At 33.1% G+C, this 144,179-nt stretch overlaps 6 protein-coding genes across 9 annotated transcripts; 2 read left to right on the top strand and 4 right to left on the bottom strand.

The window, feature by feature from the left end:
- Window positions 1-975: 975 nt before the first annotated feature.
- Window positions 976-46,747, bottom strand: LOC137932814 (proton-coupled amino acid transporter-like protein pathetic). Its single transcript, XM_068776492.1, has 9 exons — window positions 46,600-46,747; window positions 20,152-20,203; window positions 18,661-18,746; window positions 16,467-16,541; window positions 8,212-8,362; window positions 6,566-6,687; window positions 5,349-5,433; window positions 4,482-4,948; window positions 976-3,609 (listed from the first exon to the last, which is right to left on the bottom strand). The coding sequence occupies exons 2-9, from the start codon at window positions 20,158-20,160 to the stop codon at window positions 3,198-3,200; spliced, it is 1,407 nt and encodes a 468-aa protein (XP_068632593.1). The 5' UTR covers window positions 20,161-20,203; window positions 46,600-46,747; the 3' UTR covers window positions 976-3,197.
- Window positions 46,748-62,148: 15,401 nt separating this feature from the next.
- On the bottom strand, window positions 62,149-76,037 carry LOC137919733 (uncharacterized). The gene is made up of 4 exons (XM_068762905.1): window positions 75,942-76,037; window positions 72,376-72,549; window positions 64,566-64,793; window positions 62,149-62,319 (listed from the first exon to the last, which is right to left on the bottom strand). The coding sequence occupies exons 1-4, from the start codon at window positions 76,035-76,037 to the stop codon at window positions 62,149-62,151; spliced, it is 669 nt and encodes a 222-aa protein (XP_068619006.1).
- A 436-nt stretch (window positions 76,038-76,473) lies between these two features.
- On the top strand, window positions 76,474-77,208 carry LOC137919725 (cation channel sperm-associated protein 1-like). Its single transcript, XM_068762893.1, has one exon. It carries the CDS (start codon window positions 76,474-76,476, stop codon window positions 77,206-77,208), a length of 735 nt encoding a protein of 244 aa, XP_068618994.1.
- An 18,754-nt stretch (window positions 77,209-95,962) lies between these two features.
- Window positions 95,963-100,012, bottom strand: LOC137919717 (uncharacterized). The gene is made up of 3 exons (XM_068762880.1): window positions 99,313-100,012; window positions 99,117-99,248; window positions 95,963-97,701 (listed from the first exon to the last, which is right to left on the bottom strand). Exons 1-3 carry the CDS (start codon window positions 100,010-100,012, stop codon window positions 95,963-95,965), a joined length of 2,571 nt encoding a protein of 856 aa, XP_068618981.1.
- A 1,591-nt stretch (window positions 100,013-101,603) lies between these two features.
- LOC137919709 (uncharacterized) lies at window positions 101,604-109,502 on the bottom strand. The gene is made up of 6 exons (XM_068762867.1): window positions 109,435-109,502; window positions 108,526-108,663; window positions 107,107-107,255; window positions 105,420-105,520; window positions 103,518-103,681; window positions 101,604-101,700 (listed from the first exon to the last, which is right to left on the bottom strand). Exons 1-6 carry the CDS (start codon window positions 109,500-109,502, stop codon window positions 101,604-101,606), a joined length of 717 nt encoding a protein of 238 aa, XP_068618968.1.
- Window positions 109,503-111,113: 1,611 nt separating this feature from the next.
- dos (daughter of sevenless) lies at window positions 111,114-132,091 on the top strand. 4 transcript variants are annotated; one of them, XM_068763645.1, is made up of 11 exons: window positions 111,114-111,253; window positions 111,432-111,560; window positions 111,997-112,195; window positions 115,368-115,480; window positions 116,310-116,511; window positions 117,193-117,264; window positions 118,167-118,279; window positions 124,843-124,965; window positions 126,083-126,190; window positions 129,793-129,894; window positions 131,748-132,091. In XM_068763645.1, the coding sequence occupies exons 1-11, from the start codon at window positions 111,185-111,187 to the stop codon at window positions 131,883-131,885; spliced, it is 1,368 nt and encodes a 455-aa protein (XP_068619746.1). In that variant the 5' UTR covers window positions 111,114-111,184; the 3' UTR covers window positions 131,886-132,091. The 4 variants fall into 4 exon arrangements, with proteins under 4 accessions (XP_068619746.1, XP_068619755.1, XP_068619738.1 ...); XM_068763654.1 differs by having other exon boundaries at window positions 126,077-126,190; window positions 129,799-129,894; XM_068763637.1 differs by having other exon boundaries at window positions 126,077-126,190.
- Window positions 132,092-144,179: the final 12,088 nt, after the last annotated feature.

The following is a 144,179-nucleotide window of genomic DNA, read 5'->3' as shown; positions in this document are numbered from 1 at the left end:
GAGTTGCAATAATTGAAGTAAAATTTGTATTTACTCGTGTAAATAGATATAAGACCTTACCTTTCGTGGCGTTACCAAATGTAACCTGTCAAGGTTTAGATAGACTTTGATGTTAACCATTCTTTGAAGATTAGTGAAATTTTAGAATTTAATCTAATGTGAAAAGTAAATTCATTCCTCTCTGTTATTACGAAGGCCTAAGGTCTATCGCCCACACATACAATATAGAATAATAAAAAATGTTAATTTATTTATATATAAACAAATATAGTATTAGCGGGAGTAGAAGTTGGTACTGACTGTTGTAATTTGAAAGGTTTATCACCCAGAGTTTTAGTTTAATTTAATTGTAATAAATATTAGCACTTTTATTTGTAATAATGTACAAAGTAAAATGTGTAATTATTTGTAAAATAAATAAAAAGGAAAATGGTGGTTAAGAGTTACACGCCTGAGCCGTTGCCCGGTTATGTGCGTAGCATAAAAGGGTTGAAAAGGTTGCACGAATATTTTGTAAATTATTTGCATTTTGTTAATTTAAGTTGCACTTGATAAAAGATAATGTTTTGGTCATTTAATATGCGTAGTGGCACTACACAATGTTGGTATTTTATATAAAAAAAAACATTTCCGTTCTAAACCCCCTTAAATGATACGTCCAAATTGGTTTTATAGTCTGTGCCATTTTTAATTAAGTACATTGCGTATTTTATAAAGATCTATATTTTTTAATTTTTTTTTCTCTAAAATTTAGAATGTCCGATATGTATGGCCTAGATAATGCAACAAATTTATTTTTTTTATTTATCTAGATATAGATACAATAAGAAGTAATGAAAATGATTTATTTAATTTAATTTTAGTTAGTCAACTGATTAAGAGGATAGGCGTGATTGTTTCGCCGAAAAAATAATTGAATGATTTTTATAATTATTATTTGAAAGAAATTGTATTATTCAAATAAAACAAATTGCAGAACCTGTATAGTGTTTATTTTTAATACATTAATAAAAATTCTTTATATTAACTAAATTAATTACATGCTCATGATTAAATAAAACAGAATGATCTGGTACCGCCAGGGCCGTATTTACAAAAAAATAAAAACTTTATTCTTTTCCCTAAGTAAAAGAGATTTTATTTTTTTATAACACAGTAGATATATCTGTCTATTAAATTCAGCTCTAAATACTGCCCTGATAACTAAAAATAATTTAGATAATAGGAACTATCTTGGTTTAGATATAATACTTAAATTGTTTAAATTACACAGGCATGACTTTAATGTATGATGGAAGAAACATATTAAGGCACTGTCTGTTTGGTTCCCCATTATCAAGAGGCATTTCTTTATAAAATTTCGTCAAAATATTTATAATTACAATTTGATTATATGCATGTATAGAAAAAACAGAATTTTCACATATATAAATGTATATAAAACTGTAAAAACAAATCTCAAGGTAGCTCTTTTAAGGCCTCAATTGATATATCATTGTATTTGTACAATCTAATGTTTAAATTCAGTATTTATGTATGGCTAAATGCTATCTTATATGATTCTGTTGATCGGTGAATAAAATCTTATAATAAAATACATTTAAAACACTACACATAGCATAATTAAAATATTAAATGCGAGTACACGTACTCTATATAAAAATCCCCAGGTTTTATTTAATCATATTTTATCAGAAATTTGTTCACGAATTGCACACATATATGAATAATAAAAAACATTCATCTACCTCAAAGTTTAGTACTTCAACACACTCATACCTGTTATTGTGCGGTTGTGGTTCCGCAAAAAAATAACGATAAAAAATTGTAAAAAAAATTAATGACTTTTTTGTGCGGTGTATAGGGAACATATAAATAGTCTAATGTAGAAAATAATTTGATAATTTTTGAAATAACTAAGAATTGATGAAATATATAAACATTATATTTTTGTAATATGACAGACAATATGCGAACTTTATCATGGTAAATAGAAAATAGAAATATAATTAAAAATAGCTTTCGTTACTTGAAGATTTTACCTCTCAATCGTTCAGTTGACTTGTATGTTTCTATAGGCAGGTATACAAGATACTACCTACTGCCTTTATTTATATCTTCAAATATATTAATAAATATATATATTAATAAATAATATCATATTGGTTAGGTTGAAACTTTTATACACCGCACAAAAACGGTGTCCAAAATGTCAGGATGTTTTTTTCATAGATTTCTATCTATATCTATATATATATATATTTATTTTGTATATTTTTTATGGAGAATTAGACCATAGTCTTGGGTGATTATTTCGAATTAAAATTGGAACTCGATCATGTTAGGTTAGATTCATGACACCGGAATTCGAATTGTGCGTTATGGTAATTTTTTTATGTAATAATTTTTTTTATTTCTATATCCCCCATAAAAACATATTAGTAAATTATAAATAAAATAATTTTAAAGTAATACTGGTATTTTAAAAGATATTACGGCTCTCTGCTTTGAACATTTGATAAAACGCATCCGTACAAGATAAAAACGTAAAGAGCTATTGGTCTGTTTGGATGTATTCGAAATAGGCGAACAAATTAAGTCTTTTGAACTATAAAAATATTTATTTACCTTTAATCAAACGTCTTTTGAATTTATAATAATAATTCGTGAATTTCTAATTCCAAATAGGCAATCAATTATAGAAATATTTGTTACGTAATAAAAGATCACCTCCAAGATGTACTCGTCCGCGTATTTCAATTGATATAATATAATTACAGGTTTTTTAGTGAATATGATTTAAAATTTAGAATAATAATTTAATAAATATTAGTGATTTACACTTTTACTTTCACACAAAACTTTCTCCACAGTCTAATTGGGAATGCAATCGAAATTTAATATGATTTTAGTATAAACACCTAGACGGATTTAAAAATTGTACAATCGCCATACAACCTTATAAGGCTGGGGCATAAAATACAAATTGCAAATATAGAATGTATTTAACTTACATATATACTTCGCGAGAAACAACGACTTTGGGCGCCGCCGTTATTTGGTATATATTGGGCTTTCAAAAAACTCAAAATAATATTTAAAAATGAAACTATAGTAAGCCTTACAATCTATCTAATTATCACACGTAAGGTTTCTAATCCAGATCGGTATTTCGCTCTGAATTAGTTGCGTTGTATTTACTTACGGTATACATCTATTATGCTTATGACAGCGTCTTTGGTTCCGAATACGAGCGCGAAGAGACCAAAGAGCAGAACCAGGATGTTCTTCCATACGAGATAATTGTAGGGACCGTAGCCAATTTCAGAGAAGGTGATCATTTCGATGAAGGCCGGTGCGATGAGTCCGAGTAGAGAGAAGCAGAAGGCGCCGATGACACCCATGAACGGAGCGATGGTGGGGACAGCGATGGCGAGCATCACGCAGGCGGTCACCATGATGGTGCGCATCATGTAGTCGGCAAGATCCGGGCGCTTCGTGAACTTGTCCTTGATGCAGTTCCACATGATGTCCACGCAGACGAAGAACTGCAGCCCGAAAGTGCAGTACACGGCGATAGCAATAGCGATTTGGACGATCTGAGCTTGGCTGCAAAATTAAACATTTTTGTCTTTAATATTAATTTTTCATTTATGACTTCTTTTCTGTAGATGGACGCCCACTGCAAGGTACAGGCCCCTTTCAATGGTATTCTGCTGCCCGCATGCAGCGATTTCCCGCGACCCTTACCCCCTGGCCTACACGACTTTCGCTTTCGAGACCCATAGTTAACAAGCAAACCTGTACTGTACCTGAACCAGCGCAAAATTTGTATTTTGCAAGTCACATATGTCCAACGAAAGTAATTGTTAAATATTAGTGTTTAGATACAAACAGTAATGTAAGGTGTCGCAATGCAATTTTATTCAATTGATCATTTAACAAAAATAATTTATTATTAATAAGTAGATACTGAACTAAGCGATTTATTAATGAATACTTAGTTAATTAAACCTTTGGCCTATGAACACGAGTCAGACACTATGACACCAATTATTCACCACGAGTCAGACACGTGTTTAAGCCAAAGGGTTAATATGTCGTCGATTCAGCTAGTGCGGGGCCTATCCACTTATGACTACATATATTTAATAGTGTATGCGGTAAAAATAAAGAACGTAATAGTAATAACTTCTTTTCGATAGAATGATGTACTTAATATTTTATTACAGAAAAACGGCATTCTTTAATTAGAAACCTAACATAGAACTATATTAAATTAACATACATATATGGTTCGAGATGCCGGTTTAAATTATTATTATCATCTTGTGTAATTTTTTTACCCAAATTATTTTACAAGGTGACGAGCGACTTTCTATGTCCTTAATTATGTCAGTCCTAATAGTTAGAAAAAAATATTAGAAGGACCTTTAGATCTTTTGTTTAACAATAATGAACACTGTTAGATAAGTACTTACATATGATCTTGATCCAGGTTGTGGTTAATAGAGTCTTGAACGGCGTCGCCATAACGCAGATATCCGAGGAATCCGAGGAGAATGTACACTAGGGTAACCCCAGACATGCCTTTGTTTAATACACCGCAGAACCCAAGCATGGAACGAGGTGTCTTCATCGCGTTCTCAAGAGGCATCACCACTCCGATGGCTTCCATTGCGAATATGGTCAAGGAGAAGAACTCCGGCCATTCAACTGGAGGTTTCACCGCTGATACTTTATTGAAATCCCATTCACCAGTGCCGACCAGGTAGTAGAAGGTAATGCCAAGTCCAACGCCCATGAATAAATTGGCGATCATAGAAACGGGAGCTAAATATTTGAGATTTCTTATCCAAGCCATGAAGATGAGCGGTAGGAGAAGTGCGAGGATAAATAATCTGATGCCAAGGACCTCCTTTTGTTCAGGGAAGTAGTGGAGCACGACCTGAAATCAACAATTTTAATTATTACCCATTTATTAGAAACTAATAGATTTCCAAATTTCTAGAGTTTAAAGATGGTCAATATCTAGTTAGGATCGAAGATATTGTTCAGTTCCTATTGTTGTTAGTAGAGGTAATATTGTAAATGATCTCATAAAAGATAGCAAAACTGGGAAATGATTTGTTCATATATAAGCAATTTCCATATTAACTATGTTCCGATGATTTTATTTCGCTTATTCTTGGGTCTGAGGTGTTCATCATACTAACATATGGTATACTCTTTTTGACGTGAATAAGATATATAATCCGTCCCGTGTATAAAAAAAATTGAATTTAGAACGGGCAAATTTATGAAAGTATGTACAGAGTTATGTAGAAATAAAAGGCAATAAAACTTACCTGTGATATATTGGTTGCAGCGAGCACAGTGTAGACGGAGCAAGTGCCGAAATAAGTCGCGAATAAACTGACGAGGATAAATATTCTGTAAAGTTAAAAAAAAACGCGTGTTTAATTCAAGCAATTGACCATTAGTATATGTAAATGTAAATTCAATACTTGAAGGAAAACTTCGAAAATCATATTGGTATTTGCTTACAGGGAAAATATATCAATGATATTAATATTACAATTATTAAAAGAAGTACATTAAACTGACTTTACTGTAAACGGTAGGGGAATGAAGAATTATTATTTCATAGGAAGTTTTCCATTCGAGTTCATTTATTTCCAAAACCATATACCAGCATGGATTTCATCAAACTGAAATATCACTGGGTAGGTTGTAGTGCACAGAACCGATGACCCCTGGACCTTTAAGACTCTGGAATAAATACCATAGATCGGTAGGCGCAACGCTGGTTTTTCTCCCACGTGGTGAAAAGATGACCTTGTTAAGGCCGCACGCGGGTTTGGTGGACAATGTGACAATTAAAAGAAGTCTGGAATATGAGGAGTAGCTAGTGCCGTTCATCAAGCGACAGCTAAGGCTGGACACGCTTGGCGAATGGAATAGGTGGAAGGTGCGACGGCTTCGACAACGAGGAAGTTCTTCCGGGACGCCGAGACAGCCTAACGTGAACTGCGCACAGTGAAGCTCTGAACGTGTCTCGCCCAAATGTTCACAGGGCACGGAGGATTCTTAAAGTACCTTTATAGATTTAAACCCAAAGGGAGTCCAACGTGCATATGTGACCCACCGTGGACCAGACCGTGGTGCACGATATTACTTACTCTCCCGTGTATGGAAGGCATAGGGTGGCTTGCGAAGTGGAAATGGGAAGGTGCATTGCGTGTAACAGCAAGTGTGGTGAGAAATGGGGCGATGCGTAAATGAAATGTGGGTGAATGTCGTATGTTGAATGAACGCTAAATGATAGAAATTGTGAAAGATGAGAGAGGGAAGGTGAAAGTAGGAAGATGTATATCCTTATTCCGAAAATAAGATGGGCAAAGAGTGTTTAAAAAAACCTTGTTAAGTCCATCGGAAACTGATGGATACAGGCCACTTTCAACCAGTTTTATTTATGGAGAAGGCCATGATAGCCGTGGATGTCTTACGACTGAATGATGGCGATCATCAAGCAATAACTTAAACATAAGGTTAAGATACTAACCTGAAAGAGTTGGCCCATGGACGTGCCCATTGCGGTCCGTTATTAAGCGCCGACTCAGCTACCTCCGGAAAACTCATTTTAGTTTTCTTGGTCTTCTTATACAGCACATGAGCGCATTTTACCTGTGAAAGAATTTTAATTGTCATTATTTCTTTAATTACTGGATTAGTTTTTGAAAGATGAAGGAAGAGTTTAAAACATTTGTACGTGTTATCTAATCGTTGCAGCATTTGATTACAATTGCTAATATGTAACTTATCGCTATGTAGAATAATGTTAGATGACGAATTTTCTCTTGCGTTTAATTAGAAACATTGAATATTCACGGTAACTATAGATAACGATATTCTTAACAAGTTTCATCATTCGCCGGCGTTAAAAAGTAAAGAAAATAAATTTTTCTTTTTTTTTAAATTAAAAGTCAAGTTTACAACTATCAGTTGAATAAATACCTACTTTTGGTTAATTGAGTGACAATAATGTTTATCTAATTAGAATTATTGAACACACGATCCTCTAAATAACGTTTGCAGAAAAATTGCAACTAATTGTTTTTGAACCTGATTGTACGATCTAGCATGGTTAAAATTTGTATTCTTATCGCCATAAATTATGTATTTTACATTTTTAAGGAACATTAATATAATTTATGAATATTTGAAGGGAAAATTAGATGAAAGTTATCTAACATTGTTTTTTAAATACTTATATCAGTCTACCTAGCCTAAGTATACATAAAGTAAGAATATTATTGGTTTATTACTAGAGTATCTTTAAAACTAAAAAGATATATATGTACATGTAATTTCCATCCTCAAGTTTATAGACCCGAGATTTGGTATTAATATTTCTTTCGCCGTGTAAAGTTTATCTAAGGAGTTTACGAAATTTCTCAAGTGAAAGGTGTCGAGGGTGCATTCATGAAGTTTGCGATGCGGACGGAGGATGGACAGCTGGCTTGATATATATATATATATATATATATATATATATATATATATATATATATATGTGTGTGTGTGTATGTGTGTGGTTATCCATATAGAATTATTTACCGTGACCACTTCTGTACGTCATGAGAAGAGAGAGAAGAGAGGTGGTTGGTGTACCTCCCTATAGTGGGACCGACGATATAGTTAAGATTTGGGAATTTTATGAAGTCACTGGATGGGGGCACCGATCATCGAGGCGATCTTTTTGATAGACCTATGCCTTGCAGTTAACTCCTAGATAAAAAGAGTCTCACATTTTAAAGCTACGAGGGATCCAAGCGCTCTTTGATCTGAGAAGCGTCCACAATAAACTTATACTGGTTTTTTTGGTGATTTACAATATCTATAACTCTTAAATAAGTTTAATTTGTTCATACACGAGTTATATTGTAGTTTATTATTGCTATTACTTAAAATTCCACAACTAACTCAGACAGGTTATATTTTGACAATTTTTACAATATCCTTATAATTTAAATAATAAACAATGAGTTCGCTTTGCCATACATAATATGCACAACATATTTAATCATTGTAAAAGCTCTCATCATGAATAACTTTTATACACAATTCGCTTAAATTGCTTATAAATTAGATATATAAAATTACTTCGCTAATACAATCGCATGCGAGTTTACTATTAAGGTTACTTACCAGGACATATGCGCAGTGAGTGCACACCACAGCGACGAGAATAGTGAAGAAGATACCGGAGACAAGACCAGCGCTCTTGAAAGCCTTCGGCATCGCCAGGATTCCTGTGCCGAGTGACGCCTTCAGCAGATGAGTCAGCGTGTCCATATTCCTGAAATTTATGAACTGGTTTAGCACACAATTAGTGTCATTTATTCAGCTAAAACGTTTAGTCCTTTTATGTAACATTATTTTTTTTTTATCATTTTAGCTGAAGGGCGTTCACTATTCGATATACGGGATATCTATGTATTTCTACTAGCGATTTACTGGAAATGACCTGAAGAGGGTTAATCAGAACGCATTTATTCATCCGTGGTCTTCACTTCAGAATCTTAAGGTTTTGTGTTGTCGAGGTTTGACATTCGCACAGCTTCATGTTAACCAATTCATGTATGAACTAAAATAACATAAGGGAGGAATGGTAGGGTATATTTTTATGCACTGTTCACAATATTATTCGTATTAAACACTTTTATCATGGGACCAACTGTACGACATCCACTGTACGATATAGGCTTCCTCTATAGATCAAAGACCGATAAGTCACCTGTCCATCTCGTGGGTTGCATCCTTCGCTGCGTTTGTCAGTACGTGGATTAACTCTAAACCCTTTAAGCTCCAGGAGCCATCAGTTCAACGCGCTATGTGGACTGCCCACTGTGCCAAATCATATTGCCAATCAGCTGGGCTATATCGGTTACTTTCATTCTTTCCAATTTCTAATTCGTAGAATTTTTTTTTATTTTCGTAGAAATATATATCCCCACCGTGATTTTGCCAATTAGGCCTTATTTTAAAACTTATTAAATATCTGTAATTAAATATAATTTATCGAATTTAATTTTTGTTATTTCGACCGATAAGTTCAAGAAACACAGACACATGGACAACATAATTTTGTATGTCTCTACGTATATATATGTTTATAAAAAAATCCTAAACTTTTTATGTTACGATACTCTAAATGAGAGCTTGTTTTTTCTGTGTATAACACCATACGTGGACAATATATAAAAGCATGATATCTATATCGCTCCATATATTTAATATTATAAATCCGGAAAGTAATTTCGTTTCTGTAGACAAATTTTAGAGAAAAACTGATGGATTTATACCGCTCCGGCATTAAAAATTTGTTGGTAAAAGGTTGTTGATAACGAAGGTGAATATATTGTTGATTAGAAGTAAAAACTGGTTAGAAATGTTGTCGTGTTAATTTAACTTAAGAAAGCGATATTACTTTTCTGTCCCGCTGATATAAAGTATTAACATACGATACTACCTATTTGAATAACAAAGTATTAATTTATTTTTGCATGTCTATATTTTTTTAAAATTTACAGGCGAAGCATTTGACCTGTGTCGCCTCATGTTAAGCGACGACGATGTCTATGATGGTAGATGCTTGCCTAGAAGTCATGCGTACACAATATTTATATTATTTATAAATACTGTGTACGTATGAAAATATTTACAATAATATAAAACGACACGAGATTATACGTAACGGAAAGACATCAGTTATTATTGATAACAGAACTAAGGGTTATCTGTATTAGTAATAAAACATTTTGTTTGGTTCTACTTTCAATCGGTTTAGTTTTACGTATTAGAACAAGTGAAGTAACATCAGTTTTAAAATAAAACTATTGAAATAAAACTTTCATTTATACGTGTTCCTAAATTAAATTGTTGTCAATGTATTTAGTTCACATGATTATGTAATTAAAACACAAGAATATACTCATGGTGTCTTGTCAAATTTTAATGTAAAATTTATCACTCAGTAGCAATTTAATGAAAATAAATAAGCTTAATTACGATATTATCTAATGATATAATTTATTTTCTATTACGTACTATGTTGTGTTCATATTTTCATTGTAATACTTTTAGAAATCATTTTTTTATTACTAATACTTCTTTGTTTTTTTTTTCGATTGGCGTCATATATTTGACAGCTAAGAACAGATGTTTTAATTTAATCTGTGGTTTGTATGAAATAAAGAAAATCTTTGTATTCGCTATTTACGTTGCAACTTTTACATTTTTTTTTAATTTTGCAGAAATCTACGTCGTGTTTTTACTAAAATATTAAAAAAAAATTATTCGATTAGGTCGAGACATTTTTGAGTATTACACTTACGCAACATGCTAGGCAATTATTTTTTGCTAAGACATAACTTACACAACTTCGTCTTGTATTGTATTCGCCTGTTCATATACTAGCTGTTGTAGAATTTAACAAAATAAATTCTGTAATTTTTTTTTCATCTACGAATTGTTCTTAAACAACCTAAGTTTTATTATATACACATTATTATATCAGCTACATGCCAGTATAAGTTTCGTCAAAATTGGTCCAAACATTTTAGAGATCAGCCGGAACAAACAGACAGACAAACCGATGTTATTGTCTTATATGTACAATATTCATATGTATGTAGTAAAAAGTTAGTTATTTTAATATTACAAACAGACACTCTGATTTTATTTACTTTTATAAATTACTCAAAAAGTCGTATTTAAACGCAAAAGTAATAATATTTTTAGACAACGTACACCGGTTAAGATCACTTTTAAGAGGTCCCATAATACATAAAAGTGGATTATCTAGACAATAAACTATTTCAAAAGTTGACCTTTGTGTCTCCCGGTCTACTTGGGTCACAAAGTCATACAATGTCAGGCTAAAAAAAATTTTTGGCCAAAATGATATTTATTATATATGTTTTTGTAAATAAAAAAAAGAAAATTTAACGGAATCTTATCTAGGTACAGCTACCACGCTCGCTTCTACCCGCACCGCCTTTTATGGGTTTAATTTCATGGAGTACATTTTTAGTAATTTTTGACTTGCTAAATATTATTCTATACAAGCTATATTCTAAAAATTTGCATTTTTAAATGAACGCTCCCTAAACTACTCTTGCGGATGTTATTTCGTAAAATGCTTTCTAACTTACTCACCGAAAGAACGATTCCTACCAAATTTTCCGTCGCTAAACCGTATGGCTCCAAATTGGTCACTAATTTTCGCTATTTTTTTATTATAATAGAACGGGTAATCAAGCTCTTAGATAGTTGGAGCGATTAAAAAAAACTCGTAATGTTTCGAGGGCAGTAATTGATTACTTATGTTAAATATATGCAAAAATGTATGCTAAAATATATAAATAACATGACAACATATGAATAAAAGTACAAGGTATGTAAATTGTTATAAAAATTAAAAATAAAAAACGATTCCACTTCTATTGATAATTCTAGAAAATTTGTTCAACAAGGTTAGTTAACATTGATCGGTGTTCGAATTTCAAATTTTTTTTTATTTTTAATATAATGACACAAATTTGGAAATGGAACTCAGGTATTTTCATCGAGAGCCATAAATATATTTCATACAGCCGCATGAAACTTACGAGCCGCAGGTTGGTCACCCCTGCAATAGACTATTCTGTCTTATTTACTACAGTTTACCTACATTAGTGTATAACGTATTGGTAAATATAAATTTGGCCTACTTTTCTGAAATGTGTTACGTGTCATTATTGTCTACATTTCAAGTACTTTATTTGCGTTTATATAATTTTCTTCCTTTTGACTTTTGATATTTTGGTAGAAATCTTAATGAATTCGAAAGATTATATTACGGGGTCCGGTGACCCTTGGGTGACCTGTTAGATTTCAAGTGACCCACTTAAATTTCATAATTAACTTTGAACCAAGCGTCTCATAAACATACACGTTTTGGTTATTCTTGAATCCAGGCCAAATATAGTTGTCGGCACATGTAGTTTTAGCTGCGTGACGTCTACTGCTGGATATATGTATCTTACTCTTCATTTTGGAAGCGGCTTGAATCTCTTCCGACGACCTTAACAAGGTCATCTGTCTACCTCGTCGGTCGTTCTGAGCTGCCCTACCCGGTCCGTAGTCTCCCATCCAGAACCTTAATACCGCATAGGTCATTTGTTTTTGGCTATAGCCTGCCTAATGTCACTTCTCCTTTGTCTCCGGATTTTATTCCTGATTCAATCTCGTAGAGAAATCGCGAGCGTAAACCAACTCCATAGCCCGTTGGAGCAGTTATGAGCTTGACAGTGAACTTCAAAGTGGGATAACATATATTATATACTAAACATGTATATGTGTTTGCTAACATATAATCTTGAATTCGAAGTAGATTAATGAGGTTGTCATTTTACTTGAACTTGATTTCAATGTATGAGGAAATCAAGAGAGATATAATATTGTGGTTTCAAACACTATGAGGATAAATATACTTTAAATATAATACGATATACATAGGACATATTATATAACGCAAAGCAAAAGACTTGATGCTTATATGTAAAAATATTTCATAGTAAGAACTAAAAAGCAAAGCGCAATTATTTTTACAGCATTGCAACGGACATATAAATAAAATCATTCGCCTTGCAACTTACAAGCCTTTTATCTATTAATATTACAAGTATACATTGTCATAAATTAATATATATAGGTGCTGTTGATTTATAATTTAAACTTTTATTATTACAATTTTAAAATACTTAATGTTATCTGTTATATCTACACAATTTACAAACGGCGAAGAAAAATACATAAACTCAAGTTTGAATACGATGAGATATACAAAATTGTTACGCATTAGATCGGCTCGGCTTGTTGTATTTGGGAGGTGTTTAAATATCATAAGACATACAGGATGTTCTATTCAACTTCAATATTGAAATCAGATAAAAATTGGCTGACCAGTGTAAGCCGTAGAGGACTGGGCTTTGTGATCGTAGGTCTCGGGTTCAATTCTCGGGATACAGTCTTACATAATTCACAATTTTTGCATTAATTACAAAGAATTGGCGCTTACAAATAAACATCCAAAGGATGCGCAGCAGCGTCTTCAGCACACCATAATATTACACTAGAATTTCCAACCTGTCTGCCAAGCGTGGTGGTTATATTATATCCCCCTATGGGCGTCTATGGGTTCGACCAACAACTTGGTTAAACTTTAAAAATTTTAATCATTTTTTTATAAAGGCTGATATTCTTTGTGTCATTGTGTATAAACATTCAGTTGTTCAGTAGTTTTTGAAATTAACATACGAAAACTCATGTCGCATTTGTCTTATTAATAAGGCAACACTTGTCGTACAGACCACGATAAAAAAGTTTGTTTCTAGGATTTTTAATTTTAATTATATTTCGGCTCGTCGCTGATTTATGCGACAGCCTGTATATGTGTAAACAACATACATGTTCTGTGGTGCAACAGTGTAAACATATCAAAGTGCAAATAATACTGGCTGGCATAACAACACGTTCTATCGTATTTTCTCAAGGTGACAAGCGCAGATGTGCTTAGTAAATCGTATTTAAATTAATGTTTAGCGCACTATTATTACAATTTTATTAACGTCCACAGAGTTGCCATCAATAAATAGTAAAACGTTACTCTTTGGTATTAGAAGATTGTATTGGAATGAGATCTATAGACGAAAGAAGGTAACTGAATAAGTTCAGCGACTCGGCAAGCTTATGTGATGGTGGGCAGCCCACAAAGCGCGCAGAACCATGACCACTGGAACCTTAAGGTTCTATATTGGAGATCAACGACCGATAAGCGAAACGTAACACGTCCATTTATAAGATGATGGGAAAACCCTGGATGCAGGTTGCGTTCAACCGGTATTGCAAATCTATGGGGGAGGACTATCTCCACGCGTGGACGGCCTGCAGTTGCAATGATGACGATGATAACTCGCCAGACGGTGTCAGTAAGTAAAAGGGACAGAAGATTGTAAACAACTTATATAATAATTAAAATCAACGTACAAATGAACGCGTCTGCACCGTGCTAAGGATAAATGTAGACTGACATTTTTCTCGCATATGAACGCATCCTTACCTCGTTATCCCTAACGTCAAGCCAAGCTATAAGATCGCTTAGCAATATGATTAGTAGAGTGATTGAATTCAAAATTTCGATTTGAGCTGTAATTTGATCGGTTGTTGTATTAAAGAGAGACACGGTAGGTCAAATAAAAACCTTATTTTTAAAAGAGACTTATATTGACGTAACGTGTTTTTGTAAAAATATTTCATCACCTATATTGTTTTATGTGAAATATACTAATGAATATAGGCTTTTTTCATAGACTTTCAAGAAAGACCGGTTAAAAATTGCGTCCTGCTCCACAACCTTAACAAGTTGGTCTGCGACGAAAATCCAACGTGTTGCCGATTTGTGGTATCTCTTAGAACCTAAGACCTCAGCAGCTATATGTTTTATACGCTATGAACTGTCTTGTTTTGGTTGCTTTCTTTCGTCAACGTATTTCTGATTCGATCTAGTAGATAAATCCCGAGGAAAGACATCTCCATTGACTGTTTGTTGTGCAACTGCGAGCTTGGCTTAGAGTTTAAGACATTATTATTACGTATTATTACTGATAATAATATTTAAATTATATTATTAATGTTTTGTATAAATAATTACGTAACTTATTTGATATGAACTCGTGTATATTTATTAATGACATCTATTATGTTAAAAAGTGTTGTTTTAACATAATTTTTTTTAATATTATAGGTCATATTGGACCAGTGGTATGTCCATAAAACGACAACAGTTAACGTCCATCATAATTAATGCATCCGCGATGCAATAAACTGTAATGAATAATTCAAACAGTGTAACTGTCACGTGTGTAACTCGCCTTATATCGTTTATTCAATGGTATTCAAATTGCATTTAAGTAGATAATTCCTAAACTCTATTTGCCAGACATTTCCATAATTCTACACTACAACAAGGATTGTCAAGATGAAGTGGCATTGGTCTGGCCACGTAGCAACAGATGCCAGCTGAGGCCTTAAAATTCTCATGTCGAGACCACAATATAAATACTCGACATTGATAATGTCTTTAAAGAATATTTCTTTTTTATTATTATTAAAGGCCTTTTACGGCCTCTCATTCAACCGCAAACATCGGTGAACAGGTTCTTTATTTACATTATAATTTTTCAATTAATTTTAATTAATTTCCAGTCTAATCTTTCTCTTCAATGTCTTTTATTCTTTATTGTAATTTAATTTACAATATCTTTCATTCCTTTCATTACATCGGCTCACTTCTTTTGCTTTCCGTTCTGAGTTCTACAATTTTTATGTTTATTATTTTTATCATATGTTTAACAATTTATTAATTCTTAATTAATGTTTATTTTTTTACTATCTATCTATATTACGTAAGATACTAGATGCAGGTCGCTTTCAATTTGTTTTCTTGGACACCTATGAAAAAAGCCTATTTCTGGGATTGGACATCCTATAGCTGTCACGATGGCGATCATTCGCCGGACAGAACTTTTGTAAGTGAAAGAGACAGGATTGTACACACTAAAATACAATTAAAAGCCAAATCAACGAACTAACGCGACTGAACTGTTCTGAGGACAGATGTAAATTGACATTTTGCCCATATGTAAACACATTCTTACCTCGTTGTCACTTATGCGATGTTTATTTTTAACAATGGACGTCATACGGCTAAAAGCTCTAAGATAGCTTAGCAGGATAATTTATAGAGTGACTGAGCGTAAGAAATTTCCAATTTAGCTGTCATTAGATCTTATCCAAATCAATATACAAAAGAATGCACCTGCACCGAGCTGTGGACAGATGTAGACTAATTTGTTGCATACATGTAAACAAATCCTTACCTCATCATCACAAACCTTTGAGATAAGTTGCATATTTTTAAACATTAACATTTCCCAGCGAATACAGTATATCAATGTCGCACATTTAAACGTAAAGCACGTATGTGTGCGTAAACTATACAGATACACGGTGACACACATTCGCGAAGTTCAGAACTGTAGGTCAACAAGTAAACTTTAGTTTAGTTTTGCATGTAACCTACAATGCCAAGGTCTGAAATTCAACAAGCTATTTCATTCTTATGAATCGATTTACACCGTAAAGAGCATATATAACAAGGCCGATTATGAGAGGTTATATTAAAACTGTCATTTCATCGTATAATATAGGCAATTACATTATTAGGGTTGACACCTCTTTCAAAAATTTTTTTTAGTTATTTTAATAATGCGTGTATGTGTGTGTGAGAGAGAGAGAGAGAAAGTAAGAGATTTTTTAAGCAATAGAAAAGATTTTTTAATTGACAAAATTATACTTACGAAGTCGGATTCTCCAGGTTCCTTTCCTCAAATGGATCAAACTCCCCTGCCTCTTCATCTCTTGTTAGAGTAAATCTGTGAACATTCAAACTTTATTAATTAAAACCATCTATACAAGGTTATTGATCATTGTAAAAACTTTGAAGGGGTGAATGTATATCTCCTTCGCTGTAAATAAATAAATAATGTAGTAACGAAATAATAATATAGTAAGAAAATGCGTTTTTTAAAATTCCGATTGCTATATAATAATTAATTTTTGTTTATTATCCATCCCAGTAGACATTGTACTGCCAGAAGTTATTGGCTCGCCGCATTCCGACATCTATACTTCATAGGTTAATGCACTTAACTAAATGTAAACAAGATTTAAATGTCAAACTTATTTAAAACAATCTAAAATGCCAGTTATCACAATATTTAAATAAAATCAATGGAGAATGTGACAAAATTAAGTAGCGCAATAGTATAATAGAGATTTTAAGCTGGTAGCTGCTTCTACAGTTCGTCGAATAACCAAACGAATATTTCTTCGAATTTCGTTTAGTCTTTTTGTTAATAAATTTAAGTTTTTAAAACGTATTTATTTCTTTTAATTTGTGTTAAACCAGACCGTTATTTGAAAATGTGTGCTTTTGATTCAGTTTGTTGTTTTTAATCCATCTCTAAATTTATAGTTAGTATCTATCTCTCGCGAATATTTTTTAAAATAAAAATGTTTAGTATCCAAACATGTAAGATACCCTTAAATTTGAAATACAAAAAAAATGTTTACACTTTCGGTGTGCCGGACTTAAAATGAAGTTGACTAATTCGTAACAAAAAAAGGGAAATAGAAAATCAATAAGGCCGTATGTCGCATAGCGGGGAAACCCCTCAAAGATCCCTAGATAATTTACGCTACGACACATCGAAGGCTAGCGAAACCCGACTCACCTTGACATACTGATAAAAACTATAATTGGGTTTACAGATAAGTTAGTAGTTTGTTTATTTAAAATATAAATTTCTAACTTCACAGATTTAACTATTTTGTAAGATATTCTATAACAGGGGTGGCCAAGCTCTTTAATATTACGACCCACTTTTCAATATTTGAAATTTTTGCGAGCCGCAATTGAATACATTGTTTTTCTTACAAAAAAACATTTTTATTTAAAACAAAGTACAAAATTTATGTATATTGAAGTTAGATATAATTGCACTTGTATATGACAACAGCCCTAATAATATTTAAGATGACGGTTAATTAATTATGATAGGTGTTTGGATTTTGCAAATTTTATGTTGGAGTAATAATAATAATTATTCACACCAGTAATTTGTTTCGATTTCTCAGTATTTGATAAAGGTTATATAATTTAAATATTATAATAATTCGGCAATCAATCAAAGCCCAAAATAAGGCTATCCCTGCTACAATATTCAGAAAAGAAATACTACAACATACTTTTTGATTAAAGAAGTACTGCTTTTATTTACAATGATTTAATTGGACAAGGGGTGTGGTCGAAGGGCGCCAATGAGTCATTATTAACGTCGTGTATACAGTATTGATAGGTTTGCTAGTAAATTATTAAATGAAACTTCTTTTATACAGAAAGAAGTATTTTTTTAATAGTTGACAAAGTTAACAAATCCTTCATGATATAAAAAACAAAATCCTTCATAGATCTTTTTTTTCCATGGATTTAAATCTACAATTAAAAGTATATTGGTAAACGAATCTTTTAGGTTGTTGGCTCATTTACGTGGTTAATATTAGATTATTAAATTTCACATAAAAATCTAGAAACTGTTAAGTTTCTAGATAGCTTTTAGTACATCAGTCTCCCGAGCCCGTGTTGGCTTACTATGTTACAAGAATCGACTATTCAAAAGTGAAAGTAAATGCGTAATTGAAATATATTAGAGGAACCGGAAAGTAATGTCGTTTCTATCGACATATTTTACAGAAAAATCGATTGATTTTTACTGCTCCATCTGCATTGAAAATTTGTATAGTATATGGCAAAAAGTTGTTGATAACGAAGGTTAATATATAGTTGAATTGAAATAAAAACTTGTTAAAAATGTAGCCACATGAATTTAACTTAAGAAAGCGACATTACTTTCCGGTCACCCTTAATATTTTGAATTCGAAAACAAGAATAAACTTAAATATAAAATGAAAATGTGTGTATGAATAACTTACTTCCTGACGATTTGTTCTCTATTCCTTTGATCTGCAGGAATGAACGTTTCAAGCTCCTGCGGAGATGAGGCACCGCCGTTTGATTCCTAAGAAACAATAAATAAAATTAAAAACACGAAACATGCCATTCGACAGATTTTTATTTCTATTTATAAGACTTTTAAGAAACGCGTTAGGGTTGTAACAATCCAAATATATTTACGGTTAAAAAAAAATATTTTTATTAATAATATAAAATGGAATTCGAATTGTTTTTTATATTCATAACCATCATTTCGGCTATACGATGTCCACTGAAATTATAACAAATTGAATAGAGTTTTATTTTGTATATTCTTACACAAAATATTCTTAATACAGTTGTTTGAACAATTTATACTCAAACTTTATTATATACTATTCTAGTAATAGTTTTTTTTTGTTTCTGTTAAAAAGAAAAATATTTTATTTAAAGAACTAGCAGTGGCAGGCCAAGTGGTAGAGGTTTGTGATTTCCGATCTTAGGTCGCGAGTTCGATTCCCGGAGAACAATCTTGATCTTTTTTGATCGCCACTGTTAATAAATAAGTTTCCAAAAGAAAAGCAGCAGTGTACTGCGTAATATAATATTACACTTCGATCACCAACTCGCCTGCCAAGACTGGCATGATTATGGTATATCTCCCTACAGATACCAATGTAGGCCTATGCCTTCTAGTGGTCAGATATGTGTATAAATGCGTCATAGGAGTGTATTGTAAAGTTACTAACTATATGAAAAGTATTAACATTCGACGTAGTTTTGTTTTGTTAAACTTTAATTGACTGCGCAGTAATTCTGACCACGGGGCGGTAAGTGCAGCGTAAGGCGTCTGACCATAAGGTGATTAGATGACCTTGTTGAGGTCACGGAAACCGATAAATGCAGGCAGCTTCCAACGCGTCCTATTCGAAATCTATGAATAGGCTTATGTCCAATTGTTAACGCTCTATGGTTGCTATTATGATTGTAACATTCTCAATAACACGAAATATGAAGTATAATTTTGTATATTCATTCGAGCCTCGTCCATATTTATACCAATGTATTAGGGGGACCGGAAAGTAAATTCGCTTTCTTAAGTTAAATTCACACGACTACATTTTTAACAAGTTTTTATTTCTAATCAACAGTATATTCACCTTCGTTATCAACGAACTTTTGCCAACATATGCTACACAAATTTTCAATACCGGAGCGTTAAAAATCAATCGGTTTTTCTGTAAAATATGTAGACAGAAACAAAATTACTTTCCGGTCCCCCTAATATTCCTGTGGAATTCCCATTTTTGATGCGCTGCTGAAGGTGATGTCATATATCTCTCACATGATGAAGCATCAAACTCTATTAAATTATTATGTATATAACCGTCACTACAAAAATAACTGCAATTTATTTTCTATTGTCACAGTAAATAAAAGTTTTTGGTATTTTTAAAAAAAAAAAATGTAGGTTTCTGTCATGTACTTACGTTAATCATTTTGTAATGACACTCGCTGTCGTCACCCGAAATAATTCACGATCTAAAAAAGAAAGAAATCTTTCGTTAACAATGCAACAAAAAATGTATCAATGTATTTGATAGAAACTAGTCATTTAAATGTATATCACAATCGAATAGATTATATAATAATTGTATCTGTAAGATCAAGGCCCGGAGATCCGGTTTTGTATTCTCGCACGACCGAATAGCTTTGGGTGTTTTCTTAACAGATTACTGCGTGTGCCGTATTTGCTATACCATTTACCGTTACACTACGAACTTGTCAAGGACACTTGTTATTGGTTTAGAACGTTTTCATTAAAAATTTAGACGTTATTCTTACTTTTTTTATGGCCCCCGCTATTGGGAGCTTCTCGTACCTTATCTTAGGGAAGGACAGGGTCCTTTATTATCTTTATTGATTTTTTCACGCTCTTTTTGTATTACCTTTCTATCTTTACACTTCTTTCATTCCACAATTTTCTGTCTCTCTCTTCCGTTATATTCGCAATACATCCATCACCAAATACTACATTCTATGTACATTTATTTACAATCTTTTTTAAATCTCAGTTTTATACAGCTCTATTATTATTTAGCATAAGTGATAGTTCTTCTGCAGATCTCATTTCTGATTCGGTAGCAAATTACTTAAAGCTATTGTTTAATTTATTTTAAATTCACAATTTAACTTTGTGTTCCTGTTCAATAAAATATTATCAGATATATACTGTTTCGTTAGAGCCACAGGATCACAAATTCATAAGTCGCTTAGCAGAGACACTAGGCATAAAGGTTTCCAATAGGGGACCTAGATCTAGGTCGTCTCTTAGTATGCGTTAAGCATTCCTACGACCCAACCAAGACTTATTAAGTTACTATTATCGAATTATCAAAAGAAATACTAAAGATAACGATCCATATAGATTTAGTAGGAAAGGCGGGGAAACTAGCAACGATTTTATCATTAATAGCGTATTCTACTTCATGGTATATGTTTAATTTGAATTACTTCCAGTGTGATTACATTATCATATGGATAAATTACTTCTTTACTTTGCTATCATCGAGTTATATTTGTTTAGTGTTCATATTTAGCAACAGCTGTTTAAAGGTAGAAAGTAATTTTGTATAATAGATGTCCCGACAGACTTTGTACTGACAGAAGTCCGCCCTTCGCATTCCAAATATAAATTTAATGTAACATATTTGAAACGGTATTCAAAATTATTTTAAAAAAAACAATGATAGACACGATGTAAGATAATAAAAATAAGTATAATTCCTAGTTTTTGTCTTTAAAAATTAAATAAATAATTTATGGTATATGTATGTACAGTAAAATTTCACAAATAATTTCACATCTGTCACTGGAGAGATTTAAAACCAATATTAAAAATATATTATTGAAAATGTATATTATTGTATCCAAATATAATATACTGATGTTAATGTGTGGAATTAAACGTTGATACTCACTCAAACAAGCTAATTTTCGCGGATTCTTTATAAATCTATAACAGCAATTGTCGAGTTTTTTGTTGGCTCTTATCAGCAGAATTGCCTTTACAACTGGTTGTAGATTCCTGTAAGGATGAGAATCCTATAATTTTATGTTGAATGACGATCTGAAAGTGCTTGTTTTGTATTCATAGATAAAAATTTAAATTTGTTCGTAACTGTCAGATGTGAAAGTAATTGAATACGCATTACAATTTAACTTTTTTATCTAATGTTAATTTGTAATTTATAAATTGTTAAAGCATAATTTACTTGCCTTTATATTTTTCGTAATTTATCGAGCAAACAATAATGGAGTTTCATTACTCTTTCACTTCACACAAGCAATGCGAATCGGTCAAGGAGACGTTTGCCAATTTAAGATAATCTCATAAGCTAAGACGTATTCGTCAAAGTTATTCATTTATTTTTAAAATTAAATGGCGCAGTGCAAGCGTACTCGAATCGGAGCATTGTTAGGGGTGAAATTGTATAAATTGTTTATAAAACAAACTGTTTAAGTGAATTACCCACTATAAATCTTTCCTAATTAGGGCATGGATTTAAATCTTCTTCGATAACTCTTTTTAACCCTCCCCCTCCCCACTAAGATAAGTAATACTAATAAACTGCACATAAAATAACTAGTCAATTAATAATAGGTAAAATAGAATAAGAAAAGTGTAGGAATGTATTAAGAAAACACAACTCAAAGAAAACTGTGATAAAAAAGAATATGTCAATAATAAAATAAAGAATAAAAAAAAAGTACCTAGCCACCTAAGAGTAATAAGATGATGGAAGGAAGGCGATGAAAGCAAGAAGGAATGAAAGAACAAAATGAAAGATATTGTGATGGAAATAAGGTAAGGATAAAAGAAATTGTGAAGAATGACAGTGAGTGAAAAATAAAGATGAAATATCTGAAAAACTTAATTGTAAACAAAGACCCTGATCCCAACTAATTAGGGGTACGAGAGGCCTCCAATAGCGGGGGCCATAAAAAAATGTGGATGCATCAGTGTCCTAATTATACTTTCCAAAAATGACTTCTTTTCAGCCGATGGACACCCACTGCAAGGCGTAAACCTCCCTCAAAGATCGTTACAACCGGCTCTGAAAACCCTACCCACGCCGCGTCTACTAAAATTGACTATCTACTACTATTTTAAAGTTAAGATAGTTATTTAAATTACTAAGCTAATCACGTCATCTTTTTTAAGTTAATATCGCGAAGCACAGGTTTTTTGCACATAAAGCACTGAAATTTCGTACCTTTTTCTTAAAAAAATCTTAAAGTAAGTCTCTATTAGGCGGACCGACAAAATATTAATGATTTCAGGAATACGCTGAATGCTGATAGAGCAAGACCGATTATCGTGGCTATCTTAGGGGAAAGCCTAAGTCCTGCAGTGAGAATCTATCGACTAATATGATGATGATCGTAAGTATTTCGTCGGAATTTTTTAATTAAAAAAATAATATTCCAGTTCAATCCAATCCGGTAAAAAACTGATGTAACGCCACAAGCAGAGGCGCTCCAAGAGGGTGTATCAGCTTAGAATGACAAGGCCCGCTATTTCAATTCGACGGATTCTCTAAATGCAAGCAAAAAGAAAACGTAAATAACCCTTATCCTATCCTGTTTAAGTACGTAATGCCGTAAATTTATACCCGTATCAGCGTAACATAACGTTAGTCGTAGATGTTATGGTTTAAAAGCGATTTAAACGCTTCGATACGTTTATCTTGTAGTTAAATTTGTTACTAGGGCATTTATGAAAACATATAGATTTTTTGTATTACAATGTAATCGTATAAATAAAATCACTCTGTATAAAAAGTTTATACATAAACTTAATTTAAATTGGTTAGCTTAGATAAGATAGTAATAACTGTGATTATAAGTCTTTAAAGCTGTCATAATATATACTTATAACGCAGCACATCTTTATATTGTACACAAGCTGTCACTTTTCCGCTGCCCGAAATTAATGAACTCCTTCCTAACTCCTTTTCTGGGAGGAAATTACATTAAACTCATTCTTACCTGATCTCTACTCCGCAAAAGGAATATGTCTATTAAATTTCAAGTATCCAACCTTTATGCTTCCAGAGATATCGCGATGAATCACTATATAGGTGGAAAATTTTTATTTATGTTTTAAAAATCATAAATTGTTTATAAAAATTAATTAAAATTTGTTCAATTAAGTTTTTATAGACCGAGAATTTTTATAGTCTTCGCTCTTTATACCATTTCGTATGACAAAATCAAATAATATGAACAAAGTACGATTTATTTTTAATAAAGTAAATAAATATTTGATAATTGATTAATTTCTTTAAAATGTTATTGCATATTAAAGTGATAATTATAGCCAACGATAGTCCAACCGCAAGTACTAAGACTTGTGAACGAAGGTCGCGGGTTTGATTATCGGGATACAATGTTATATAATTCACCCTTTGTGCGTTAATTATATAAGATTGTCGCAGCTCACAAACAAGTTTACAGAGGACGGGCAGCATTGCCCTTTGCGTAACATAATGACACACTGCGACCGGCCAGCTTGTCTACCTAGTGTGGCGATTATGGTATATCCTGTAGACATCTTAACGAGAGAACTACGCAGCGGGTATACGACGAACTTTCTTTAAAAGACCATCCTACTTTTTAATTGAGATAAAATTATAATAAATAAATTACACTAAATTATTAACTATCTTTAATCGTTTTTAAATGAGTATAATTAAATTAAATGGGTGAATTCATAGCTCATTTGTGAGTAAAAATCTTTTACGTCTATTTCTAATCACCTCTATAAAGTGAACACATTCTGTTTAAAAATTAGGTTACATTTTTTTTTTCTATTTGAATACGACTGGCGAATATGTTCTTTCATTTTAAAATCCGGGGCAGGTAGTAAATTAATAATTATTTTTAATATGATACATTACATACAGACTATATATACAATTAACCTGTTTAAAGTTTGTACATCTAAATCCAATCATACTGTATAAGTGAATACGTTTCATAGTTAATACGTTATATAAATATTGCATAACTGGTAACATCGCAGTAGTTTATCGATTACGTTTTCAAAGGCGAATGTATATATATTAATTCGTTGCCAAGGCCGAGTAACCCCTTCGAGAATAAAAAAAAAACCGGCGGGGTCCTTACGAGTGGCCGTCAATTGCTTTCAATTCGCACTCGACGAGTGAACGACACTTGGAGATATTGCAATTGTGCATCATTACGATGCACCCGGTCGGCGACTGATGCTGAACGCTTTACTGTTCGCACCCGCTAATGGATGTAAGTCCCCCCGTTTCCGTTCACGCCACGGTATCCACCGATCATTTCTCAAGTGTCATAACTGTCACGGCTGCGATGTGTGATCGGATAAAATGTACACATTTATATCATCACAGATCCATTTCATATTTTACTTTGGATGATTATGTCATCATGATCATATCAGCAGATTGGACCTTCCACTGCAAGACGGTCCATCTAGTGGAGGCTTACTTACCCACGCTGTGAAACTTTCATCCTCAACTATCCATGGCCACTTTATACGAGAAATTTTTTGGAGCTACTTGATATTAGTTTTTCCGAAGATCATAAGTGTACACGAGAAGAATGCCAGATGTGCATTCCAAACTCAGTTTTATAACTGCACCTCATGTTGCTGGCCATAGACTTTTCCCATAGATTACGCGTGGCCACGCTATTAAGATTTAATCTCATGCTTCAACTTAAAAACAGTTGATAAGATTTACCTAGGTTGCGGTTCGATTGTAACAGACAATTGTCTTGGTTTGGATTAGAAATAATCACTGCTGATAAATAGTGACAGAAAACAACAAGATCCCGGTATATTCCGTGATTGAAATACAGAATTTTCTACAAATTGGCACACGGCCCATGTGATGGTATCGTGGTACCAGTATATTCTGAAATACCGAGAGATCTGTATCTTAAAGTAATTGGCACTGAGTGTGTGTGATACTATCGTGGTACTGGTGTATATACTAAAGTATCGAAATGTCTATATTATTAAGAAAACTGACGGTGATTACACCTATACAGGATGATTCGTTATAGCTTTAAAACATTAGAAGGATGAATACGTAGCTCATTGCCTGTTAATTAATGTATAAAATAATAACATAAATATTTAAAAATTAATGTTTTCAGATATAATAAATAATGGTGAAGCAGTTCGAAGCAGCATTATCTAAATTCTAGTTACTACACATTAATTATTGTTTACTCTCTCTGCAGACTTTGTACTGTCAAATGTTATTGACCTGTTGTATTACAAAAATATATATATATATATTTCAAAGTAATAATTAAATACAGGTTGATTGTAAATCGATGTAAAAGCTTTAATCTGCTGTCAAATGACACACTCATCCCTGTATAAACATTATACACCTATAACTGAACACTCTGTATATTTTTCTTGAATACATTATCATGTATGTTGCTTTAAATGGTGTTTCAAAAAGCTAATAATTTTTATTTATTTACAAATTTTTACACTTCGTATAATATGGACATAAAGGAAAGGCGGGACGAAATGTATAATATTATGAATTATATTAATACAAGAGAAAAGGAATGTCCATGTTATGTCTTGAAACCGAAAATAGTTGGATCAATTTGCAAACACTTTCAGTTTTACCGGTTAGTCAACATTGGAGAACATGTATTGACCTTGAAATTGTATTAAATAGCACCGGTAAGTTACTCGTCGCAACTTGTGATAACTTACACGTGCTTAAAATTCACTTCGATAAGAATAAATATTAGTAGATTAAGATATTTTAAATAATATTAGTAAATTATTTTATATTAACGTAAAGAGGTTCAATATTAAATGATCAGTGTTGCTATATTGTTATTTATAATTTCACGGATTTATGAAGGCAAAACAAGTTGAAAGTTAACCAATTTTTTTAATTTTTACACGTATCATAAACTGAATACAATGCTATTGTCAATAATTATAGTAACTATTCCAGAATATACTACTAGACTACTTCTATAATATATAATACAATTTATAAATTTGTACGATCCGCATACTTCGTATGTAAGCAATAAAATAATGAAGTCGGTTCCACAGATGATTTATTTTTGAGCAATAACCACACTTCATATCAACAATACCCGTGGGCGGTTTGCAGTTCTTTAAACATGTTTATGCGGTCCACCTAGCATTTCGTAAATTGAATTTACTTTATCGACTCTCTCCCAACAATATAATACCATGAAAATTATTATATTAAAGTGGTAGTACATACTAAACCAAAACAGTGTTTGGAACGAGTTATTCGCACAACGACTTGTTCAAACATGCAATAAGAACGCGACGCGTATGCGCAATTTTTTGTATTTAAATTGCAAAAGAAAACTTTACGTAATTTTAATTTTACATTTTTTATACTAATGTTTTTTGTTTATAAATAATTTAATATAATTACTCTATGTGCGCGTCAAACAATTTTAAATTGGCCTCTTAATTAAAAAGGTTGTTCACCCTTGCTTTAGTTCATACATAAATCGATAAACGTAGAGTTTAATGCGCGCACAACACTAGAGTCAAGTACAGGTCTATTTCAAGAATATACCCAAAAGGCAAGGCAATACGCTGTACTATTGACATACCGCGCCAACACTAATGCAAACATAATTAGCGATTTCTCGTTTCGATACGAACGTCCATGTAAGGTAATAACGGTTTTTAAATGTCACTCCTCTTTTCTTTTAATACAATAGTGATGTGAAATTCTTTTATATAAATTTTTTAATTAATTTCTCTTTTGTTGAATTCTTATTATAATAATGTTTATATAATAAAACCAAGGTCATATCGAATTGAGAAGACCATGTGAACAGGTGGCCGCTGGAACCTTAAGGCTTTAGCATGGAGACCATCGATTGGAAAACGCACATTAGTACCCACAAGGTGCTCGATGCACGCTTCAGGGAAACCAGGGACGGCATATATCCAGTAGCGTACAGCCTACAGATGTAATGATGATGGTGAAATTTGCAAAAAGAGAAACAATACAGCATATAACATTACATAAACTCGTATTAAATTAAAAAAAGCTTTTACTTTTCAATCGACGTACGCCCTCTGTAAGGCATAAGTCTCTCCCAAATATCTCCACGATGTACTGTCGTGCGCTGCCCGTATCGAACAACTTTCAGCGACCGTACCTATGTCATTGGTGCGCCTACCCACGTCGTATTTACCGGCCTTCGGTTGTCATTTAAGAAACTTTCATACGATGTGTTTGTTTTCTTACGAAAAAGCTTACGCATGCGTAAAAAACAAAAATTAAAAAAAATTAAGATTAATAAATAAATAGGTAATCAACTAATAAGTATATACTGCATAATCATTTTTGCAAAGCGATAGTGATCTTATATGCAATGATTATGTATTTTATTTGTAAAGAGACTATGTAAACACACACAAATACACGCTGTCATTATTAAATTCAGATTCTCTGATGTTGATATTATTAAAAAACGAAAATGCGACGTTTTATGAATTAATAAAACACTTGTAAGATACGCATAAGTTAAGTAAGCAAATTAGAATGTAAACATACGTTACGATACATGATCCTCGTGAACTTCGAACGCGTTATAAACACGACGATATCAAATTGATAGATAAGTTTATATTACGTCAAATATCAAGAAAGAAACAAAACATCTATTACAACATGTAATATATTAGGGGTACCGCAAAGTTATTCGCTTTCTTAGTTATTTAGTGCTACTTTAGTTAAAACGACTACATTTTAAACAATTTTTTATTTCTAATCAATAATATATTCACCTTCGTTATCAACAGCCTTTTATATATATCATTATATTATATCATTCACCTTCGATTATTGTTGATTACAAATAAAAACTTGTTAAAAATGTAGTCGTGTGAATTTAACTTAAGAAAGCGACATTACTCTCCGGTTCTCCTAATATTTACATATAGTAAATAATAATTAATATAGTATGCAAAAAAATTACAAGTGCCGGTTTCATATTCCCACGAATATAGACGTGCTATCAAATCGCGGTTAACAAATGCGGGAGACACCAAATGCGACCGCATTCCTAAGCAATACAAAAGCTTGTGTTGCATTGTACCAATTAAACCACATTTGACAAAACGTTCGTTAAATTATGAAATATTATATGTTCATACATAAATTTCTAGTGTTTTTTTTCTTACATGTATAATAAACAAATGCACTGTTTGTCGCACAATATAAATATATAACACCACGTGTTACTGTCACAGGAACATCCTGATAATCGTCACAAAAAAGTATTATAAAGAAACATTATACATGAATAGATAAAAGGACACTTGGTACTATCTTTACAGTTAAGTTTTAGCTCTTAAACAATAGCCTTTACCTAACATCCGTCATCTGGTACAGTCCATTGTTTGATCAGTGACTTATTGTCCCTTTTATTTATACAGTACAATCGATTATTGGTGTCTGGATATGTTAAAGTGTACTCAGCTAATGTAACAGAGACGAATTATGACGAAACTAGATAACCATTCGCCCTGTGTGTTTGTATGGTTACATAAGGTATTTACTTTATATTAATAGATTTAAATGAATATTTTTAATATTTAAACGGTGCTTATTCTTGGAATTTGATGTCTAAAGAGTAGACCAATATTTCGCAGACATCATGTGTGTTTTTAAATTCTAATAATGTGTATAACAGTACACATTATTCGAATTTTATATATATTCGAATTCGAATTACGAGAATATACGAAATTGCTATTAATATTGATTTAAAAAATATGAAATTATCAATAGGTTAAAGTTATATAATTTAACTTTATTTCCAAAGATATTATTATTTTCATTTCAGAGAAATGAAAATACATAAAATTAGTCGATTGTCTCTTTCCAAAGGTCGATGTGCAATATTTATCGCCGGGTATTGAATAACCTGGAACAAAACCGCAAGAGACTGTGACAGTTCTCTTCTTCTTCCAAAAGAGAAGAGATGCTGACGCAAGTAATGATCTTACCTTACTTGCGGTATCATTTCATAAGCATTAATAGTTTTGGAATTTATTTGAATGTAATCATCGGGAATCTGGTTTAATAAGACATGTAAACATGTATTTCATTGTACGTTGTCCGTATAGCTTTCATTATGTAGTAAAGCTTTAATGTGTCTGTAGATATTTCATTTCACACAGCCCAAGGTCGAACGTATGAGTATAACGTGAACAGCAAAGTGTTTAAGTATAGTTCGTAATAAAATCAATATTGCTGATGACATTGGATTGTTTATGCAAATTATTCGTGTAATGACTGGTTGTTTTTCCTTGATACTTTTAGATTTAATGTAACTGTTTTTACATACATTTTATCTATAAATAAATAAATAAATATTGATTCTATTTTTGGTTTAGATGTCAAGAGTTGTATGGTTTAAGGAAATGCATATTAGTATTTAAGTTTTTTATAATTGTATGTGAAACTTCTTTTAGAAGATGATACGAACTTGGGCTAAATCAATGAACTAACACACACACAATGTATTATAATATATTTTTTGTTAACGGCATGTCCCATAAATGAATGTCAAACCGTAACAATCATTGTCACATAATTGATGCCATTCAAAAAATATGACCTTGAAGTTAATTTTATTACTGCGACTAAAACTTTTTATAACTTCTATTTATTTTACAATTACCGTATAGAATGTTGTGTGAGTGTTCTAATGAAAAACACGGAAACTTGTGACAGCAGACGAAGACGATCGGGAAAGAACGAAATAGAAGCTATAGAATACAATAAAGCACCTCGCAATCTAAACAGTAAAAATGGTAGAAAGAAGTATTACTTTTAAATGTAATATGGGTAATGACGTACTTGTAAACTGTAGCGTAAATTTATAATGTAGTAACATATAAATCTACGTAACAGTATAATCGAGCCCGCTGTAGATAAATATACAACCTTATTTCAATAACTCCACGGCTGTATGTAAATCTATAGAACGTGATGTATTTAAATTAATATTCTTTGCTTCCATCTACGCATTATTGCAGTGGATTCATAGATGTCTTCTAAAAGAAAAGGTTTAAAACCTCTTTGATATTAAAAAAACGAATTGTAAATAATAATAAAATGTGTAGGCGACACATTTTATTATTATTTACAATTCGTACCTCGAAAGCCTAATCTAACTTATATAAAGTTTTTTTTTTAAAAAAAAAAAACGAATTTAATATATGTTTATATACGATGTGAACAATAATAGTATGTTTGTAAGTTCGTTTTTATTTCTTTTTAAATGAAAGGCTTCATGAGGCAACGGAAATTTTTCCGCGAGGTTTTAACGTATGAAACAACTCTCTTTATTGAAATAAATAATTTGATATATCCTTGACATATGAGATAAAAATATTTTAATTTAATCAAAGAATGTAGTAATGGTACGAATATACGAAATAGGAGTAACGGTAATAATGTAGTATGTAGTATGGTGGCTACGTCTTCTTTTATATATACTCCTATAGTAAAGCTAAGACCTACCTATAAAAATCGCTGACCGGTGAACGGTGAAACGATGTGTGTGACTTCTCGTCGCTTTAATTTTGTCATCGGTCTACCTACATGGGGATCCATGTCTACCGGCTCGTGGTCGCCACTAATGAACCTTTCGGTCACGACGACCTCAAGTGAGCGATGTATCTCGCTCACTGCCACTCCAGACAACCTTTTTAGTTTTTCTTTAAGTGAGTTCGGTGGTCTTGGTTCTTTTGCGATCTCGTTTTTGATTTGATCTCACAGCAAAACTCTAAGCTTAGCCCTCTCCATTGTTCTCTGGATGGCCTTGATCCTTCTCGTGATGTCCTTCGTGAGTTAATAGCTTAAGTTATATAATGTTTTACTTATGTTATTTTAATTTCTTAGCAAGGGGGTTCACATTTACAGCAACATAAGATCCCCATATTGCAAAAAGATATTCCAGATGCGATTTCATTTATGTATTCTATAAAATAGTCCGGAGTTTGTGAGAGACAGTTTGATGACTTCCGTAAAGCTATTATTACAAAATTATTGAAAGAAGTTTCGTTCTGAAATAATTGATCTGATCTTTCCATGTTAACTATTCGTCGACCTATAATCCGAGGTATATTTCTCTAATTTGTTTGATTGTGTGTCGTGTAAAGTCCGGTAGGTTTTCGTCTTTTGCGACAAAAATAATGAAGGATATTTTATCATACATATAATTAAATAAATTGTATTTAAATAATTCATTGTGCCAGTTTATAACGTGAATGAAAACAGAAAAGACATGTTTTATATGTATAAAGGTTGCCTAGTTAATCCAATATTGCTTATATTATTTATGTAAATTAAGAATAAATAAACATGTACATGAAAGCTTCATTTATAATTCTACATGAGTATATAGACCGAGTTACGGAACATGGGTGTTCAATATACTAAGTTAGTACATCGTGTAACGCTATCTGGCCATCATGCTTCGTTTTGAATAACAAAACATTACAGTTCCACCAACATAGCATTAGTACGACGCCATCGATCAAAATGACACTTCCAAGAATCCATAAGCAATGTACCTTATTCCGATGCGCAAAATCTTTTTTTTTTATTTAACAAAAAAAGTACGTCTGCCGTAACTGTACATCTATTGCAAACTATGAATGTCTATTATCTATTCTAAATAATTTATGACAGTTACAAAAGCGCAAACGATGTCGCAACGACTAAAAAAATATCTATGTACAGGTTGATTGGTTTTAGGTGTAAAAACTAAAATGAGTCAATATCTAGTTTGTTTGTTTTCAATTAATATATGGTACACTAAACAAAAATTATAGTTTCAGAGATAATAAATTACATAATAATAATAGAGTAGAAAAAAATAGTTTTCAATATTCAAACGAAAAGATCACTTTAAAAACACAGAACCAATCACTTTGTATAAGAGATTTCTACGTATGTACTGAATCATGCGGCCTAGAAACTTGAAATTTGGTAGGAATATCTCTTACGTACAGTAGAGGTCAGTTAAGAAGGGATTTTACAAAATTCCCCCGCAGGATGGTTTGATGGGGGTGACCATTCTTAGCGAAGCTGGCTGGGGACAGTCATTTATATATACACCAATACCTCACTTTGCGTCGTGGTTACGTTCTAAAAAAACGCGACGCAAATTGAAACGCCGTAAAGTGTATAAGATTTTCTATAGCCAAACATGTAAAGATCGAAGATAGGTTCCAGGGTCACGAAAATACTACTTTTTAAAAAGAAAATTAAACAAAGTAAACATTTAAAAAACAAAAATAATATAACTCCGCCAATAAATAAATTGGAATAATATTCACCCTTTTTGTAATCAGAAACAACACGTAAAAATTTATATATATTTATTATACTCTTAAAAAAAACACAACACGCTACATTACAACACGCTACGTAATTGAAACTGAACTCTTAAAATTAGCAAAACAAAGTGAAAATAAAACTGTATTCAAATTGCGTTGATTTTAAGTTAGAAAGGGAATCCCCTAGTTTTCTTGGCATGGCGCAATTAGAAACAAGTGTTGCTATCTTTTAGAAAAAAAAATAAAGACTCAAACCCAAAACAGCGCAGCTTCGAAAGCCTAACGACGCACAGTGAAAATTAGTACTTTAATCAGTACTAATTTTATATTGTAAACGTAAATTTAAAATAAATGACTCATAATTTAAATGTTTAAATATAATTTAATAGAAACAGTAACGTCGTCTGTATGTTTAAAATATCTGGCAACAAGTTATAAACGTTCCACTGAGAAGATAATCACGTTTTTTGGTGATCAATTTTACTGCATTTATTTGAAATGTTACAATATTTATTTTAATGTTTTTATTTTATTTGATTTCTTTTATTATGTATTCGTTCACGTCGGGAATCATTTGTATAGTACATGTGCCAGGACGTTTTCAAGGCTAAAGTTTAGGAACATCGACATACCTTAACAAAAACCTTGAAACTGGGGAGCAAACCGGATTGTTCGCGCATACGTTTGTTTGTAAACCAACACAGCCGATCACTGTTTATATATACATTACTATTTGATATATTCTTTTTATGTATATTTATTTGTAATTATATTAGGAATAGCAACAATTTACGTAACAAAGCTGTGGTAGTTCAGCGGTAGAGGACTAAGACTTGCGATACAATCTTATGTAATTCACATTTTCTGCCTCATTTATATAGGATCCTCTGTGTACCATAATAACACGCTATTATTACATATGCCAAGTGTGGTGATTGTGGCATATCCTATATAAACATGTTTGGGTAAGACCTATGACTTGCAGTGCATCTATAGGCCGAAAAGACGAAGCCTTATGGTTCATATAGAAATCTACTACAAGGCATTGGCACCCCTAAATATCGCCATGATGACAAGTCTTCGCTTCGCTTCTTCCAGCGACGCCTCGAGATTTTGGCCACCCCACGCCACAAAATAATTATTTAGAAAATCACAATGAATGACGTGCGTTTAAAAATCATTACAAAATGTGATCAGATAATAAAATTGTAAAATAATCGATTGGTTACTTGAACAATTACTTTTATACTTAGAAATACTAAGTATATTTCATATTTCTTACGTCATAAAAAGAAATCGATTGGAAAATTTCTATGAACGTAATTATTACAGTATTTGAAGCTAATATGTTGAAACAAGTAAACACCCGATTGACGTTAGCGCCTATGAAGTGCCAAATGACGTAGTTTTTGAATGTTTGAACAGCTGGTTGTGGCTCAATGTAATTAATAATAATAATAAAAAACATTGTACCTTTTTTTATCACAGTTTAGTATAATCTACGCATTTTATTCATGCATATGTAATCACAATTCAATGTCAATAATCATTAAAGTTAAATAATATTCGAATGAATCTATCTCAAATTTTTCATATATATATACTAGCTGATCCCGCAAACGTTGTTTTGCAAAAAAAAAAATAATTAACAAATAAAAAATAACGGTTTATCGTAGAGGGGTAAAAATTTAGGGTTGTATGTATTTTTGTATGCTGTATGATAAATAAATAAATAAATAAAAATTCGTCAAAATTTTTTTAAAGGTGAACAAGCCTTATCACTTAGGGATATGGAATATAGATAGTAGCCGATTCTCAGATCTGCTGAATACGAATATAAAATTTGGTAAAAATCGGTCGAGCCGTTTCGGAGGAGTTCAAGTTCGAACACCGTGACACGAGAATTTTATATATTAGATATAAGAACGGATTAGGTGGACATACGACTTTGCTAAGATCATTGGAAGACGCTGATTGCAGACCACTTCTATCCGGTCGCTCCTTGGCTCGCCTGTGGTCTACGCTGCAGTCCCAAGCCGCATATACACAACATAAACACTACACATCTACTCGGGTACAGCAGTTTACTACGTGCGAACGTCATCATACAAATGAAACTTGTCTGACCAGCTTCTGTTCAATTTTTAAGTTCACGGACCCTTCTGCTCCGTGAACTCAGTTCCGATGAAGCTGTAAAAGCCGTCGGGCTAAGCATTACCTTAAACCGAGAATAAGCTATCGAGTCCGATCTAAAATCTATAGGGGAGGCCTATATCGGTTTATCAGTGGATGTGTTACGGCTGAAAAAAAATGTTATGAAAATAATAATAAAGTATTATTAAAAATACATTACGCAAACCATTCCAAGAAAACATCATCTCACTTATTGACATATTCTATGTGAAAACAGACCAATGCAAATTTTAGTGCGTCAGAGGAAATATTACGTATACATAATCCGAAGCAGGTCGTTTTTGTTTCAATAATTCAAACAAAACAGAGGATTATAAACATCTTTAAATACGGTGACCTTCTATTTTGCTGCTCGTGTATAAGCAAAATGTTGACAACCTAATATTCATTTTATACCGTATGATTTGCATATTAATAGGATAAGAATAGAAAAAGGTACAGAGTTCTTCTCGTAGGAAACTCATTGTGGTTGATATGTCAAAAAAATTATTGAAAAATCCTATCATAGTATAGGATTTTATACCTGCGGAATGAATTGCTTTACTAATGTATTAATATGTGTACGGAATATTAGGCCTATGCCTAGTAGCGGGCGTCTATAGATTGAACAGAAGAAAAAGTGACTACGAAAATGTTCCTCCGAATTTATTGTAGGCTCTTTTCAAATCGGGTCCCATTTGAGAGCTCTTGTAGCTTAAATTCGAAGGATTCTATTATCTTCTTGATCTTCATTGCTGAAGGTCACGCTCTTCTTGGAAAGCCTTGACCGAAGATTTGACGAGTTGCCTTCTTAGTTTTCTTTGACCTTCCTTCCTGAGCGATCTCGTCACTGTGTGGCCGTCACCACCCGAGATCTGCCATCGAGTTGATGATCACCCTCTTGGTCTCTATCCCTCTACCTTTTCTACGACAACCAGCTTATCTAGACTCTGGTTGACTCTGAGCTATGTGGCAGAGGTAGCCAAGAACTTGCTTGCAGCAGATAGCGGAAAGGCTTGTCTTTATTGGGTTTTGATAAAGAACAGATTTGATGGTTCTCTTGGCAGTCCCCGGAATGCCTAGCATATTTTGCCAGCACCACATTGTAAATGCGTAGATCTCTCTTCGGTCTGTCGTGTGAATTGTCCAGAGTTCAGATGCGTATAAGATTAAGAGTTGGAGACACTTCGATTCTGCCGTATCCTGGTCAACTTACTCATCGCATTCTTTGCCATTTGTGTACGTCTTAGAATCTTCTTATTGCCCGCGCCCGGATCTGTGGTCATTAACCCCAGATATTCAATTTCCCTTACGTACACTATACATAGGTATACCTATGAACACGGGCGAGAGCTGAACTTCACTTAACAATACTTTGATCTTCATCTTATTGATTTGTTGCGACCATCCCACTCTCAAGGTCGCAGTTGCGTCAACAGTGTCGTGTCATAAGTGTTTGTTGATATATTTCCAATTATCTAAGTATCTCGTAATTAAAAAATAAAGAAAATACCTGTAAAATACTATAAAAAATATTCCTTTCATTATTTTCTTCTTTTTTTATTAAAATTTAAATCAATTAACAGGTAAATAGCATATTGAATTTGGCCTTCTCTCGTTATCAAAATAAGATAATTTCGTTGAAGTGTTCTTGAATAGCGTTCAAATTGTATATTGGCTTCATTTGTTTTTGTCGGAAAATTCTGAAATATTATTCATAAGCTACTTGCATACAAAGTAGTCAAGAATATCAAAATATATTCTATAAATGCCAGCGCAGATTTAATCAAGAAATATATATCAGAATAAGGTGTTTAGAATTATTGGAAGAAGTATAAAAATGTGGAGACTGGACATCCTTTGCTGACATATGAACGCACCCTTAACCCCACTTGTAGGTGATATATTTTGAATCCGTTCTTAGTTTACCTCTATTCAGCAAAAGGAACATTCCTACTAAATTTCATGTATATATAAGCCTAATGGTTCTAGAGATAACGTGATGAGTGTACATGGCTGTATTAGGTAAATTAAAGTACATATATATATACATATATATATACATATATATATATATATATATATATATATATGTACATATAAATATAGTAGACAGTAGGTAGTTAATAGGATTAGCATCAGACGTTTGACGTAAGAGAATTTCCAGCGACAAATCCATCCTCAACGTTCAACATACGATTTACCTTATTTTCTATTATTTCATTGTTTGTTTATATCAATGTTTGACAAAGTACATTCATTAACGCGAGATAATTTTAAAACTTCACATCATTTTAATAGTAAATCTGTCGTCTTGGTATTCATATCCGTAGATACGTTATCACACAACCCTGTCCGATATTGCACATTGTGAAAATTTAATAAAATAAAAAAATATATATATTAATTGCTGCGAATAAACAACGACGACGATAGAAGATAAAATGTGCACTTAATAAAATAAACAGACGCAATCCTTTGAGGTTATTGGCTCAACAAATATTACTATTTGTACTTAATAAAATTTCGAGTGAAATGACAAAAGGTAGATATGAACGAATTCATACAACTCAAAGGCATTCATTCACTGTAAGGTGTAAGCCTCCCCCAAGGATATCTATGGGGGATACACAACAATCGCCACGCCTGGCAGGAGGATTTGCGATCGCATTGTGGTATAGTAAGCAGAGGATGCTGCTGCCTTCTCTGGTAACTTGTTTGTGAGCAGTTGCAATTCTATATAATTAATGAACTAAGTTTGAATTATGTAAGATTGTATCACGGGATTCGAACACGAGACTTACTAAGCTACTTCTGTTCGAAATTATCTTTTGTCAATCGAAGTCCAAAATTTTAGACTATAATTCCGTTTCAAGTAAATTACAGCTATCAACTGATTCTGTAATGTAACTTCTGACAATAAAAAAAGCAACTTTAATAAAAATTAGAAAATATAATATTTCAGAAATAATCTATATACGGATATTAAAATGAATCCATATGTCATTTGGTCAAGCCGTAACATGAGAACGACTTTGCCGATATCATTCACCTTTCTTTATTTGTCTTAATACTTTAAAGGATGTTCTTACATAAAAAAAATGCGAAGACACTAGAGAGATGTAATTAATATTGAATCTGTGCATTTGTCAGTTCAATGCGAACTTCGTACCTTTGACAGTATTGAACAAATTAAATAAATATATATATTATTTTGGAATGTCGCCGGTGCAGAAAGTATATAAATAAATACTAAAATGAGTATTACTCATTTTTGATTATATTGTACATTTCTAAACACTAAAGAAGACATAAATTACTGAATTAAATATAATGCTGAATTAATAATGTTATAGTTTAACTTATTGCAGCATGTGCATAAAATCAGTTAATAATCTTTTAAATATAAATAAATGGCCATAATTGGGTTTAAATAAAGGCCAACCGACGATATAAGGTTTAAGATATTTAGAACTAATGTGTAAATGAAAGAGAAAACAAGTGGAAGAGAATAAGATAAGTAGAAATATAAAAATAAAGACATAAAAAAAGTATATGAAAAAGATATAAATAATTTGGTAGTAATTTACAAACAGTAATAACGGTAGACCATAAGACACGATAGTATATACAAAATATATAATGGACAATATACCACCAAGATACTTGAAACGATTGCGTTCTAATACGTTGAAGTGTTAGAGAATCGACGGAACAAAGAAAGTATTTTAAAATAAGATAATACTTCGGCTCATCGCCAAGTCTTCGTCAGCGCTGTTGAAGTCCCTTTGATATAAACGCTGAACAAATTGAGACAAAAATAATAAGCGTTCATTAATAATGAATATATTTTAATTTAAAATCAAAATTTAATCTGATATTATCTAAAGATCAACGTGCTGTGATAATTAGAAAGTATTTAAAAAGTTTTCACACCGAGTGCAATCAACCCTATCAATCAATGTGACGTTTAAATCAAAATTATCAACATCAATTAAGACTAAATACAAAGTGTTTACACTAATCATAGATAATGTCAACCATCTCTTGAATGTAACAGATAAGCCACTGGCTTATCTACGTCTTTGCTATAAATAGAGCCCTTGAAAACGAATCGAATTCAGGTTCCAATTGCTCTTTAAATTCAAGCTTTATTCAATTTGTCATTCAGAACATCAATTTAAGATATTATACGTTCAATTTTGCATCGGATGAATCTTATTAAAGACCATTAAACCTGTTAGTATATAAAAGTCCTCACAGGAGATGTTTTATAAATTACTAACCATTATTTATTATAAATATATATATGACAAATACATAAGTACGTATGTTTGTAAATACGTATGTTTTGTACACGTCAACTACTCATTATTAGTACTTCTACTTTTTCCACACTATGGTTGTCTGTAAGAGATTGCCTTGTGTGATAAGACAGCCTTTTGTACTTTTTTATATATTATTGTGAAACTATTTAAATGTATCCTAACTTGTACAATAAAAGATATATAAATAAAAATAATTCAATAAAGCGAAATAAATACTCGATTGTATAGTTCATTTGTCAATAACTTATTCAAATCGACCTGTATAATGTGATCACGTTGAAACATGTCTCGAATTAAATCAAAGTCCTCTCACCGGTGGACTTTCGTAACAATTCATTCTTAGCTAAACTTTGTTTTATACATATACAGATTAGCTATTTCTCATCGTGATCATTGTGTTTTGGAATATGACGGGCCGTTTCTTATAAATAAAGCGTCCATCAAATTTGACACAAAATTGGTTCGTAGTGTATGCTTAAATGTTATAAACCTTTGATTTTTTTTGCTACCTAAACTAACAGACGTTCTGACCTTAATGAATATAGATCTAGGTTACGTGGGTGACACTACGAATTTTAATAATTCATAGCTGTCTATACTGTTCAGATTCTGTGACACGGAAACGGCTTTAGGTGTGAAAATATATACGAATAAAATCGCATTAGCATATTACACGTGGCGGAATATCGAGGAGAAGATGAAATGTAATACGTCTTACAAAGAAGGTGACATCAAGGTTTTGGTCTTTAGGTGTCTCGTCCACGACGACTTTTTGATACCGTCCCTTGTCTGATACGGTACTGTTGCGAAGTGGTCGTTGGCTTTGTGCCTTTGTCCACAATATTGTTGCGATGCAAAAAAAATATCCACCATTCTCCCCCCGTAGCGAAGCAAATGCGACTTATACGCGTTATTAGCGAACTAATCGCTATATAAAGTCGCAGTGAGTGAGCGGCCTTATACGTATACTTTGTTATCAAAATACATGAGCCTCATATTTTCAATGACCATAGCACCTTGAAATCTAAATGCGAATTGTCTTCAAAAATTAACTTCTATAATCTACATGGCCAAAAGACATGGTAGCTGGTAAAACAAATTGATTTAACTAATCTTGCCTTTGATAACAGTCTCTTTTGTATTTCGCTCATCTGAGTGTTAAAAATTTTACGAAATAAAAGGTTGTCAAATATCTCCCTTCCGCCTTTTTGTCTTTTGAATTTCGCGGCTATGTACAAAGCGCTACAGAGCTCGTATCTGGCAATACTATACATAATTTGAAAGGTCTTGACATAACCTACAAAACGACGCTATGCATGATTAGTTTGGATATTGCGTTCAACAGTTATAGACGTGTAAACATGGAGTTTACTAACGCCGAAATTCGCGCTATTTTAAAGTTTTCCTTCGTTAAAGGCAAATCCGCTAGAGAAATGTTCCGTGAGATTAATGGTGTTTTGGGGGATGGTACTCTATCACTTCGAACCGCGGAGGAATGGTTTCGACGATTCAGAGCCGGCGAAAATGACACCATGGATAAGCCAGCCGGCGGAAGACCTGTGACGACAAATACCGATCAAATCATGGACTACATCGAGTTAGACCGGCATGTGGCATCTCGTGACATCGCCCAGGAGATGGGAGTTAGTCACCAAACCATTTTAAACCATCTGCAGAAGGCTGGATACAAAAAAAAGCTTGATGTTTGGGTGCCGCATGATTTGACGCAAAAAAACCTTCTGGACCGAATCAACGCCTGCGATATGCTGCTGAAACGGAACGAACTCGACCCATTCTTGAAGCGGATGGTGACTGGCGACGAAAAATGGATCACATACGACAATATCAAGCGAAAACGGTCGTGGTCGAAGGCCGGTGAATCGTCCCAAACAGTGGCCAAGCCGGGATTGACAGCCAGGAAGGTTTTGCTGTGTGTTTGGTGGGATTGAAAGGGAATCATCCACTATGAGCTGCTCCCATATGGCCAGACGCTTAATTCTACCATCTACTGCGAACAACTGGACCGCTTGAAGCAGGCGATCGACCAGAAGCGTCCAGAATTGGCCAACAGGAAGGGTGTAGTGTTCCACCAGGACAACGCTAGACCACACACTTCGTTGATGACTCGTCAGAAGCTACGGGAGCTCGGATGGGAGGTTTTATCACATCCACCATATAGCCCGGACATAGCGCCAAGTGATTACCACCTGTTCCTGTCCATGGCGAACGCCCTTGGTGGTGTAAAGTTGAACTCAAAAGAGGTTTGTGAAAAGTGGCTGTCCGAGTTCTTCGCAAATAAGGAGGGGGGCTTCTACGAGGGAGGTATTATGAAGTTGCCGTCTAGATGGAAACAGATTATCGAACAAAACGGCGCATATTTGAACTAAATCCGATCACTGTAACACTTTTTATAAAGCATTGAATAAAGAGCAAAAAAGCGGAAGGGAGATATTTGACAACCTGTTATAACGGTATCAAACACCACCAGAATAAACTTGGTAATTCGATATAGGTGTAGAAGGTTTAAAGGGTTGAATTTATAGCCTATTTACTGTCAATAAATGTATAGAAATCCTTATACAAAAATTAATTGTTTCAGATATATGATGATACGTTTTCTAAATCTAAATTTAGTACATTTTAAAATCAATGTTGTTTACTATTTGTCTCTAGAGACTGTTAGAAGTTATTATCCTAACGCATTCGAGTAAAAAAAAATAAAGGCAACATTCTTAAACATGATGATAGGAAATAAGTGTAACTTTAAAGATTTTTACTGACAAATGACCTATACAATCACCTCTTTAAACCTTTTGCACTTATAACCAAGTATACAAAGTATAAATAATAAATACGTCATAATCACCGATATGTCATGAAATACCGCTAAACGTTTTCATGATTAAGTTTGATATTGCTAGGTTGCCGGAAAGAATAAAGCAAAGTAACATCGTCTGGCTAGTTAGCGAAGAGGGAGTACGTCAGACTTTTCTGGAGTAATGTAAGAGAATAATTAGAACAGTAGTAAAACGCAATAAGACATTAGTCAATAGAGAGATAAATATTGTTAACAAACTGAAAAACCGAAATAAAAATTGTGACATAGAAATGTATAATAATAACGATTGTAATAATAAAAATAAAATTGATACAGTATTCTGGTGGGCCGAAGGAAAAGAAAGGAATGAGAAGGATAACAGAGGAATGAATGAAAATCTTGAGGACAAAATTGGGGAATGGAAATACCAAAATTTTGTGTAATATCGATTGTAAATAATGTCCCAGCTTAACCATTGCAGGGCAGCGTTTAAATAAAACTTATATTGCAGACATGCGACTAACCGGTTTTTGACATTAAATAGATTGATCTTCTGCTCTTTTGCTGTTTATTTTTAAACGCATTACCTCCATTGTTTCATTAATACCTCCTTTTTCGCTTTTAAAAATCCATAGAGAAGTAATAATTTTTATTGCAATTTAATTTTTGAAATTTTGTAACCTAAAATCGTAATAAACTTGAATTTTTTTGTCGCGAAAATATGACTAACCGATTAAACTTATTTAGTAAATTTGACATTGCAGACTTTTTTAAATTTTGCTTTTACTTTCCCGCCATCCACCATAATAACAATTTTTTTACACTTTCTTTTTTTTTTACAATTTTATTACACTTTCAAGTCCAATGGTTTAGTGTTACCAATTACCTTCTTTTTAACAAGGTAAGATGTTTTGGTTAACTAGCGAATCCCTTTCTAGTCGGTTGTCAATCTTTTGTTTTATCTCCGGCAGATTTCAATTACTTTGACTTTACATGGCAGACTCTGGTTTTTTACTTCTTTTTTTTCAGCCGATGGAGGCCCACTGCCGGACATAGACCTTAACTATGTCGTCGGTCATTCTAGTCGGAAGGGGGGACCTACCCATTTAGGCTTTACATTGATGTAATGAAAATAATTTTAAAATGAGAATAAAAAATCATATCGGTATTAACAAAGTTTTGTATTATATCCAAATTTTAATTTCTTGAATCGAATCTATAATATGGTGATTCGCGGGGGATATAGCGTCTAAGAAGACTCTATCAAGAAATATTCCTACCAAATTTCAAGTTCTTAAGCCTTCTCCTTTTCAGCCGAAAGACGCTGTTATCCAGCGACTTCCTGCGACCTAATGGGCAGACTATCCACGCTGCGACTGCCGGCTCGTGGTCACCACTCGAGAACCTATCGGCCCAACAGCTATAGGTTGCACGAGCGATGTTCCTCGCCCACTGCCACTTTAGACGAGCAATTGACTTACGTCAGCGATCTTAAGAATTAAAGTCTCAATTTTATTTAAAATCAAATAGATTTTGTTTTCGACCTTTATTTACGCTGTTGCCTTTTGAAATTTGCAGATCATATACGGAGGCAGAGCACAGAATGCGCTCAATCTATTTCACGAGCTCGAGAGTTTCTTGGGGTGCTTTCCAATGGCGTATATAAAGAATAGAAATTGAAATTAGATCAAGAGACTTAGTAAACACGGTAACAATGTAAAAATGTAGGCAAAAAAATATTTTTACGCTGTCTATGGAGTATAGATCCTAATAATAGTAAAAAAGGTGTACATAATATTTTTCATATGTACCATAATATTTTTTGTTGTGGTAATAAGCGTTGAGATCCGAAGACAACATTTTTTTAGAAAAAATCGGTAATATTTAAAAAGTATGAAATTATTTATATTTATAAATAACATTTTCTATATTTGTAACGTTAATATTTGACATGTCAAAAATTTAAGATAGCGATAACATTAAAGATATGATGTTACAAAATATTATGAAACACAAAATAAGATAACAAAAATGCGTTCTGTTTGATCAGTAAATTTAAAGTTGTTTTACCAACATTCAGGAGACAATAACGTGTATTTATTTATTCATTCATTCTCAGCCAATATACGGCCACAGGGCTTCCCCAAAGAACGCCACAATAGCTGGTCTTGCCCGCGTATAGCGACTTTCCGCGACCTTAATAAAATCGATAATGTTTATACAGTGTTGTGAGCACCGGTAGCCTAGTGGTCAGGACCGATACTTGCGATCGTATCGGCACGGGTTCGATTCCGGAATACAAACTTATATAATTAACAGTTTATGCATTAATTATATGGTATCGCAGCTGCTCACAAATGAGTTTCCAGAGGATGAGCAGCAGCGTCCCCTGTGTACCATAATACCACACCGCGATCGCCAACACGCCTGCCAAGCATGGCGATTATGGTATACCCCCAAATATATATTTAAGGGCTTATGTCTGGCCGGAGCCGTCTATAGGCTGAAACGGTATAGTATTTATTGATAATAGGCGCCAATCATACAATTAGATGGTTAAAGACCACTTGGACGATCACCTACCCGCTGTTCTCATGACGTCGAATCAATAAACTCTCCATTACTACAGTTCCAAGGAAAGCAAAGGGTTGGATAGTACGGAAAGAGATCATCGATTCCATCAAGGCGTTTCAACGCGGACATTACCTTCAGAAATGTTCGTACCATTTCGTACAATTACTAGTATATTTTGATTGGAAGCCTGAGTTACTAAAGAGGTGGACTATACGGGGACTCCTGGCTGGGGCCGCCGAACTAGTAAGTCTCTTGAACGGTCGTCCATGGAGGATTTAAAATTCCTACTTTTCCTCGTCCTTTGAACATAGGCTAAAGCTATAGATTTCCAATAGTATCTGTGAGAAGCGGCCTGCATTCAGCGTCTGACGACGATATTAACAAGATCGTCTAACGCTTGTCTATAGCCACTTCGGAACTTTAAGAACCCAGCAGCCTTCAGTTTTGACCATTTCTACTTCAACTTACTGGGCTATTCGCTTACTTCCATTCGTCTACTGATCTCCTCATTGTTAAATCGATCTCGTAGACGGATTGTAAGCTTGCTACTGAACCTGATGACAGACTATATTTTTTAAAGTCAGCTTACGTTATTGTTGTAAACCAACAAGGAGGTATTATGTATGGTACATAGAGAACGCCGCTACTCATCTTCTGTAAAATCGTTTGTGCGCAGTGGCAGTAGCATATATTTAATGCACAGTGTGAATTGTATAAGATTGTATTTCGGGTACGAATCCGCGACCTACGATCGCAAATCTCAGTCCTTTTATAATATTGTATTACATACAGCCGTACCTTGTTTAATTATGACAGTTTGTATCTATTTAAAGATTTGAATCAATTATAACAATTTACTTTCTACTGCTCGTACATGCGTAGAGAATTAATAGGACGAAAGCATTGACTTGTGATTGATTGTACGTATTCCGGAAGTCAATGACCGCTAGTGTTCATTAAATTTTACAGCGAGTGTTAGTGTCGTGAGTTATTAGCTTTATTTTTTGTTTTGTACATAGACCGCTTCGGACTTGCGGTCATTTGCGGCTATTGCCCCAAATTATCTAGGTCAGTGTTATAAAAAGTGACATAGATCTTTTTCACACTCATACGTATTGCTTCCCTGTCACTTTTTAATTATTTTAAAATTAATCGTCCATTTAAATATACTAAACTAAATAATAAATAAATATAATAAAATATAACTCATCTTTACATCACAGTTAGGACGAGACTAAAATCATTATGATAAAACGTCATTATGAGATTTTGTACACATAAAAGATAAGGTATATTTCATGACCTACATTGAAAAAAATTGCCTCAAGCGCAATTAATAATTTGACATTAATTGGTACGTTAAAATGTCAGAGAAACGAATTTAAAAATTAAATGTTAAATAATCGGAAACTGATAAATAATTTCAAACTTTTTTTTATTTTTAAAATAACCACCAAGACAATTCAGGTATCCCGTCTCGTTGGCATTTATCTTTTGAATAAATAAAAACGTTATAATAAAACGTGTCAAATATATTAAAAGCTGAGAGAATTAAAATTAAAAAAAATACGATACGTTATCATTTGAAAACACTTACCCGATAGACGTTATGTGGCAGCTCCGAAGCCGACAGATATAGGTTATAATATGAGCGATTCACGGCGCCACGTGTTTTTAAATAGGGCGTTGAGCGCGCGACCAATCCACGCCTTAGTTAAAATCGGAGTGAACGAAACGAGTATGCGGTGTAGATACGCAACATGCAAAGCAAGGAAAACCGATTGTTGCGTCATAAAAAAAGAGTAGGGATTACAGTAACGTCGATACGAGACGTTTGGCGGCGTACGAAACGTCAGCCGTTATTAACCGGCCATTTTAGAAACGTACCAAATTAATACGGACATTAATAAGCAAGGTGTATTTTGATTTTGGTACGGTGCTTTGGCACGCACGCTTTTACGACGCGCGTCTTAAAGCTTAAATTCGGTACACTAGATGCGATGCGAATTTGACGAACGTAGTCGAGTTACACGTTACCGCAAGTACAGATGCACGCAAAAACTTACAAAAAATGATAACTTCTTTCATACCGAAGTTTTGTTACTCTTATTTATTACATTATAAAGTTCTTAAATTATGTTATAAATAGTAAAATAATATGTATTATTATTATAGCACAAACATTTCCCTAATTCGGAATGTTGAGAGTTGCATCGGAACAAGCAATTACGAATATCGCATCTTTGGTTATGTTAAATCCTTAAAAAAATCCATACTACAATCTTTTTACAGAGCATTTTTTTTCTTTGAGAAATCCAACTTTAAATCATTTTTCTTTCAGTAATTTGAAATAAAACAAATGATATAATCATCGAATAGTTTTAAAGAAATTCAATTTTTTTAAAGGGGCGAGCAACATTAATGGTCACATTTACACAACAATCAAATCTAACAAAATGATATCTTAAGCCTCATTTTGTTCATTATAACATTTTGGATTTTAAAATAAATAAAAACACTTGCTAATTATACTCAAAATTAGACTCCATTGTTAATAACACAAAAGTAGGAATCACTGTGTACAATGAAATACGTATGACTTCCCAAGATGAAAAAGAATCAAAAAGTAAAACTTTCCATCGCAAACAACACTAAGTAATTTAACGCGTGTTTTATTCAGAGTAAGATTGGAAAATAATTAACGTCTATTTAAAATATCTCGTTTGAGAACAAAAATGTAAAGAGATTGTCATTCATTTTCAGTTGATCCATTTTTAAGATGGTTAACTTGTTGTCAAGTTGATCAGTTTTCATAAGTTTGTAGATCTTGTTCGTCTTCATCTTTTCGTGTGTCTACTGATTAAAATTTTGTTTATACTATAGAATAATTAAGATATATGCTATAGCAAAATATTGTTTGTCTATGGTTTTAAAAATAAAGTGCACAGACTATATCATGCTTACTGTTTCAACAACAACTACTGTTACACTAATTTTATAATTATTATTGCTGGTTTAAACATTTATTCATACGAGTGTACGTGTGTAAAAAGTCGTATTTTGTAGTAAGGTGAGTTAGCGATAATAATAATTTTTAATTGACTATTTATTTTTAAAAAGATTGTTTATAAAAAATAATTTAATCTGAAGGTTATTAAAAATATGTTCGTCTGTTATTTGATATAATTTAAATTACCACAAATGGTTATTCAATAAATCAAAAACATTAACTTTAAAAAATACATTCATGGCCAAGCATTGTTATGGTAACAATATGATGTAAACATATTAATGTTTCGATTAATTAAACTATCGCTACGGTTTAATAATAATTTATTCAATATCACATAACTTTGCTTTTGAAATATAAATACAAAATATATTAAAAATCTATTTTGAAAATACAATTTGATATTAATTTTTATTTATTGTAGACATTATGTAAATGTGAATAGTTTTTTTTCCCGCGTCTTGTCACGTAACGCCATTTTGCCGCTAAAAATACGCTGTGAAGTTATTCGCACGAACTTCTCAGCAGTTCAATTTTGATGGGTTTAATTTTCAAATTATATTATTTTAGTTGCGTAATAATAAACTTATAAATTATTACATATTTTCTTATTTTTCCGTATAATTCAAAAGTTTTTCTTAAGTAACACGTAATAATTTCATACAAAAATTTTTTTGCAAACATGTGATATATGTATGTTTTATTGCATGCTGTCTCAAATTTAGTTTACTAAAATAGTTCTATTTTTAAATATGTATTGGTTATGCGTTTAATGATTTTTAAACGAAATGCGATAGTAGTTTTAATAATATGCGAGGCAAAAAAATATTAAAATTCATGAGGAATGTTACTGAAAAGATTTCTCTGTTCTTATTTTAACTAATACAAGAAATTGTTGGAATCCTTTTAAGTAAAGAGTGAGCTTAATTAATTTGATTAATGTTAAAAAGTATTGTCATTTCAAATAGTAAACGTACATTATAGATAAACAAGAGGTATTAAAATAAATTCTTATCGGGAAAATATTTGCTATTCGTCTGTTGCTAGCTATGACAGTGCGGTGGTAAGCCGAGTTTTGTAATATAATATCACACTAGATATAGCGTACTCATACTGGAATTCGGTTATTTTTAAACATGTTACATAAATTCTACATCTATAGAAGACTTCTACCTAGACGTTAATTTGTTGGATAAAATAATTAGGTTAATTATAAAGGATGATTGGATGTACTAGTAAAAGATTTAAAGGAGTTTTAGGAGCTTTAACACCTATTTTTAATCACCCCGTATAAAGCGATCACTCTGAAATATGTTACACTATTTTATTCATCATTTTGAATGCGACAGGCCAATTACTTCTTGACGTACAAAGTCAAGAGGGGCAGATTGCAAACAATAATTGATTCTATTATATGGTTATACGAATTTTGAAAACTTTTTTCTTACTATATTATTACATTATTTATTGATTTTTTGATAAGATGTCGTAGTTGTTTCAACCCATAGAGGACCACTACAAATCTTAGGCCTCCCCCAAAGGTACTTATGGGGGTATATTCCATAATCAAAATAGTGATCGTGGTGTAGTATTATAGTTAGCAGAAGACGCTGCTGTCAATCCTATGGAAACTTGTTGGTACGCAGTGACAATCCTATATAATTAATGCACATTGTGAATTGCAATTCGAACCTGCGACTATAATAATTGGGATCAAATGTGTTAAAAATTCTTTGAAGCTTTTACATCTATTACTGATCATTCTGTATGAGAGATGACTGGTTAAATATCATATTTACATAAATACATACGTAGTAGTAAAGATAATTATAGAGGTAGAAAATATAAAAAAAATTTCAATAGATGTTAATTTTCAATTTGATTCTAGGAGAACTACGAGTACGCAACTCTAAGTCCACAGATTATAATAAATCGAATCTATTTTAATCTATAAAACCGGAATCCTAAATTAAAATCATACACAGTGTATGTCGTACCGGTTGAGATATTTAAAAATAGCGTTAAAAAATTCAACAGAAATATACAGATCAAAAATAGCTTATTAATGGTCTATCGTTATTTCGATATGAATGAATAAGCGTGTTTCAGGCTAGCGAGTGTAGCGTAAGCTCAAACGCCAGTTGCATCAGTCTGCTGACCTTCCTTGAATATAAAAGACGGGGGAGTGATAGAGAGCTATTTTATTGCATCATTCACTGCAGAATGTTTCGACGGGGTCAAACAATGAAACAACTTGCTTGCGAACGCGAAATTAGAACTCTGACCCGTAATATATTGGGGGCTAACTTGTAGCTCGCTCGCGACCCCTATGCTCTTTGAAAGCTTTTACCATAATTATACCCGACTACCTTTTTTATTTTTGTGTTATTATATTTTTAACAACCTGTATTTAAAAAAAATATTTCGAAGCATTGTCACCAATTCTTTTTTTTCTTAATATGGTAACATATTTTAAGGAATTATCGAGAAATATAAATATAATGAATGTTTTTAATTTTTATTATTGTAATAATATACACTAATTTTGTACTTATACTTATACTCATTCGATTTAATACCTTAGTAGCATATTAAAAACGTATTTAATAGCGTGTCGAGAAAAAATTCAAATTTTGAAATGTAGCTCGAAATGTCAGGGTGTTTAGTTAGCCCTGCGATGTAATGAGAAGCCAATCCAATGAAATAATACCCTATAGCGGAGCAGGGGATATCCCTGGGAACTTTGGAGTTTCGTTACCTGAAAAGAGGTTTTAAGCTAGTCCAGGACGAATCCGCTTGTTCACAACACTGCGTCTTATGATAGATTTCGTTTTCGTTTACCAAATATTAAAAATAATATTTTTTTAATTACTAATATTGGATAAATAGAAACGAAATCGACATGATGGTTTAGGTCTAAATGGTTTTTTATATTAAAGTAATAACTTAATTGATTTATTGTTTTAATAATAAACAACAATTACTTTGATATTTTTATTTTAATGCTTACATTGCTCGAATATTTTTACTTAAATCCGAACACGATTTTTTTCTTTTGACTGACGTCAATTATTTGATGGTATGTACCAGGGGTCACCAAACTGCTCTGGCTCTGAATAATTGTCGAATTATTTCAATATTTAAATTTATAGTGCTGTCATATCTAACTACAATACACATATTTTATACTTTTGTTTAAATTATCTTAATAAATATGAGTTTTGTAAATAAAAAGAATTCTTTTGCGTGTTTTAAGTGTGTATTTAATTGTGGCTCGTGTCGACACGATACCTTTTCATCACTGAAACAGCAAACAAAGAAAAGCTCAATAATTAAAACTGTTTAGAGGAACGTAAGAAACCAGAGCCTGTAAATAGCTGTACAAAGCGGCTTAAGCCTTAATTTCAGAGACACATGGGGTCCGTTAATTTAAAAATAGTCCTTAGCTAGGCGCCCTGCGAAACCGTGAATTTGCAAATGGCACTCGGGGAGCGGTGAAAGTTCGAAATAAATATATAAAAAGAAGTGTCTTTTGATTGAAAACACGTCACCTGAAATAACACTTTACTAAATCCATCCACAAAAGGCGAAATTTAGATTATTTAATTATCAGTTCAATGAAAGTAATTTTTCAATATCTTCACTAAATTAGTTCAACCATTAAGACAAGACAACTCTATATATAATGTATAAAACATCTTAAAGATTATTTTAATATTGTGCCTAAATTTAAATACCTCATTGCAATTAAAAAGCCTTCATAAAGCATGTCACGTGAAATTTAAATTATTTTAATCCCTGGAAATATATAATTAAATTTAAACTTTTTTAATTAAATAAATTAATATTTATCATTCAGATTTCCAAGTAATTTTTAATTACTCTATAAAGGGCATTGATGAATAATACAAGAAAATAAATTAAACTTTTAACGCCTTGACGTCGTACTCTAATAAATCCTTCATGGGTATGAATGTACGCATATACAAAATCCACAAGACGTCTTAGACCTTTCGCTTCTTAGTTTTGGATTTAAAATATAAAGTATATATCGTGTTGTCGTTTATGTTTTACGTGGAAACGTTATTATATAAATGCGAATAAACAAATGCTACACAATATCCTATTTAAAAGACAAAGGATTTGTTCTTTTACCATCTTTTTAGAAGTTGACAGCGATTTGGCGCATATTATTTGTTCTTTTAATTCATTCCATAACCTGACCGCGACTGCAGTAAACGATTTCTCCACAAATATAGTAGAAGAAACAGGCATAGTCAATTTCAAGTTCTCCGATGATCTAAGAAACCTATCGTGTGAGTCATGTAAGAAGAGAAATTTAGATTTAAGATAAGAGGGAGAAAAAGGTTTAAACAAGATACTATAGCGACTCGGAATAATAGTGCATTGAGGTATCTAAACAAGTGAAGATTGCATCCAAACGTATTCGCAGTCGTCAGTTATATTGATTGGTATGCTTATTGTCCTGAATTATACGAACAGTACGATCGGACTTCAAATTAGGTTTTGAAATTTTTGCATTCATATCGCTTGACATAAATACATTTGTGTTTAATCTATTTTTCAAACACCTACTGGCTTCTATAGATTTCATCTATCAACCTTGTAGATACAAGCAATGTAAATTGTCATGTCAATTATAATAATAAAAGATAGTAAAAATTATAAAGCGCAAATGTTAAAGATAATAAAGTAAAATTAAAAAAAGCAGTCCAGAAGGGAAAGGTGATTCGTGAATATCTAATAGATTTAGGCGTTACTTTGCGGAAGTCCATCCTAACTAAGAAAGGGACTAATATAAAGTTATTTCCGCTATGCAGCAGCAGTCGTGCAATGAAGTGCACCGCCCGCCAACCCGCTGATAAATGCGCGTGCGGCAAACAATGCGAAACACAACTACCAACGTTCATTTACTCAACACGTGTTTCACCCCTCCACGGGGCATCATCAGGAGTAATGTTACACAGAATAGTGTCAAACACCGAGTGAGCTCAGTCCGTCACCGCTCTTTTATTTAGGGGAGGAGGTGGCATATAAAGCGAGTAAATAAATTTAGAAAGTGACAAAGGCCATTTTGAAAAAAAATCCACCTTTTGAGTAGACTATCTACCCTGCATTTACGGGTCCATTCCAACTTTGGATCTCCAACGGACATCTGTTCTCCGCATGTGATTTAAGACAAGGTATTTAACTTAATAGTAAGTCGTGTAGGGTAATTTACAAATAAAATGATAAACTAAAAAGCCCAGTTCACAATGACCAGATGAAATAAGGAAGAACTTGATCTCGACTTGTCGCAGCAAGATGGTTTAGTAATTCTGAAGTTGTAACTTGGTGAAACTAAATCAAATCTACAAGAGGTGGCAGATGGAAGAACACATCGCTATTGCAACCGGCGGAGATCTTCAACCTGGTGGATTTACAGCATAATAAAGGGAAGTTGCTAGATGCGGGCAGCACCATACCGGGCATCATGGTGACATTCCAGTGAGGTTTATACCTTGGAATGGGTGACATATTAAAGTGCGAATTGTTTATTTTTAGCTATGCAAAAAAAATTACTGCTAAGCAAATATTTTCTTTTTATTTGTAGACAAACGATCGTTACCACAAATCGGTGTCAAGGTTAATATTAAATACATTTTGCTTACTGTATAACAATTCATTTCGTGATGATCACTTATTTTTACTAAGAATTGTCGACACAATTTATATTGTCGAACATAATCTGCCTCAAATTAAAAAAAAAGTAAATAACTTAATTGAAAATTGAGCCCAGCGCTTGGGACCTGAGACTTGCGACTGTTGTCGACTGGTTTGATTCTCGGAATATAATCTTATATAATTTACACTTTGTATATAAATAGGATTACCACTGTTCACAAACAGGTTTTCAGATGATGGGCAACAGTGTCCTGTGCGTACTTTACCACACCACGATCACCAACCCGCCTACCAAGCGTGGCGATTACGGTATATTCACCCGTAGATATGTGGTGAAGGCCTATGCAGTGGACGTCTATGGGCTAAAAGGATGAACTAAATTATTGTATCATTTTTTCAATTAATTTCATTATAAAAGGAGTATATACTTTTAGTATATAATACATGTCTCAAAAATCTAGACCATTTTTGTCCGGATATTGGATCTAGTCGTAAAGTTTTATAAAATACAATTAAATAAATATTACTAGGATACTCTAATAATAACTCGTATCAAACGAACTTAGCGTTTATTTACTATAATCAGAATATTACATATCTTCTTCTTTTCAGCTGAAAGACGCACACTGACAAAGGTCTTTCTAGATGCATCCAGCGAGTTCATGTCACCTTAGCTACCTATATACTCTTGGTCGTCATTCGAGAACCTTTCACACACTTCAGACGTGCAATTCTTATTAAATGTTACATATATATATATATATATATATATATATATATATATATATATATATATATATATTGATTTATTTATTTAGATTATGTCATATAATATTAAGATATCCGAATATATTTAAAAAATTCTTGGATTTCTGAACAATAAATAAGCTATTTATTCGTGTTTTATGCATAAGTATTTTTATTTATCAATATACTTATACAATGCGTTATACCGTAATATGTATTATACCGTATTTATTATAAGTATATTGGCTAAATACATAAGTTTTCATGTTTACATATGTATGTTTGCATATATGTATGTTTTGTGCACGTTAACTACCCGTTATAAATATTTTCTAGCGTGTACAAAAATAATGATAAATAATTTTTTTATTAATTTATTTCAATTTCGTTAATATTAAAAAAAAGATCGGAATTTTTATAGGAGATCAATATTTTCAAACTAGATTTTTGTAAAAAGTGTAAAATGTGAAATTTTTGGTGATAATATTTATGAATAGCCCATTAATGGTGATGGTATAAACAAAATATAACTTAAAATTAAATAATTTATTCAGCGGTGGTACAACTGTAAGTCTTATCGCTTCAGTCAATATTCACCAGACAACCTTTGGATGATGATCAGAGACTTGAATGAAAGGGCCAATGTAAGATGTACATAGTTATAAAAATAAAACAGAAACACATTAAACATCTCACAGATATATCTAGTACAAAATTTTATTCAAAACTACTATGTTAAAAAAATCAATTTGCTACATACGCCATATATCGAATTGCCGTGACTCAATGTCTGAGCTAATTTAGAGAAGATTGAAATATTACTCTCATTGAACTGGTAATTAAATTGTATGTATATATCGTACACACACATACACTTACACAAACACACGTGCAAGTATTCTACGTATCAATTTTAAAATGTGAAGTTTGTTTATTCTTTTTATACAACATAAATTATTTTATCACATTAAAAAATTTTAGAATAATAAATATTATATAATATTTATTTTATTTATATTAATTTTAGTGTTACTCCAGGATTTAAAATACAAAATTGATCAGTGAAATATGTATTTTAAATTTAATCAAATGCATTTTCATCGTGCTCTCTGGTAGGAATCGAATATGTAAATTAAAATCCTATTCTAGAGCCTTTCAACATTAGGCACTTAGTTAATAATATGTCTATCATCATCTCAGCTGTATTAAGAACACTTTTGAACATAGGCCCGCCCATAGGTTTCCAACATGAATAATTTGAAGTGGCTTGTATAGTGTATATATAGTGGCAGAGTATACAATGACATTGAAAAAGTTGTGCCTGCAATTTATTCATGTTTAAGTTTCTTTTGCTTCCATTGTAGAAACTTAGTGTCCCTTTTAAATCGCTATAGTGGCATGTTATTTACCAGTAAATAAAAAAAATTACATGAATAATTTTCAGTCAGTTGGTCATTGTATAAAGTGCATCGATTTTAAATGACTCAAAACATAAGACAATATTCTCGGTAATATTATACAATACGTAACAATTATGCATTGTTTCGTAAAGTTTATTAACGTGAGGTTAACGACCTAAAAATAAAGGAATCGGTGGAAAAACTTTAACATTGTTTTATACTGTGATTAGCGTATTATTTTTTTTAAACATGTCGAATTTTTTTTTATATATATACGTTATATGATGCCTTATTCATATTATTATTTTTTGCAATGTACTGACCGTTAAAGACATTAGCATAGTTCTATTTTAATTATTATATACTAGCTGTCTCCTTCCTTCAGGGTTCTGCACTATAATCTAATATATAAAATTCTCGTGTCACGGTGTTCGAACTTGAACTTGACCTCCTAAACGGCTTGACTGACTTTTACCAAATTTTATATGCGTATTCAGTAGATCTGAGAATCGGCTACTATCAATTTTTCATACCCCTAAGTGATAAGGGTGGTCCACCCCTAAATTATTTTTTTTATTTTTTAGACAATTTTTTTGGTTTTTATTTTATTATGATACAGCATATAAAAATACATACAACCTTAAATTTTCACCCCTCTACGATCAACCCTTATTTTTTTTGTTAATTAAAACCCTATTTTTTTTGCAAAACAACGTTTGCGGGAACAGTTAGTATATGTATATATTTAATCGCCAAACTTACAGGCGGGTTGGGGATCGCAGTGTAGTATTGTTGCGCAGAGGACGCTGCTGTCCATCCTTTGGAAACTTGATTGAAAGCTGTGGTAATTCTATATAATTAATGCACATTGTGGATTGCAATTTGAACCTGCGACCTACTATCTCAAGTCACAGTCCCTTACTGTTTAACTAAAAACTGCTTATTGATATCGTGTACATTACAATAATTGGGAGCATATGTGTTGAAAATTCTTTGAAGCTTTTATATCTATTACTGATCATTCTGTATGAGAGATGACAGGTTAAATATCATATTTACATAAATACATACGTAATAGTAAAGATAATTAAAGAGGTAGGGAATGTAAAAAAGTTTTCAATTGATGTTAATTCTCAATTTGATTCTAGTGAACTACACAAGTCTAAGGTCCACAGATTATAATAAATTAAATCTATTTTAATCTATAAAACCGGAATCGTACTATCTCTAGTCTCAGTCCTCTACTGTTTATCTACCACTGCTTATTGATATGGTGTACATTACATTAATTGTGGGCAAATGTGTTAAACATTCTTTGAAGTTTTTATAATATAATATTGTATCCCAGGAATCAAATTAATGATCTATGATCGCATGTCGCTGTCTAATGCGGTGTTAGCACTGTTTTGTGTCTGTTTATAAGGGTTATTTCATATAATCAATTCTTGGTAATTATTAGTTGAATTAATTTGCTACAAAATATATTTTCGCATAAATAAATCTCTTAGTCTCTTAATCTCTTTTGAATGTAAGCATTTATGAAATAAAAAAACATAAAATCACCTTTTAGCCTTTACTAAGTTAAAGCGAAATAAATATCGTTAATACAATAATTAATGTTTTTATTTGTCAGTTTATAGATTTAAACAGATAAAACTGTTCTAGTTGTGAATGGTTAAATTTGTGATGTGTCTTGAAATAAATTAAAGGAAATAATCGATATGTGCCATCGTATATATCTATATATCTTATATATTAGTATATACTTAAATATGTACATTAAATTAATAAATGAATAATAAATAATTAAGTAATTCTTATTAAAATAATTAGAATTTTGATTCGAATGAAAATAATCTCAGATGAAAGATGGAGCGAGTTTAATTAATTTATATCAACTCACTTATCTTTGTTAAATTTTTTACGCACAGAAATAGACATGTTTTCACGGGCATCAATGATAAGTGATAAGATATACGATTCTTTGAGAGGATGGCGTGTATTATGCTGCCTATTTAAAATAGCGCGTGTTCGGTGCACGCGTCACCACCAGACGATGCTGTGTGATTTTATCTGATAATTCTCACAACATACGTCGCATTCTAAATTTTTTTTTTTGGAATATGAATAGATTCCATCGAAACTAAATACTATTACTGGTCTTCGACCAATGTGTGTTACCACGTTTCTTACTCTGGGTGTCAATCACAGTCGCTCAAGCCACGGAGGTCATCCTTGGAAATTCTCTGCAAAATGAGGATTGAGGAGATTCGAAGTGAATCGGCGAGTTGGAGTTGCTCAGGTCACAGCGCGCAAAATGGCCCCTGGGGCTTTATGGTACTGCAGTGAAGACCAGACACCTCCAAACGGTCCTATTGGATGGCCAGCAGTTAATGACAAAAATGCTGATTATGAATTTGACGATTACCATTTTGATACAAGGATGCTAGAGAGGGTCCCCTTTCGTTTTAAAACCGCCACGAAAAGCGATAGTTTGGAGTGACGGAAGGTACTTTTCTACTGTTTGAAAAGAAAAAGAAAATCTGACAATTAAATGCGATATATCTTGTGTAAATTGTCGCCGGTGTTAAAATACAAATCTATTTCAAACCATTTGAAGGTTGTCTGTAAAAATTCGCGGAATGCGATAAGATCGCCAATTTTACTTACAATCATTGTAACGTTTCTATATTAGGCTTATATAATGTTTATTAAATGAAATGTACTGAACGCAATGTTCTAGAAAGTGCGGGGTGTTCAATTAGGACTGATTGGGCTCGAAGGATATAATATTTAAAAATCTTGTCTGCCTTTTTATTGGAAGGCGCATATTTCATCTCAGACATATACACAGTAAATTATAATTTATGTCCCGTAGACAGTAAAGGATTCCATCGGAAAACAAGAATTACGGATTTGCGATATCCGTACAAGGTTGAAATTTCTTGCACCTGCACTAAGCGTTTTGCTAATACTTATATATATTATAATAATTACCGGAGTCTTCAAGATAAAGAGTAAATAGATTTCTTCTAGGAAAGCGTATTGTCGACCTTGTCATCGCTTAAGATCAGGCAAAATAGAGTCAAACACTTCGCCTATAAACGATAAAAAAATGAAAAACATTTGTCAGTTTGGTAATGTTATAGATTATATTCTAATTTCTCCAATAAAGTTTGCTTTTGCTTTAATAACATAACATTTGTGGTTATTTATATAACTAAAAATGTTAAATAATATTTTATCACCTTATGATGATAAAATATTACTAGATTAATAAAAAGCTTATAGCATTAAATGTCTCATTGAAATGACTGCGAAGAATTTCTTGGTTTTAGTATAGATCTTACCAAGAATTCACCACAAAATGTCGCTCTATTTTTGTCTAGTTCAAGTTATTATCCCTCCCTCTATTCCAACGTCGTCTTGAAGGTATATAATTACCGAGGAATATAAGTCATACAAAATAGAATAAAGAAAAGAGATAGTGTTATAGATGGGAGAATGATGTTAGAAGGATACAAAAGATCATCGTCATCATTTCGTTGAACATAGGTTTCTTTCATACATTTATAACAGGAGCTGAAGTCGTATCTTGCGTATTCTGATGAGAATAATAAGATCGCCTGTTCACCTAGTAGTCAATCACTCCAGAGTCTAAAGAGATTATAGTAGCTTTCAGCTGTACACTATGACTCAACTCATAGCTGAAAAGCCCAAGGGAGAAGATACAATAGATGCTAAGGAAGCGACAAAATTTAAATCGAATAGTTTCGTCTAAAATAAACCCACATACAATAACGTCTCCGAACACAAAACCGTTGTGTTTATCTAGATGGGCAATGTAACACGTTTATTGGAAATTCGCGATATGATCCACCGAGAGAAGATATGTACGTGTACATATGAGCTTTGTTTTGTAGATGACATCACGATGCCCTTTAAGCGAGATGCGCACGTCTCCTCCATTGTTAGTTTCGTAAGCTGATCGCAGGAGAATTAGTGCCACTAAGTTTATTCTCAATACCTATTCATAATCTGCCTTTGTTATCTTTGTGCCTCTTATAACTTCACAAAATTTATAAAGAATATGACTCGTGTAATAATAAGGTTTAATTGAAAACAACGTTAACTCGATTTCTAGTATCCAAGATGACTGTTTATAGATATAATTATCATTTGTAAGCAAAAAGTTTTTATATTTATAATAAACTTGCGTAAAGTGATCACTCTGAAATATGTTAAATCTATTTATATTTGCTATTTATAATCGACAGGCATATAACTTTAGGTAAAATAGAGTATGTAAATAATAATTTTAATATGTAGCAATTCGAATTTAGACGGGCATTTTTCTTAACCATACTAACATTACGTTATTATTTCTGAAACCATTGATTTTTAGATACGGTGTATCATACATTGACAGCATATAAGCAGTGCATTAGTCCTTTTAAAGCTTCCATCTGCATCCAAACACTCTATGTACGAGGTGTGTTCAAAAAGTATCGCGAATTTTGAATTTTCGCGGGTTACGTATATTCGAATTTCAATTTTTTTGGTGATACATATGTCTCTCATTTATGCTGACAAGTTCGGCCATTTTGAATGTTCAGTTAATTGTTGACAGCTGCTTTGCTTGCGCGTGTTTTGGTTCATCTTCGATTTTTACCTATTCAAAAAATGGAACAAAGAACCTGTATCAAATTTTGTGTGAAAAACGAATTTATGTGCTTATATGTAAATAAGTTAAACAAGTCTTTCAGACACAAAAGGCCTGTCAATCATGAACACCATTATCATATCAACTGATAGAAGACCACTGCAAGGGATGGACCTTCTCTAAAGATCGCCACGATGGCTGGTCTTCCACTGCTCCAGTGAATTCCTGATACCATAACATGGAGCAAGGTTAACTTACCGCTATCGCTCCTTAAAAATATTATGAATGATATACAGTTTTTAATTACATTACAAGAGGGTCGTACCTACACGCGTCTACCAATCCATTTTCGCAACTCAAAAGCCATTATTGTACATTAATTACTTTTTTCTACTAAAATACCACGAGCCAATAACTTCTGTCTGTACAAAGTGAACGGGGGATAGTATACAACAATTTTTTTTATATAGTAATGCGAATTTTGAAAGTAAATAGAACTTTCTTTACGTTGTACATTATTTCTGAAATCTTTGATTTTAAATACGACGTATTGTACATTTAAAGATATAACATTTATAACGAATGATTGTCGAAAAAGGTTTATAGGAAAATGGAAGAAACAAGAAAGAAGTTTAGTTTAAAATCTGTTTGGAACTTGGTATTTACCCTCTCACCGCATTTAAGTTTTAAAAACGCAGAGGGCATTAAATCGAGACAAATTTAAGTAAAGGCTTCATATGCCTGAAATGGTGGATTGACGCTTCAGGAAATAACTGGGCTATAGTGCCTCTAAAATATGTCTTGCTTATATATTAAAATATATTTAAGCAAATGACATATTGAATGAAGCGAATGAACGCCATGTTTACACGTTCTTTATTCTAAGTATATACTTAAACATGTTTATTGAAAGATCACCATTATTTACTCGCTGGCGTTGAAAGATTGAAAGAAATTTATTAACATGTAATTTAGATTAATTTAGACTAGTGATTATATGATACGATAATAGATATTTTCCATTGATAATTGTTTGTACGTTTATATTTAAATAGAGTGTGATTAGATTTTAAATACGAAGAAGTTATTTAGATACATATAGTAATTAAGTTCGTGGACTTCTTTGCGAGCCTTGATTTTGGTCGCTTAGGTGTCTAACTTCGGTACTAAAAGACCATGAGAGGGTACTTCGTCTTGCTTTTATGTAAACACTATTTTCACTTTTAGCCACAACCTTTTCTCATAGTAATTAAACACGAGAGTTAAATTAGGATTCTCGGCACGTGGCTTAGGTCGTTTGGGAGTTGCAACGATTCACTGGTTTTAGATCACGGATCAACCTGGTGCTCGACATCCCCGGTGGCCTGTAAAAACTTGGAAATATTCCTGACATATCTATATACGGAAAGAAATTCGGCAAATAAAACCGCAAAGGTCGTTGACACGAAAAATATTTGCGACCCAAATGCATGTACAAATTAAAGTTAAATAAAACCTTTGTTCCGTTAAGGAAATATTATAAAATAATTTATTTAAATTAAACAAACACTTAAAGAAATATAATTTTTGAGACAAAAATTGTAAACATGTTTATGTACAGAAACTCAATGTCAAGTATTTTAAAGAAAATCCTTTTTTTTTTCAGAAACAACATCGTGCTCGTTTCGTCTTCTTTTTCTTCCTGGGTACTGCAACTCTGCAAGTTCTGCACGGTATGCAGCAGGGAAGGTCCTCGTCCTCGCATTGTATTTGTTTACATGCGTGCGCAGCTGGTTTCGCTTTTGCAGGCGCCCGGGGTGTTACCAATTCTACCTAAAAACAAATAATAACAATTAAAGCTTCAAACATCATAAATGGGAAGATCCATAGAAGAAATATAGCCACAGAGGTAGTTTGAAGAATTACTTCGTCTGAAGTATATCATGCAGCCGATGGTCGATAGGGCTGAAAATTTCTCGAACGGCGACCACTAGCTGGTAGACGCGGCGAGTATGAGCCCACTAAGTGGAAAGACGGCTTAATGAAGGTTACAGAGAGTTGCTGGATGTCGCGGTGATGAGGTGACCTTTGGGGAAGGTCTATGCCATGCACTGAGCGTCTAATTGCTGCCATGAATGAATACTATCATGTACTTAATGCAAAAGATCGTATATTGACCGTTGCCTATTTAATTGACCATGAAAACGATATAAATGAAGACCAAAAATTCATAAGACCGAGAAAAGAATGAAACAGGTCTTTCGCTAGGCGCTCTCTGTGCTCTGCCTTCTCAAATCCGCGAAATCTGAAAATGTCGTTTCGACAGCAAGAAAGAATCCGTTCCAAAAAAAGTCGATAAAGCCATGTTGATATAAATTTTATTCTTGTATACTTTTCTTGTTAACTTTGAAGTCGATATTTCAGAGCATAAACATAACGTTAATATATAAACATGTTCATGGTTAATAAAAGCATAAAATATATTCTGTCTCGTCATCTTTATTAAACTTCTAGTCTTTTCGATGAGGTTTCTAGACTTTATTTGCCCCGATGGTTCCTGAGGCGACCACGAGCTATTAGACGCGGGTGAAATAATTAAATCAATTTGACTGTTGATGCCAAAAAATCTCAAACTGGTCGGTTTGATCTGGTCTACCGACAGGCGCTTTTTAAGGCCATCATAAGACATTATTTGTAAACCAGTTCTGGTCTTATTGGGAATCCATGAGAGAAGCCTTTCTTCAGCAGTGGACGTCTTACGGCTGAAACAAATTAAAATTGAATGTATTTTTGGTCACTAACAATAATTCTAACTAGCTGCCTCTGCCTATTGTTTCTTGAGCCAAACGGATTTTCAAATAATAGAGGAATAATTCTATTTACTGTTTAATTCAACCTTTTTATACCAATACAATCTTTAAAAGAAACTGTCTAACGTAGATCGAATGACATGAATGAACACAATCGAATTAGATTACCCCACGTAACCCCGTATCGTCTACGGTCGCCTTATTAGATGGCCAATTACAGTGATCAAAACATTGGAGTCAGCCGACTGTACAATCATTTCTCCAATTAAGATTCGATTCAGTCGCATTGTACTGGCATCTGAGTCAAATAAATTCCTCACTCTTATTATATCGATCTTTGTAATAGATAATTCGTGCTGATTTGTTATAGATTTAAAACTTTAAGAGGTGAATTTATAGCTTATTTTTAAGCAAATTTCTTTAACGCTTTCACACTTAATCACTCTGCATAAAGTGATTAACCATTTACTTTTTCTACTAAAATGCGATAAGCTAATAAGTACAAGTAGTACACAGTCTGCAAAGACAGATGCTAAGCAATAGTTAATTTAAATATTTAGTATTCCGAATAATAAAAAGCCTTTTTCTTACAATATTATCATTATATTAACTTCTACTATAGGCATAACTAATTGCCTAAACTTCACCATCAGCGACTCAATTGGAGTCGGTTTCGGCGTAGTATTTGGCTTTGGCTAAGTATTTGGCGTCGGCGTCTGCCTAATCATCAGCGTCTGCGTCGGCGTCTTTAACGAGTAACGCTTCGACGTTGTATACACCGTCGACGTCGGAGTCCGCTATCTGAGTCGGACATGGCGTCGGCTACAGCATTGGGAGCGTCGTCGGCGTCATTGGCGGTTTTAGGGTCGACATAACCGTCTGCCTAAACGTCACCATTCGCGACTCACTCGGAATTGAATTCGGCTTAGTATTTGGTTTTAGTTAAGTATTTGGCGTCGACGTCCGACTCCTCATCAGCGTCCGCGTCGGCGTCTTGAACGTGTAACCCTTCGACGTTCTATACACCGTCGGCGTCGGAGTCCGCTATCTGAAGCAGACATGGTGACGGCTACAGCATTGGGGTATCCTCGGCGTCATTCGCTGCGCGCTCAGAGTCGGCTTTTGTTTCGTATTTGGTGTCGGCAACCACATTCACGGCGGAATAGTTGATAGCTTACTACTTCTAATGTTATTTAAACGATTCAAAAATGCATTTGAATACCTATTTGAATAACGACATTTTAAAATTGTAATTTAAGTGACACGAACCTCTATGCTTCCAGTTCGGTTAGGTTCGTCAGTCTGCTTGCCAATCTTCAGGATGAACACGTCCTTGTCTGGATGGAGCACCTTCTGTGCCTTCACACCCTTGGGCGCGTCCTTCGGAGTCACGTTGCACACGCTACAAAGTTGGTCGTGGCCTTCCGTCATGTTGTACACGAGCTCGGAGTTCAGTGCTGTGCGGTGGGTCATCGATTCGCAAATGTCATCGGGTACCTGTTTTGAAAGCAAATCTAATAACAATGTAAAACTCTTAGTAGATAATACTGGGAACATAGCAGAATAAAATGCCAGTGTGATGGTGAATTGGTCCCGTAAAGTGGACAATGAACGATGAGAAAATTACGTGAAAATTTCAGAAACATCATCATTATATCAGCAGAATAGACGCCCTTTGCGATATAGGCTTCCTCTAAAGGTTGTAACGCTGCCAGCATCGAACGACTGCCCGTGACCTTGACCATTTGGTTTGGGGCGCTTGTACTCACGCCGCGTTTACCAGCTTGTGGTCCTTATTCGAGAATCTTTCGTCTCTAACGTCTATCGAGCATTTATACATCATTAGTTGTAGAAAGTTTCTATTTAAAAACCTACTATAGTTTATAGGATTTGAAGTTAACGAATTGCTTTAGTTACTGTAAAAAATATTCCCACTAAGTTTATTGTGGGCTTTTCGCAGATCAGGTTGTTTAATCAAGGGATGCCGTTATAGAGGGGTACAATTTGGTTTAAGTTTCAATATTTGGTTTCTTCTGGTATTTTTAATTCGATGTATAACACATCAACGCGTGAACATTTACACCTAGCATTGTTAACCTAAATTCCATAGCTCAATTTATAGTTATTGGTAGAATTAGGCATCTGGTGGATATCAACAGCCCAACGTTTTATATAACTATCAGGTGCACCATAATTATGGACTCTGTGTTTGGTACTAATCAGTGTAACATAACTCCTGAAGATGCCCCGTGGAGGGGTGAAATACGTGTTGAGTGATTTAACGGTGGTAGTTGTATAATTCGCATTGTTTGCCGCATGCGCAGTTATCAGCAGGCTGGCGGGCGGTGCACTTTGTTGCACGACTACCACTGCATGTGCAGAAGTGGTTAAATATTGGTCCTTTTCTTACATAGGATGGACTTCCGCAAAATAACGCCTGATTCCATTAAACACCATAATTATAGTAAGGTAAGGTTTCGATTCTCACTTAAAAAGATGCGAGAGAGATTAATAAGTTGTTAAAGATAAAAGATTCAGAGACAAGGAAGCTTTTGCGAAGTTATTTTAGTAATAAATAATTGTAATTTCTGTCACAAGATTATATCAGGCGGAATTACTTGAAGAATATGAATAACTTAGTTGTTTAACATAAATACATAAAATTATAAATTAATGTTACAATGTGGCGATAGAACTAAAATATACAAACATCGCGTTGAAGTTTACCGCTAAAACTAGACTATTTTGACAATTTAACTGTTAATATGTTAGCTTAGATCTTAGCTGTTTTGGGGGGTAGTGTGAACAAGGCATGCTCCGGGACGGGCTATCGAAAATAGCACAACGTGAGATACTGCACGTGGTACTTAACTGAGAGATATGGCGGTACCTCACAAACCTCAAAGGGCGACCATCGGGCGAGTTTTAATATCCCTGTCCTCCCTCTAGACGGACTGTATCCTAATTATCCAGATTTATAGTAACTATGTATTATTTTATAGTTTTATCTCTAGTATCTAAACTAGGCCTAGCCCGTATCTTAGATACTAGGAAGCTATTGAAATCACTTACCATCATATTGACAGTACGCATGAACTGGTTGTAAAAAAGTCCCCCCTGCAGACCGAGATCGGAGCAGTTAGGTACTAAGAATAATACTCGTTGCGGGGTACGTTTGTACGCGACGCCTGAGGTGTCCTGTTGCGATAAAAACAGATCGCGTTAACGGACACAGAAAGTTTAATTAGGATGGACGGAAGTAGGGACAGGTTCTATATCCTAAACGACTAAGAATCTTGTATGAAGTAAGCCGCGTGACTGTTCCATACGGAACATTATAATTGATATTTAAGTGTCAGATCAAGTATGTGTTGTTAGCATAAACGGCTCTTACAATTACATCAATAAATTCGCGGAAACGAGTGGTCCGCGAACTTAAAAGAAAAATTATCGCTAGATTACGCGCTGGTAATTGAAGATATTCACACGAATGATGAACTAAACTCACGTCCTTGTTTAATATGGTGAACGTGTAAAGATTAATTTATAATGAGATGACGGCTAGTTTTACTCGGCTTAAAAGAGAAGTCGATTTTTTACCTTTCTACCGTTCTCGACGGGAATGACTAAAATATCGAGGAGCAAAATTCACCCTCGGTTGCGAAATGGCTTATAGTAAGCTCGGAATCACAAAGTTACTCAATTATTTATACACCTGCAGGACTGGAATGGTTTTCGCAGTGTGAACGCATTGCACCTAAGCCATTATCCGAATTCACTTATCTGTCTACAAGATAACGATTTTCCCTTTGCTTAAAGTGTCCCGTCGGTATGGAATCTCGGTTTAGTAATTGAGCGATAGAACAAAAAAGTTCAAGTGTGACAGATACATTTACATTAAAAATGTAACCCATGGCGTCTCAGAAAGAAAGATTACGTCACGTAAAAAGACGTCGCTTCATGTAAATATCACAATCACATATCACCTCAGTTTCTGCAGGAGGGACGTAGAAAATATCATAGAAAGAAATAAAACTTATGTTAAAACGGTCGGCTAATAGTAAATAATAATAATCAATAATAATGAAAATGTGATTAAATATTAAAACAAGGAAATAAAACAACCGTAAATAAAATACTAAATGAAAGAAACTGAACATAAAACTGTAGAATATATAAATAATCTAAGTAAAAATGTTATGCATTGTAACAATGAAATAGACATAAAATGTAGTGACTGAAGATACGTTACAATGTGACGAATAAAACGAATAAAAAAATGAATAATGTAACAGAGCAAATGTTAAAGAGAGAAAGAAGAGAAAAGAAACTGTAAAATAAAAAGAGAACTGGAAAAATTACTGCCCCAACAAAACCCTGTTAAACAAAATATGGGGTGGAACAGAAGGTCCCAATACGAAAAACACATCACACTGTATCTCTAAAGAAAAATTTTATATACTCTTTTCGTTTAAATGCAGTGAAATTATTAATTATATTGTACTTTAGATAGAGATCTAAGGGTAAGGTAAGATCATATGTAAGATATAAGACAGAAGTCTTACTTTAATTGCAACTTTAATAACTTAATTTAATATCAAGCTTAATTGAATCTTAATTGATATTTAAATTAAAAATGCTATTGGTAATGAGATATAATAAATTTGTAATATCTTTTGCACAACTCGATGATTCGCAATTGTTGAAACCCACTTAGACGCCATTTTGTAATTATTGTCAGAAATTAAAACGCCAAAAAAATATCTGTAGTCGATAAAGTATTTATAAGATATGTAACTTTGTTAATAAATATCATAATTAAAAAATGAGTTGATGTAATTAAACATTTTTGCTTTATATTTATTTTTATTTCAATAATATATAAATGTGCTATTTATTTGTATGTTGTTCAGAGATTGAATTATTAATAACTTCAGATTGTGTAGACTTTAGGAACCGCTGACTTGAAACTCGGTATGAATGTCGTAGAATATGTGCGCTACAGTAATTTTAAAATAGGATCCATGACCAGCAAATCTAGACATAAGTTGCCTAGAACCGGGGTACAGGTTGAAATAAGCACAGAATATACGATTCTTCCAGACATAGAGTTTCTTTTCAATAGGAGAACTAGGCGAAGTCCCCATAGCCAAAAATAGTGATTTTGGAATGTTTTATTGTAATTTTTAAAGGTCGTGGCTGGTGTAAAAGTAAATGACGGGGTTGATTTAATCATAAGAGATGGCCAACTAGAATGCGGTGTTGTTTTGTTTGGAAGATTTATTTTAAGTTGAAGGTTTTCAAATTGAGCTGTCCTCGTGTTATTCTCTGATTAAGAAAAACGGTCACTATTAGTGATCTATGTATATGTAATTAATATAGAGGTGATTAATTATAGATGTAATAGCTTTAAATGGAGGGAATGTATAGCTTAATTGTTAGCAGCATCAATTAATTACACCGATTTACAATTATCCGTATAAAGTAATTTATTGTTGAGTCATACGACAGCCAATAACTACTGGCACTATAAAGTGTTCGGAAACAGGTAGGAAATAATAATTAATTTTAATATGTTGTAATTTGAATATATAAAAGATATATGATACTATGTTATCATTCATTCATTTATCCCTATGTCCCCAAGATGGGGCAGAGGGCGTCAACAGTACGTCGCCATCAAGAGTGGTCTTGAGCCTAGCGCTTTACTTCGCTCCACGTCATTCCAAAAGCCTTCACTTCTGCGGTGATCGTCCGCCGCCAGGTTTGCTTTGGGCGGCCACGTCTTCGCTTTCCTTGAGGGTTTCATTCTATTGCCTCGGTATGCAATAAGAGTCCCTTCGCAGCGTGTGGCCTATCCAGTTCCACTTGCGGCGTTTGATCTGCTGGTCGATCGGCATCTCACCGCAGCGTTTCCAGAGATCTGCGTCGGAGACTTTCTCAGGCAAATACGTCGAAGACAGTTGTTAACGAAGACTAAATATTACCATTACGTTATAAAATATCTTTAAAATAATTGATTTTCGGATAGTACTCTACATTAACAGACAGCAAACGTCTGAACACTATAACACCTTTAATCTATCACCCTCTATACACGAGAGCTTCGACGTATAATATATAAATGAAAAAAAAAATGACTTAATTATATAAAGTTAAAGCATTATAAACTCCAATAGATTCACTTTCTAATTTGCAGTACTGCGCGCAATCCAATGGAAACGATAGACAAGGTCAAGAGGGTGTTTATTATTTTATACCTGTATTATAAAGACGAACGCCCGGCGTCTAGGCGCCTGTTTGCTGGTGGTCTGGAGAAATGGCGTTATGCAATAAAGCGCAATCATTGAAAATATTCTGATAATAATTTCTCATATTTTATATATCATTGAATCTTTAAAATATAAACAACCCCATTATAAAATAGTTGTCGTCGTCGTTAAAACCCATACTAGCCCATGGCAAGGCGTTTGACTGTCCTAAAGACATTTATATACAACAATAGCTGCGCTTGGAAAGAGATTTAGCGATCGCAATGTGGTATTATGGGACGCAGAAGACGTTGCTACCCAACCTCTACAAACACAAACTTGTTGTAAGCAATAGCAATTCTATATAATTAATACAATAAGTTTAAATTACATAAAATCGAACTCGCAACCTACGATCTTAAGTCTCAATCCTCCACCGCCGGCCTACCACTACCTGCCATGAAGTAATAGTGATCATAAAATAAGTTTGTTTGTCGCCTCCTCCAACTAACGTATGGTATCCATTTACACGTAGTACAAAATGATAACAGATATAATTATTTCGATACAAACACATATTTTTACTACCTTTCCCTATAAAAACGTTAATAAATAAAAAAACTTATTAAAGTGTAGAGGATTTTAATGTGATAATAAGGTTTTTGAGTAAACTGAATAACAGAAAAAAAAAATTAGGTTGGAACCTTTGTAGCTTCGGTTTTAGTTGAAAGATGCTATTAGAAGTGAAAACATTAGTGTCTACCAAACAAAGCTATTCCAGTACTCGTCTCACACTAGTTATTATTGTAAATGAATCGCAGTGTATATTAATATAAATAAATAAATAATTTACACGAACAAGGCATTCAGTATTGTAAGAAGTATCCAAGTGGAAATGAGCATTGCTTTGCATCGGCTTTTTAAGAATATCAATCTATACATCAAAAAGTATTATTTTACCCTAAAAGATATGTACTTTTTTCACATACAAAAATAATGGTGTGTTAGATAGGGTAAACAGTTAAATTTGATAATGTTATGTTACTGTGTGCTTCGCCGGTTAGTATTGGATACTGTTCTGGTTCAGAAGTTCACGGGGCACGAGGGTTTCGCTGACTACCTGCCTAGGCTTAAACTCAAGGAGAGTCAGTCGTGCACCTGACCCTATGGTTGACCAGACCGTGGCGCACATGATCACCAGCTGGCCCTTATTCGCGTGCTAAGAACGTATTACTAGTTTCAGTTGCAGCAAGGAGTCGAAGGATCATCGCATCATTTATGGACAACTAGGAGAGTCGCGGGACAATTCTAGAGTACTGCAGAAGAGTCATAGGAGAGACAGGAAGTAGGCAAAAAATAAAGGCGTTTAACAGTAGCCAAGATAAATACTATTAAATCTATGATAAATGTAAAGAAAATAGAAAAGTAAAAATTTAATTATAAAGTAATGTTAATGTAAGAATAAAGCAAAGTAAACGTACAAATAAAAATAAAGCAAAACATAACAAAATGTAAACCTGTAATATTCAGGTGGTAAGGCGACAAAAGTGAGGCGACGAGTAAAAGGATTAGAAAAAAAAAAAATAATTTGTGAAGAATTTGGGTTCCAATGAACCAAAATTGTCGATGCAGCTCGAAGAATTACTCGTCATTGGTTGTGAAAATCACGACTATAGGGTCTGAAAGGTACTCGAGTGGCGAACACGAACCTGTAGACGCAGCGTGGGAAGGCTTCCCACTTGGTGGACAAATATAGTCAAGAGGACAGTGCAAGAGAGATCATAGAAGCGTTCGTTGAGGGAGAGAATCTTGCAGTTGGCGTATAATGGCTGACATGAGGATGGTTATATTTTAATTTGGATAGTGAACTATGTTAGGGTTATTAAAGAAAGTTTCAATTAAAGTAATTTTTAACAACGTCGATAAAGAGAATTTCTACCAATTACGCCATCTAGCGAAGCGACCTGGAAACTTCGTTGCCTTTCTAAAGTGAAATAATGTAGCAGCACGACTCGAAGCACCTGAGAGATCGTTAGAACTTAGTTACAATAAAGAGGTTTTGGTTGTGAACCTTCATCGTTTTGCCCAAAATCCGAAGATTAAAAGGGCAATTTTAGAAGCGCTCTATGTATATATCAGATATAGCTTATGATATAAAAAACATTAGGTGTCCCCTGCCCGCTTTCCGTGGTCCACACTAACCTTTGTGAGTAAAATTTCATAAATTCAGAATAATAAATTGGCCAATTTTGTATCTGTAAGAGCTATGGTTAGAAAATATATATTTTTTTAATAAATACCCGTTTACGCTTTGCGATTATAATTTCATAAAATTCGTTCTTAACTGGTTTCTATATACCCAAAGGAATATTTATATCAAAATTTGAGTTTATATGCTTTACTGTTTTAGAGATAGCTTGATGAGTTAGCAAACGTTAATGGAACTTTCCTACATATAAATAATAAGGATATATTTTGTGCCTTTAAAGGACTTTCAATGATGTAATAACCGAGAATATTGTTAATAATATGATTGATTATCATTATCCTTGCATCGTATGCTATGTAAACATCAAATTTCTCGTTTATTTCCAAAAATATCTAAATTTCCTCGCCTTTTATAAGCGTGAAGTATAAGAAATTCTTCGTTCTGGAAAACTTAAAAAGTATTGATTAACTCGGAGAAGAACGATCGTTATGCTATAAACGACGGTCGTTAAATTGGAGTCTAAATCTCTTGTTCAGCTAATCCTCGTCAATTGGTGACCAACAGTAGATTTTAATCCACCATAGAGATAGACAGAGGCTTACAAAAAAATGTTAATTACCTGAATATTAAGCATGTTTCCTTGTCGCCCTTCGCCAATATGATCTTCAGGGAAACCGCACGTTTCCGAACAGATGGAACGGTCATCATCACACGTGCACTGTTGCTGCAGCTTCAGTTGGGATGGGGTAAGTTTCGGAGGCTTGGATGTGCTCTTTGGAACTCTTATTTTCACCTGCGAAACATTTGAAACTCAAATAACATCATTATTAAAGTAGTTATTACCTAAAATTTATTTCAATAATTAATCTAATATAATTATTAATCGAATTTCAGGTATGACAGGTAAAGACCTGGGGCAAACAATGAATCTAGGTAAGACCAACTTTGAGAGAGAGAGGTCAATCATTGAAATTAAGGAAGATCTTCTCTTTTAATATCCATTAGTGATGACTTCAGGTAAAGAGTCGCTCAATGAAGACAGAAAAGAGCTCCATGAAGAGAGCTACGCAAAGGATTTCACCCTGGGATTGGGAGATCCATAGACGAACGAAATTTACGAACAAAGTCCAGCTGATTAGTGAGTTGATGCAACAATGGGCAGGTCACAGAAGTACGGAAAAAGTAAAGCGCAGAAAGGATAGGCCAGAAAGACCACGGACGGGATCACAGCGCAGGAGGTTCATCCATAAAGTGTAGGTCAAAGAGTGGCTCCAGGTCAGCTTTCAATCAGTCTTATTGGAAATCTAGCACTGTACGATGATGATCATATATGGGATTCTGATTTTAAAAAAATCTTTAAGTTTAGATATTTATTATCTGCATTCGGCTGAAGGTGTAGTCTCGTCATTTAACCCTTGAACCCAGCGAAGTGTGAAGGGGCGTCACGCGATTTGCATATTCGTCTAAAATAATTTATGAAATTATTAATTCTCCACCAACTTGCGACGCAAAAGTCTAAGAAGTGCGCACTCTTCGGAAAAGGTTTGCGGGACATAATAATTATATTTCACTCCGTAAACATAGCGTCCCCTAACCTTGATAGCGTGTTTATTTACACGTCGAAGGTTGTGTTTCGTGACGATGTTAACTTAGAAGTCAGACATGAGTGGGGGTGGTTGGCGTCGAATGTCTAACCATTTTTGCATAAAGAAACTACGTCACCACACACCTTAGCCTTAAAACTAATTTGCGTATTGCACGCGCAATGAAACTTTTCACTATATAAAAACTGTATACATATTGACTTTCTTGCTAGTGAAGTTTAAAGAAAATATCTAACAAAACGCCTGTGAAAAATAAATTAGCAAGTTGCTATTACTAAACAGGCGACTCTGTGATTTTGATTTTTAATTTGTCTGTCTCATGACTATCTTCATTATTAAGTTATTAATATTTTAATATTTAAAAAGGAATTGAGCGCCGTTATCTATTTAACAAAACCATAGTTATATTTTAGCTCCTTTATAAATAAATTTGCTAAAGTTGTAAAATTACAAAAATGATATAATTTATCAGGAAAGGCTTTTAATGTTTCAATAATTAAAGGGTTAAAGTTCACCCAGAGGGTAATGAAGAGGGTTTTGCTCGGAGTTTCGAATTAGAAATGAGGTGTTTCCCCGAAAAACTAAGGTCACCAACGTAACTTTAAACGATATAACATGTCTCAAATGGCAGTTGGTTCATTACTCGTGCAACCGATGTCTGTTGGGGTAAAAAGGTTCCCCATAATATATAGGGTCAATACTAGGTGGATTGAAGACATAGATAAGTTCGCGGGAAGTCGCTGGGGACATGTCGAGTCATCGTGGTCATCTTTGGGGGACACCTTTGCGTCTATCAGCTGAGGTAAGATAACGTGGATCTACGGCTGAAATAGTGATGACTATGACGAATAACGTCAAATTTTTGAAAACTGTAACAAATAATTTCGTAAATATTTTTAAATGTTATATTAGAATATATGAATTATATAAAAACATGTGTGAGGTACTATTTTGCAGGCTACATTAAAAGTTAGTCCCTTAAAATAACAGAAACAAATTAAAAGGTACATTGAATTTCGATTATTCGAAGGCATGTTTTATCGCAACAAATCCAGGGTAGAAAATATTCTTTTCATTTAACAAATTCTTACAAATTTCTTTAACTGACTGGTTATTCTGGTGGCGCTGGTGCGAAAGCTTTAAAGGGATAAAAAACTGGCTCAATTACTAACGAATAATATATGTTACATCCTATCTAAAATCAATAATTTCCTAAATTAAAAATAACATCATATATGATATAAAAAAAGTGTTTACAAAGCAGATTTTCTATTTTATGAAATTAATAACCTGGCGCATTCAAATAGAACAAATAAATTGATGTAACATATTTCAAAGTGATCACTTTACATAGGTTGATTGGAAATAGGCGTAAAATCTTTTAAGTTTCTTGCTAACAAATATATCGACGATTTTAAACCTTTTTTTTACCTATAACTAATCACTTTGTAAATAAATAAAAGAGTGGTAGTACCACAAGGAAAGCGAGACAAAATCATGACGGATTTCGAGGTACAGCCCTGTGAAACAATTCGTTTAAACCTCTAAAAGTAACTGCGTTTGACCCGAAAATTTAAGTTAGTACGCTACCGGTGTATTCCGTATGGAATACTAATATCTGCTTATATTCAATTGTAGGTGATAGAAATTACAAGACAATCCCGTAATTAAAGGCGTCCTGTAAAACTATACACGTTCTATTTCCAGACGACCTGTCTGCCATGATCCTGAACGAAAATATAGCGAATCGCAGACAGACGTGACAATACCGCCTCCGCTGACGGTTACGTCCACACACTCAATCGAGATAACACGTTTCTAAACGTAACTAGAAACGTTTTTAACACTTTCTCACCCGACGCTTCCTTAAATTGGTAGCCATTGTATTGTAATTAGCATCCGTGTAGCATACGCGTATTGTGATAACAGGAGCCGAAGTCCCCTCACGGGAGTCTCCCTGGCCACATGGAGTCTCTACCCAAGCGACCTTACAACTCGAACCCTAAATCCGGTAAGATATATGTGTAAATATAACTATTCAGCTAAAAAACGAGGTATAAACTTATATTCGGCTCCTTGCAACCTCCAACTAAACCCAACCCAAAAAAAATATATTATGTCAGTTATAACATATATTTAATATGTTAAAAATTTTACATTTATGTATATTAGCTTCCATCTTTTGTATGCTTTATTTGTTTTAATGCACCTATTCCCTAGAATCTATTCTATTGATAATATCGATCAGAATTTTATCTACATAAAAAATAACGGTCATAAATAAAAATTTCAATAAATAGATGGCGAATTAGTTAGTATATATTAAGGCGGACATTTATGTAAAAATAAATCGTCAAGTGAGAAGAAGTGTTTTAATTCTTGATTTATTTATATTATTATACAGATAAATATATATTACAATATTGAATGTCGCGGTAAGTTTCTAGATGTGGACAGCGGGAGACCGGTCTTCAAAGGGGGGGAGTCCTAGGCCTTGCAGAGAGCGTATAACAGCTGTTATGATGATAATGATGAGCTATATATCAATTATAATTACGTTCTTGTTTGAAATTATAAATACCTCATTCCCATTGAATATCGCACCAATTTCTTCGTACGGTTTCCGTGCTTTGGGCGTTTTCGGTGCTCCCTTAGGTTTCGGAGCTGGATTTGCCATTTTTATCTGATCTATATCGTGTTTAATAGTTCACAAAGAATTTTTAAAATGTGCAACGAGTGACTTGAAAATTTATTAAAAAATAATTTTGCACTATTTTGACATTAGATTCATAGACTAATTGTATAGTTCTATCCAAAGATAAGAATACATTCGTATAAAATTAAACATTGAATTTATTTATAATAACTCTTTTTTAATTTGTTTTGATTGGAATGTACGGAAATAAATAAACTGGACAATAGAGATGCAATTCCAAACAAATCGGATGGTGCAAGAGTTTGTCATTACGCTTGCTTTGACGTCCTTGCTCGGCAATTTCACTGTTTGCAAGCAGCCACTTTGTAGGTAGGTATAAAATGGCCTCTCTGGATGGTCTATGTCAGTGTACTTCCATCACCCAAACGTAAACAGTCGGGTCAGAACCACAGACAAGATGAGGACGCTAGTCGCTCTTGTCGCTCTGACATGTGTAATTGTGTGTTCAGGTCATGAAACCGATGAGAAGAAAACGGATTTAGTTGCCGCCGCCAGTGGCCACAAAGGTCATCACCACGAGGAAGGAGGTGGTAAAGAGCACCACGCACACCATCATCATGAACATGGCCACAAAGAGCACAAGGGTCATAAGGGACACCATCATGACCATAAAGGAGAACACGGTGATCATCACAAGCATCATCACGCGGGGCATCATCACGAACACGGGGGTGGTCATAAGAAACATTGGGACGAAGACGAACATCATGGGAAACACCATGAACACGGCCACCACCATAAGGGCGGTAAGCACCATCACAAGAAACACCACGACAAAGGTGAAGAAACGGAAGGCTACCATAAGAAATATCACAAGGATGAGTACCATAAGGACCATCACTTTTACGATGACCATCATAAGGAAGGCAAGCATCATAAGCATGGTGATCATCACGATCATTATGGCAAACATGGAGGGCATCACAAGAAAGGAGGCCATCACCATTCCGGCCACCACGAGCACCATCACGGTAAGAAAGGGCATCACGACAAGCACCATTACGATGAAGATCACAAAGGGCACAAGGGACACCATGGACATGAGGAACACCATCATGGTCATCACGACCACGGAAAGAAAGGTGGCCACGAAGATCACAAGCATTGGGGATTCCATCACGGAAAACACTGATTTAATTTGTTGTAAGGTTATTTTATGTATTTTTTTAAGTTTTAAACTGCTTGGTGTAAATAAAGAATCGCTTGTTAACTAAAAAACATTCTGTTTTATTATAAAATTTAAATAAAATGCTTTCACTAAAAAAAATACTGAAACCTTAAAAAAAAGATAAAAAATGATCTATCCGAATGATCTATATATCTATCTATCTATCTTATACTATGGTATTTGCTTGTAAAAGTTTTTTAATATATTTGATTTTTAGAATTTCAATAATACGTAATATAATCTGTGGAATCCAGTTTCAATTATTGTATTACAATATGTATGTATTAATTGATTTTTTTAATCTGTTCTTGGCGAACGTCTTTAATGAATGGAATTGTTTTTTGCATTACTAATTCATGTCGCCTGCGAATTCCAATGCAATTTTTTACCAATATTTCAAAGCGATCGAATTGATTTTAGTTTAACCTGTGAATTACTTTGTACTAAGTTATTTTAATATTAATTTAGCCTATGTGCTAAAACGATATTATCAAAAAATGCACTGTAACATTAAAATAATACAGATCATTTTATAATATCAGTAGTCGAGAAAGAAAATGAAAACGAACAAATCGGAAGTAGAAACGGTGACGACATGAAACTCAGGCGTCAGTCATCCAAAAAACTGTAGAAATAACATTGCCAAAGAACGTCGCAGTTAGGTAAACATGATATTGATTTTAGCCAATTCCAATCGAGAATTAGTTTACTTGTGCAACTGACAGCCTTTGAGGTCGAAAAATTCTCGACTGGCAACCATGCGCCTTTGGATAGGTCCCCCACTGGGTGGACAAACGACATAGTTAAGGTCACAGGAAGTTATTGGATGCGGGTAGCGTAAGATACTGCCCAGCAGTGGGCGTCTATCAACTAACATGTTGACGAGCTGGCTATTTATTTGTTTTTGATACTGTAATTATACGGCGTGTCTCAAAATAAAGTTTTTGTTAAAACTAAGTTCAGACTCTCGGCTCAAAACTTTTAAATATAGGACGTAGCAAGTACAAAGTAACGTACAATAAAACGAATACGTCTATAAGAACACGTATCCTATTAATTTTCCTAGAAAATTGTTTCAATGGAAAGGTGGCGTGAAATGGCGTCTACACGTTCCTGATTTAACTCCTATTGATATTTCCTCCAAGGTTATACCGATCCTGAAGGGCCTTAAATAGAATATATTCGACGCAAAATGGCAGCAATCGTTGAGTCTACTTGTCGAGCTTCAATTAGTAATTATTTCTACCCAATCAATTGAGATCCCCGATTCGTTTTTGAATAATATTATTTTTAAGATATAAATAACCTGAATTGTGTATTGATTGAGCATGTATCGAATGCTGAAAGTCGAGTCTCGTCTTGAAGGTTCACGGCCGCAGACACTTGTAGTGTTTGTTTAGACTACCCAGTTCTGTAGTTCGACAACCTACTGAATTATACAAACTAGCGTTTCGAATCGAGTACCCCTGATACTTTATTATTGTGAAGCTGAATATTCTGCACTAGCATTCTGGAGGCTTAAACCGGATCAAGCTATAAGTGGCTATAGCGAATAGAGGATATAATGGAGGAATTGTAAGGTACAGTAAGCACAGACTTAACCAAAACATTTATAACAAACTTTGACGTCGATCAAAACATAAAAAGTTAGGTTAGGAAGTTTCAAATTCGATTATCGTATGTTATAATCAAAATACAATTAGATTAGTGTCGACATCTTCATTGTGATCAGCTGTATGTCATCCGCTGCTGAACATAACCTTACCTCATAGATCTACAACGTAGTCAGTCCATATTGTGGAATAACGTATAAATATATATATATATATATACATAGCAAAATTTGTTAATGAAGAATTTAATTCAATTAGGCGTTTACTTTGAAGTATCTTTAGCTTATTTACTCCACTTAACTGCTACAACGTCTGTCGAGGCAGCTATCAATATATTTAATTATTGTTAATACTACGTTCATTTACCGTGCAAAACCATATAATTTTTTTAAATTTCAATATATCATCATAAAAGGAGCGAATCGCATAATCGTTTATGTTTCAATACCATCATATCAGCCCAGGTCTTCCACAGCTGGATATATATATAGGCTTCGACTGTAGACTTTCAATAGAATCGGCAGCAAGCATCCTGGATCCAGAGTAATTGGATGACTTAAACGCGGTCATCTGTCCACTTTGATGGTGGAACTACGTTACACTTTTTGGGCACTGGTGTCCACTTAGAAACTCAAAGACCTGGCAGTACCACCACCACTTCTACCTGCGATTCTCTTGGACTTTTTTGCTTACTTTCATGCGTCTAAGCATATCTTTATTTCTATGCTTTGAATTTGTTTTAAAATTTTTCTAACTCTGGCATATATAAGACCTCTTTGGGGTAACTACCCCTATTATTTTTGAAAATTGGATATGCGAGAGAGTCCTTTTGGAAAACCAATATCTTTATAGATGAGTGACTTTTAGATTTAGTAACACGAAGTATAAGACATGTATATATTTACAAATGGTGGCGATATTTTTAATACATAACGATTTTTAATCGTTTTATTTATCCATTTCCTTAATTATGACATATTATTTGAAGCTACAGGGATTACTAATAAGATTTCATCTGAAAGGAGTCCACAACAAAGTTAGTAAGGTTTTTAAGATCGGTTTTACAAATTCATTTAATTCAATAGCAAGAGTAATTAATTCCCAAGTTATATTATTGCTTCAAAAATCCTTTACAGTGTAGTGTATGAAATCAATTCTTCATATGAGTAAAAATCACAAATCATTTTCTTTTGCACAAATATATTTTTCTGAATGTCGTCATGCAATAATTGCATAAAATATGTATTTGCTTCTGAAATGTGTAGGAAAAATCACATTTATTTTATGTTACAAATTGTAAATGTTTTTCTCAACAATTTCGACTTTATTAACGTCAACCTTGACCTGAAGTTGTTTCGTTTTCTTGACAGAAAGGTTTACGAGGGACATCTTATTTATTCAGGGCTATATTTGAAATTGCAACGAAAACAGTCGCAGCTGTAAGAAATGCGCATCCTTAAGTGAATTTTAAATCTTGCTGTGGGGTAAACAGTTTTTATATGCTGAATATCGGTTGCAATTTCCGTTGTGCAAAGAATGATATATTCTTTACGCGAAAACATTTAAATGATCTCACTTTAAAAAGGGATAAAATGATATTTTCACTTTCCTAACTTTTTAATGTCTTAACATTAACATACTTTTTTTATTTACGTTACTTGTATATCTTCCTCTGCAAGACAAGTTTCTTGTCTTGTAGGTTACAAGCTAGTTTCATCATCATTATCACATTTGGGAGAGATCTATGTCTACCTAGACGTAGACATCTGCTATAGATTTCAAATAGAAGGCGACTTGTGTGCGTATAGATAATATCAACAAACTTGCATGTTTACCTTGCGGGCATACGCCCTACACTGCGTTTACCAGTGTTTTCCACACTAGCACCATAAGGTTCTAGTGACCGTCTGTTCTCCGTGCATGGCCCCTAAAACTTGCCAATCCGTTTCCCTATGTCGGCTAATATTGTTCATATACAGATCTCCTCATTCCTGATTCGACATGGAAGGAAAATACTACATGTCCCACTCTATGTCCCGTAGAGCGATAGTAACCTTGCTAATGACGCCTGAAGTGAGGGATCATGTTTCGAGATTTACGGCCAATGATTTATTTACTTTATAAGTCTTATAAATTTTGCTTAAACTTCCTCTCTAATCTGGTACAAAAGTAGCGATAACGTATGTATGTTTTTTTTTTATTTTTCCCCACTTTTGGTGGCCTTTCTTTTTCCCCTACCGTATCAATGGGACAGGACATTTCATTCTTATTATTTTTTTTACATTCTTCATTTTACATTAGTTCATTTCTTTGTTTATCATTCATTCATTGTATGATTCTTCTAACATTCCATTCCATGCTCATGTTCCTTTCATACGTCGCCTCTCTTCCATTCGTTCCTCAAATATCACAGTATTTATTAGTTTTATTATTTTTGACTTATATATATTCTCTACAATTCAATATCCTTATTTAAAATACTAATTAATATCACATTTTATGACAGCTTCACGATTATTATTTATTTATAAATCTTTATATTCAACGTAGGTTTGTTATGTTGTCGCAATTGCGTAAACTTTTACAATAATCTATTATATATGGAGAGGAAAATAAATTCATATATGGTACATGGTGGTTTTTTACTTTTCTTCATCTTCGCTTAAAAAACTTTATTAAGTAATTAGTGCAAAGTTCACTAGAAAATTGAATCGCCGACTTCGATCGAATCTTCAGACGGCTCTTAACAACGAGGCTTAAGGAGTCTAATAATTTAATATGTAATTTCTTTAATTAAATTCATTATGAAGGCATAGCATATACTTCTCCAAAGATCGACACGACCGGTCGTGAGGGTGTCTGCAGCTTACGTACTTACTGCGACCTTGACTCTATTTGCTACACCTACTCGGGGAGCCACCCTACCCACGCCGCGTCTACAGTCCTCTTATATCTTATTTAGTTTTAAGGAATAGTTATTATAAATTAATCAGTTGATAAATAAGTAATTATATGTACAGTGTACAATACCTTTAAGCGTATAGTTGTCAAACTGAATTGATCGAGTGACACCATTTCCACTCCCAGCTGGATAGACTCTTGCGTTTTATTTTTTTGTTTTGCAGTTGGGTCCAAGGTGCCCTTGTTTGTGCGCATACGTCGAATTATAATATATTATGCACAATACTGTTTACTATATTAATTCACGGATAAAAAGGTAAAACATTGTTTTTCACGACTTGTTATTTTCAAACTTTAAAAACATGTTTTTTGAAAATGGAAATCTAGACTGTTATTGTTTTCTTTGAGGTGTATTATTATTATTTAGGTCATGGTCACGTCCACCGGTGGACACCGGCGTTCCTTTACTTGCATCCAGCATGTCGACTTTAAATGTCTATGTCTACGCAGTTCTATGTCTCCCCTCCAGAATTTTAAAACCCCACCGGCTATCTATTTTGCATGGTATGTGGCCTATTAACTGCCCATTCAACTTACTAATCCACTGGTCGATGTCGGTAATTTCTGTTGGTCTACGGATTTACTCATCTCTGCTTCAATCTCGTAGAGAAATCCCGAGCTTTCCTTTGAGCTTGTATTCGTTGAAATTTATCAACTGTAAAGTTTTGATTAACCTCATCTTTATTTCACCTCAAACCTGGTCAAGTTGTAAAAGCGAACGGTAAGCTTTTGTACACAGCGAAATAAGTTGTCGACGTTGTCGTTTCATCAAGTAAACGCCCACTGCAAAGCTAAATATATTAAATGTATTTCAATAGCATCACATTATTGATTAAATGTCTCCAGACAAACAACGGTTACGTTTCAAAACTTTTCTATTTCGTGCTCTATAATATTTTAGGTATGAAATGTTATTATACAGGATGATTGATGATCTGTTTATTGTTTTAATTCCTCAACGCGTCACAAGGTATAGGGCTCGCAACGATTGGCAGTGTGGTATTATGGTAGGCAGAGGATACTTATTTGTGAGCAGTGACAACCCCAAGTATGAATTATTTAAGATTGCATCTCAGAAATATTACCCGCGCAAGTCTCAGTCCTCTACGACTGGGCTACCACAGCTTGAATAAGTAATAATAGTACAGTATATAGAATATAAATATAGAATAGTAAAAGTAATAACAAAATCATATTTTCGTTGCAAAATCACTTTTTAATTAAACTAAATTTAATTATACTGACACTAATCATTGTGTAAATCATATCAGAACTTAGATTTGTATCGATTTTACAGTGTATACGTGAAATATTTTTAGTTTTAACAACGTAAAATATGTGTTTAAGTGTATAATTCGGATTATAAAATAGATAAAGATAAATGAGAAATATAAAAACTATCTCTTATAGTTCATCTCCTTTTCTTGGTCGGTTTCATGCAGCCGCAGGGTTCTGTGTCAGGATCGCACTGTGTTTCCCTCGTCTCTATCCTGCACGGAGGTTTCCTTTCAGGTCCTTTAGGCGTCACCAACTCTAGTTCCATTTTACATCGACGATCACCCTTGGCTCCAATCTTTGCGACCTGGGAATATTTATCGCATTTAAATTAAATCAATTCATAATTGTTCCAACAATAAACAAGTTAACAAAATTTATTTTAAACTAACATTTATTTCTTTCCCCGCATTGGCTAACCCCCTTGATTAAGTGGGTATGAATTTAGTTCACAAGGCGGGGGACGGGCAGTAACATAAATACAATTAAAAAAAAACTCTTTTAACTTTGTTCTGATATTGTTGTTGTGGGATGAAGGTAGGTTATGAAGAATTTTCAACTAATAACCTCTTAGCGGATGTCTTCTTTGAGTGGGCACTACATCCTGATATTTATTCTTGTTCTCTCTAACATTACGTTGTTAGAAAAATAAATATCATTAGATCAGACGACGTAGTTGAGACGCGACCCTCGCCGGATGCGGGGAGCGAAAGATCGGTCATCGTAGCGATATTTGGAAGAGGTCTACACCTATGGCTTATAGTGGGAGTCCGTCGACTGAAAAGAAAAAGTAGAAGTCTCGGAGTATGAATTATTTTTTGTTCCCTTACTATGGTATCACTTTGAACACAGCCGATGACATCTGACTCAATTTCAGGAACAACTTCAAGATATACATTCGAACGCCAAGGTTAATTATCTTTTTTAACACATACCGTTCTTTTTCCTATTTTTATGGCACTCAATAGACGCCCACTGTAGGGCATAAACCTATCCTAAACGTCGTCAGAATGACCGGTCTTGATCTGTCCGAATAAAGTGACTACTCGCAACGTTGTACTGCCAATCCTATTTTCTTCCAATAAGATTGTTTATTAAAAATTCTTACCTTAAGAATAAAGACATCTTTCCTCGGATGCAAGACGGACTGCGTTTCACCAGGAGCAGGAACATTTATAGGAACCGTGTCGCATAACCAGGGACAAGGCGGGGCCCCCTTCGTAGTTTTCAATTTACCTTTCAGTTGAGTGCCTTTCGTATCCTTACCGCTCTTGGTTGAGGCCATTATATCTATTTATACTTCGAGACTGACAATTTAGAATTTAACCGAAATGTAGAATGATAGACAGATGACAATAAATGCCAAAATGATAATAAAAACACCTAAATACCATAGAAAAATAAAAATAAAAAATCTATATATGTAATTTTATGAGACAACATTTTTAACTCTACTTTAACATTGTGTTAAAAAAGTAAGGTGAAATTTAAACTCTTTATTTATTCTTTCAAATCAATTTCATCCCTTTCAAAGTAATCACTGTCCGATAAAACGAACTTTTGCCAACGCTTTTTCATTTCACGAAAGAGTTGGAATAGTCTTCATCCGGCATAGTCTTCAAAATCTTCAATTCAGTTTTTATCTCTTCAATTGTATCAAAACGTCTCCGCACTTACAATTTAAGTTTGCTAGAATAGCTAGAAATCGCATGGAGCCAAATCAGACGAATACGGTGGTTGTAGAACGACGAGAGTCAAGTTTTGGCAAAAAAATCGCGAAGTACCAATGCAGTATGACATCGACTAATCGATACTTGAGTTGTTTGAAACATGAAATATCCCTCAAAAATGTCTGGGCTGTGCTAAATGATATTCCAACTTTTGACAAACAGACGCTTGGCAAATGTTATAGATAGTCCTACCAACATAGAAAAAAAAATGTCCTAATGTCCGAGAATTTTAAATGACAATTTCACCTTATTTTTTGAACACAAAGTAAGTAAATATTTCCTGTGAAATCGCTGAGTTCCATTTGAAATCTTAGACCATTGTTTTCTTAGCTATAAATCTAGATTTATTAAATAAATCTTATTATATCAAATAAAAGGTTTTAGCCAATCAAAACCTGTAGAATATGGTTTGTTGTCTTATTTAGACCGTTAATATTATAATAATTTACGTATAAAAAATTGTTAAATTTCATTTAAAAAAAGCAACTGTTAAATTTTTGGTTTCCTCTATCGCTTCAGCCCATACACGCCCATTGCAATGCCTTCCTCGAAGATATCTATAGGACGGTATACCATAATCGCCACGCTTGGCAGGCGGGTTGGCGATTACAGTGTAGTATAATGGTACGCAGAGAACGCTGCTGCCTATTGTCTGGATACTTGTTTTTGAGCAGCGACAATTCTATATAATTAAAAAAAAGTCTCAATTATAATTATAATTAAAACAATTTTATCCCGGGATTTGAACCCGGGGTCTACTGGTGCTACGGGTCGTCTCAGCAGATCAGTATTTCGAGAGGTAGTCTACTATTTATAATGTTAAAATAATTGGCCACTCAAAAGCGCGCAAATGCCTACACGAATAAAGGTATTTTGAACTCTAATTTGTATGTTAAAACGCAGGTAATAAAGTTCAACAAAGAAAACTTAGAAATAAAATCTTATGTACAATGTTACATCGCTTATCAAATAAATATATAGGATTTCTTTAACAACTGTATTAGAAATATTTTTGAAAGCGATCACATAATAATTCCGACAAAGTTAGTCTGTATCGTAGCAAAGTTGCGTGATGTTATTAAAGGAAAGTTCATTTTGATTTTAGTTTCTATGTAAGTAGACGCTTCTCACATTCTTCTCTAAGACGATATTAAATAAATAATTTGAAGTGATAAATTAATAATAAAATATAATTACTTAAAACATTCTATAATAATTGAATAGTGAATACATGTCGCAATATTTTTTTTTATCCGGTGTTGTGTTTGTTGGGCGCGATACCACTGCTGGGACACAAACCACTTCGGGCCATGACACCAAAAAAATTTCGAAGTTTTGATTGTAAGTAATTCTTATTCATTCATTGTTGTTTTAATTTTTTTGGAATAATTTTATTGGCGTTAACAACTTCGCAAATTAATTTTAAATAAAATAACAATTTAAATTATTTATATTTTATTCTAGTAACATTTTAATAATGATAATTATGAATAAATAAAAAAATAATATGATATTTTCTTTATACTTCAACTGCAAATATAACGCCGATTCAAGATATGTAAAAAACTACCTTTCGTAAATGTTTCCATTGTTCAAATTTCATTATTATTGTTCCATTATTATCCCAGTATATTTTTGTATATACCACTGATATATAGGGTGATTGGATATAGGTGTAAAAGCCTTACAACGGTGATTGTATAGCTCACTTGTCAATTAATGTATGTAAACGTCGTATCCAAAAAATAACTTAATGATATTATAGTAATAAAGAGCGATTTCAAAATTATTATTTCTACATATAAAAATAAATTACTGTTATCTATATGTTCCGGCAGGCTTTGTAATGCCAAAACTAATTAGCCTGTAGTATAATTTTAAAGAAAAAAAATTCAGACTGATCATTTTATACAAGTTGATGAGAAGTAGATGTAAAACATTTAATGGAATCAGGCGTTATCTTGCGGAATTCCATCCTAAGTAAGAAAAGGACCAATATTTAGCCACTTCCGCACATGCAGTGGTAGTCGTGCAACAAAGTGTACAATAATCGGTGTAACATAACTCCCGAAGATGCCCCGTGGAGGGGTGAAACACGTGTTGAGTGATTTGATGGTGGCAGTTGTGTAATTCGCATTGTTTGCCGCATACGCATTTATTACCAGGCTGACGGGCGGTGAACTTTGTCTCACTTAGACTCTTTCAAAGTGGCTAAATATTGGTCCTTTTCTTGCTTAAGATGTAAAACAGTACACCCCATTAAGTCTTTTATACATATAAGCAATAACTCTATACTGATAATTTGTCTATATATTGACTATATATATTGACATCTAAAGAATTTATAAAGGATATATAACACGAAACTGCACACTGCAGTACGATATCAATCTTTTAAAGGCAACAAAGAAGGTGGCACAAATTTCTCTAGGGACTAAAATGGATTTCAATTTAACTAACGCAGTCTGTTTATTTTTCATTGGCTGTACATAACGGTCGAGTTTATACAATACAGTTAGAGTAAATTTTTGTGCAAAATATTTCTCGGCGATTTAAAAACCGTTCCTAATTCAAATTAAGTTCATAGTGGCCAATTCTATATTTTCGAATGTAGATACTGTTTTTTTTTTTTTAATTTGATTACGGGATGTGTCAGTGGCGTAGCTAGGGGGTGGCAAGAGGGGCGGTCGCCCTAGGGCGCCACGGGCAAGGGGGGCACCCAAATTGAAAATATTTTTATTGATGAACAAAAAAATGTTAAAAGAAAAATGAAAACCACGATTTTAACTAGCGATGTCAGAGTTAAGATCTCCAGTGGGGCCTTTTTTGCCAAAAAAGACATTCAACAGATTAGTGGGGCCCTGAGAACATTTACAAATTTAATAAATGCCGAAACTGGTTCGGTTCGTTAATCAGAGATTTTTATTATTTAATTTTTTTTTGGGAGTTGGTATCTTTTGTGGCCCCAAAATTAAAAATCAAGAATTTAATGAAATAGGCCAAGAATTTATTAAAATAGGGAACTAGCCGCATATTTTTATTGAAAACGAAACGGTTTGCAGCTATTTCAATAGACCTAAATCATTTGTTTTAACGCAAACAGTCTTGAAGACTTTCCATAAACATTCGATATTTTGTGTATGAATTATTAAATCGTTAGGGTCAACAAAGTGTAGATTGTGGTGACTGTTTCGCGACGTAAACGTTTGAACTTAATTGGTTGTATCACCTCTAATAATAAGTCACTATTTGGATATCGAAATAACATGTACTTTAACAAAATATACACAATCTACAGTACGATGTCTATGTGTTACTTTCAGAGCACTATTCTCAGTGTATATGCAAATTGCCCAAATTATCCATATTTTCTCGTTTTGTAAAATTCGTTTATTTTTTGCATGTAGGGGTTGGTCCACCTCCACAATCGTATCAAACGGCCCAAATTTATCGAAATAAGGATTAAAAAAACCATAATCAAATTTATTAAAAAATATATGGATTATACCAAGGCTTCTAAAACTGAGTTTCGGACCCTCTAGCGTGTCTCCTGAAAATTTTAGGGGGTCGCGAGATTTCGAAAATAAGAATTTCTATAAGACTTTTTCCTTTTTTATTTTTTTGGAGGGGGTCGCTAAGGAATCTTTTATTGAATGGGGTCGCGAAAAACTTATAAACCGAAAGGGTATCGTGAGTTAAATAATTTGAGAAGCCATGAATTATACCATAAATCGCAGACCTGCTAACATCTGTTTCATCCGAAATATACTTCATTTTCATGCCTAAACAATTTATATATAAAATGTGCATAGTGGCCGAAATCGCCATATGTTAATTTTCGAAATTGTGTTATAAAATAGAGAAGTCTTTTTTTACATGTTTTCTGTGAACACCTCATTCGTCCGTCAATAGCGTGGCGAATCTTCCCTTTTCAATATGCGTGGGTCAGCCGCATTCACAATATTTTACAGAAACATTTACTAGTCGGAGTTGGTCATCAGGTTCAAATGCATCCTGTTCGGTTTATGTTATTTTTAAAATTTCGGCTAATTTCTTTTTACAAGGTAATTTTTTCGTTTTATTTTTGGGACCCTCTCCCCAAAGCTACCAACGCCCGTTTTTTTAATCCTTTAAGATAACTAAATATGTGTTTGTTAAAAGTTTTTCCTTCAAGATAGCACCTTATATTTTTTTTGTAAATTTTGACCTTCAAGATAGCACCATATGGCGTTTTCAGAAAAAAAGATTCATTTGAAGAGAACACCATATGAAGTTTTAAAAAAACACCCCAAGAGAACACCATATGGCCTTATGTGCGTGAAAAGATAAGGCCATTGGTTTCTGAAATCTAAAAATTTTTAAACTCATTAAAAAATGGGGGGGGGGGGGGGCACCTGACCACAATTTTGCCAGGGGCCCCAAATATTCTAGCTACGCCACTGGGATGTGTGCTATCCGAGTATTTATATTATTAGATATTAGGTTATATATTTTTTAACCTCGCTTACACTGTAGGCTAAATGGCATTTGTAGACTCTCTCCGTATGTACTGATCGGATCGCTACAGTTTCAATAGATTTTGAGACCTCATAATTAATACTGTTTAAGTTGGCGCTGAATGCCGCCCTGAATTGACTTGATCTTACGCAACCGTTCCTATTTCAAATGAATTTTCGAACGCAAGATTAGATTCTAATCGTTATATTACGTGTGATTAGCAATTTAAATATAAACATATATGGGCGCTTAAATCAAACGTTAGAATGTTAAATCATGACAACGCACTGTTAACGAGAATTCAAAGTGTCATATTTCTGTATTTCAGAGGCGGTAAACTTTTTTCAATTTCGCTTCGCAATTGCGCAATGAAAAAATTTATTTATAACGATGGGCGCAATTGTATCTTTTCTATGAGAATAGGAGGGCGAAAAAAAACGAACATTGACATTAAAATAAAATGACTACAGTGCATATAAAATCATCAACATCATTTCAGCCCTAGGACGTCTTGTGATGTGATAGTCCAGCGGTAGAGGACTGAGACTTGAGATCGTAGGTCGCGGGTTGGATTGCCTATATACGATCTTAAACAAATCATACTTTGTGCGTTAATTACATAGGATTGCCACTGACCACAAGGAAGCGTGAACAGTAACGCCCTCTGCGTATCATAATACCACAATGCGCTCGTATACCCGCCAGCCAAGCGTGGCAAATATGACATCTTGAACTATGATATCATGAATTATAATGTCTTTGAGGAAGGCCTATGCCTGCAATGGGCTTCTATGGGCTGAAACGATGGCGAAGAGAAGCGGCCAGCACCCAGCGTCATCCGATGACCTTGAGGTCTTCTGTCGTGTGTGGACCTCCAACCTTGCGCTTGACGATCTATGGTCTCCACTCCAATATTAAGGCCCCAGATATCTGTCATTCGCGCTATATGGACTCCCCACTGCCACTTCGTCTTGCCAATACAATGGCCTATGTTACTTTTGTTCGCCTTTGAATGTCTTCATTCCAGATTCGATAATAAATAAATAGTTCCGCTTTTATCTCGATGTTGAGATGGTCAAGAAAGTAAAAGAGGAAAGTGTAGTCTCCCTCATGGCAGACGACAAATAGTTTCATCAGTTTTTTCAGAGAATTTGTGCAACAGACCATTGCTAGGAATTTTGTTCCTAAGGATAAAAATAAAGGTTTGCACAAATAAAAATTGCAAAACAAATATATCCTGCCAAATAAGAACCAATTTAATTAGGAATGTAGACGAGAAATGCGATGTATGAAAGATCAAAATGTGAAGAATAAAAGATTTTGTAAAGGATGTGAGGAAAGGAGAGAAAGAATTTGTGTGGAACGAAAGGAAGAAAGAGTAATAAATATAAAATATAAAAAAAATAATTTTACCCGTAACATCCTTGTCTCGAACAAAGCAAAAAAAGTAAAATACAGTAATAATAATGGTTTTGTAAAAAAAGATTGTAAATATCATAGCGCTATCATAGCTACTTATCACCGGGCCCCAGGTTGCCGACCGATGTTTTTCTTCGAATTTTCATGTTTTTATTCCCACATATTAGACGTATATAATATGACTATACGTGTTGTTTTTACGCCTATTTGTAATATGGGGTCGTATTCGCTAAATAAGTTACAAACAGGTATAACAAACAGACAAATATGCTGGGTGGTAGCAACTTACCCTCAACTTATCTTTGTAACACTGGGTTAATTGTACCCAAACCATACGTACAACATGTGCAAATTTTGATCATGACATATACTTCTGAAAAATTGATTTAAGCTTATTTATTGAAGTCTCTAGAAAAAAAATAATCATTTTAGAAATTGAATAGAAATCATTTTGAAGTTTTGGCCTTCTACGACAAAATTTAAATATGTTAAGAAAAGATTGATCAAAAAACATAGTATCTTGTAAAAAAAAACTAAATTAATAATACAAACATGGTTGGGATTTCTACTACGCTGTTTTTAACAATAGAAAATTAATAACCTGAAAGAATTTTTAATTGACATTAAAACAGTGTTTATCGGATTTTGCTATAAACGACAATGTTAGAGAAAATTTCGATCAATACATAGCCATGTAAAGATCTGTGGTAGCCCAGCGATAGAGTACTGAGTTTTGTGATGAGACGTCGCGGGTTCGATTCTCAATATACAAATCTTATATAATTCAATTGTGAATTAAATATATACGAATGCTTCTGCTTACAAACAAGTTTCCAGAAGATGGGCAGAGGCGTCCTCTACGTACCATAATACCACCATGAGATCGCCAACCCGCTTACGTGGTGATTATATCTCCACATTGGTATTTTTATGAAAGGCCCCGTGATTGTAGTGAGAATACAGAAATTATATTGAAAAGAATTTAAAATTGAATCATTGTTACTGTACTGAATTTCACTATTAGCATCTGAACATAATTTTTGGAGGCATGCATGTCAACGTCATTAATTTTGGGTCGTCTACTGCTAGAGTTAGGCGTTCCACCGCAGATTAAAAACAGAACCGAAATTCCTACGTTAATCATATTGTGCAGGCAATAGTCAACTCCTTTCAGTATTTCCTTGTACTACCTTGCTCTAAGTTATGCGTTGTTATTATACTTTGTAACCATTTAACGTAAGAATCTTAGACTTTATTTTAAAAAAAAAAACTTTTCAGACTTCGAGACGCACATGAGATGATCTAAAACCACAAGGTGTCTAAAGTTTTGTACCTTTTTCCTATAATGTCATGATAACATAATTTTGCCTTCTTCATAAAGTAGTTTTAATACAAGGTAGACAGACAACCTAACGACGACGAAAGACACCGGATGTCGCTTCCGACCGGTGCTATTAAAAACCTATGGCGGAGGCCCACGTCCAGATGTGGGCGTCCTACGACTGAAATTAAGATAATAAAATATATTATCTCAAGAATATTACAAAAAAAGTAACAAAGTAAAAAAAAGTTTTTGACATTTCCATAAATAATTTTGGTGGTTAGGTTTGTATAACTTGATTTACGTTTTACCTTCAAATTTTATTTTTATAACATAAATCTAGGAATGGATCCCAAGGGTCTTGAAGTAAATATTTTTTTTCAGGTCTCGAAATAAAAACAGTGACATATTCACACTAGCACAACGTTCAAGCAGCGCAATGATTGGTTTGTACTAAGTACAACTTCTATAATTTAGTCAACAGATGTCGCTCCGTTTAATTTATTGTAATGAAAATGTGAATAATAATATTAAACATTAGTATTGTAGTAAAATATATCCGTAACCGATAAAATGTTATGTCGAGGCTTCCGACGGCTTCGAGTCTCGAAAGCCGGTGCTCTAGAGGTTCGCTTCCACAACAGATGTTTTAAGGTAAGCGCCCTCTGCGTCCTGATCTTTTGAACCGAATCTGCTAATGACACTTAGGCAGCAGTGTTAGCCATTACAAATAAGAGGCGATACATTTGATAAAAATTACTTAAATACTAAGAAATGTTACATTTTTGCCTATATTTGCGTGGTCGGAAACTTGCACATCAAAAATATAGAAGCAATCAACATTCTAATACCTTGTTATCGACCTTTTACAGCATTAAAAAAAGTTTTCCTAATAAATTCTATCAATTCAAAAAAAATTAAAACAAAAATAATAGCTAAAAACTGAATAATGTGTAGATTAAACATAGCATTGTATTTTTCGATTTATATAAATAATACGAAATTCAATGTGGCGTGTTAGGAAATATTATAAACCAGTATATAGCAACATCATACGCCAGGGGAGCCCAACCTTCGGCACGGTTCTTTCAAGGATTATTTGTCACCCGATAAATGATTTCGAGTTCGTCTTTAATTTTTTTTAAAATATCGAGAAATTTAAACACTATCAATATTAACCAACCAGTGTCTGAAAAAATAACTGAGAAGGGCCGAAATACATTAATTATTCATGGAATTTTATAGAAACATGGAAAGTTAAAATATTTAATTTTTAATATTTCAATTCTCCGTGTAACATTTGAATGTTAAACATTTATTTAATTGCGGTTTGCGAAAAATTACAAATTTTTAATTAACGCCTCGTAGTATAAAGAAACATGTTGACCCCTGTCATATACTGTTACAGGGATGTAAAAGATGTCATATTTGAATTCAAATATATGTCCTTTACTTACAGAACACTTTTCATTTCATTTGCTAATCATCGAAAAATTATGATACTATTTACATAAATAAAAGAGAAAAGCGAAAAATTTACCTCATTACGAAATTAGATTAATTTCCTTTTCATTCAAACAATTCGGTTAATTTCCTTTTCATATTTCCGTTAAGGCACGAGCAAGGTTTTTATGGACAGGAAAAACTCGAGGAAATGAATAAATTGTTATATTCTCCCATATGAATCAGGCTAATTCAAAAAAAAAAATCATTCGTGTACCATAATTTACAGATTGATTATTCGAAGAATTACCCAGAATAATTTTACACTTATTTTCAATCGCCTGTAAAAAGCAACTACTATGAAATATGTCACATTAATTGAGCAGTGTTATCCCAGCGATAGAAGACTGAGATTTACAATCATAGGTCACGGATATGATTCCCGGGAGACAATCTTGAATAATTCACAAGTTGTGAATTATTTATATAGGACTGCCACTGTTCATAAACAAGTTTCCAGAGGATGGGCGCCATCATCCTCTGCGTACCATGATACCACACGACGATCACCAAACCGCCCACCAAGTTTGGCGATTATGGTGTAAACCTCTATGGATATCTTTGAGCTCCCTCAAAGATAGCCTATGTTTCGCAGCGGGCGTCTATTGACTGAAAAAACAAATTGAAACAATAAACAGATTGTAATATATAAATCACCTGTATAATAACATTTCATATCTAAAATCTTACAGCAGTGGCGTAGCTAGGGGGTGGCGAGCGGGGCAGCCGCACCAGGCACCACAAGTAGGGGGGGCACCAAACTTGAAAATAATTTTTTTGAATTTTTTTTGAATGATGAATAATGAAATGTTAAAAGAAAAATGAAAACCATAAATTAAAGTAAATAACATAAAAAGAAAATCGAATTTTACTATTTTTATGCAAAAAAAGTTGTTAAATAATATGAACATTAAAAAAATAAACGGTTACAAATTATAATATACAGTGTTAAGCCTTTTCATTCACAAAACACAGTGTTTTTTAAAAGGGCCCTAAATGACAAAATAATAAATTATTACATTATTGCAAGATTATTAAATGATAAATAGATTAAATAATCTTGCAATAATGTCAATAGAACATGAACTAGTTGACACTATTGATTTTGAAAATGTGATTAATGACTTTGCAGGCCAAAAAGCGAGGAATGTTCGTTTTTAAATTTTCCCAATAAATTTTATTAAGATCTAATGTTATTTTATATATTTTTATTATTATTTTGAACCAAAAAAATATATATTGACTACATTTTGTTCTGAATTTTGAAATTATTTAGACTCTTTGGGGGGAGGGGGGGCACTAAGCCCCAATCTGCCCCAGGCCCCAAATACCATAGCTACGCCACTGTCTTACAGTGCACAAAGTAAAAAAGTTGAAAGCAACCGTTGTTACTTATTAAGACATTTAATCAATAACGCGACGCTATATTCTACGACGTAAATTTTTTTATCGAAATTGCGACATTAACTTTTAACAGTACATAGTGTATTGAGGCAAGCAACAAGCATCTCTCCTTCGATCGCAAGTATAATAAAAGTCCTCTACCGCTTGGCTCCTCCAGCTAAGGCAGGTATTCTATTAATTTTATTAAATCTTACAGAAGAAATTTTATAAAAAAAAACAACGTTGATTCCAGACAATATAAACTAGTTGATTTTTGTGAAAAAAAAAAAAACCGAAATTACGTATTTATTCCTATCTAGATACCATTAAGCATATGCAAATTATAAAGCATAAAAATACCTACATCAACTTCATGTCGTAATTGATCTAAACAACAGTCACATAAAATAATCATCTCTAGTTGTTGGAAATCTTGTACGACTTTTCGTATAGCAGATATTATAGCATTTTGTTATTAAAATAGCCTTTAAAAGCTATGACATTGTTCCGATTCTGCTAGTATTACGGATCACATAAAAATATATTAATATAAATATTAAAGAGTTTTAGTTTCGTTTTTACAAAAGGTAATCGTTGTATGCATGAAACCAAGACTGTGACAGTTTAGTTTCCGTAAAGAAATAGACATACATGTTTCATTTATTTTTATTTGAACATATTATAATAAACTATCGCTCGAAATAATCTATGGACGAAAGTAATGCCATATATAGACTGAAATTTCAAACTAATTCAAAATTATTAGGAATCGCAAGAAATATAATTTTATTACACGTTCTAATTACGTCAACGCAGAAAAAATTGGAATGTTGAGGAACAATATTTGCTGAGCACATCTATGAAAAGTCGTTAGGTAATGTGAGAAACATAAGTTCATGTTTCTGTCGGAACGATTGTACTGTGAAATAAACAGTTGCATTATAAATATTTATTATCGCTTCATGTTCATTCATGTTCCGAAGTCTAGATTCATCAAATGAAAGTATTAGGGTAAGTTATTCACAGATAGTTGAGCAACAGCTGGTGCAACTGCTTATCGGTTTGGGTGGTGCCAAGGGGCAGAAATTAGGCGGATAGCAAGTTGTAAAGTTACAGCATTGAAAGCATGGTAGAGGGCTCTTGCAGCGCACCGCGGGGCAGAATTTGGCGCGATTAGCGCACGGCGAGTTACGTTTGGGATGCGCTCTTATTCGAGGATGGCTAAGTGCTCTTTTTGGGCGACGGTGTCCCACTGGACAAGGGCGTAAGCAGGGCGAGCTCACACACGGCGACTTGCAAGGATTCGCGCAACAAGGAGGCGGTGCGCATGGACTTATACACGATGACGGCCCACATGGCACAGGCGGGCAAGACCCACAAGATTTCCCGCAACACGAACCCTTGCATCTCTTGCACGAAGGTGGCGGGCAAATCGGAGGACGGGGCATGGGACTTGAAGCTCGCTTGTATATCTTATTGCTGCATTTAGGTTTGCACGGTGATCTACATGCAACTAGTTTGTACTTGGATTGCCGGCAAGATGGTGGTTTGGGACAGGGCCCTGAGCACGGCGGTGCCCGACAAGGCGGAGGCGTCCATTCCAACATCAACTCGTTCCTCGCCAGCGGCGCGCCGGTCATCTTACGTATCACCAGCTCGAATACACCGCGCCGTGGGTTACTCACTGTTGACACCTTTACCGGGCCTTGTTCCTCTTGCTTCGTGGCAGTCACGCATTTGGGACCCTGGCATGGATCATTGCCGTGTATCGGACACGGTTGAACGGGCGATATTTTAATATGGGACACTGTTGCCATCATTTCACCTTTAACCGTGCCGACTGCTGGACAAGGTTGTTTTGGCGGCGCGGCTTTAATGGTTACGGATTTGTTGGTACTGCATGCTGAAGAAGTTACTTTAGAGTTTTTGGTTTGCACCGAAACAGAGCTTTGGGGCGATTTCGATTGCGCAGAAGTGGCACTTTTCGGTGGAGCTTTAGGCGGAGTTTTTGGGGAAGTTTTCACCGGAGTAGATGTAGATTCTTGCTTGTAGCGTTTCGTCAGTGATTCGCAACTTCCCATCCCCTTTTTGCATTTACCTGGATCACTTTTCCTACCAAAAAAATATACCTCGGGATTCCGTGCATTGTTGAGATTTTCGTTTATATCATGAATGTAAAGTAAATTTGTACTCGATCTTTTATAGATAGGCCTTGAGCAGTAAGACGCAGAGTTTATTTTATTACTATCAAATTGTAGACATTTGTTCACTGAACCAGTCGCTTGCGTTCCGGCTGATGCGACACGCCTGAAATCTTCAAACAGCGTCATATAGACCGAAGTCTCGTTATTTCCGAATAGATTATCTTCTTTTTTATCATTACAAACTACCATATCCATATCGACAGTGGACAGCTTCACCGGTGTGCTTTGGTAATACCAAAAATATTCAAGAGTGTTTTGAAATGAAAAATTCCCTTGTTTATAAATGTTCGAGTCCAAATCACTCACAGAATAATCCGCGAACAAATATGAAGGATCCGATAATGGGTTCGTCATTTCTTTTAGCAACTCGTCGTTACTCAGGTCGCTCAACAGCCACGAACTGACGCAATCAGACGTCATGATCTGCGATTTGCTCTTCGAGTTTTTATTAAACAAGTTTAACACCGGCTCATTGACTTCGCTCCAAAATTCATTTTTAATTAGCCCTATGTTTTCTTCGTCATGCGGACTGCAACTGTGCAGGAATGTACCTGAGACGAGATTTTTAATACACGGTAAATTATGGCTACTGTAAATAAATAATATTAATAAAACTATTTGATGTCTGATTTTGATATGAAATCACCAAGACTAATCAATTGTGTATAACAAATATTTTACATTTAAAATCATAAATCTAGGGAGTGTATTTGATGACCACAATTAAAAACACAATGAAGTTGTTAAAGTAATTTATATTGTTTTGAAAGTAAGGAGACATCCGTTTAACATTACACGAAAGTTACTCGTCACATTTTGTATTACAACATCCTGGACAAGTCGGGACACATTGCGCTGTGCGCGTATCTTTCACTGGTATCTGTTTCTCATGGGTCACTACGGGCGTTATGAACTGATACTCCATTTTCGTTTTACGTCCCGGCATCTCTAGTGTTTTTGCGACACGCATTTTGATGACTTGGCTGGGAAGATCATATATGACTCCCTGGTAATCGGGCGACGTTACAGGTGCCAATTGGCCCGGTTCGTCCCTAGCAATGTCTCCGACTCCGTCTGACGTATAGTTGAAGTGTGCCCGCTGCTTGTGTCCTGAGCCACAGGAGTCCGCGGGCATTTGGAATATAATCTTGTTACCGGGCGGGCAGCAATCTGTACAATTTAATAACCGTATCACGTTATTGTAATCAGTTCACAGATAAATGGATAAATTAATTTAAATTTCCTTTCAATCATTCTGAATGTTTATGTTCTGTAGTTTAAGAGTTATTTGATTTTTAAAGCTTCTTTTTCCCCTTAGTCTTTTTTAGACGACCTATGCAACAGTCGCAGTCTGGGTCGGATTGTATGCGTGCGTTTACTTTTTGAACGGGTGTTTTTTTATCGGGCCCTTTGGGAGTAACCACTTCAAATTCCAGTTTGCATTTCCTGTCTCCCAGATTAGCAGTTTTCGCCACTTTCAAGACGAACGTATCCTTGTTCGGATAATCTTGTTTGTTATCTCCGCGTGCCATGGCGGCTTGCTGGCCGTGTTTAGATGCCTGCAGACAACCTTCGGTGGTACAGGTGAAATGTGTGTTAGCTAACTGGGCTCCATTACAGCAAATGGCTTCGCTGGGCATCGCCAAGCTAATCTGATTCTTTCCACATGGAGTTTGGCACAGCCCGTCATTCGGACTTTTGTTATAAGGACTTTGCATCATACAATGCGTTTGACTGATCTTCTTAATAATCGACAAGGAAGCGGGGACTTTAATTTTTAACTCGTTACCACCCAAGTTAGTTCCGATCTCTTCGAACTGTTTATTGCGACCTGGTCACCAAGAAATCAAAACTAAAGAAAACCATGAACAGAGCAGAGACAACACAGTTGCAATCTCTTAAACGTATATATTTTAAATGAAAATCTTTAAAAGGCGTGAAATTGAAGTAACTAAAGAACTCTCACCTTTAGGTACATGCAGGCAGTACTGATCGGTATTCCTGCAAACCATTTTTTGCTTAGCAGGTTGTTTAGGCCCAGAGCAATAGCAAGCTTCGTCGGGATCTTCACAAGGCATACTATTATATGGGTCCCGTGCTGAAATATAAAATTTCATTAGTCACGTGCTAAAGTAAAATCATTAGATGTCAATAAAACGTACCTGGTGGACAAACACCATGACCAGCACCACCGCTAACTGTACAAGTTGGGTCACCCACGATCCTCTTCGCCCCGCAAACGCACGGCTCTTGTGTTGTTTGAAATTCCTTTTGTGGTAAACAGGAACGGTCTACTGCACCAGACGCACCTCCAGCCAAATTCGGTCCACCGGAACCTTGGAACTTTGTAACAATTAATTTTCCAAAACAGGATATTCGTAAAAACATTATAATTTCTCCAGCTTCGCCGCCGTCAGTCGCTGACAGTCTAAATGAGTCCTTCAGTGCTTGATAGCTGACGCTATTAGGATCTGCGAGGAATCTGTTACGGGCTTCGACAAATTCCTTGGTCATGTCGATCGTAGCTTCGCCCAACAAAATCTTTGTAGGTAAACATCCACACGGCAAAGATTTATTAACGGATACTTTGACTGGAAATTTACTCATGGCTTTAGTGATTTCATCTTCCTTGAGAGAAAATAGACATGATTTCCCGCTATTGAAAGTCTTAATGAAAGGGCCATCACTTTTTGCTACATTGGTTCCAGGATCGTCGTCACAAATCTCGAGTGCCTTGACCGAAGGACATTCAACGTTTACACATGTTCGAAAATCTTTATCGCTGAAACACGGCGTTTTTACAAAAACGATTTTGTCCACTAACACCTCGAGGAGGAACAGGCTGTCTTCTTTTTGTGCCATCTTATTAAGGGGATGGGAAGTTTTGAAATATTTTTTAAGATTTCATTAACATTCTTACAATTTTGACCATCAAAATGGGTTTTGAACAAAAGAAGAATGTCATTGAGACATAGCATAGATGTCAGTATCATAAAACATAAGTCGGCCTGTTACACAACGACTACAATCCTTCTTGATGATTGAAATTACAATTAAATTGTTAAAACAGATAATTAATCACCTTAGTGTATTCGTCATTTTAAAATGTTAATCAATTTTTATTTCGTAAAAATTAAGTCTTTCCCGCGAAAATAAGCCTGTTGTAGGTGAGGAATATCGGCAAGCGCTTTTTTTGTATGTATATCCGAGATGGATTTTATATCCTAAGAGTGAGAAACTAAAAAAGCTAATAACAAAGTTTTCAGTTGATTAAAATTAGATTTTAACCTTTGTAGTACATTATAATATATGATATTGTTGAATAAATAAACAGGTAGCCAAAAACATGTATCGTTTTTAGGAGAGTGACTCTCACAATATAACTTTTTTTTGAGTTAATTTAATTCGAAGAAATGGCGAACATGGGATGATAAACAAAACACTTACAATTTCTCGCATCTAATTTATTATTAAGAAATACTTCTCGAAAGAAATGAGTTCGTAATAATTGATGTGTTATCTAACATGTGAGTCAAGCTTGAATTGTGAGCTGCTGTTTTTATGGAATATTTATAGTAGAGTCTCTTGAAAAAATATATATTATGACTGAGCATCAGGCAGCCGTCACACTATACGATCAATAGAACAAAGTATCAACTAAAAAAGATCACTGGGTACTCGTCATTATTTCAACGGCAAAATGACCACTGCTGGACTTTACCATCCCCACAGCTTTCATTGGAAAGCTGTGGGAGATGGTAATGTCTGTTGTATTGACAACCGGTAGGAAGCGGTCTACATAAGGGACTTCCGACCCTCTTAAAAAATTCGTCTGCCCAACTGGTGGGTAGACGTTCTTGGCTGAACTTTCGGGACCGTAGTCTCCCTTCCAAGGTCCCATCTATTCTGTGCGCCACTACTACTTCAACTTGGCCTTTCGCTGGGCAATACCGGTACGTTCGTTTATCTGCGAATCACCATTTACTGGGGTACATTTTGGTTTTTCAACAGGTATTTTAACCTGTACATTGTATTTAATAAACCCTAAAGTCAAATTCAGCAGTAAAATGTTAATAGTAAACGATTATTCCGTCACCATAAAATGGTATTTAAATATATAATCCTGCTTAAGAAATAAAATTAAATACTCTGCTTCGAACGCACCTGATGTTGAATGACAATGCAACCTTCGATAGGGTGGCTATTAATAAACTATCCCCTAACGAAGATTCTCGAAGACGCCTACGTATAAATGACGCAGAAGAACGCTCTCGTTCCTTTGTTATAAGCATTGAAACTCATTACCGATTTATAAAGTGTTGTTAAATGAAAATATCGATACCGAATAATTTTTATTATAAATCTATCGATACATTATAATTATTTCAAATTAATCTTGTTTGAATATAAAAAAAGTGTTTTCTTAATCAGAAACGGCATTTGTAGATTGGTTTCATTTTGAAAATTTACGTATTATTCCTTCGTACTTCTGCGGTGGGTATCTTTTGTAATACCAAAGACATGCTTCGTGTTTATATGGTTTGCCATAGCTGAAAATAAAATGCATCGAATTATCCATCTTAAACGCATAGGGTTTTACAATATATTAGGGTTTTCGTTACTAATTGGTGTCGGGATACAGGAGAATGTGGACATAGAGGGGTCCGTCCAAAGTCATTTAGTTTGCTAACGTCGCAGCTTGAAGGGTTTTGCGGCTAATCATATTTCTGCATCTTAACGAGGTGCACACATCAAATATTAATAACCGCAAACATGCAACGTCGCGGAAAACTACTTTGTTTTAGTCCACTGAATTTGAAATATACGTAATAAACCAGATGCGATATTATTTGTACTTGATGTTTATTTAAGCAAATAAAACACAAGTTAGTTATTTTTATCTACAATTTCTATACACTGAAAATGTAGGTGCATCTTTAGTCTGAATCTCTTACATTTTTGTACCGTATTAGTAAATTGGAAAGCTGTGTTCACAATTACCAGTTAAAGAAAACCCTTTATTTATACATTTGTATGATAGAATTTCATCATCACCATATCAGCCGAAAGACTTTCACTCCATAACCTTAAGGTTCTAGCGGCCATTTGTTCAGCAATCTATGTGGACTCTCAATTGGCACTTCAACTTGTCAATCCGCTGGACTAGGTTACTTTCCTTCTTCTACGGACTTCTCATTGATTCTGTAGACGAATCCCAAGTTTCTCCTTTTTTCTCTACGGCGTAATTGACGGAGACAAGCCATTATATATTTTGCCAGGCGAGATGTTTAGTCGCTTGGGTGAAAACTATGAAATGTTTAGAAGCAAATACCTTCTAGAAACGTCTGTCTGGGCTGTAATCTGTTACGAATTTAGAAAATCGATTCGAGAGCCCTCTAGAGTGCCGAGTCCCGTCTCAAGCCGTCACTCGCAACCGTTTCAAAATTTATTTGATAATATTAATTTTAAACGTTATTGTTTTTAGGTATTTATATGTACTGGTAATTTAATAATTCGCACTGTGAACTTACGACACTTTGACCCTCTACCATACTAAGTGAGGGATATGGAGACGTAATAGATGTCAGTGTCTTAACCCTGGTGCTGTATCCATCGTGTTGAACTGTGTTGGTTTAAAAGGCTTCCTTGGAAAGCATTCGCGTTCACCTTCACCTATCACACACCTCTCATTTCCGGATCAAAAATTTAAATGACTACCAATGCCGCTTTGAAAGGCCTATTCCAGTTTCGATGTTCGATCCTGACAGGCCTAAACCTAAAGGCTTCTGCTTAAGGATTAGGCCTTATTGAGAGATTTAGCTGTTATACCTCTAGCTAAGATCTGAGATATGTGGCTCTTTATTCTCGTAAAAGAGATGTCACTTCTTAGCATGGGAAAAAATTGGAATAACTCTGAAATGTTATTTTAACTTATATTTTCTATTGGTATGCGACAGGCCAATAGCTATCGATAAAACAATGGCTGCAGGGTTAGATAGAAAATAATAATTAATTTTAATAAATAGTAATCCAAAACTCTTTTCCTTACTGTAATATCATTACGTTTTTTATAATTCGTAAAACCATTAATTTTTGACTGACAGCAAATGAGTCACACATGTCCATTTTAAAACTTTGATACCTGTTTCTTTCTCTCTCTCTCTCTCTCTCTCTCTCTATATATATATATATCTGAATTGTTTAACCTGGGGTTGTATTTTGATTAGCGCCTACCTTTGTGTTCTGTGTTGAGTTCTTGTAAAATTGCTGTTCTAACGATATACTATGTAATAAACTATGATTGGTATATGTAACACCACCACATGAATGACCATGCATATTTAGGATATTAAAAAAAATTACGTACTTCTCCATTAATTGTCGGATCTTATCAGCCGGTAATTTTGTATTTAGATTCGGGTAATATCTCCACCTCTCTCGAACAGAATCTCCATCTTTGTCGTCCAACACGCCCGGTAGTTTTATTTGGTGCGCCATTTTACAGTCCCGGCAGTATGGGCTGAGAGGTATCTAGTAAATCGATTCGTACGCTGAGAGATACGTTCATGAAGCTCTTTTGTGTAAAATAAAATTGACTCATAAAAAATTAATTAACTCAATATCAATATACTCAGTTTATTTTTTTATTGATCGTGTAACCTTCAGTCGTTAGGGTGAAAAGATTCTTTTGTGGCGACTTCGAGCCGGTAGACGGGACTTAGGTTGCCCCCTCCCCCTCATTAGATGGACCGACGACATAGTAAATGTCGCGGTTAGTAGATCTTTTGGCGAGGTCTATTATCCGCTGACTAGATGATCAAGTTTAATTATTTAATTTTGTCATATTTCGATTCAGAAATCTTCAAGCATTAAATCATTTACCGTCCAGGCTGCATGTGTAATAAGTTGTCTGTGTCAATAAGAAAGGCTAAACTCACAGTTTTAAAAAAGTTCAGTTTTACAATTCGTCCCTGCATTTTGTATATTGTAATAAAGGAAGATATTTACTTCTGATTGTTACTAGAAATATATATACAGAATCATTGGTGTAAAAGTCAACAAAAACTATTAGTTATCTACATTTATAAAGTGATCACACGGAATTTTATTTTTATTGGACTTTGATAAGTCAATACAAAGTCTGCAGGTACAGATAGTAATAATAATTTTTAATATGTAGTAATTTGTATTTGGCAAAAAAATTTCTCCCATTTCATTGCATTATCTATTTTTTCTGGCATAATCGTGTCAATAGTCCTGAAATTATCAATTTATGGATTAGAATATACCATAAATTAATTGACACATAATTCGCTCTACATTTTACATTTATAACCAATCATTCTGTATATAAGTAAATCCACTTCCAACTCCTATTGACTATCCCCGCTCTCATTTTCCTGTTAAGCCAACTCCATCCAATGGTTGTTTGGAAGAAATTTCGTTTTCAATGAGATCAAACTTTGAAATTCATCATTTCACTTTTCCATCAGATTTATTTTAGTATCATATACTTAATGAATAATAAATCGATAAATAAATATATATTTTGCGGGTAGATGTTTAAATCGTAAATAGTTTCATATGTTCTCACTAGTGGAATTAAATTCAAGGTCAGGCATGCATCGATTGAATATCTCAGGTTGTTTTAATTGCAATACACATCAAGGTCACAGGAACTACATTTCCAAAGCTACACCTGCGCACGTCGCCCACGCAACACCCTCTCGGGGGAGGTCAGTCTCCCTCCACCCAATATAATTCTCAGAACACGTGGCGCCATCTTACCTCCAAGTCACCTTTTAAGTTATTATACCATAAATAACATAATCCGAAGCTGTCGAATGCGGGCGTGGAGTTGCAATAGACCTTAGTATTTATTTACGTATATTAAAATCCACGTATTGGCAACAATATTTATATAAATCTAATTAATTCTATGAAGGACTTTCTCTGACATACGCTTCTCCCATAAATTTCCAATAACCGGTGGGAAGCAGACTGTAGTTGTAAGTCCACCTTGGTTATGAAAGTTCTAAGCTGCCTCAGGCTGTCGGAGAGAGTCTACTCCGCTACGTGTCCTAACCATTGCCACTTCAACTTACCAATCCACTTGTCTATGTCGCTTCGTCTACTCATCACCTCATTCCTGATTTAATCCCGTAGAGAAATACCTGGAAATCATATCCATAGCTCGTTAAGCGACTGTGGGCTTGACAATAAGTGTCAATGTATTAATAAGAATAATTTGCACAATTCATTAAATTACTTTTTTCTGCTTATCCTTTAGTCCGTCGCATGCGTGAAATCGTCGATATTTCACATAGTCCAAATCTAATTGATACGAGCGTGGGAACACATCCTGGTGCGCTGAAAAAAATTAAATCTATATATATACATATATATATATATATATACATATACATATAAATATATATATATATATATATATATATATATATATATTCATAATCTTGTTTTAGATTATCATGTAACTACATTATGTCGATTGATACTTCCATTACTGTTTTACGTTCGACTTTGAGACGGTAAAGCGGTATTTCTATCTTCGGGTAGTCACAGAAGTCAATGAATGTCTGCGATTGCCATGCGTTCTTTTCCTTTTCTAAAAATATCGCCATATTATATAGTACGTTTTTACTTAGCGTAATATTAGACGACACCATAGACAATAGCGTTCTTCGTATTTGCGATAGCGGGGCGACTGCGGAAATCTCTATAGAACTAGCTTTTGTTTATCGCTTAATCTACACTATTGCTAATTATTTTGTTATCGCACTCAATGGCACAAATATATCTTGCTGTAGAGCACGAGATATACCTTTTCCAGTGTTCTGTGAACGGTGACTGAGTTTGGTATGTGACTTTGAAGCCAAGTGAGGCCAGAAGGCTTTCAATAAACATGTTTAACTTCGCATATGCCTTAGCGAGCGCTTCCAGTCGGCAATCCCTACCAAAAAGGCGCTGCGAGCCACATAAACGTTCCGCTGTTTTCTCATCACAATCTTTTCCTTGGGCCCGTTGCTTGTTTTATATCGGCAAATTCGAAATCAGGAATAATACGCAGAATTACTGTTTCGAAAAACACCACTTGCGTCCCTTCCTTGAATTGTTAGTTTGAATTCGTTTTCGCACAATACTATTATTAATCGTACCAAACTGGGCGCCAGTTGTTGCGCTTTCAGTTCAATTTAATAAATAAAACTCCAGGACGACAATGTATGGTAATGTGATGTGGGCTAAAGGTTTTGCAAATAACACAAACAACACTGCAATGCGTGGCGGTTAAAATTAGGTCATAATCGCGGTGCGCGGGGCCGAATAGGACTGGTAATCGAGCGCAGGCTATCCATGGCTACCTTGCTTATATAGCCTACATTACTCCATATCCGTATTAATAAGCATTAGATTACTACCTTTATAAATGGGTAACATTATACATATGTATGTACATTGTGTGCCCAAACGTTGCACGGCGAAGAAACCGAAAGTTTATTTGTATTGTCTCAAAAGAATTGTTCGATAGAAGCAGGAGTATTTAAAGGAATGAAAAAGAATAACGAAATCATATTCGGTCAAGTTTATAATAATGTACGTATTGAATCGATAATAAATTTATGAGAATATTTGTGATAATATATTTTAAATGGATTCCGGTCGTTTTAATAACGATGGTCGCGGTAACAGAATGTTTACGACTTCGCATTCACGTTTTATAATTAAACTTAATTCACTTTAAAGATTCGAAATACAGTCCAATGATTAGATTTTTTTAATATTTTCAAATGTACAGACGTAAGTAGACGAGTTTCAACAGGTCCTATTGAAATTCTATGGGAGAGGTTTGTGTCCAGGAGGGGACGAAGGCTTGAAATAATAATGATGACGACGATGATGATGATGATGATGGTGATGGTGATGATGAATATACATACGTGGTCTAGCGGTCTCCGTGATCATTTCGTAATCATAATAGGCGTCATGTAGCACATAAGCATTGGCACCTGGCTTATCAACCCAAAATGCTTTATCTTTTTGAACCATTTTATCGATAACCGCGTCAGGTAAGTCGTCTATTGTCGGCCTGGTAATAATTGTACTATAATTAATAATATGATACAGTGTGGTTTGTTTTCAAGTTTAAAGCTTTTAAACTGATTTCTATTCGCCTCGTGTGTGAAATATGACACATAATTTTTTTTTCTATGAGAATGCGTTACGCCAGTAACTTCTAAGAGAGACAGATAGAAAAAAAATTATTACTGATATGTAGTAATCCGAATTTTGAAAATTCTTTTGCTTACGTTATTTGTTACATCTGATAGGGTAATAATAATAATAATTTTATAGTCTTTAAAACCACTGTGACATATTGTTTTAGCCCACAGTATAAATCTTAGAGTCGCAAAAATCCTTTAATGAATTGATTAGTGAACTGAGTATTCGCATTAGTGTCAAATAGTGTACATACATACATTGATCGCTATATTTCTCTTAACCTTATTAAAACTTTTTAATTATATAGATTAAAAAAATTCTTAGATTATAAATTGTTTTTTTAATAAAATAATATTACTATTTTCGTATAAAATATTAGTAAGTGATTCAAAAAATAAAATCTTGGAATTACGGCGCCATGTTTAAATATTTCTCTAGCAACCGTACTCATGACGTAATTGAGTAAAGGACATTTTGCTAAACGTGCATATTATGTTGTTTTACATACGTAATTAATTCTATTTTATTTCAAAAGCCGCCGCTTTGTTATTTGAGAATCGTGTTGCTTATGTTCTGGTGCGCTATGAAAGACCTGTTGTTTCTACGAAATATAATTATGATAACGTTTGCGTCTAAATCATAGCAATCATTACGAAAAATTCAATTATTCTTTGTTATTTATGTCTTCGTCGGAGATCGCTGATTGCTAGACGTTTAGCGTAAATGTTTTTGCAAAAACTAAACACGATGACTCCTTAATTTAAATAATATATTGGAGATATCGAAATACATATGATTGCATTACCTGTAGCGTTACGACAATTCCAATTATTTTTAATGAAAATAGATTAATTAATTTAGGTCGTAAATTTCCTCCCCTCGATGGAGAAATATAATAATAGTATAATTGGGAGGTCGTAAGCCGATATTCGATATATGCCTATCAAAATATTCTATTTTGCGTGATCAATTCATCTCCTTTTCTGAATAACGGTATTTTTAGTAAATTATTTCATTTCTTATTTCATTTAGAGACAGAGTTAAGACATAATAAACAGAGACCATTTCTTAATATAGACATAGATTTTTACTTTAGATACTTATTTATATGCTTTATATAAAGGGTGTTAATAAACCTTGGTGCTATTTCTGCTAGCTGCCTGGTTAACGGCTGGAGATACATTCCAATGGTTTGTTGGGTTAAACATGGTGGTCGTTGTGGTATTACACTTTCGTCTGTCCGCACGGTCAAAGAAACATTTCCGAGTGCATATCTGAAAATTTCAATTACATTTGACAATTATTGCTGGTAAAAGTGATTAGCAAAATTCTTAACACTAATACATATCATTTTGGTAGTGCGAATATATCAAAGAGTGTCGATTAATGAACATATATGGAAAATAATTTATGTATATAATAACTAAGCTGTGGAATTGTATGACATTTGTTATATCGTTTATTATTTACAAAATATAAATGTTTCAAAACCTTTAAACAGCAATTTTTGTTTGTATATACTAAAATAAGATGCTAAAAAATGCTAACGTTGATTATAGCACCCTTGAAGGAATATTAGCAGGCCTATCTGCTATATAGCTATTATTGCTGCCTCATATAGTAATTACTCGATTTATTTGTAATTATTGGTATATATGACGTAAAAGACTATGTAAATTTCATTAAACTGTATAAATTTCACGAAGTTAGACTTTCCATGCGGTAAATGAAATACATATTAGTAATAATGGGAGTTTATCTAATGTTTTAAAATTTTTTAGCTAGTACATCCATCGTTATTATTTATTGGTGTTAAAAAGCATGTTGTCATATTGAAAAGCGAGCGGTTTGACGCTTGTGTGTGGTTATGTTGAGAGAGAGAGTAGGATAATGGCGAGTAGCAGAGTACATATTTTATGATGAGTTGTCAATTTGTCAAAAATAGCAGAAGATTTTATTATTTCAACCACAATATCTATCAATAAATATTATTTCAAATCTAGCCTTCAACATGGAGTCATAGACATTTTTATCGATCAACTTACTTGTCAGGGTGGTACCCACTAAATTTATGTACGTTGCTTTGTGGATCATGAGGATGTTCAGTATCCATGGCAAAACTATTGAAAAATATTTTGTAATTAGCTTACGCTTATAATTTTGAATAAAAAATTGAAGAATAACACATAATTTTATTTAATTGTCATTAAGGTAGACGTCAAATCGATTTTGAGAAAATTTATGGCTCTCGAAAGAAAAAATAATAAATCGGCCATGCCGGAAGAAACAGGAATATTACAAGGAGAAATACCATATAGATGCTCTAATTAATTGATGATTGAAGATAAACCAACGAAATTTTAAATTTTGGATTTTGAATTTTGGAATAGATAAGTACTACGCACAACTTTTGTAATAATGTTTAATGTTTCTTATAAATTTATAAAAATCCTATTAATATTTTTTTTTCATTTCATTTAAGAAGAAATTTATAAATTGATACAGATTTATTTCGGACTTCATTTGCAATAATGTTTTTGTAAAATGTCTAGAATACACAAAAAAACTAGAATGAAAATAAATATGAAATGCTTTTTTCTCTTTTTACCTCTAAATGAAGGCTGCGTCCCTGTAGAGAGGACATTGAAAGATTATCACAGTATCTGTAGTCAAATATAAAATTAATATAATGGTCGTGTTATTGTTTTCACATCAAAGTCAAAGTCGTTGATGCCGACCTATAGGTGTCTTTGATAGTTAAAAGGCTTAAATTACTGGCTAAGTAACTAATGTCCAATACTGACAAGCAAACAAGAGAAAACGTAATGATTACTTTTAGTTTCTTCTAAAAGGGGATGTTATTTACCTGCTAATGTTCGCTGTTGTTTAGTAAATGATTAATAAATTTAATTTTATTTAAGTTATTAAAAGTAGCGTAAATTTTGTTCTTATATTAATATGCAACTGCTATTATTAGAATCGCATCGCATCGAAAGTAATGGATTTTTTTTTCATTTTTAACATTGAAAGGTTTTATGGAGTGGGAAGATGAGATATTCATTTTATCTTATTTTGTTTACAAATTCTCGTGCTTTAAAGAAAAGACATAACAATTTTTAAAAGGTTCTATTTTTGTATTTATCTATTTAATTAGATCTATGATACCTGTTTCTGTTGCTAAAAAATGATTATGCTAAGCACATGGAAATACAGTTGTTTTATTTTATTTCTTTCATTACTTCAATTATATTTCAATTTTTTTTTCGAAGAATAGCTGTTATAATATTTGTACTCTGATTGAGTTGATTCGAAAATACCACTTGCAATGATAATGAGACAATGCCAGTAGTTAATATCGTATAAATAAAATATATATTTATGTATATGTATATAGAATGCCATAAATATACTAAAAATAACATTACATTATTACGAGCTCATTATAATTATTAATATGTCGTTATAAATATTATATAATATAATATATTTTGTCCCATTATTTTATTTCATTGATTTAAAAAGGTTAGTATCTGATTTATTTCATCTATCTTAATAATTTAATTTAATTATTTAAATTTCAAAATCATAATTTAATAAATTACTTGTTTAATATTACGCATATGCAGAAAAAAATATTTGTTTAACATCTGTATTTAATAATAACAGCTTATGTCATCTGTGGCAAGTAAAAGCTGAGAGATTCGTTCTTCGTTTGTAAAGAATACTGAGTATGGGTTATCATAGGTTTACATAAAAATATATTTTGTGACTTATATTTTAGGATAGGCATTAAACATGTCTAAAAATATTGTGTTTGAGGGCTGGTTGACTAAATCACCCCCGACTAAAAGAATTTGGAGGACGGTAAGAAAAGTTTAACATAAATGTATTATCTTTCTTGACAGCTAAGGTTTCCTTTGGTTGATTGTGTTCATTAAAGTTTATCTATAAGTATTAGAATTAAACTTCTGATCCTTAAATAAAAGCTAATTGTAAATTCTAACAACGTGAACGTTAATAATTCCTCGATATTGATTAATAGAAATGGCGCAGAAGGTGGTTTGCCTTGCGTCAGTCGGGCGAACTCCCCGGTCAGTATTTTCTCGACTACTACGCCGACCGGAATTGCCGGCGACTCAAAGGCACTATCAACTTAGACTTATGCGAACAGGTATTAATTAAATATTATTTATTTAAATAACCAATATTAAATTATTTTATTACTAATATTACAAATAATAATATGCAGTTTTGTCATTTTCCTCATTTACTTGGTAATAAATAATCTCCAATAAATAATCCAATGATAAATATTAGGAAAAATAATTTTTTATACCAAAAATATTTATTAAAAGTGTAAATAGGAGTGATTATAAAGTGAAATGAACATATAGCATGAATGATATCTCAATAAAACTGATTTAATGGTGATAAAAATAAAATGATTTAAGGGTGATGAAAATAAAGTTTTGTTAGATTTTGAAAAATGTTTAGTGCATTACATTTGTATTTATGGTGGGAGTTCAAAGTTTTTTGATGATTTCAAAACAGTGAATTTACCTTAATTTATTCATTTTATTACCATTACTCAACCTGACTTGTGATAGGTTGACGCTGGGTTGCATATGGAACGTAGCAGTAACGGGACTCTGGATCCAAAGCTACGAGGCTCCGTCTTTACAATTCAGACGCAATCCCGAACATATCATTTGGAGGCAGAGTGCGAAGCTGACATGGCCAAGTGGGTTGATGCTATCTGCCGGGTGTGTGGATTGCAGGCCAAAGAAGGATCATCTAACGCCCTTGGTGAGTCTTTTTAAAAAAATTTTTTTTAGTGGTAATAATTTTTTTAATGAACATTAAATGAAAATTACTGAAATTTTCATTTAATGTTTTTTTAATTATTTTAAATATTTCATTCAAATAAATTTTATTAAATATTTTTCAAGATTACTTGTTTTAATTATACCCTATGAAAATATTTGATGTATTTTTGATGATATCAAAATTATAAAAAAAGTAATTTTTTACTTTTTTTTTTTGCTAAGCTGATTCATATTGTGTTGTGCTAAGCGAAGAGTGAGATGTGAAGATTTTTAATTATATTTGTTCATCATTGTGAATAAAAACATAGTACAGTCTATTAGCAATAGGCATTTTTGAGATTTTTTTTTATTGTAAATTTAGAAACAATTTTCTTATATTTTTTTTAATGTACTTTTTAAATTTATCTATATGCTAGCGATGTGAACATATTAATTGGTAATTATGTACTTTATTAATCTACTGTTATTTTAAATTTTGCTTCTTAGCTTAATTTTTGTTTATGTCACTTTAATAAGAACATATGGTTCTCATAACTGTGAATTATGAAATCTCTAAGTTTAATTTGACATGATTAGTTAATATAAACATTTTAGCCCAAAGTGATAATTAAAAATAAAGTTTTATGGAATTATTTTCTAACAAAAATTCATGAGCATTTAAAATAAATAAGTTTGTAAACTTTATATTTTTAAATCAACAAATATTATTTATTGTACAATTCCATTGGTTATGTTTAATGGTTTAATATATACAATAACAATTTCAGCTGTTCATTCAAAAGTAAACATTCCTTTTTAGAGATCATTTACAGGAAGCTAATCTTTGCCAAGTCATACTAATAGAATATTTGTTTCATCAGCATATTTGTTTCTACCAAGTTTTGATTTTATTTACAAAGAATTTCCGCCCAGCAGTTTTAACACACTAGTTGATGTAACACAAAATACTTTGTTAGGGATATTTTTGTTTATGTTACCACAACTCTGAACTTGATATTGTGAACCTATTGTTTTGTATTTTGTGATTGATTTGCATGCCCTTTTATTTAGAAGCTTCCAATTTTGTATATAATGATATGAAATAAGAAGGCTGTGCTCAGATCAAATTGGAAATGTAAGTTCCGGAGAAGAATCTATGTCACCAATATAGCCTGAAGAATTGCTTGTCTGAAGTGGCAAGGCAAATCATGCATATAACCGATAGCTATTAAGTCAATAGGTTGTTAAATAGTGATTACAAACTGGTGTATAGGGTGGTGGAGTCACAAGTTGCAGCCAGAAAAGATCTGTTATCATATCGATCTTTGGGGGAGGCCTGTCTTGTCATGGCTGCCTATCTATGACGATCATGATATTGTTGAGTTTAATTAATTAATTAAATGACATATTTTTAATTACAAATTCTCAGCGAAGTATTGGGGATTGACAAGTCAATATTCACTGTCTATCATACTAAATAGAATGGATTTGCTGAATATTACCCTTAAAGAGGTGATAATCATTTCTTATTGTTTCTTTATTTCTGATGCCTTAAATTGGGAATAATTTAAAGCACCCAAGTACATCATCAGTCCCACAATACAATGTTGTGATTGTTTGATTCTCTGCTCTCTTATGATTCTGTTATTATTTTTCGTCGTAACTAAAATTGTAGCCATTTTGTAATATAATAAATGCCACATTACTACTTTTACATCTTTATTTATTGGTAATCAAAAGTTTTTTGCTGGACAGTGTTTTTGAAGTGACAATTGGTTAAGATTGCGAGATTTTATTGGGTTCAGGTAGCATAGGACTGTTCATCGAGGTGATATTTGAGGCCTTACAATGGGCGTCTATCGGCTAAAGAGTCAAAAGCGTTACTGTATTTGTGCATTTATGTAGCTAGTGCTTTTCTAAGGTGTGTGGTTAAGTGTATTGAATAGTACATGTAAAATATCTTCTCTTCTTGTACCTTACTAATGAGAGAAGTTTTTATACCATTATCATTGCATATACTAGCTTTATATATAGATTGGTTATTAGTTTTAGAGCTTTTTTTTTTCAACAGGAATGCAACAGGCCAAAAACATCTGGCAGTGCAAAGTACAAGGACAAATAGTAAACAATAATTAATAGTTATCCAAATAATAAAATAGCTTGTTGTTATTGAATTAGTTTCTTTAATTTGATTTTTGAATATAGTGTACAACCATCCTGTATATTAGATGCCTCAGACTTCGTTCTGTATAAAATAATGCTCCGAAATTCATTATATATATATTTTTTAAAATAATAATCTCCTATTATTTACATAATTAAGTTACATGGTTTATTATATTTTTGTTTGTTTATATCCTGGCAACCATATTTTTGTTTGACGCCAAAATTTCACAGATAGTGACAGTTTTTATTCTCTGTGATTTTATTTTACGTAAAAAGCTTTTATTGTATAAACGAAATTATGAATATAAAAACTGGCTAAATATGAATTTTAGTAATCAGTTTTTATGTATAAAGATATTAAGAAAATTAAACATTCCAATTTCGAATTAATATGATTTTTTTAATTAAATAAAAAGATTATTTTAGACTTACTTACATTGTTTAATAGAAGTGTTGTCAAATATACTAAGTATGTATTATTATATATTGATATTGTTGTTAAATATTGTTAGATATAAATCTCCGTGGTCCGTCAGAGTAATTGATGCATGAAAAATACAAGAGTTAAATAATGTGGTAAAAAACAGTATATTAAAATATTTCAATTATATTTTCGAATAATTTTTGTTTACTTCTTGTCCCTAGTTTTTGTTCGCAAGTAAGCTATTACCAAATATATATTATAGCGGTCCCCCTGCCATTAGTGGGTGTAATTTCATAAAATCCATTCCTAATAATTTATAACATGCGAAATATTTTGGCCAAGTTTTAAATCTATAAGAGCTATATTGCGAAAAGTTAAGATAGTTAAGATATTACGCCACGGACACAGAACTCTCCCTTCGCACGCTCCAGGGTCTGCGCTGTTCAAGATAACCCTGAAATCTTCAAACCGTTATGTCAGACGGTTTCTCTTTCGTTGTTATATGGTGGGGTCCAGGTTCTGATAAAACCGTTACTGTCACCAGATCTAGGTCTTTTTTAAATGCCTTTGATTTTTTTTTCAGATACCTATCAGAACAACTATCAAATGACGACGATGAATGAACGAATCGAAGGTAGTGAGACCACTGGTCCGTATATACCGATTTCCGAATGTATTACCGGAGTTCGGGCGCAGGTAGGTCATCATCATTATTCCAGCTGTAGCAGGTTCACTCCTGGACATTTGGTCTCCATTGTCTCCAATATGACCGGTTGGAAGCGGTCTACATACGTCTCCAGATGACCATAACAATGTACAAGGTCTGTCCTGCCTTGTGTGTGGACGTTCTGCGTTTCGTTTGTCGTTCCGTAATCTTCACTCGAGAAACTTATGCCAGCGGCCATTTATTCAACTCTGTTCAATAAATTTAATTCAAAAAAATTTTGTGTCTTGTTTTAACAATAAATCATTTATTTACTACCTTCACTGAAAAATTGTTGTGAAACCGTAACTGATATGCGTATTTGGAATTATCTAGAGAAAATAAATTAAAGATTACATATATTGGTATTCATCGGGTAGGCCTTCACATACTACCGTCGTGGCCATTATTGTTTAATAGTTGTCTAATTAAAACATAGCAATATTTAATTAGTTTTAGTTTGAACTTTGCCATCATAATCAATCATCATTTCGGCTTTATGACGTCCTCTGCTGTTTATAGGGCTACTCTATAGATTTTTAATAGGACCAGTAAGACGGACTAGATACGGTTCAAATGACAGAGTTAATACCAGAAATGCACATGACTCTTTAGTGATAAAAAGGTAAGGATGCGTTTACACGGGACACTTAGATTATACATAGAAAAATGAATGTGAATCAATTAATGGCGTATTCACGTACTGTGTAAAAATTAGGCATGTGTAAACGCATCTTTATATATATTATATAATATTGTATATTTAATTTGTCCAGCGAATACTTTGGTAACCACAGTGTATGATAAAAATATCTTTTGTAGAACTCACAGAGGGCTTTTACGTTCGATCCGAAAAACATCGTAGTGAGTACACGGAGACAGACGGACAGAGTTCCGAATAGAAATCATCAGATGTACATGAGCCAGCCGCACATAAGGCCCAACAACGCCGATGTCTCGGAGAACGACTCCAACCTGAGTGAAGAAGAATGCAAGTCATTAAATGCTAGTCAATCAAATATAAGTATGTATTATTTTGTACAATATTTTTTCTTTAATCTTCTAATATATAAAATTCTCGTGTCACGGTGTTCGAACTTGAACTCCTCCGAAACGGCTTGACCGATTTTTACCAAATTTTATATGCGTATTCAGTAGGTCGGAGAATCGGCTACTATCTATTTTTCATACCCCTAAGTGATAAGGGTGGTTCACCCCTAAATTTTTTATCCTATTTTTTATACAAATTTTTTTATGATACAGCATACAAATATACATACAACCCTAAATTTTCACCCATCTACGATCAAACCCTTATTTTTTATTTGTTAATCAAAAACTTTAATTTTTTTGCAAAGCAACGTTTGCGGGATCAGATAGTCTTTGTATAAAAGTGAATAAGCGCCTCACTTTAGCATTTCTAAAATTCTTCTACACCCTGTGTAGCATTTATATTTTTTATATTATAGCGAAAGGGTTTAACTCGCGTCGAGTCCAATTTCGATTTGCCCCCTTTAACTATCAAATTGCCCTCCTGTCGGCCCCACTTTGGGAAACAGGGTCATGAAAAAAAGTTCCTGCGCAAAAACGTACCATTGCGTAATGTTTTATAACGTCCCTTAGAATGAATCTGAAGGTTCTTTGGTATAAATTAGTTTTTGATTAAAATGTGCTTTCTATTTACCTTTATTATTTTAATTTATAGGGGAATATTCAGCTGCTAGATCTTATTCGAAGCCTGCTGGACGTCCCAATACAGACGAGGACTTCCAAGATGGTATGAGCTTGTTTTATTCATATATTTCACACACACACACACACTTATATATATACATAAATATTTATATTTGTATATGTATATATATAAATATTATAAAGTTAGCGTCTAACTTACCTTTTCGAACTAATTCTGTGGTTAGTCTCTCTACAAATTTGTATAGAATAAAGATGAGATGCGAATTGGTGTTTAAGAAAAGAACTACGTCTTGTTACTCTGAGATAAATTATTAGTAAGTCAGTGAAGCTGCCTCTTTAATTTCTTGTCCCAAATAATTTTTGTTAATATGCATCGAAGTATCTGATAAAAGTGTATTTTTGTAACATATATATGTAAAAATTACTCCTCTTTGAGATTCAAATCATTAATTTATACAAGGTAATTGGCTTGAAGGGGATAAATATATAACATTTATACACCAATGTATATCCTATCCGAACATGAATGGTTTCAGAAATAATAAGTTACAAGAAAAAAAAATTTTCTTAATTTTTTATAACTACATACTAAAATTGATTATTGTTTACTATCTGTACTTGCAGATTACTGCCAGAATTTATTGGCATGTCTCATTCCAATAAAAATAATTATATAACTCATTTCATTTTATACAGGCTGATTAGAAATAGGTGTGAATGAAAGCATTTTGGTGACAAATGAGCTATATATTCACTGCTAATATTAAACTTTTTATCACAATTTTTATAGTTATCTATGTAATAATTTCACTGGGGTTTTTAAGAGATGGGAATATGACAAAAACTAGAAAAAAATTTAAAGTCAAAAAGTCAGTATAAGCGCTACCTACTGAAAATTTCATTTTAGAAGAACTGTTTTTTGCTAAGAGAAATTTGTCACTTATAAATATGTGACTCGGAGTACAATGAAAGATTAATTCACAGGACCTCCAGTACCTCCTCGGCCGCCGAAGACTTTCGCGATGAGCAAGGACCCATCGGTCAACACATTGCAGCCACCTAAAATCATTGAACCAAATGACGCACCGGAGAGATTTGTAGGTTCAATTTTAGATCGACATATATTAAGAAAAATATATCAAGCTGGTAACATTTGCCAATTAGTTTTCTAACACATATTAATAGTCACAAATGTAAATTAAAAATGTAATTGCATATTCGCACAAAGCTCACAGATACAGCCTAATTGAACGGTCTAAGTTCAAATCAATTATTTGTATTACATATTCTTTTTACCATTTTTGAATAAAGAACTATTTTTATGAGACTATTGGGTGAGATTTTTGAATTGAAAAGATTGAATAGTAACGGATTTGCACTTAGACCGCAGACCAAATGCTAAAAATTTTGTAGTAAATAATATTTTTGTGACAAAATTATAACAATAACTAAGAAATAACAGATATATGAATATTATTCGTAGATTTGTTAAATCTATTGTATAGATTTTGCATGAATGCATTGAGGCGAATACGCAAGAGTTCACTGCAAGTTGCACTTTCTTATCAACATATCAGAGCCGTCATTGTATAATGTTCTTGTGAATTTCAATGACAAAACACTCGTTTCATAAACATGAAACTGTTGTAAATATTTATTGCTTACATGCAACCGATTTGCTCCTGTAACTTTACCACTCCGGTAGACATGGGTCATTGTATAACTATTTATATTTCCTTCCAGTATATAAGCACAGGGGTGACCAAGCTCTTTGATAGTGCGAGCCATTTCTCGAAATTTTAAATTTTTTGTTAGCTGAAATTAATCAAAAAATAATATATTTATTGAAATTATTCAAACAAAAGTACAAAATATGTGTATTGAAGTTAGATATAATGGCAAACGTGTGTAACAGTATTCCTAATAATACTTAAGACACCGGTTAATTAGATAGATTTCGCTAATTTTATGGTGGAATAATAATCATAATGATTCATACAAGTGATTTGTTTTGATTTACCAGGAGCTGACATAGGTAATAAAAATTTAAATATTGAAATAATTCAACGATCAATCAGAGCCAAAAATAATCGTTCAGTTCAGATCCGCAGTTTGGCCACTTCTCTATAAGAGTATAGTTTTTTTAATTTATATCTTTGGAAATTTTATTTAGCTTGAATCGTCATTTTTTTAATCATAGAGACTTTTCGGTGATTATGATATAATTTCACGTGGACTTAAATTTTGGTGATGGGTAAATTAATGGAATCCACATAGGTTTATTTTTATGTAATGATCGAATATGAATAAATACATCAAAATATAACATCGATTTGTTTTAAAATCGATTAAAGTTTGATATTTTTGTGATAAAACCGAAAAGTTTTTACTTCAATGATGTTAAAGATATGCAATTATCTTAAGGCTACATTATTTTGTATGCAGATACCACATCCTCAGCCTCAACAAGTGATTTGTGAACAACCACGTCGAAGGTTGAATGAGGCATGTTATCTGATTCAAATTACTTATTTCATGTCATGTTTCTTTTTATAATACAGTAGCTAGATTTCGTTTGGGTGTCTGCGCAGGGTAATAGAGTAAGGTATCCGAAGACACACATACACATATATGATATGTATGTACACTATTTGTCCACCATTTCATGAACTCACTTAATGACCTTACAACCCTCACCCTCTTGTGGGTGAAATTTCGTAAAATCATTCCTTAGCTGATCTCTATCTGGCAAAAGAAAGAATATATCTACCAAATGTTAAGTCTCTAAAGATAGACTTATGGTTCCAGAGATATCGTGACGTTTCAATACATATATAAATATTCTCCTGTATATATTATTATAAAAGCCTTTACCGAGTTACTAATAATACCTTCAAATATGTTGTAATAAATTGACTCTTTATTTAAAAAAGACATTTTAAATTTTTTCATTAATGTTAGCATAGAGAAAATATGTACATTACACAAATCTCTCTGTACTATTTCATTCTGATATATAATTTTATATCTAGAAGTTTATTTAATACAAATTATATCCACAGGAATATATACATCATACACATTAATAATATGCATATGCGCAGACATGGTACGGATCATGTGATTAAAATATAACTAACATTTGAAATTGGAAGAAAGGTATTTTTTGGTCTGGTTTAATGGTATGCATGATATTCGGACATTCGGATGCATATATAGTGTTAGCTTATTATGGAAAGAAATTTATCATTTAAAAATGGACAAGTGTGTCATATACTTTACCAGCTCATAGAAGTTAGATGTTTATGAAAATCTATTAGGAAAATTTTTAAGCTACTTCCATAATTTCTTGGCGATTTTTCATAATTAAGCCTCAGGTACAAATGCATCTGAATTTCCTATCTCTGATAATAAATGACGTGTGCATGATTGAATAACAAAATGTTAATTTTTTAACCCGTTTTTTTAAAGCTTAGCATTGTTAATAACAGCATTAAATTTCACAAAACTCATATGTTATTACGTTTATATAATATAAAGTATTGCCATATTATTTACATGCTTTAGTAATTATCAATTATTTAGTTATGTATATTGTATTATTTGCATTTATAAATATTTTACATTACTTGAATTTCTTGAAAAACCTATATTGTCTAGCCGTATTATATTTTTATTTATATAAAAGTTAACAATTTAAATTAATTTCATGTTTATCATTCATAATTTGAGTTTGCTTGTTCCGATGGCTTTGCTATATTCGATATATTAACTCTTTTAAGACTCAAAGGGTATTAAGTGTCAAAATTAGGATAAAAAACTAGTTTACTAAAAAATGGTAAAAAAATTTGCTTTCCCTGGTCGTGAAAGGGTCAATTTGTTTCTGGTTTTTAAGCCAAACATTTTTTTGTTTCTATGGTAAAAAGATAATATATGTGATTATCTTAAGGTGCCATTTTTTTGATACAGCTGCCACTACCACCGCGTCAGCCAGTGATTTCTCAACAACCACGGCGACGCATAAATGAGGCATGTCAATTGTCTCAAAATATTCAATTTATCTGTGTTAATACCGTAGTTAGACTGATATGAAATGTCTGCGCAAGAACATAAGACAGTGAGGTGAACTCACATATACAGGATGATTGTTTTGTATAACCTATAAAGGGATGAATGTACATGACACTATATCAAAATAAATGGTTTCGATATAAATGAAAATTGTAATCATAATATACTAATAAATAGTTTTTTCATAATTCTCATTACTACATATTAAAATATATTATTGTTTATTATCTGTCTGTGTGCAGACTTTATACTGCCGAAGTTACTAGTCTGACACATACTAATAGAAAAAAAAATGTACCATATTTCAGAGAATCATTTTGTGACATATTTTAACATTTTTATATCAGATTAGCTGTACATTCACTCCTTTAAAGAATTTATACATATAATTAATCACCCTGTTTACATATAGAAAACAATGCGTTTGATAAATATTGTCCATTTCATAGAAAATAACTAAATTAGTTAATATCTTTTAAACTATTGTATTATACTTAACAATTAATATGTATAACTCGAGCTTTATTTAATATAGATTATAAATACATGGTACTTTAAATTAATATGCGCATGCGCAGACATGGTGCATACCACGTGATTATAATGTAACTAACATTTAAAACTGAAATAAAAATGATTTTTATTATTAAATAACTATTGTTAAGGTATGCACGAGATATTCGGATGCATGTAGTGTTAGCTTAATATGGAAAGAATTTTGTGAAAAAATAACTAAAAACTTTGGTTGAGTGACATACTTTTCCTGTTTATGCAACTTAGGCGATAAACTACATCTCGTCATCATCGTTTGTAAGCAGATGAATCAAAATTTTATTATTATAATTGAAGCCGTATCCATGATATATTATTTATAATTAACTTTAGGATAAATTTGCAATATGTCAACTTCAACCGATTTTATTGGAGATTTATGCGAGATGTATATGTCCAGCTGTGGACGTCATACGTGTGGACCGTCGATGGTGATGAGATATGCGTCCGAATATATTATCTCTGATAATAAATGTTTGTGTGCATGTTTAAACAAATAAAAGGTTAATTTATTTAACCTGCCTCTTGTAGTTTTAGCGCTGTCAATAACAGCATTAACTTTCACGAAATTCATATAATACATTTTTACATAGTGTTGCCATTTTATCTGTGAAACTGCTTCAGTAATTGTATATATTGCATTTTTGCATTTATATATACAGGTAGGACTTTATTTAACGGCACGCTAATATTCGAAAGTTTTATTTCCATAATATGGTTAGCGGGAATAATCGAATTAAATAATTAATTTTTTAAATAATATATTTTGACAAAATAAACTAATCCAAATTTTAAAAATACTATTTTCGATGTTATAGCAACTTTTCCATTATTTTAATTCCCTTCAAAAAAAAGTTCCGTTATAGTTACACGTAAATGCAATAATAATATATGTATAATTATTCAAGTAGTTTTTAAAAAGTCATTTTATATAAAATTTAATTTATCGAAATGAAAAATAAATCATCTAAGTAATTTAAAAATATTTTAAATATAATTTTTGATTACACTAATATCATGTTCATTATACATTTTTGTGTTCTGAAGGCTTTGCGATATGTAATGTATATTAACTCTTTCAAGACTGAAAGGGCACAAGTGTCAATGTTAGGATGTACAATTTTAGCATATATAAAAGTGGTGAATGTCTTTGTCCCTGGTCGTGAAAGGGTCAATTTTTCATTCTGGTCTAAAAGCCAAAAAGTCTTTGCTTGTATGGTAAAAAGATAACATATGTGATTATCTTAAGGTGCCATTTTTTTTTGATACAGCTGCCACTACCACCACGTCAGCCAGTGATTTACCAACAACCACGGCGACGCACAAATGAGGCATGTTACTGGGTCAAAATATTTAATATGAGTGTTTTGTTTTACGATGTAGGGGATCGACTTTGTAAGAGGATATGTCTGCGCAGGAACATGGTTGAAGACACAACTAACACATGTACATACATACATAAACAATATATTTTACATACACAAACAAAAATATTTTTTACAGAAACATATATTGAGTTGTAAATTAAGAATACAAAAATAAATTTATTTTAATTAAATTGATATAATTACACACATAAATTGAATAAATTCGCACTCGTACAAACATATATATTTATTTTAGTTTATACATAATAATCGAAGAGATATGCGCATACGCAGACATGTTTCAGATAATGTGATTAAAACGGAATTAACATTTAAAGTTGGAACAATTTTTTTGTCGTTATATGATGTGCATGATAAATAGGGATCGGATATGCAGTTGTAAGTGTTGGGTTATTATGGAAAGAAATATTGCAACCAAAAAAGAAATTAAGTATTTACTGAACGAGTAAAACTTATGTTATCCGATCTCTTGTAATAACTGTGAGCATGGAGTAAGAAATAATAAGGTTAATTTTATTTAACCTGCTTTTGTCACAGCTTTAGCACTGTTAATAACAGCATTAACTTTCACGAAAATCATTAAATATTTATATTTATATGTACATAGTGTTGCCATTAATAACGTAATTTCTTTAGAAATATATTTTATTTTTAAATTTGTTTATAAAGTAACATATATATACAATTTTTTTTTAGTAAAATATTGTTTTTCTGCATTTGGAAATGTTTAATTTAACAATTAACATATATATGGCAGTATGGTCTCGCCATATTAAATGAAATATGAATTATTTAAGTTATTGATACCTTTGTAATTTATTTTATGTAAATGTTTATACTATTGTCATGTTCATCATTCATATGTGTGTTTGTCCGTTTCGAAGCCTTTGCTATATGCGATGTTATAACTCTTTCATGACTACAAGGTTGAGTTAATATAAACCATGTATAGATATAACCAGAGTTTTTTTTTTGGAAGGACATGCAGTGCCTTCAAAGGAAACATACAAAAATTTCTTTTAAAATAAGAAAAATAAGTCTGAAAAAATAAGTCTGAATTATTTTAATTTTATGCCTAAGGAAATTGCTTTTTAGACAAAAAATTTGTTTTAGTTTTTATTTTTTAAAACACGTTGGTAAGGGGTGAAGAGGAGGTACATTTATATCGTATTTTAATCCCTATAGGATCATTTATGACCATTATTGTACAACAAGGTAAAGTCAGAAGAGGTCATTCAGGTACACACTATAATCCTTCATCTTAAAGGTCCAAAAAATTATGGACCTTAAGATTTTTGAGAATTGACTAAAAGACTTGGTTATATCTATACATTTTGTATAAAAGTGGTAAAAATATGTTCGCCATGGTCGTGAAAGAGCCCAGGCAGTGGTTGTCAAATTGATCTATATTTACCTTTGGAGTTTCTGGTATAGTACTTCATAATAAATTCAAAAGTTTTTATTAAATATTATAATACGTTAAAATGTAACTTTACATTTGAAGTCCAAAGTAAAATTTTGATTATAAAAATGGGTTCATAGATCACATAAGTTTGGAAACCACTGGGTTAAAGGATTTAATTTAAAAAAATCCTTTGATGTCTCTCACTTTAATTGTGATAGAAGTTATAGTTCATTTATTTGTTTAGAGCAACGCACTCTTGAGGGTTCCTGGACGGATGCCAAGTGTTGGGCCGCCATCGCCGGGCCGTGCTCAGGCGGTGTTCACTATTTCAAGGAACGACGATGACGAAGAATGTTCCGGTCAATCTGTGAGTAATATAATAATAATATAATATTTTTTTAATAATTAACATTTTATATTGAATTATAATTTCAGAGTTTTAAGAATTTTGAAGTTAAAATTAATTTTAATGAGACATTTCTTTTTCAAATTAGGTAAAGACGCGTTTACATGGTATTATAATGTTAGTCTACATATGTTGCTTCTTGTTTATACTAAATGGCGTATTGTTGACATGATTTCAAATTGACTTGCAAGTAAATTATAATGTGCAAGCCGAAGGATCAAAACGGTAATAATATTTTTTTTATTATTTAAAAAAATACTTTATTAATGGCGACGTGTAACGACATCTTTAGATTTTTTTTACTATTGTTGACAATGATAGAATTGAGTTTTCCAATTGTAGATCATTGAGATTTGCAATCGTACGTCTCCAGTTCGAGTCTGAGGATACAATGTTATATAATTTACATTTTGTGCTAATGCTATATGGATGTGCCACTGCTCACAAACAAGCTTCCAGATGATGAACAGCAGTATACTCTGCGTACTATAATACCATACTGTGATCATCAATTCCTGCCGAGCGTGGTGATTACGGTATATCCTTTCAGATAATTTAGGGGGAGGCCTTGCATTTGGTATTTACGGGCAGAAACGAAGTTGACTATATACTATCTCGTGATACAATGTCATAATTTATATCTTGTACATTAATTGTATGGTATTGTTACTACTCATAAAGAAGTTTCCATAGCATGGGACAGCAGCATAATATCGCACTGCAATCGCTAACTTACCAGCCAAGCGTGGCGATAGATAATGGGGGAGGTCTAAGGCTGAAACGATGTCGATACGAAGTCATCACAGGACCAATGTGTCGTAGACATTCATAAGGTTTCGAAGGATTTTAGACACCACAACTTAATTTTCCAAACATTAGAGAAGTTGAATTCAACGAAAAGCTTTTTCAAAGTTGCACTTATTTTGACAATTTGAAAGGTACACCTATATATATACTTGTTTTAAGTATATCATTAATAATCTCAATGTAGTAATTAGTAGTACTTTGACGGATTGAAAGTGTTGGTAGAAAATTGATCATACATTACCGTTTAAGAGTTGTCTTTTGTGAGTTACAGTCGATGCAGTACTGCAATCTGGTTTCGCTACCGCCTGTCGTGGATCGGAACCTGAAGCCGCGATACTCCAGCCACAGCATTGGACACGTCAATAATCTCGGTGTACAGGTAATAATCATATTTTTATTTTATAATTATTTCTTTACTAACACAAAAAAAATGTGTACTTAATAATTGTGTTCGATGGCTGGGTAGAAAAGTTCTCGAATGGCCCACCACTAGGTAGACCGATGTGATTGTCTGAAGTGGCGGTAATGTGCCCCACATTGTTCGTGCAACCGATTGGGTCCGAATAGTTCTTGAGCGACCACGAGCAGGTAGACGCGGCGTTGATAGGCCTGCCACAAGGTGGACCGACGTCATAGTTATGCCCACGAGAAGTCGCAAATCATCGTGGTGATCTTTGTGGAAGGTCAAAGCCTTTTTAAAATTATTTAAAAACAGTACACTAATGATAATTTATTCTGTCTGTTACTGCAGCAGAAACATAGTGGGTAATGACTGGACATTCGCAGGCCCCGGGTTCGATCCCCGATATGTTGTGACATATGTAACATTGCTATTACTATGGGTCTTGAAAAACGATGGTATACGGAAGTTATGTGATATTCCTAATATGTTCCCAACTGTGGGAACATGACATTTTTAGGTTATCAGAAACACTACAGTTTGTTTTAGTTAAGAATGCATTGAATAAATTTGTTCTAAATCTAATTTCATAATCATTGCTTTCAAAAGAATGCCATTGGTCACTGTGATATCGTCTTTCCAATTAGAAAAGGTTTGATTGGTCACTGGGCGTGGTTAGATCGGTGGGACAGTTATGATTCATTGCGTTCTTAACATACGTGAGCTTTTTCTTGCTTTATTAGTACCTTTTTGGTGATGGACTTGACTTGTGATGTTTTTCTGTTTTTTTAATTCATATACACGCTCACTTTGTTGCTCATCATCCCTGCTTGTTAAAAAAAGCTTCTTTAAATTAGTTTTGAATTTGGATTCTAAAAAATATGTGACGTTCGCTGATCTCGGGAAGAACCGGGTTTTTACAGAAGAAACATTAATGTTTATTCTGCTAATTATCCGTGGTGGTACTGGCGCGTAGGTAACCACTTTACTGCCACTCCCACGGCAACCATATCGTGAAAGCCGGTCAAAAATAATCACAGAGGATAGGCAAGCCTAATGGTTCTGATAATAAGGAGATATATAGGTAAAAATCTCATATATATATATACGTATAGATTCTATTCATGATATTTATGTACACAACCATTTCTGCACTTTCATCGCTTATAGACATCTTTATACTATTATCTTCTTTCTAGCACATTAGCATGTCACTATCTAAATTTTTACACACACATATAGATAGGTCTCCCGGGAGCCCTTGAGATTCGCTACTTTAATATAAGTCTTGGGCTGGGTGCCATCTGTGCGCTGCCATTTTAGACACGTGTAATCTATGAATGCTATTGACAGTCCGGACCCCAAAAAACAAAAATTTAATTATAGATTATCTATAACTTAACGTCGCTCGGAAATACATTTTTTTTAAATTTTTTGAAATGTTTAAATTTCACAAAAACTAAAACCCAAGAAATTTATTTTAACAGGCATCGCATTTATTTATTACGTATATTCCTATTGTATGTATGAATCTATATATTGCACTGACTGTTAGTATGTTGTGTTGTTTTAAATTTAGAGCCGCTCGAATGCTTTAACTGTGAACTTTCATCCCCGATCCGTTCTAAATAATTGAAGGGATTTCCCAAACACATTAATGATAATAAAGTTTACGTTCCAATGCGATTGGCTTGTCGTAGTAACAGGATGAGTTAATGTGAGAATTGTGTGGGTTAACCAACAGTCGTCTTCGAGAGCAAACGCCGTCAAAGTGTGCAAGCCACGGGCGCCATCGCCCGTCCAGGTTCAACCGAAAAGATGGAAAGGGAAAGCGAGCAAGGAATCTGACATTAAGAGAACAAAAAAAGTTACCGCAGTTGTATAGATTTACAGACATTTGGATACATCACCGAAATCCTCTTTACACTGATACACAGATTAGTTAATAAAAATAATTTATATATTTAAACATAAGTACAAGTTGCAAACGAATCACAGTAATATATGTTTTAAACCAATTTGACTGAAAAATTATATACACATAAAACAAATATAGAGATATATTTCGTATCACAATGTTTACATAATAACAATTAAATGTATTTGTTAGTAAATAAAATGTTAATGATATAAGTATTAAGGTAAACGAAATATCTTAAGTCCTTAAGGATACAATGTCCCATAAATCAACGTCACACGGAAATCTAGTGATAGCGCACTTAAAATTCATAATAAGAATTTAATATATCGTTTGTTTTCATGTATTATAATAGGGTAATTACATTCACATTAAAAACATATTATTTCATTCACGTTGTTGTGATTGGCGAATGTCACATATGAAATTATATGTTTCTACTCATAGGATTTGTTTCTATTTGATTATGTCAAGAGAACTGATGGTTATATATCTTAAACACTAGTCCAAATACTGTTACAATGGATTTATTGTTTGATATTTTAATTATATATCATATTTTATATATAGCTAGATGGTGAACAAATCAATGTTAAGTAATAATAAATGTTAATATATTAATATTTGTTAATCATAGGGTTGGTATATATTAACTGTCTTTTATCTTTCTATAAAGTGTTTAGAGGCTAATCAAAAAAATATTAAGACTGTTTAACATGTGTGAATCTTTATATTTTTTAGTGTTGTTTTAATTAAAAACATTTGTTTTATGTATTCATTGGCCTGAATGATTTTATATAACAATAAAGTATTTGTTAAATTTTTGTTGCATCATTCCATTTTCACATATTAATATATTTATATAACAGCTTTTATAACCTTTACTAAGCTCGAAGTATTAACATATAAATGCATGTACGAATGTAACAATCTCTAAAATCAACCTAAAGAAATACATCGATAAATATCGATATGATCGTAAAAAATAAATAAAAAAATACTTTGCTGTAAATACACTACAGAAGAAAAAAAATAGAGAAGTATATACTAATAAAATTATAAAATAAATATTTTCAGGCCGTTAGATTGTGGAATGATGTACCGCTGAATAAAAGAAGTGCTGCGTCACTATCTATTTTTAACAAAATGTTTAACGAAATATTTACTAAACCTGTGATTATTTATAGCTTAATTCATTTTTTATTTATTCTTACTGAGGCAAGTGCGATCCAAGTTAGTTTGATGTTTTCATATATCATTGTATTATCTTTGTAAATTGTGTTATACCTTACTTATTGTAAATATATATGCTAGATGCATATATGTATGTTTTGTACAACGCTAACTACCTGTTATTTATATTTCCACTGTTTCCATACTATGGTTGTCTGTTAGAGAATGCCTCGTGTGATAAGACTGGCCATTGTGCTTTTTTGTTTAATTATGAAATTATGTGTAATCTTTATAGCGTGTAAAAAAAATAAACTGAATGAAAAAGATATAATGTAATTAAATTACATGTATAGGCAGATCTAAGTGAAAATGAAAATAGAGGAAAGTGTCATTCGATATATGTAAAAATAATCTTTGTAAAGAAAATTCTAAAGGAAAATATGTTCGCATAAAACACATTTTTGTTTATAGTAACCTACAAATGTTTCAGTTCCAGACTGTTGTGCAGATTAATCGTACTAAAGAAGTGAGATCGACCGTGATCCAATACTTGGACCTGGATTTGCATACGTCCGACCCACCTACATCGAAGGTAAAAATATAAATATGTAAATAATATATCCAGACGGGATTATATGAATAATAAATGATATATGACGGCTATGTCGAGACGACGTGACCGCCAAACGTTCTAACTTAACCTTAGTGTTGAGGTCGTATCGGTATTTTTAATAGGATTAACACGGTTGAAGGTCGTATTGCGTATGCGCATGCTGTAGACGAATTGGTTTACAACTACCATATTTTAAGAGATAACATTTTGAACGAATTTATTTATTTTTTAAACCCAACTGTCTACCTCCTGTTTTCATGGCAGTGGTATCGTCGAAATTAACATACTAAAAAAACATGAGAGATTTTGTTTGAAAATATGAATGTTTTTAGTCTACGCCCGCCAAATTCAATTTTCAGGTGCAATTTAGTAAAATCCATACTTAGCTGACCTCTATTTGATGGAAGAAATATTCGTACCAAAGTTCGACTCTTCAAGCCTTGTGGTTCCAAGAATATCGCGATGAGTCAGTACTTAGGTGGAAATTTAATATAGATGGATAATTGTAATATAAATAAGTTTATGCGTGGTTTGCGTTGGCAATAACCCTGGATTCCTCAAAAATTGATGATAGCTCCCAGAGACAGATATGTTTGTCCTGTACCGACTGAACTTCCAAGTTGCTCTATCGTTACCATTCGGCCAAGTCCAGGGAAAGCTTTTATACATCCGCTGCCTTGCCAGCAATCATATGTTTTGTCCAGAAAAGAAAATCTCTCTTCTTCGTCTAAAATTTTTGCACCTAAGTTTATGGTCACTGTGGTTGACTTCACCACTGCTAAAATACCCCTCATCAGGCGGAAACCAGTTGGAGGGAGTTAAGAAGGCCTTGCTTCCCAACTTAAGGAACGTTGTTGGATTAACACAATGACAAAGAGTAGTCATTATGAATCTAGCGCACCTCGTCCTTGGCCTCTTCATCTGGTCAAGGCGTCGTGTTCCTCCAAATTCCTCGTCCAGAGATAAAGGTGACCAGTAGAGCTACTTCTGGACTTTGTAGATTCTCCGTCGTCATCCCACAGTCCCACAGCTGCAGCATTCAAAGTGTGACTCCGCTTAGTCGTAAAAGATAGAGAGTACAGCACTTTGCAATATCTCACTTCTCTGCAACTATCTCCTATTGTATTCAATGAATCCACTCAGAACTACCTCGGGGTTTTCAATATACTGATTATGTAGGTTCCTCTACTTCACTCTAGTTGACTTGGCCAATACCCTTTGCCATAAGGTGTGAACCAGTTAAAGGGGGCTCTTAACAGTCATATATTTTAATGGGAATAAACTATAATGTTATGCTTACTATCCTGCTATTTAATGGGTGATAACGCCTCAGGAATAAATTTCTTTGTAATTATGGTATCTGATGAAACCCAGTTAGCAGAGAACAGAAGTAGACTTAAGGTTCTTGATGCTCTACGCTCCAGAATGTTCTTATATTAAAACTTTTTGACATCTTTATCGCTGTCAAACATAACACCATCTATGGTGACTTATTGTGACACTAAACTAATTTACTTATGTCGCTTTTTATAAGGGTTTTTAAAGACTGGATTAATTCCTGGGTAAGCATCATCATCATTTTAGTCGTAAGAGGTTCACTGCTGGACATATTGGGAAGCATAGTTTGTGTTAATCATATAACATCAGCTGTTGGGAACCGACATATCTTAGTACCGCACAAATGGAAGATGACTTGCATCAATCTCCTCTGGCCACGGTGTACTCCTGTCCGAACACTCTTCGAGACACACAGAAGCATGATTTTTAAACATAAATGTGCACTATCTAGTTCTTTATCGTGAAAATAATGTATTTATCATTTTTATTACCAGGGTTTCCCCTTGATCCATGGAAGATCACCATCATCTCTGGAAGCCAGATCGGCATACAAAACCGTTGATTTCCTGAAAACCGAAGCCTTCAACATAACCCGTCAAGACGCAGAAGCTTCTAGGAGCCTACATCATTAAACACACCACTTGCGGTTGGTATGAAGTTAGATGCTCTCTATATCCTACTGTCGTCTTTGCATTTACCGAGTTAATATTATTGGCTAAATGAAACGTTTTGATTTGTTTAACGACTTGAACATTGTGCTCATATATGTAGTAATATAGTTTGTAATTGTTCCAGTATTATTTCGTAAGCAAAAATTGTGAAACCAATACACGTTCATACAATTAATGTATGAATTTAATCTTTAAATGATGTTTTCGCGTCATTCAACAACAATATAGCTTAGATATATAATAAGAATTACATAGCTTATGTCTATTGCTTGTATGATAATAATTATTTGATCTTCGGTTTGAATGGATAACATGTGAGAACATGTCTTCTTAGTTTGTCTATATTCTTTACTATAATTTCCGTTACTTGCACCTTTTGCTTGTAAAATTGAAACGAGTAGATATATTTGATAACGGTTGTGATTGCCTTTGTTTTAGCAAGCAGCGAGCCCTTTTGCCCAATCTTGCATTAAAAAAAATCACCAAGGCAATGCAATAGGTTTTTATAATTAAAAAAAAAACATTACATTACTACGATAGGGATGTGTACACATTTTACACCTAAAATATACATTTTGTAAAACATATACAATTTTTGGAAATTATCATATCTATATTTATATGCACATTTGGACACTATACACTTGACATGTTAATATAAATATCTCATACTGAAGTTATATTGCCTAAAATTAGTCCACTATTACATAGTATTTTTGGAAAATAAAAAAATTCTTTCTCTTCTAGGTATATTCGTGTTGTCAACTTGTAGTAAATTCCAAATTAATTTCACATACCTCCAAAAATCACCATAGCTTTGGAGGATATTTAGTATATCCTTTGCCTTTTGCACAATTAGAATATATCACTGTGATAAAACTACAAGAATGGTGCTTTTGAAATTTCATGTTATGAAGAATATTCACAAAATTTACCTCTCGGACCATATGCATGGTGTAAAACCAAATTTAACTTTGACCCAGTGTCAAAATATGTTTCAGTTACGTATTACTACTATTGATAAATCAAAGTGATAATTTTAAAGGTCCCTGTGTGAAGGATAATGTTTTTTAAATCGTTTCTTTAATATTATTTCTTATGGGTTGCAAATTGCATATAACCTAAAAAGTGTTGACGTTTAAATATATATATATATATTTTTTTTAATATCCGAATTCGAAATCATAAATAATTTCTCATTGACATTTTTTATCTGTCAACACTACATAGTTTAAATAAAATAAAATATGCGTATACAGACAAAACATTGGACTAAAAATTTTAAAGTTGTGTGACAACGGACATCATTTTTCTATAAAAACTGTCTAATTTATATTACTGTTTTCAAATAAACTCCTATCTTTTTCAAAACAGTAAGACGTATATTACATAATTTTGCCCTGAAATAACTCGAATTTCGTATGGATCAGATAAAAAAAAATTTTAACACCCTTTTTTACCGTCATGTTTTATGTTAAAATTTAGGTTTCATAAATACTTCTAATTATTTTTGGACCTTCCACTGCATATATAAAAAAACTACCTTGTGAACCTAAGGTCTAAATCAATCAATTAAAATCATATATACAGTATAGTTAAAATCATATATACAGTTTCTGAACCCATATAGATTGCGTTACAATGTGCTAGTTGTTATTGCTATCTCTTTCAACATCCACAAACACTTTCTGCAGCATTTTTGCGTATAAAACACTTGCACCATTAAGTCCTTCTAATTCCTCTAGAATGTGCTAGTTGTTCTAATAAACCAGTTTAAAGATGAAAGGGAACGAATATATGGTGAGGTATATAGAAATTATCATATTGTTAAGATATAGTATATGATGATCAGTGCATAGCATAATAAGCAACAAGAAAATATATTTGACGGACGCACTGTATATAATTATTAAATCAAATATATTGATTCATCTATAGCAACACTAATTGACTTTTGTATATATATTTACATACACTTTACAATCCATTATTAATCGTATATATGAATATGTATTTTAAATAATCCCACTTATAATAGTAAATATAGTTATTAATTTCTATTTAATTTTGTCTTTCTAACGTTTTAATTTCTGTTAGTTTAGAATTATTATTACTTTTGTGTAATATGTTAGTTATTAAAATGTAGGTTATTGTATATAAAACAAGTTCAATGTTCGGGTCAACTTTATTTAGTTATAAAACTATTGGGCTAAGCACACACTTCGGGCACACCCAAATAGTAGTTAAATAAAGTTTATATCGTTAAGTTTTAGTTGAAATGGAGGTGTGGATGTTAAATGTCTGTGATTTTGAACCTTTTTCAAATAAGGTCGTGTGTTTATATATAGTAATCAATATCTCGTTGACAACGAAAAAACAAGGTTTGCTGTCTCCTATGTTATATCCTATTTCTACATCGATTTGTGACTGAATAAACCCTGCCATTTTTCGGTCTAGCTTTAAATAATGTATTTAAAAAGACTATATATTTATGGACCCGTTTTTTAACATCCGGTCCATATTTCTAAGGTTTTTAAATATACGCCCAATTGCCTTCTTCACGCATTAAAATTTTCTAATTAAATGTATTAACAAGACTGAAGTTGTACATTCAAAGTGTTGACATGTGCAAACAATTATTAATATAAATAAATAAAATTTATTATAACTTTTTCTTCAATTGTCACTGACAAAAAGGAAAAGAAAACGCAATTTAAAATGGTTAGTAATTTACAAAACTTTAATATTAAATCAGTATTAAAATTTACATTTTGTCCGGTGTAAATTTTTATAGCGCTCTTACAAATATATACATGTACTTAAATGTATACAATATGAAACATTCCTATAAATGTTAATGTTCATTTATTTTTACAGTCAATTCTTAATTTATGTGAAATAGATTCATATTCCTGTCATTTGAACTCTTCATATGTATACTACACATATTTATATTTTTACCAGAGATCAGTACATATACCATGTTATATGAGGGCGGTGACAACAAAATAAAAATATTGGAGACAACAGGCAAATTTAATTTTTATTCTAATTTCAATTGTAAACAAACAAAATTATGTTAAATGTAAAACTCACGTACTTTGTTCTGTTGTTGTTTGTCTGTTGTAATTTCACTTACTTGATTATTGATCACATATCTCCCTTTACATAAAGTCTTAATTGCAATAAAAAATTAATATCATAAATATCGAAATATATTTTTTTCCTATGTAATAATAGAACTATGTCATTTATTTTGTGTATAATGTTGTACCCGCTTATCCACCCTTGAGTGTTATGAACAAATAATGAAATAATTTTATTATTATTGATTTTTAATAAAAGCCAACTTTTATTGTCAATATGCTTAGCCTAAAGTATAGTAATTCAAACTGTGCTGATTGTCCCTATGTTTACCTATTTTGTTATCACAGCTTTATATATCATAAAACATACATTTAAAAACGCTTTTTCTAATGTGGAAAAGCCCCAAAATAGTTCTTGATTACTCAAGCCTAAAATAAACTATACATTGGATCACTAGATCTCCGGTAAAAATTATCATTTTTCTAAACACCCATGTCATAGACAATTTACTTTTTTGTACTGATTGAATGGGCAATAAAATATAGATTAAATATTTTCAATTATATACTTGTAGACGTTACCATTATGTGCTTAATTTTTTTTTTAGTATTAATAACAATACATTCATATTCATATGTTTATCGACATCCTTATAAGCTAATGTAATGTAAGGAAAAGGTTTGAAAGTGAAATCGACTTTGTTATAAGGATTATAAATCATCATTATATGTAATTATCATTATATGTAAATTTCAGGGATTTCCAAGCTTTGAGCTTAATACCTCCTAGAGAGCATTGTAAACGAAATAAATTACTGCTTGAAATATAGCAACTCAAAAACCTACCTGGAATATTTGACCGCTTGATCGACTTGCTTAAACTTGGTCAAGCTTATTGGTTTACTATTTAAAAGTACAACAGTGCTACTTATTTATATAATACTAGTATACTACTACTTATTTATATAATACTGTTCTCTAGCCCCTTTTGTGCAGCCTGCACTGCCTTTTGTGAGTGTCATTTAAATAATTCCATTTTTGGCCATTTTTAAAATGCCATTAATGGTTAAATTTGTTACATTTTTATAATTTAAAAATGTATTTTAATTTAATGAACGCACCTTTAACTTTTAACCCTTAGCTGATGTCTATTTGGCTAAAGGAATATTCCTACCAAATTTCAAGTCTCAAAGCCTTATGGCTCCAAAGATATCGTGATGATTACATAAATGAAACCTCATAAAACTTTGGAAGTCCCTGGTGTAATATATTCGGTTTGTTTCCTTAAACATAGTTATATTGTTAATTAATAATCTTAATTGATATGTTTGTTCCTTTTAAGGCTTCTAAGGCTATAGTTAATAAATATAAAGTATTTTTCCTTCTATTCTTAGATCGCTTAAGCAAATATACATAGGGTAGAATAAATAACTTCAATTTAAACTCTATACCTCTATTACAATTGTACATATACATTAGTTAAAACTTTAGGTATATAGTATTCATAAATATTGATATATATTGTATGTTAGATATAAGGATGTTACACGCACAAATTATCCATCTTAATATTAAGATTTATATATGTATTGTAAAACAGTATTCTAAGATATAAATACATTCAATTGGTCACCATATAGCCTTCATAATGTACAGTTTGATAATCCTGATGTTTTCAGGGGCATTTACACATATATATGTATATATATTTACTTCCTTCATAGTATGATTAGATATACAATAGTCGATTTCAATAGCATGAAGGGTAATTTATAACTCTTATTAATTGATTTATTGTATTTGTAGTATTGATGTATAATTAAAAATTAATGTTATTAAGTAAATATAATTGTACATTAAAGTTACAAAATTATTGTTAATTTGTGATCGGAACAGTTGGAGCCATTTTTTCTCTAATTACAAATTGAAGTTATGACATGATAATGTATTTTATGCTAATTTTGGTCAATTTTACAACACACATGCAGATTGTCTTATATATCAACGTTAAACATATTTTCTGAAAATTAATTAATCACTTATAACATCCTATAAATCACGCGATTCTAATTATTTTGACATTACATAATAACAATGGAACAAAATAGCTGGATTTTTTAAACAATGTATTAAAAATTATTAAACATGATGCCTTATCAGCAGATTTCGTGTTGACGTTGATTTATGGGACACTCATTTATAAATGTTTCCCATAAATTCATTTGGGATTATATATATATATATATATATATATATATATATATATATATATATAGATATATATATATATATATATTATATACATATATATATATACATATATTTCTAGCAAATCGATATAATAAAAAAGGTTAACTCTATATATACATAACACGTTCCGATCACCGTCGATGTTTATATAATTATATATATAAAAAATACATTGAGTATTACTGGATATATATGTTTGTAGTATGCGTATATATACAAGCTAATTTGTTAGTATATGTAGTTGTACTTCATGAAGTTAGGTATTTGTTTGTATGTTTTTAGGATAATTATGTATTTTCTCGTTGTATTATCTACATATATGTATATGGTAGATCCAGTTAAACTGTAAAATTAACATAGGCGGTAATTGTCTTGTTACCAGTAAAAAAATTTCCTGTGTATTATCGCTCAATAAAAGCGTTAATAGATGCATATGATATGTAGTAATCCCTATAACACGATACATTTATTTGCGTTCCTCGTATAACAAGGTTTTACCGATTATAGCGCGTGGCATGATGGCGCTGTATTTTTGCAATTAAATAAAACTAAATTAATTCATAATATATTATTTTACATTGATATGGACATATCGCGTTATACGGGGTCGTGAAGAGTTATACGTAATATGGGGATTACTGAGCTAGTATTTTTTTCTTTCCCACCCATTCAATTTGACTTAAAATATATTATTAATTAAATAAGATATAAGTGTTTTTCATATACCAGTGTTTACAGGTTTAGATGTAATTATTGAATATTCTGCATTTGTTTTAACCAATTCACTTTCCTTCCTCATTTTCTTTAATGGCTTCCAGTTTTATTTTGAAAATTGGTATTATGTTATGTGTAAGATTTGTTTATTTAGTAGTGATTATGTTTGATAAGATATTAAAAAAGAATTATGTACAACGGTATGAGAGTAGTCATTTTCTGGTAAATAAATTTGATTTAAATAAAATTTGTTTTATTTATTTCCTTTGAGTATTTTGCGACTGCCAACTAATTTTTATTGTAATAATGATGCAAATGTGTCTATATGAGTCCTATGTTCAGCTGTGGACGTCCATAAAATAATTTATAACAGTGGGTTGTTAACAATCTTCCTGAAATTGCGGGTGTTACTATTTCATAGGCACGTTGAAACACAATGGTATTCGTTTTTTGTTTATTACATATTAATTTAATTTTAAACTTTATATTTTAGCTTCGTCCTAATATTAAAGATATGTGGAAATGTTATCGAATGGCCACTACTAGCCTGTAGATGTAGCGTGGGTAAACCCCCCACTAAGTAGATGGAAGACAGTTAAATGGGAAGTAGAGTTTAGAGACAGTTTAGTGTCGTACATGTGCCATCTGTTGGCCGGTGTCACAAACATCTTAAAGATTTTATAACAGCGCCATCTGTTAGATATTTTGTGTTTAATTACGTAACGATAGATAGCGCGAAAATAAATTGTTTCATATATAATCAACACTTTTAATAGCAATTTTATAGAAATGACAATATTTGTATTTTTTTATATATTTTTGTAACCATTTTCAATGTACATGTAAAAAAATGGATACTGCTACTGGTACCGCCTATCTGCAATTTACATTGTTTTTTCACTAGATGGCGCTACATGTATTGAAATACCAACTGCAAGGCGTTTAGGTGGGCCTTTAAGTTTTGGACGCGGAGCATGTTACCCCGGGTATTGCATCAATAGTTCTAAGTTTAAACGATTGTGGTTGTTGTCCTCGTATCCGGAGTACTCCAGTTTTCATCACTTGTGGTCCAAGTGAAGAATTAATCCAAAATAAAAATTTAAATATTTATATTTTTTTTATGGCTTCCGTTATTGGGAGCCTCTCGTACCCCCTATCTGGTGTGGGACAGGGACTTTTTGTTTACATTTATTTTTTTTTGTCCGCATACATTTTTTTTAATTTTTTTTCTCTTCTTTCATTCTTCATAATATCTGTAGTTCGTTTCTTTCTTTCCACAATTCCACTATCTTTCTCTTTCGCCTTTCATTCATTCCTCATTGCTTTTACATTTTTTTATATTCTATGTCACATTTAAACATTTATATTAGCTTTAGAGGTGCGTGCTCATCTGTCTGAAGAAATCTCTAAGGCAACAGCAATTTCCTAATCACCGTGTATTAGAAATGGATTATTGGAATGCAAAAGTCCAATAACTTCTGGCAGTATAAAGTCTGCAGGTACAGATTATCACCGTGTTAGCGAATAGCCGCCCACTTCGAGGTCTTTCCCAAAGGTGGACGAACTTGCGCTGCCCTTATCAAGCTTCTCCCCACGACCTTGACTATGCCGTTAATTCGCTTTGCTGGGAGCCCATTCACGTCATGTTTATCGGCTTGTATTCGCTAACCTTTTGGCCAGATATTGAACAAAAATATTTTAATGCGTATAACGTATTTTGAGAACTCTATTACTATAATATAATAATGTATTTTATTATTTCTGAAATAATTGTTTCTTGAATGCGTACCTTACGTTGATTGCAAAGGAGCTATACATTCACCCCCTAAAGTTTTTTCACTATCAATAAACCCACCTGTATAGTGTTTATAAATATTTAAGACATATATGTATCACGGATATGGTTAAAATTACTGAGATAGCGAGTGCGAAGGCACTGAAAACTTAGGCAGTGGTAGCCCTGCGGTAGAAGACTGAGACTCGCGATCGTTAGGTCGCAGGTTCATTTCCTAGGATAAAATCTTATACAATTGCCACTACTTACAACCAAGTTTCCAGAGGATGTTCAGCAGCGTTGTCTGCGTACACACTACACTGCGATCGCCAGTCCGCCTGCCAAGCGTGGCGATTATGATATATAAATAGATATTATATAATGTGGACCACTCGAAAAAGGGGACAGCTAGTATATGATAATTATAATAGAACCTAGCTAATGTCTTTAACGGCCAGGACATTGAAAAACCTTCCACCACCATAGATATGGAGGTCTGCCTTGCAGTGGGCGTCTACGGGCTGAAACGACTGAAGGTATTTATTACAGATTTCTTTTTATAAATTATCTCATTCACCTCCAAGCTGTTAATCTTTCGTCGCTTCAGCGAGGGTTCCATGAAGTGAATTTGTTACAAGAGCCTCATTTAGGCTTAATTTAGGTTTTATTGCTTGGTGGAATTTTTCGTTTACCGTTTTTAAGTTAGCTTTCTACCTCAAAGTTCCCAATTCGTAACTAAATCGTAATTTTGTACCTGGATTATGATTTGGCACTTCGGATACAAATACGGGATACACGATTAGGTAAGGTTTTCTAAATGCGTTATGCGTTTAAAATAACGCTCAATGAAACCGAAACTAGCTAAGCTACCAACGTAAGTCTTAATATTCTGCTCCATGTGCCAAATCAAACGCCGTGTACAAAACATTTTGATGCCAATTCGTAATTATAATGATTATCCTCAGTTCTTCGATCACCGTGATCATTGATATCATTATCGTCATCATTATTAGATATTTATCCACTGACGGATATAGTTCTGGTATAATGCCTACCACCTACAAAAATCTTTATAGAAAATGAATGCCGGAACGCTGTTCAAAGCTGCAGTCTACGATCTAGAACAAAAAGATGGTGTCCTCTTTTCTAGAACTAAAGCTTTCACCGTAGTAGATTTTTCCAGGAAAATGGGTGATCGAAACTAGAAATTAATCGGTAATGGTTTCTGTGACGAAGATTGTTCTGCAATTTAAGTTAGTTGTCTGAACTTGACACACAGTTACCATATAATCCCGTTTGCTACTCCGCTTTCAATATTATAGGGTGACCACATTAACCGAGGTAATGTCCCGCAACATTCTGGTGTACATACACGTATATGCATGGTTTCTGATCTTTCTTCAAGGTATAAAGTGATCCTATGTACAATTTAAGTCGTAAAATGTATTTAACAGAAAATTTTAAAGGAATGTAATTATTGATAGTAAGAAAAGGACTAATATATAGCCACTTCCGCTATGTAGCAGTAGTCGTGTAAGTGCATCGCTCTCATCGAGTAAATTAACGGTGGTAGCTGTGTAATTCGCATCGTTTGCCATATATGCATTTATCAGCGGGCTGGCGGGCGGTGCACTTCATTGCACGACTACTGCTACATAGTGGAAGTAGTTATATATTAGTCCTTTTCTTACTTAGTATGGATTTCCGCAAAGTAACGCCTGAATCTATAAGGTAATTATTGATTGTTGCATTTGCTTCGTATTTTAAGGTATACGCCTTCCCCAATAATGTCCACGATGACCGGTCAATCCACTTCAGCGAATTTCAGCGACCTATGTCATCGATCCACCAAGTGAGGGAGCTACCCACGCTGCTTTTTTAAAAACATAAAAATGTACTGTATACCTACAATATCATAATCTTTTTACCAAAAGGTGTAATATTTTTTTTTGGATGGAAGCTAACTGCAAGGCATGCCTCCCATAATGATCGCTTTAATGACCGATCGCTTACAGCGACTTCCTGCAACCTTAAACTATGTTCACCAAGTGGGAGGACAACCAACGCCACGTCTATCGGCTCAGGATCACTCGGGACCACTTGAGAACCTTTCGGCTCTAACAGCTAACGGTTGCACGAGCGATATGCCCCGCCCACCATTTCAGACAAGCAATTTTTCGAACTACACGAGTGATTTGATTTCTCGAAACTTCGAGCATAGCCCTTTCCATTGCTCTCTAGGTGATCTTGAGCTTTCTTATGAGATAATATAAAAGTGTAATGTACAGATCATTAACAACAGAAGCAAAAACAAATTCTGTGCATCTAAGACTCGATCAAGCTTTAATTGTTACTACATACTATAGAAGAGTTCTTATCAATGGTAAATAATTAAAAAATATTTATATACTCGTAGTCCAGGTGAATTTATATCGGCTGTTTTTACGTGGGAGGTATATATTATCCGAACAGATGGTAGATTCGACTTGATGTCAATAAGAGATGTAGTGCATCGTATGATAAATAAATTATAAATAGCCTCATCATGCTCGAAACTATCTTCGGGATGTACACATAAATTGGATATTCCACTATATTAATATAGTACTACCTAACCAAATATGACGGGATGCGGGATTTCCCCTCTCCGTTTATAAATTGTAAATAGAAATAGAGGCTCTGACTATGTAAGAGAAACCCTGTAAATAAAACTATTAAAAAAAACCAACATCCCGTTACTTAGAAAAAGGTCGTAAGCTGGACGGCAGACTGAAGGAATGCAGCGGATGAACTTATTTATTCCCTATTAAAGTGCGTGCTGTTAGCCCGAAGGCTTTTACAGCTTCATCTGAGTAGAGTTCACGAAGCGGAAGTGTCTGTGAACTAAAAGAGCGGATGTAACTCATCCTTGTCTCACCTTTCTCATAGCACTATCCTAACCACACTGTTAACAGTGTTCGATATAGGTTACGAATAGATGTATAAAGTTTGATATTATCTATGATATAATGTCGTCAATTTGTCATCAAATACAAAAGCATTTACACAAGAAACGGGCATGATGTGTCTACATACGCTTTGCAATAAATCGCAAATACCATATGTTTCTAAAATCCAGTACTGTTTACAAATATTCACTCTCAATAACAGCTAAAATATTTTAGTACTAGAAAAATAACTAGCTTATGGAACTATTACAGGTGTTGGTAATTTGGGTCTTGTAGACAAAAGATGTGATAAAAGATAAGGCCATCAATTTAAAAGGTTGAAACAAAACTATTTCGCGATAGAAATGGAATGTAGAAAACACTAGAAAAGACCTTTGTCAGTTAAAACTTTTTGCTTAAATAAATTATATTTGTAGGTCTAATATCATTCTTGAATCATTTTATTTATCTTTGCCAATATAATATTTCGTTTAGAAAGGTTGTACACTTATTGACCCGGTTATTACAAATGATGTGATAATATTCTTTAATAGAAAATTAAAGTGTGTTTAAGTAAAATATTTAATGCCTTTAATCATTCGTTCTATATATATACACACACGTATGAATAATTATATAAGTATGTATAGTTAATGTATTAAAAGTGTGTTTATGGTACATTAAGTTATGAAACATTGCGGCTTGCTCTAAATATATATCAATAACCAAGTCATTTTATCATCCATGACGTGTCATATGACTAGTATTCAAAAAAGGCAAACGTTATCAATTTCGGGGGGCATTTCCCTTGCCCCCCACTCCACAAACAGGCTTATCTGCGCAAGCTACGCGTGTAGAACCCATTAAGCGTATAAATGTAACAATTCGTGGGATAACATTTTTTACGCGAGCAATTTGTCTCCTGCTTGAGCGCGTAATGGCCCGGCGCAGATATTCAAAATTAATTACTTGCTTTCAGTGTTTTTATGCGACACCATTACTATAAAGTTAAAACATTTAAAATTAAATAAATTCTTTATATATCTCAGCCGTAAAGCGTCCGCTGCTAGATATAGACCACCACCAGAGATTTTCATTAAGAAGGGTTCATCCAGCTGCCTCCGACGCGACGACCATAAACTAGTCTATTGTCATTTATTTATTTATTTTCTAGTTTATTGTCTTAAAGATTCTAAGCTAATAAACAATCGTTGTATAAATCCAAGAATGTGATTTAATTAATTCTCAATTTACTTGATGAAATTCCGTCAAAAGTTAATTGACAAAAGATGTCAGATATGTCTAAAATATGAACTTGGTAACTAACAATGTTCAGTGGCACAGGTCGCGGATTTACAATCATATGTTGCGAGTTTAATTCAAGAGATTGTCAAATACCATTGCTCACGAGCGTGACGTTAAGATCATCGGAGGACATTGGGCCTCTTACAACCGGTTCTATTGAAAACTAAGGGAAGATTTATGAGCACTTGTCACGAAAAGT

Source organism: Battus philenor, unplaced genomic scaffold (genome assembly GCF_028537555.1).
Source record: "Battus philenor isolate CCGP_79_NKW_IND1 unplaced genomic scaffold, ilBatPhil1.0.hap1 SCAF_1, whole genome shotgun sequence".
NCBI lineage: Eukaryota > Metazoa > Arthropoda > Insecta > Lepidoptera > Papilionidae > Battus > Battus philenor.
Note: the sequence above shows the minus strand (reverse complement) of the source record. Positions and strands in the feature narration are given on the sequence as shown.

Excerpts from the sequence above, each read along its gene's own strand:
- LOC137919709 (XM_068762867.1), bottom strand. The coding sequence starts at position 109,502 with ATGGATACTGAACATCCTCATGATCCACAAAGCAACGTACATAAATTT. Across the intron at positions 107,256-108,525 it reads CTAGCAGAAATAGCACCAAG|GCCGACAATAGACGACTTAC; the intron begins GTTTATTAACAC and ends AATTATTACCAG. Across the intron at positions 103,682-105,419 it reads TAAAGGATAAGCAGAAAAAA|ATACCTCTCAGCCCATACTG; the intron begins GTAATTTAATGA and ends TCGATTTACTAG.
- dos (XM_068763637.1), top strand. The coding sequence starts at position 111,185 with ATGTCTAAAAATATTGTGTTTGAGGGCTGGTTGACTAAATCACCCCCG. Across the intron at positions 111,254-111,431 it reads CTAAAAGAATTTGGAGGACG|AAATGGCGCAGAAGGTGGTT; the intron begins GTAAGAAAAGTT and ends ATTGATTAATAG. Across the intron at positions 126,191-129,792 it reads TCAATAATCTCGGTGTACAG|TTCCAGACTGTTGTGCAGAT; the intron begins GTAATAATCATA and ends CAAATGTTTCAG.
- LOC137932814 (XM_068776492.1), bottom strand. Across the intron at positions 4,949-5,348 it reads CTGCAACCAATATATCACAG|GTCGTGCTCCACTACTTCCC; the intron begins GTAAGTTTTATT and ends TGTTGATTTCAG. Across the intron at positions 3,610-4,481 it reads AACCTGGATCAAGATCATAT|CCAAGCTCAGATCGTCCAAA; the intron begins GTAAGTACTTAT and ends TTAATTTTGCAG.
- LOC137919733 (XM_068762905.1), bottom strand. The coding sequence starts at position 76,037 with ATGGCAAATCCAGCTCCGAAACCTAAGGGAGCACCGAAAACGCCCAAA. Across the intron at positions 64,794-72,375 it reads GAAACATGCTTAATATTCAG|GTACCCGATGACATTTGCGA; the intron begins GTAATTAACATT and ends CTTTCAAAACAG. Across the intron at positions 62,320-64,565 it reads ACCGAACTGGAAGCATAGAG|GTAGAATTGGTAACACCCCG; the intron begins GTTCGTGTCACT and ends ATTTGTTTTTAG.
- LOC137919717 (XM_068762880.1), bottom strand. The coding sequence starts at position 100,012 with ATGGCACAAAAAGAAGACAGCCTGTTCCTCCTCGAGGTGTTAGTGGAC. Across the intron at positions 99,249-99,312 it reads TCATGGTGTTTGTCCACCAG|CACGGGACCCATATAATAGT; the intron begins GTACGTTTTATT and ends TTTATATTTCAG. Across the intron at positions 97,702-99,116 it reads CTGCCTGCATGTACCTAAAG|GTACATTCCTGCACAGTTGC; the intron begins GTGAGAGTTCTT and ends ATCTCGTCTCAG.
- LOC137919725 (XM_068762893.1), top strand. The coding sequence starts at position 76,474 with ATGAGGACGCTAGTCGCTCTTGTCGCTCTGACATGTGTAATTGTGTGT.